Below are 121,896 nucleotides of genomic sequence, written 5' to 3' on the forward strand. Positions count from 1 at the left end.
TGGTATGACCTTCGGTATGTGCAATGCAGCAAGAGGAGTAGTGTTTTACTAAAAAAAAAAACCAAACTAACAAAAATTTTTAAATCGTCTCATCTTTCGTAGTAAATCCATCATTAACCTGATGTATTTCTGCTATTTCAGGTCTGCAGGACGCAGCTATTGAAGTTATATGTGAAAATGTCGGGAGAGACTGGAAAATGCTCATGCGAAAACTTGGTATCTCTGAAGTGCAAATGGAGAGAATAATGGCAGCCAACCCATATAATTTGCATGAACAGTTGTTTCAGTCACTTCGAGTGTGGCGGAAAGGGAAGGGAAAGGATGCAAAGGTGCTTGACTTAATAAAAGCTCTTCGGGCCTGTAATATGAATTTGGTGGCAGACAGAGTTGAACAGAAGCTTTTGCTACTGAACACTGGAACCAGATGAAATTAATATAGAAACACTTCCACATCTCACAGATATGGATGAAAAAAGTAAAAGTGACTTCTGTTTTCCTGATCCAAGATCAGTATCATTGGTTCTGTTACTTATTCTGCAATTAATTTTTGTGCCTTACTAGATTGATCTGTGATCAGATGAAGATTAACATACAACCAAATTCCTTTCAGGTAATGCTTTGTAGTTTGATGCTGCCTTTAGGAGATTTTAACTTTTTGAAGACCTAAACTCCATTTTGTAGAAATCCTTTTACCACTCACCTGAAAACAAGATTTGCTTCATTGCAGGCACTTTTCAGATGTATCTTCTCTGAAAATACATCCATGGAACACTTCTGAGGCAACTGTAATTTAAAGTTTAGGGGAGGTTGGATTTTTTTTTTATGTGGTCTATTCTAACTGTAGTGTGAAGGGGGAAGGCTTGGACCTCTTAGCTGTGTACTGGGTCTTCTGAATAGCATGAGATAATATCTTCCATAATTTGTTGAATACATTTGCTCTCTGTAAAAAGATACTGAGATGACTGTAACCTCTAGGCCCTAAGACTGCAGTGCAAGAAGGCTAGCAACTACTGTGGTGGCTTTGTCTTGGCAGAAGGTGTGCCTTGGTTGAAAATGAACTAGTTGAAATCGAATCTCTCCTATCAAGTGCCTTCATCATACTGAAGGAAGTATTCTCCTGAAACTCAAAGCAATCATGTGTGTCTGACAGATGTTTACAGCAGCCTCTTTTTTACTGCCATGAATGTTGTAAGATTCTTTACTAGGAACCCTTTCATAACCTGTATCACAGAGCCTGGTCATGTCTGCTGGAAGTTGCAGCTCACCTCATAAGTAAGCTGCAGTTACCTGTTCTCTTGGTAACAGAAGTGTGTACTGTAATAAAACCTCAAAAACAATTTGGTTTCTTTTTAGTGGAGGGCTGTGAAACCCAACTGAGAGCAAATACATAGCACTGACTTTCTTCCTCTGATAGAGGATGGCTAGCATCAGCTATCTTATGGCACAGTTTGTTCTCTTCAAACGTTGCTCCAGATCCAATAGCTCTTCCAAATCCTCTGCAATTTTTCAGTTCATTCCTGTTCTGTTACGTTTTTTGAAAGTGGTTGTAAGCAACTCACAGAGGAAAGAGGATTTGTGAATGAGACCAGATTCTGTTTTCAGCTTTAATTTGGAACAAACTTCAAAAAATGGTCTTCACACCTAATCTAAGACTGGAAGAATTGCACAAGCTTCAAGACATGCAGGGCTGTAGAGGCCTCTGGGAACTATCCCTCATGCAAGGGGGGAAAGTTTTCTGAAATCATTATTGCTTGATGAGTAGGATTGTTTGCTACTGCAAACATCCTTCTAACTACATAAATAGATACTTGAAGAGGAGGGGCTTCTTTTTTGCTACTGTACTTGTGTGACTTCTTGCTCCTTTCAAGTTCATTTCACATGGTGCCATTACTGTGGAGGCTGGGTGTCTGCATATAATATACCACTACTCTACGTAAATATTGTGACATGGAAAGTTTTCAAGTTCTTGTTGCAGTTGGTGCCTCTAGTTCAGACAGTGACACTTGAACACTTGATCATAGTTAATCAGAAACTGCTGTAATGTGAACATACCTTTTCATTCAGGTTATTCCTTAAATGATTCTCACAAGTATTTTTCTACTTGGAGTATTTTACATATCAGTACTTGTGTACAAGCAAAGGAGCAATGAGTAATACAGACGTTCCCACTTGTCTGCGATTTGGGCAGGTACAGTTCTCTAAGTACTTGCTCCAATACTTGTCAGTATGGATTGTCCATTTCAGACTTCCAGTAGTAGATCCAGTGCTGTACTTCAGCTAAATGACTAGATCAAAAGTTTTTTTGTTTCATAGATACGTTCTTCATTCTACAGTGTTTAAAGAAAGCGATCGCTTCAGACTTTCGTCCTTCATGCCTCTAAGCAGTCTTTGTGAGCAGAGTGGAGTAGAAGTGAGCAAGATGAGCTATGCTTGTGGTGGAACAGCTTTGCAACAGTTCTGACTTCAGTCTGTCCAGTAACAGATTTTTCCATGTCCACTTCAAGTAAGTCTTCTGGTTCACAGAAGATACTTCTTTTCATATTCCAAATAAATGTATATTGCCTACTGCATAGAACCAGGATATTTTAAGAATCAATAGGAATAACTTGTTAGTTGTGACCAAGTGTTCATGAGCTACAAGAAATATTCTGCCTCAGAAGATAAAAACCTCTTGTTTCTCTAAGGATTTGTACATAGTGGATGTTTTACTGCGTATGAAAGCAATGACCCAGACCGCATCAATCAGAACAGTACCTCAGGGCCAATGAAAAACTGCTTTTATTACAGATCTAATAGTTTATCATGTGAGAACAAAATCAAATGGAACAAAGGGAACCAAAACTTTTTATTGGGAGGAGGGTAAGGGACAAGGGAATAATTTGGAAGGAAAAGTGTTGTGATCCAGTGGGCAAACTTTTATTTTCAAATGAAGTATTTTCAATCAAATACACATATTTTTATAACTTGAATTAAAGTTTTACATTGTCTATTTTTGTGCACATTTCATTAAAAGCTACTTCCTTAAAAACAAAAGAAATTGGACTGTTTTTCTCTCTTATGGGATTGCTGTCTGTGATGAGATCTCCAGTTGGGAGAAGTGTTAAGGACACTTTTAAAGCCAGGAGTGGTGCTAAACAGGTGTTATGCTACAAATGTCATTCTTGGAACATTAAAAAAAAAGGCAAAAAGCTTTGTCACTGAACTTTTCAGAAGTGCTGAAAAGGCTGTAGTTTTCCTAGCAGGACTAGCATGTGAGTGCTGAAACTCAGGGAAGTGTAAGAAACTAAATTCTCTGCCAGCCCTCGGGACCCTAAAATTGAGTCACAGTGCAGCATGTGCATGGGAGATAGGCCACCTGCGAGTAAGTCCCTTACAATTCCTTTCTTTATTTTTCCTCTGCTAGGTATGCTGTGGTGAGGGTGTTGAATTTGTTTTTATTTAATTATAAAACAGAAGTCTGAACAGGTTCAGAATAAGCTGGAGGATGTGTTCAAAAGTTAAATTGATCTAGGCTTTGGTGCTCCATATATATCGTAACTGAAGTGTTAGTGCACACTTAAAGCTTTGAATCTGTAAGACAAGTAACTTATCAATTTTATAAAATTCTTTATGATACTCTGCAAGAGTATCTGCCTGTGAGGAGTTACTAAAACCTTTTCGGTCTCTTGAAAGTCTTGTTTCCTTACAGCCTTGAGAAAACAACACATCAAAACATGTTGAGAGTAACAAGTGTCGTCTCAGGAGACTTCTCATTTTGGAGGATGGTTTTTCCATGTCCCATCACAGGCTCTTTCAGTACTTACTGGCCATTTCCTATGATTTTTTTTTAAGATATCAATTATATATCTCATTAATTTTAATTGCATTCTTTTTATTACTGAGTTAAAAGAAGTTTTCTAGACTTTTAATTAAAATTCCTCTTATACAGATTGGTTATCATGAATATTTCAAATGCAATACTTTGGTTTGCCTTTTCTCCATTCCCCAAACACAGGCAGCTGTATTTCCTCCAGCCCTTGTTTCAGACTTAAAATAATTGGCTACACTCTGAAATCTAATTGCTTCATTTAATTGCCTAATGCAAAAAGCTTAGTAACATAAGGCGTATCTCCGAGCTCTCTTTGGCAGTCAGCATGTTCTTAATTCAGGCTTTTTGGCTGAGTATTTTTCAATTTAAACTTATTTTAGTTACTGTCTTTGTTTCTTTCACAATTATCAAAAGGTGCTTTGTGCTATTCTTCGCATTCCCTGTGTGAAGGATCACCTGTGTCTTTAAAATGTGATCCAGCATGGAAGATATTTTTCTAAGTTGTTTTCCCTCTTCTTGATTTATTACTTCTTTTCTCTGCCAGTGTTTTTATTGCAAAGATGCACTGACAGAATTATAGAACCTACTTTTCTGTTTCAACTGTACACCATAAAAATAGGAGTTGCGAGGGGGTGAGATGAAGGGTAGGGGGAGGAGTTTTGAGTACAGGTTCAAGAACTTTTGAAGAATTTATCTTTGTCATCGTAAAAAATTTCATAGCTGAGGATTACTTAAGAGGGTGTGATTCAGTGGGTTCTGGGAACTGTAGGTTTAGAGAAAAGGAAGCACAGCTTTACTCAGCTGCTGGGAAAGCGCAGATTGATGCTGGCTTCTGCGTGGGAATCTGAGTGGAATAAACTTACAGGCACTCTTAATGCTTAAATAGGCATAAGTCTCATCCACAGAGCTATTTCTGCTACTGTTTCATTCTTGAGAGCATTACACATTGACTTCTTAAAACAGACTAAAAATAAAACAGCTCAGGTTTGTTCCTGTAAAATTTTAAGTAATACACGTTAAGTTGGTAATACTGATCGACTTTAAATTCAGCAATTCCTGTGATTTGATCAGTGATGGGAAGTTGAAAACCTTTCCATCATCTTCTACGTACGTTATTTGTACAGTTCTTCTCGTGTTGATGGTAACGTAGCTTTCCTTTCTTCTGGCTTGGGGTTTAGTTTGTCAAAGAAAGGGGTAATGCTGTGTTCCTGGCAGGACACAGTACTTGAGACAGCTCTCAAAGTAACCAGCTGTTGTAGCAAAGTTAAGGGTTTTGAATGTATTCTTCAAGACTCTGAAGAGATTGGTGTATAAAAATTAACATCTATAAAAGAGGTTTTGAGGATTACATCTCCAATACAATGTAGTAACTCCCTTGGCTAAGGAAAGCAGCTTAATGCCTGCTTTGTACGTCTAATGTTTCAAAAAGTTATCAAAATAACATTTTTATTTACTTCATAGTGTTCAAGCTGTCAGACCAGGCTCTTGTGCTGTGTGAAGTTACACAGAGATGAAATTGGATCTTTGTCATCAGAGATGTAAAAACCATCGAACTGGGTTTTTCTGTGGTAGGCATTTTCTTCACAGGTGAGCCTGATTTTATAGAACTTTTACATAAAGCAATATTCTTGCAGTTAAAAATGTTCACAATTTTTATAATGTTGTTTTCTTTTCCACTTCTTAATTCTGTTATTCCTATTGATCCCAGCAGGACTGTTAACTTCAGAAAATAATCTGCAGAATTTAATAAGCGAGCACTTCTTACTGTGGTCTAACTTGTAAAAGGGCTTTGACAGCTATTCTGCAAGTGTACACGCTACCTGTGGCAAAGATTTGTCCAAAGGGATATATGAAGGCTGCATTTCTGTACAAAAGTTAAGTCATTTTTGTATGCAAATCTGGTACTAGGTTTTATGAACAGTGAGCATATAAACTGTGAGAAAGGTTTGGTATAAAAATTAAGCTACAAAACTTTTCTTGTCATCAATGTCTTGAGGATTTGAGCATTTACAGGCTTTTAACTTTAGAGTTCTACTCAAATTTAGCTCATCTTCTTCCCATTCTGTTTCAGATTTGTTTTACAAAAAAAAATTTTTTTTTAAGGAATAGGTTCCCACATCTGTTCACTAAAAAAAGACTAAATATGTGAACAGTCAAGCTAAATGCTTATCTTTTTTCCCCAACCAGTGGTGTCTCCCTGAGAGGTGCTTCCTGTCGCTTCTAGGCATATTGCCAAATTTTGAAAAAAATAAAGTTGCAGAGAAAATGGGAATGAAAAGGGTGCAGCACCTGGCAGGTCTGGGCCCATGGTTTCTGGGATCCACATCCTACTTTTATTTTTCTTTGTTATGTTCAATGTGAGCAGAACTCAGTCACAGCTTCCCGGCTGTAAAGTCCTTAACGTGGGAAACCCTGGATAGCCTGAATTACTCCCAAAGCCTTTACTCCCATGGCAACCGCCGTGCGCAGCAGTACATGGGGCATGTGGCAGCAGCACGCTACCTTCTGCCTATCCCAGCCAGCTGAATAATGTTTGGAAGCTGTTACTAATTGTGAGATTAGCTGCAGTCTCTGATCGGTGACCATGTCAAAAACCCAAGTCTGAGTGCAGGAATGCAAAATGAAATTTCCTACTGAATTATCTCCTTTCAGTTCCACCGCCCCATTGGGACAGGGCGCATGAGGGAGCGCAGGCCGAGAAATTAAGACATTTACTTTCAACATTTTTCTAACCTCCAGTTTAGCACATGGCATTTCCATTTCTGTATCCAGCTTGAATGGTAAAATTCAAACTTGTGTGTCTAACTGCATGTTTGTACATGAAATAGCTAATATATATGCACATGAATTAAAACTAATTAGAGCTAAAAACAACAAAGTATACATTTCTAGCTAACGGCTACTTGCAGCTCTGTTATATACCACCTAAGTTAGTTATTCACTGTGGACCTACTCATACAATTTTCTGTAAAACGTATTCTACTTTTTTTTTTTTTAAAAAAAGGCACTTTGATGCTAAAGAACTTCATACTTCCATACAGTAGGTGTGAGCCTTTAAATCGAAATGTCAAATTCCACATCTGGTCTGTGAATTTTAAGGGCTATTAAATGTTACGGTATATCTTGGATGACTGTATTTATAAGGCCCTTCAGTAATGCAGTATTTTTTCCTTTCATTTCCTGGAACTTCATAGTTACCAGCACTCCAGCCCTGACTCACTTCAAACCTTTATTCATGAGACTGAATGAGACCGAATGAGCGAGGAATAATTTAAACCCCTTACTTTCATGTTAGACTGACATAATAAAACAGTAACATGAGCGAGTACCTTAATGTGAGCAAGAGGCACGCACAAACCATGGACGCTGATTGCAAGAGTAACTCTGTGGAGGGGACCCTCATTTTCCATCCTGCATTCAGTACATGAATAAAGTCCTGGGGAAGGGAAGTGTTGAAGCCACTTTGGTGCTTGGCCAAGATCCCAAACAGTCCTTGAGCTCCTCAGCATACGTAACTGGTGCCTGTGCTCCCTACAGCCTCTGTGGGTAACTAAAAGCAGCTGGAGCATGGCACCAGGTACTCCAGTCATTATTTTCTCCATAGGAATATCTTCTCCTTTCTACTCATGCTGCTTAGAGTGGGAATGGGCGTGGGAAATCTCATCAGAGTGAGAAATCCTCAGCCCTAGAAATCCCTGATTCTCCAGTAATCATTTCTACCGGATGAGTAGCGTGAAAGGACCAGATCATTTTGCACCCTGAAAGCCAAAGACAGATTTCACCTGTCTTTACATTTGTGAATTAAGGTTTGCAGAAGCATGTAGCTCAACAGCCTTGAAGTACATACCATCGCAAAAACAGCTTGAGTCGTCCACCAATTTTAATATCAATCAACATCTTTGAAAATCCTGAGTTTGCTTTCACACATAATGTAATACTGTTTTTTGTGCCTTTCCTAGGTTAGTATTCTTACTCTTTTGTAGAGTGTTATTATTAGCGGTATTTGCATTTAGGTTGAACTGAAATTTTTTAAGGGTGACTGTTTTAATAATCGGTGACCCCAATAGGGTTGTGCCATGTCTGCAGCCAGAAGAGGCCCCACCAGCAAAGTCTGATGTCGGTTGCTCAGGTCTCAGTGTGGGGAGCTCGATTTGTTTGGCAAGGTCTGAGAAGTTCCCACAGGCTAATTCAGAGGAATCAGAGAAAGAATTATGGAGAAATTAGATCAGAGTTTCTCTTATTTAAACAGTACCTGAAGTGCCCCATAGGCTTGTCCCATTTTCTCCTTCAAAAGGTTACTTTCATCCCTTATCTCCTGCAAACTCATACCCCCCCCCATCATTAAATGTTGAATAATTATAACACACAAGCCCAAGGGAGGACAAACACCGGTTTTCTCGGCGGTTAGAAGAGGACTTTGACATTTCTTGAATTATCCCTAGTTACTCAGACAGCCTGTTCCAGTGGGTTTTAATGTATTCAAATAAGATACCTCAACTAGGGAAGAATGGGCATTGATGGAATTGCCACGGTACCTGTAAGCAGGTCAGGGAATATCCTGTTTCTGAAACATTGTCATGTCAAATGTTACAGCAGCAGTGGCAGCTTCCTCTTTTTTCCATGCAAAGAGGAGTAATGGGGAGCTGCTGGCCGAAGAGCACTGCCAGCTTCTTTTGATCATATATTTTGGTACTACAAAGGTGGCATTATTAAAGGCAGAGAAAAAAAAGCTTCTACTCATGCAACCAAACTGAGGCCTCAGAGCTGAAAAACCCTTCCTTTGTACACTCATAAACCTTGCTAAGAAGTAACTGGTGTCCATATATGTAGGATTTTCGGCAGCATTTTTGGCTGCAAACTGAGAGAGGTAAGTGATGCTATCTCTATGAGCACCTAAAATGGGGAGTCAAGAGCTTCCCCGTTGTGGCTACTGGACATCCTGACCTTTCTGTGGAATGTACGATAAAACAACCCAGTCCAGCAAAACGTCACTGGATGTGGTACCTAAAAGTTTAAATCGTCACTGCAGATTTTGGCTGGCATAAAATCTGATGGCTCTGTTTACAGCAAAAATCTGATACAGCGGAACTTATTTTCATTGTATCACTTATACTGGATATTCCCCTTATTGGGTTAATATCCATGTACTTGAGCAGGTAAATGCTGAATACTTATGCAAGGAGCATTGCTGTTTGTACACCGCTTAAAGGTATATTGGAATCAAACTTGTGTCATGTCACTTTGGGGAAAGGAAACTGTGCGGCTTATTATGAGAGAGAAAGGAAGCGTAGGACATGAAAACGATGTGCCTCCCAAATCCTGATGCACTCATGTATGTGTATATACACATATCTCCGTATACATATGCATACGTACACACACCCTTAAATAAAGTTATTTGATATAATCTGGAAAACAAGCCTTTCCTGATGGGGCTATTTCTCAATACTGCTCTCAAACTTAGGCCTATCATTTGTAAACTGTATACTACCTTTGCAAAGAAATATATCCCTATGACAATCTCCAGGAGCAGCCCTGGTTTTGCTAGAAACAACCATATTGTATTTCTTGGCCAACACTAAGTATTAAGTACAAATTCAGCTGCTGCATCTTCAAGATCAGGCAGAGCAGAAGTGATTTTAAGCTATTGTTTTTGTCTCTCAGATTTAAATGCAAGAGTTGGCTTAATTCCTAGTATAAATCAGAGCAGTCATCAGTTACTAAAATTTTCAGCATTTTCTTTCAATCTCATATTTTGGGTCAATAAAAAATCTGTGATGCTGACATTAACCCTCTGTTCTCTTCCCTGTTACTCCTGCTCTTGCAGGCAGCAGCTGTAGACACCAAAGACGTGATTTAACAGGCACAGTGCAATTTAGAAATTATATACCTGACCAAAGCAAGTGGAAGAATACTTCTCTTTCTGCATACGCTTTCACGGTGCCCCTAAATGATTGCAGCAGAAGGTAGGTGAATCCCTGCCACTTTGGTCTTTGGCTTCACAGGGAAAAACTACAAAGAACAAGTTGGTGCCAAGTTCCTTGATGGCTTTTTTTGGCAAGGGCAACATGTTGTTCACTAGACCAAAGCTGGCAAATTAATCTCACCTTGGCTTTTGTATATGAAAAAACGTTAATGATTCCTGGAAGTTTTAGGCGTCAACATTTAAAATTGTTTAAGGGACAAAGGGAAGTTATAAGTTTGTTTGGACTTGCGAGAGGATCTGTCCTGTATTTGGAGTACTGATTGATTGATTGTTTGCAACACGAAAGGAAAAAGTGATCGATATTCCTCTAGCTCTTTGCGCAAAAGCTTAAGTGTATTGTGGCAGCTTAATTTACAGGCCTAAGCTAGAACCTGTACGTGAGTCAATATTTATGCTGACTCTTAAATGTGAATTACAATGCAAACAGATGGTATGGTCAAAGGGTCTTTAATATAAACTGTGTTCAGGAGAACAAGGAATTCAGCTTTGAAATAAATCGTTTGCCCTGCTTGTTATGGCACAGATGAACAATGTCAGGTCTGCTGGTTTTTCTGTTATGAGTTATTCCCCTTTATATCTTACGCATGGCTTTCAGCCATTTCCTAAATGCGGTGGGGACTTTTTTGTTATTCTCACTTTGTTTAAGGATTAACTAATTGATGTGGCTTAGGGACAACACAGTGACAAGGCTTTTTCAGTTTTCGTCCACCTTCATAGAAATAATGATTTCTTAACCGAGACCAGGGAGAGGACTACCTTTTATACCTTTTTCTCCTGTTTTCTCTTGCAAGCTACGTGCCTTGTAATCTTACTTTCAGCAGCTAGATTGTAAATGGATTTTTATTTAATAACTGCCAGCATTAATTAATTGTAATTTGATAAAAGGTATGTAAATACTTCTGTACAAAGGAACAAGGCATTCAGGCGAACAGAAAAAGGTAAAAAGAAAATTCGAGTGACTAAGAGTATTGTCTGGCACAAGATAGGGACAAATCTTTTGTTGGTAGCTGAGTCAAAAGACTACACATGGAGGCCTTGATGGCAGCTGAGGACACGCTGGGTCAAACCTCGGGTGAAGATAAACACACTCCTGTAAGATGCTTGAACTCAGAGGAGTGACCCACAGGGATCAGTTAAGAAGCACAACCTGCTTTATGTAAAGTTAGACTCCAGTTAGAGAAGCAATATGAACCGTGGGGTTCGTGCTCACAAACGTCCGTATGAGGGTGTGCGTGGCGAGAGTCCACTGTTACCCCTGCTATCGCCGCTGCCATCTCTGTAGGGTGCCGCTCTGCCAGGAGTTTCTGTACACACCACTGTGGCAGCAGCACTGTGAGTGCTGCTGTATGCGCAAAGCCAAGCCTCATGTGCGAGTTGGCACCTGTGTCTTTGGGATAGACAGAAAGCCATGTTATGCCAACATCAAAGAGGAGGTTAATATAATTAATTATGGCAGCATTAGCTTCAGTTTCCATTGTAAGTACTGCTCAGTAGTAGCTATCTGAAGCTACATGTCTTGCTCTGATCTTAACAACAGGTATTTTTTTTTCTAGAAGAGAATGCAGAAATTGGCCACCAGCTAAGCTTCACATGTGTATTTGAGAAATTGCTATCAAAGTCAGGAGAATTAGGTATTCTCCCTGGAAGATGTAAGTATTGTACATGACAATTACTAACGTTGATGGAGGAGGTTTTACTAAAGTAGACAGCCTTTGTTGAGAGGAGAGTTACTGGTGTTTAGACTCTGACTGTGCATACTGATTGCACTGAATCCCCATAACTACTAATTCCAAGGGCTGCAGTGATTGCTGCGTACAATTTCATGCAGGCAATGTGTGTGTAATGAAAGGTATGTTATCACCTGAAATCTAGTCAGTTAAGGATTAAAAATAGGCTTAAGTGCTATATGAGATCTCTTTATTTTTTAAATGCTTTTATCTACTTTACTACAGTATGAAGGGCTAATAATAGAGGATCCTGAGTACATAGAAATCATGGTCCAGTTTGCTTAGTGCCTACTCCAAAGCCACTTGAAACAGTAGGAGCCTTTGCAGAGCAGACAAAGTGAAAAAAACCTATTTTTTTTCCTTCAGACTCTGATTTACAGGAACAGAAGTGTTACTTCACCCACAAATCCTTTTTACTCTAGTCAGACTATTTATAAAGCTCATTGCATATATTATTAAAATAATACAATCTTTTGGGTTTTTTTTCTCTTAACAGGTCTCAAAACATTCTAAAAGCTGAAGCCTCGATTTTGAAATGATCTGCATAGAAACCAACTCCCTTTCTCTCTTGGGGTCTTGCGAAATAAACAGGTGAAAGGCTAAATGTCTATGGAGCTCACTCTGGGATCAGCGCATGCATATACAAGGTGTTTTGGAATAAAAATAACACAGGGTTTTTTTCTTGGTACTTGATTTTTTACATATCCTGCGAGATTGCCATGGCCCTGAAGCTCTAGGCTCCAGTCTTGCAAATGTAAATTAATTCCAGACCACTTAAAATTAAGAAGACCGACAAACCTTGGGCTGCTAAATCCAGAGCCAATAACAGAACTACTTATTTCTATGGACATTCACATTGATTTTACTAACTTTCCTACAAACAAGCTGTGCTATTTTCTGCACGTATCCAGCATCCCAGCCCAGATTCATCTCACGCTAGTTTAGACACCTAACTGTGGGTCCCATAGCAGGAGTCCGGCTGCCCTAGGCTCCCTCTGTAGTCAATGAGAAGAGACAAGCATCTTGAGCAGGTGATTCATGGACCACACCAAAGATCTGAATCACTCCCATGGAGTAGCTCTCTCCGCTCCACTGATTACAGAGGCAACTGAGGGTAAATGGGTTCGTGATGTAGGTGGTCAGCTGGGTGGAATGTATCCAAACCTGTTCTAGTTAGTCAGGAGCTGCATTATCACAGCTGGTTCTGAATTCTTGACTCCAGACACTTTCTTCTTCCAATGTTATTCAGAACTATTTCACATGAATCTGGCTTTTCCTAAAAGTATTCATTTAAAAAATTGTGTAGCTAAATAATGTGCAACCCTATTGCCCTGAATTTATAACAATGCACTTCTAGGTAGATATCTTTCATTATAGTTCCAAAAAAACTATTTGAAGGTGGGCTGAAATCAGTACATTTATTTTGTGTAGACTGTTTGCATTAGATATTGGGGGTATGTTTCACTCCAGATTGAAATAAACGATACTTTTCTTTAGAAATTCTTTCTAGCTCAAGGGGATTTCTGCTGCTGTAAATCCATACAAAAAAGACAACAGCTGCAATAACTCGGAACTGCAAATTGCACAGCTGAAGCTGAAAGGAGGCTGAAAACCTTTTTGAGTTCAGTGAGTTTGTACTTGAGTGCATATATATGGTTTTGGTGGCAGGAATAGCAGCTAAATTTGGAAAATATTTATGGTCTTGACATAGGTATGATTCCCATTAAAAAAATAGTGTAAGTTCATCTGGTCTCTTAAAGAGTTTTCTGCATGTCTTTGCTTTCCTGGGTGTTTTGCGGAGGCTTTTCTTCCTATCAGATGCAGTAAGTCCAACTCAAAACCCTCTGAAATTTCAACCCTCTGGAATTTCAAAGGGTTTCAGCCAATTCTGATTTGATTTACATCTGCCTAAATCTGACATAGATTCATGTAGACCCATATTATATAAATAAAATGTTGATCTAAAGAAGAACTGTGTCAAGGCATGGTTTCTATAAGTCATGGCTTCTGTTGCCGAAGGGCTGACACATTTACTAGTGCATTTATCTTTATACATGGGCATAACCATTAATTACCTCTGTCCTCTTCTCCATAGGCCACCTTCCAGCCTCTTCTCTTCTTGTTCCTTCTCCCTCAGGCAAAGAGTCTCTTCTGTCTGGCAACCTCTAGAGACATTTGTTACGGTAACAGAATAGTTCAGGACACGTCTATCTACTGACAAAAGAATAATCGGTGCTGTTGGCAAAAATGCTGTTCTTTCATCTATTCATTTCAGTATGAAATGCCTGAAATGTGTTCAAAATGCATTTTGCTGATAAGTCATTAAGTCATCTATAAAGGACAAGGAGTAAATAGGTACCGCCGGCTCAACTCGGAAGGAAAAAAAGATGCGTAGGCGATCTTGGACTATTTTCAGCTGAGGTTTTGTGCTAGCGTGGGGTGGCTTTGAGGCTCACAAAGGAAATTTCAGTACAAATGAACCATTAAGCACTCTCTGGGCAGAGAAAGCAGCGGATGCAACCCCACGCTGCTGTGATGCGAACAGAGGAGCGCTTTGCTCCTTCGCCTTCTGGTGAGGAGCAATTCCTCGCAGTGAGCGGGTGGCAGCAGGTGTTTGTCCTCAGAGCCGCGCTGCCGGCAAGGAAGGCAGCTCAGCACTGCCGGACCCTGACACCTCGCCGTGCAAAACTTGCTGGCAGGAAGAGGTTGCTGTTTTGCTGAGCTTGGATAAACATTAGGATCTAATTTATCATGTGACAGGAAAGGAATGCTTTGGTTTTTTCTCCTCCCTGTTTTTAACAGCTTTTGTTTGAATTTCATCATGTGGCTTTGAGGTGCAAAGAGATATTTAACCTGGGTCCCTGAACTGATTACTTTGCCGTCAGCTGATTTAGAGTATGGCTCTTTCTGGACAGTCTGCAAGTGTTACATCTCACTAAGTGATATGGACAGGGAGCCAGACCTCTTGCTGAACTTATAAAGGAGATGTCATACTCACTTAGTTAAAAAGATCTGAGCTGCTAGTGCTCTTGATGTTGTACGGTGTATCTTGGGTTACATGCCCAGGAGGAAAAGAAAAGGAAACCATTTTCCTTGTACTCCAAAGTAAATAGGAATGCTGAGAAATATTTTGATATTTTGCAGTAAATACCTGGGAGTTCTCCTGACTTTATTATTTCATATGTATTGACGTGAAACACAGAGCATTATAAAAAGATCTGATTATTCAGTTGTGTTTGTGGCATTTGAAGCCCTGACGGTACGCTGATCCGCTTTGGGCTATGGTAGACTGCACACAGGGATAGCAATATGGCTTCAAAATCAGGCCTTTCAGATATTTTTGACGTCCCTCAGAAATTCTGCTGTATCCATGGTCTGGTCCTTGAGTGTAGCATTCACAAAGCGAGGTGTTTAACGAAGGTATTCGCAGTATGTCACGTGGAGGCATATTCCTTAACTAGGATATTCTGGATTCAAGTTCCCTACTGGACTAAGCCATCCTTTTGGGCATGAATAAATACCTGGCTCTTTATACATGAGGAGACAGTGCCTCTCTTTTATATAGCAGACATTTATATGCCATGGGAACTCTGTTCCCACCTGAGGCTGAAACCCATTTCTCAAGAAAGTGCCTAACCACTGACTTTTCCACCTCTCCTCTGAGACTTGTGTATGGAGTGATACATGATTTGAAGGTGACAAAGACAAAGGTGGCAACTCCTTGAGGCTGAGGAGGGTCTACAGCTAAAGCCTCTTAGACAGGAAGCCCAACCATAGATGAGAGGAGCTGGGAAAGCTGAATGCGAGAGTGTCTGTGACTTGTTAACAAGCTGGTTGAAGTGAAGACTAATATGTAGAGTTCATTCATATTTATTCTTCTTTTCAGAATTGTGTGGTAGGTTCGTTGCTTTCATAATGAAGCGTGATTATGGTTGGTAGATGGTACAACTACTATTTTTGGTTTTAACCATTTATGGACAAAACAAAACTTAGTTTCAGAAGAAGAAACAACCATATTCCAAGTCATCCCAAACCAAGGGGAAAATGTAATGACATCTTTTAGGATCTGGGTGAATACTGAGGTTCACTTATTAATTTATTCTACATAACTTGGGTCTGAGATCAGTTAATCTGACTGGATGTATCGCAATGTCCAGTTTGGTAGAGATTATAAATTCTATGCCTATTACAGTGTTTAACGTTTTGCCCTTATAATTACAAAGTCTCTATTTGACTCATATGTTAAATCAAAATCAAACCAGGCCACATTCTTTCTGTTGACATTATTACCTTTCATTTTTTATGTGCAATGAGTTGAAGTGAAATTGTGTTTGTTCATGCAGCTGTAAATTCCACTGTATTTTTCAGCCTTGTTTTGAAGATGCTGCCTTGACAGCTCCTTAGACTGAAGTCCTCTTTATCCACAGAAGTAGTGCAGCAAAAGTAATCAAGAGGAAAGGTGAGGATTTTGCTTTTCCTGGCACGCACAGTCCACCTGAATTCCGACCTGGAATTCTGACTTCCTTGACTTGCAACATAGGTTAGACAGAGCCAGGCCAAACAGTTTCAGCCCATTTGAACTCTGACTCCCAAAGGATGAGAACATAATAATAAGCACTGTCCTATCAGTAAAGGTATCTCATGACTCCATCACCCTCGCCACCACAGCTGACGCACCTGAGAAACATACTCGCAGGGAACAAAAACTCACCCTCAGCTTGGGAAGGGGAGAGGCAAAACCTCTAAGGTCTGCAGTGAACACTTAGTGCTCGGCAGTGACCCTGCCACAGGGAAAACCTCCACGTTGGGAACCAATTGCCAACGCTGGCTCTCGAATTCAAATCCCTGCTGCTGGGCTGGAACTGCTCATTGCTTGTCAACTAGTGGCAACAAGATAATTCCCTTAAATTCTTGAAAATATTTTGAGATGTGTAGTTTCTGTAATTTTTCAATTTCTCTTCCAAAAGTAGTTATGGTCCCAATCCAACAAATGGTTCCCCTCTGAATTCTGAATAAAATTCTGAATTCTGAAATAAATTCCTGAATTCATTGAAGCAACTGCAGTGTGGAAACTTTGGCTGGGATGAAATTCCATGCTCCTTGTTGTCAGTGGAAGAATGTAGCTTTTCTGGTAATAAAGAAGCCTAAGAAATATATGATTGTAGTCAGTCGATGGTAGCTTATTTTAGCATACTTTAATCGTTATGCCCACATATTTTATTTACAATTTCATCATGCGATAGTTCAGGCACCATAGGTCAGCTGCAGGGCTCCATTTGGAGATCGATAGAAAAATGAGCATTTCCCAATATAGCTTTACCAGTTTGTCTATAAAATATGTTTTCCCTCCTCTCAGGATTAACACATGATGCTCTGCTTCAAAAATATTTTTTTTGTGCAAGTGTAAGCATGAAATTTAGAAACTGTATGAACTGGACCTGGAGCAGATCAGTGGATGTAATGTCTGAAATGGCTTTTCTGCCACCACAGGCGGAAAGACTATTTTGCCTGCAGGGCATTATTTGAAGAGCTGATGCCAAGACTATTATTCATAAATGATTTCACAATGAAATCAGTAATTTTCAATATTGAGGGCTTTCTGCTAAAAATTAAGCAGGCTGTCACTTTGATACTATACTTGCAGTGTAAGTGACAACAAAATGAAGACGGCGGGGAAAAAACTTTATAATCTTCAAAACAGTTACTATATGTTTAAAAAAATAATAAACAAGAGGAATTATTTTTTAAAAAATGCTTGTCAGTTTTTAAAGTCTCACTTTACTGGACTGATATCAATTTCACTTATTTATATTTTTATATTACCCTCCTGAATATTGCATTATAGAAGAAGGAAAAAATTATCTGAAATCCTAGTCTGAGAGGTAAAGAAATACCATCTCTCCTCTTCTGCCAATACATTTTCATCCTATGGATTTGTGACCATGCTTAGAAAACTGGGTTTGTTTTTCACTTGCATATGAAGAGTTTAAGTATTTATACTACTCGTTTGCTTAACTTTTCAACAGGCAGGTCAAGCTGGCAGGGTATTTTTGTTTTCTTTAAAGAATCAGACAAAATCAGGACCTGTGCTGTATGAGGAAGAGAGTCATTGATGAATTGCAGGCGAGTAACGGGAGACAATTTTCTTGATCTGTAGAAATGTGCTTAGAAATAAAGAGCTGATTACGTCAGAGGTAATCTTCGGGACCTAGTTTTAGGCGTTAACTAACTACCTTCGTTTGACCCCCAGGAATATGTTGCTATGCTTTATAAGTATGGCCCAGATTTTGCTATAGTTCTACATTAATGTGAATTATGCGAAAGAACCCCTCAGTGTGGGTTAAACCCTCAGCAGCAGGTTGAAGGAGGTGGCCAAGTGCCTTACGGGGCTCGGAGCGACCTCATCTAGTTGAAGATGTCCCTGCTCGCTGCAGGGGGGTTGGACTAGATGGCCTCTAAAGGTCCCTTCCAACCTAAACCATTCTGTGATTCCATGATTCCTTCCTACTCTCCCATGATAATTTTAAGTAGTTTATCGAAGCTTCTAAGTTTCTAAATATATCAATATAAATATATCAAAGCTTATAAATAATAGCAATGAGCTATACCGAGACTATTTGACAGCACAGGTTGATTCATAACATTGGGAGGTTTCCTCAGGAAGAGTACGATTGATTTTGGAATTATTTTGCTACTCTTTCTACATTGAAAAGTCAGATATCAGTATACAATTACACTTCAATGGTGTATTACTCAGCATTAAACCTGTGCTAACCAGTATCTGGCAGAACTTGTGATTTGAATGTGCCTCGTAATATTTAGTGTTTTCTTTAAAGTTCCAGCTCCCAGAGTCATGTGATTATATCAGAAACTCTGAGACACAAACAGAAAAGTCTACACCTCATGGCTGTAGAGGAAAAACTTAAAAATGTGACCTGAATTCACCTTAAAGGCTCAAATACCAAAGGGAAAGAGCACAATGTGGTAAAATTGTAAAGGTTTTCATATTTGGGGGAAGGAAGAGTGACTCATTAATGACCTTTTCTATCCAGCGCTAGGTGTCCACATGTTATGTTTACAAATTAACTACCATGTAATCCAGGCACAAAACTGCACAACCTTCAGCGCAGGGATTGCTGCTTTTGGCATGATGTGCTCCTGTCTGCATAACTGGCCCGTGATGCTTTTCAGCGCTTTCCACTATAAAAGCAAGAATAGGGTCCAAAATGCAAATGCTTTATTCGTAGTAGTGACACAAATGGAAGAGAGAAAAGAGATTTTTCTAAGCTTTGCCTACGAACTCCAAGCTTACTCAGGCGCATGGAAAAAGTTTTAGAAACATGGTCATCCAGGAACAGAGTAAAAGCTAGATAAATGCAAGCGGAAAATGTTTATATGCTGTTTTGGAACCAGCTCACACAGGAAAAAAAAGTTATTTTGTCAGTGTAGCCACAGCCTGTTTCCTGTGGGGAATAAGCTATGCCGGCAAAGTCACCCCTCACTGGAGCTGTGCTGAGGACGGGGTGCCACTGCTTCCTCACAGGGTGAGGCAGGAGAAGCCTTCATCCCCCCCCCACACCTCCTGTGAGTTATGGTGGAAGGCAGCTCATTGCACTGCTCTCTGTGGCCCGCAGACCCACGCAGGCGTTAGCTGCTCCAGCTGCTCTACTCACCACAGAGCAGCTAGTTACACCGTTTAATTGGTTAAAACCATCACCTCACAGCTCTGCGAGCTGTAAGGCTTGAACACACGGCTTACCGCCACCCCCCTCCCCCAAATGTTTTTGAATGTATGTTGCAAGGGTGCAGATGCAGGGCACAGGCGGTGGGCTGAGACCAGGGGAGCAGGTCAGGGATGAAAGGGCAGGTGGAGGGGACAGGAGCAGGCCTGAGGCGATGGGAGCGGGCCGAGGGGATGGGAGCGGGCCGAGGGGATGGGAGCGGGTTGAGGCGACAGGAGCGAGCTGAGGTATCAGGGCAGGCCCCAGCGGGCGATGCCCGCAGAAGGGAGCGCGCTGTTGGCAAGAGCAGGCAGACCCGCCTGGCAGGACCATGCCGTGACACGCAGGCCCCGGGAAAGACTGCGATTGCGGGGCGACTCTGGCACTCGCACAGCGGTGATGACTCCGGTCCTGCCCTGTTGCTCAGCCCTCAGCGAACACACCTCTTAGCCCGGGGCTCTGCTCCCGAGACGTGGCAGCCCTCCTTTCGGGCGGACACCCGTGGGCGGCGGGAGTATCGCTTGTAGGGGAAGGGATAGGGCGCTCACGGCGGCTGCAGCCCGGCGGCGGAGGAGCGGGTCTCGAACCCGCGGCTCAGGGCGCCGGGGAAGCAGGGCAGGAGGGCCCGAGCCTCCCCGCGCGGTGCATTGTGGGCCCCGCACTGATTTAGGCAGGAGCCGCAGAGGGCGCCGGGAGAAGCGGGAGGCGGCGGCGCTCGGTGCTGGCGCGGCGGTCGGTGGCGATCGGGGCTCTCCGAGCGCGCGGGGCCTTTGCCGCCCCCGGAGACCGCGGCGGCACCGCCGGGTCCGGGCCGCCGCGGGACGCAGCGACACCTCCCCGGCCTCAGCCGGCCCCTCGCCGGCCACCACGGACGTGGAGGCGGCGGCGGCGGCGGGCGGAGCCGGGCCCGGCCCGGAGGGACGCGAGTCCTCCCGCCGCGGGGGAGTCTGCCCCGCCGCTCGGTAGGGGCCGGAGGGAGGGCTTGCTCGGCCCTCTCGGCGCCGGGGCCTCGGCGGCCGGGCTCGCCCCTCAGGGGCTGCGCTGAGCCCCGGCCGGCGGTGTGTGGGCTGCCGCGGCTGCGGGGCCGCGCTCCCGGCGCCGCTGGGGCCTCCCGGCGGGGAGGGAGGCCCGGCCCGGCGCTCCCCGTGAGGGGCCGGGGACGGGAACGGAGGAGCCCCATCTCCTCGGCCAGCACCTTTGTTTCTCGGGCCCTGCCGCGGGAGAGGAGCGGCGGGACGCGGGCGGCGAGCTCCCGGTGCCCCCGGTCTATTTGGGGCCTTCCTCCCCCGCCTGTGCTTCCCGGGCGCTGCCTCCCTCCTCGGTGGGTTTCTCTCACCCCTCTCGGCTGGATATCGCGGCTCCGGAGCATCGTCGGTGGGACCGGCCGGGCCGAGAGCGGGCGGAGGAAACAGCAGGTCTCCCTTCTCCTCGCCTTCCAAAGCCATACCAGCGTCTTGCTCTTGGGATTATAAATGTTTGAACTCAGACCCAGGAAACTGGAAGGGGAGCCTCCCGTTGGAATTAAGAGAAGAGACGAGAACGGAGGCTTTTCTAAATCCTTTACGGGAAAGCTCTTGCCGTTTTCCCATGCTGTCCATACTCTTTTTAATAATGCGATTGTGACCTGAGTGGAATTTAGGAGCGATGAACTATTGAAGCTTGTTGCACCACTGCATCAGACTTCTGTTTTCCCGCCCCCCCCTCAGCACATGATTCCCCCATTCCAGCTGTTGCAGGACCTATGGGCCAGTAATAGAGGGATGGGAAGCTGAGACAGTTTATTTTAACATTCTTCTGTTCTGGGGACTTGGCTAGTTAGCTGAAGCTGCTGCTGCTGCTTTTTGCTGGATCTGCTCTTTACTCGGCAGGTTTATTTGATTTCATGTGCACGGGGTGTTTAAATTAAATAGACATTGGACTGGAGCTGAATGGATGCCTTGCGATCTGAAAGGTTTTTGGGGGTAACAAAAATCTACTAAAAACAGAGAAGAACTGGTACTGCAGGAAACCTGGGGCCTGTTTTCCGAGCCTTTTTATTTTATTGAGCAAGGTAAATAATGTAGTGGTGTTGAAAACACAGAGCTTACTGTAATCATGCATGAAAATGTTATAAAGCACTTCAGGCTGTTCCAAGCCTTTCAAGGGACTGCAAGGTCCCACTATAAGGCTCAGAATGAGTTTAATTGTTCTTTAAAATGTTCAGATATGAGTGTGAGATTTTAAGGCTGAGAACAAACTTTGTGGTACCTGAGACATTGAGAGAACTATCTTTTTTTCTGATTTGCCTCAGGTTCTTGTAGGTTTGTGATGTCGAGAGAGGCTGTCTGAAGAACTTAGTGGCTCACTGAGAGTGTGCAGTAATTATATTAGTGGTTTTTTTCCATGCTTTTTAAAAAACTTGATACCGTAGCCTCTTGTAAGGATCTGTTAGGGTCTCTTAAAAGTCCTTCCAATTTAACAGTAGTACGGTATTTACATTTGCATTGTTAATTATATCATACTCTGCCTTGAATTATTTTTGCTTACCTTTACTTTTGTTATCCACAGTGACAGCTGCTACACCTTCATAATGAATTTTTTGCTTTTTATCTCCCTTTACATGCGTATCTCCTGAATTGGACTATTTTACCACTAATTTACATGCATCACTTTTACTGTAGACTCTACAGCCAGCATAAGCTCAAAGTGCTGTTTGAGATACTATCTTTGTATGTTTCAAGCGTTGGAAGAAACAGATAACGATTCTCAAAATATGCAGTGTAAACAGTTACTGGTTTAAGTGTATAATTTTTGGTGGTATGCTGCACGCTTATCTTTGTTTTTTTTAAAGATCTCAGCAGTGGTTTACTTTTAACAAAACTATAAATCCTTTAAAATGAGATCACAGTTTGAAACGTAGCTGTAAAAATCTGGTTTTGCAAGAAGTCACAAGATTCTCATTATGAAGCGATGCCTTGATTAAATTGATTGCATACCTTTTCTCCTGCAGTCTTAATGAAATAGTGGCAAACACTAAGGTGTTGGCAACCTTTGCTGATGCTATCATTGGGAGAGCTAAGTTGGTATTATGGGTCATATCCAAAGTTCCTTTGCTTATCCTGTTTAGATTTGTTTGACTTAAATTTATGGTCTTTGTTTTGTCTTATTTTGTTTCAAGATGATGTGTGAGGTGATGCCAACCATCAGTGAGGCAGAGATTCCCTCTGGGGGAAATGGAGGCCATGGTTCAGGTTCCCCGTTACAGTCAGATGCTGATTCCCATTTTGAGCAATTAATGGTATCCATGTTGGAAGAAAGGGATCGCCTTCTGGAAACACTAAGAGAAACTCAGGAGACGCTAGCATTGACCCAGGGCAAGCTACATGAAGTTGGTCATGAGAGAGATTCCTTGCAGAGACAGCTCAATACTGCACTTCCACAGGTATGGACATTTTGAAAGGAAGGTATCTATCCATAATTTTTGTATTGTTTGTGGGTTTTTTGTTGGCTTTTTGTATATTTGATTTACTGAAGCGTCAGGTTATGTTAGGGGAAGATCTATCTAGCCTGGTACTTTCCTGAAGTATCTGTTGGTGCTTGCTTGCTGTCAGAAAGATATAAAAGCAGGGCAAGTGGGGAACATCGGCCCTTCTTTCCCTCTAGGATGCTTTCCCAGTTTCTGGCATTTCTTTGGCTTAGCTTGAGCGTGAAGTCTTATCTACATCCTTTTGTTTAATGGAACTTGATGGACTTTCTTCTGTCACTAGTGGGTTTTTTTTAATGTTGTTTCTGCCTGCCTGATTCATTCACGTGCTTAAGAATTATGCACAGGCCATTCTGGGAAAGAAGGCAGCCATTCTGGTACCATTATGGACTTTGATTTAAAAACGTGAAGAGTTTAGAGGTGCTACCTTGTGAATACACGCTGAGTTGTCATGGCAGGGTAGAAGTCATTGTTGTTTAACTCATGTAGTTCCTTTTGGAGAGTTTGGATTTCTGGTTTTGGTTTTTTTTTTGTTCTTGCTAGAAATTACTGATGCTCGACTTTCAGAGGACGCAGCGTGCCAACATACAGCCTGTAGTGCTATATGTGTTACATAGGGCAGTAGTGTCTAGTTAGGAACGATGGCGGGTGTCTATGGACTTGTTTTTTATCCATTCTATTTAAAAAGAATACAGCTGGACTTTGAACTCTGAGAAGCAGTTGATTGTAGGCAAAGCAGAGGCCGCTTTCAGGTGTCAGTTAACTGTCGATAGCCTTTCTAGTGTGGTTGGTTGTTGTCCCAAGTATATCATGATGGTGTTATATTTGCATGCTTTATTCCAAGAATACTTATTTTTACAAATGTTTACATATGCTTAAATATTGTAGTTATTGTTTATGCACTTTAAAGCAGTGGTTTTAAACCCTTCTGTTTCCACTCCTCTCATTAGAATGTAATTGCTGTATGACTCTTGGTATGGTAATTGGTACTGGCAATCACTCAGGGATAGAAACTGAAAAGTAATGCATGTTAATCTAGTTTGTTACAATGGTATGATGGAAATCAGAAAGGAGAAGTTTCCAAACTTTGCTGTTCCCTGTGCTAAATCATGTGCTGCAGGCAAAAAAATCATTGTTTTCTTTTGTTGTAATAATTGTGGCTTCTATTTAGCCGCTATTTCAGTTCTGCTACATTAATGAATGCCATTAACCAATTGTATGATCTGTAAACTGTTACACTTGAATTTCTGGCTGAGTAGAATCACCTGAGCTCTAAACTGTACTGTTTCTCTTCTTCCCTTTTGCGTTCTTACCTTTCCTTCCTAAATCTGGTAAGCTACTTAGACATAAACATTTCTTCCTAAACATTTCTAAAAGACTAATGCAGTTAAAAAAAATTCCCGTTTTCAAGAATGTCATAATTGTATGGTTTCATGTGAAATCTGTAGGAAAGCATGTCTCATAGTTCAGCTGAGAGAGAAATTTTAATGCAATTTTTTATAAATATACAGCAGTCTTATGGATTTTTGTAGATTGCTGTTGAAAAATACTGTTATTGTGTTGTGAAAACTGCCACTTTTGTCCTCCTTAAGTGGTACTTAAGCTCAAATGATTGAGGAAGGTGATGATTGCTGATGCAATCATCTTTCAAAAGTCAAAAGTATTTTATTGTTCTTGCTACAATCAGAAATAACTTCTGTATTTGACACGTTTTTGTTGTTATGGTGAAGTGTCTGTTACTTTTTAGGTGTAAATTTCTGTTGAGGTGAAAAGATTTTTTTTTTTAAATTCTAATAAATGTTCACTAGTAAAACTTTGTGGCGACTGTAACATTTGAAACTATTCAAACTTTTTTGTTAATTATTTCAAGCTGAGCATTCTTTTGAACTACTGCCTCAAATGACCCGTTGTTTAGCTGTGGACTTCAAGGAGGGGTGGAAGCAGGGTAACTTTAAATTTACTGACAACTGTATTTTTTTTTTTTTCAGGAGAGAAGGGATTTAGTAGTGTACATTTTTGAAGTTTTTTTATCATAGTAATTATTTTCAATTTAGTAGAGATATGAAGATCAATTTAACTAGTTGTACAAATACTAGTGTAATTGTGTGAATTACTAAATCACTATGTAACCAATGTATTATTTCTCCCTCAGACTTGGCATGTAGCTTGTAATGTGTCTTTGCAGTTGATTTTGGAGTATGTTAGCTTAAGGAGTATGGAACTGAATTGTTTGTATGTATACTCTTCCTGTTTTATGTATTTAGTTGAATCAGCCAGTTTTAGACCGTTCTGATGACTGATGGGAACTCCTTGTATAAAAAAAAAGGAATGCCAGACTGATCGTTTCTATACCAAAACTACTTCTCTGTTTTTAGTATGAAGACACTAAATTTCTAATAGCATCTGTGCACTTAATTCCTTACGTTCACTGAGTTCCTGTGTGTAGGGAGGAGGCTCATATGGGCATGTATGGAGTTACAAAATGGCAAATCGATACGTGTGTGTTTGCACATCTTGTAAATTATAAAAGTAAATGCAATTTACTCTGCAGCAGAGGTGCCCATTCTCTGAAGTGTCAGACAGAATCCTCTAGTATCTTGGTAGTGAGGTGGTCAGCTAGTAATTTAAAGGCATCAGTTCTAGCTGAAATAAACCTGAAACAGCTATTTAGAATAAGATTACTTTTGTTGTGGATGTCTAATTCACAGAGAGAAGAGTATTCTAATCTTATAGATGGGCTTTATCTGTTACATTTACACAGAGTAAAACTGACAAGTTTTTCTTGTATGGGCAGCTGGAAATGAAATACATCAACGCAGTCTTGATAAAATAACTGGATTCTTGGCAATGCTTTTTGTTTTCTGGGAGTTACCTTCTATTACAAATTACCCTAGTCAAACTTGTATTCTGACCTTGGAAGATGAAATCAAATTGCTGTGCAAGACCTTAAATTCTAGGAAGAATAACATCAATTTTTTTCCACTAAAAAAATGAACATTAACTTTTCATTTTGAGAACTTAGAACTTTGATTTTTAGTAAACACATTCTGTTACGATTTAATTACGGTCTTAGTGGGTTTAATTATGCCCTTTAAATGCCTTCTTGAGTGTATTCTACAAAATTCAAGGTTTGTGTACTTAAAATTTTAAAGGTAATCTGTGAAATTTGCAGGATGCTCCTGCATTTAGAAGTTAAATTCTGCGCTTAAGGTAGTTGAGGTCCAAGTTGACTACCAGTCCTTGCTATTAAGGTGTTGCAGGCTAGGGTTCAATTTGCTGGTAGAATTTCAGGTAGAAGAGTCTGCAAATGACAACAACGTGCTTGTTTCGGGTGGAGGAGACTAGAGTTTTAATTTACAGAGACTCTGGCACCAACACAAATAAAAGCAAAGTTGATGAATTCGCAGTAACACATCAGGATGACAATTCTAATATGTACTAAGAAGTTTATAAGCTGATCTACAAATTTTATACTTCTGCAATACAGTAGCACTCTTATTACGATCCATCTTAATCTTGCACTTCTAATCTTTTGGTCTTAACTTTATCATACTTTATTTTCATTTCTGTCCAAGATAAGTAAAATAAGTTAGAGGTTTTTTCAGTATTTATGGTGGTCCTGTTCAGAATTTTTGTGTTCAGTGGATGTACAGGGGCAGATGAGAACTTTCTGTCAGAGGCTGTGTGTGTTTGTGTGTAGATAAGAGGACTTTACTGTATGTGGAGTTATATGGGGAAGAAAAAAAAGCTGCCTATAATTTTGGTTAGGCTTTGGCTTTACTAGGTTGCCCATCGTGTCTTAATTGAGTCCCCAGCAGGCCATCTTGAGCTGCATTCTATCTGTAGTGAATATTTTATCAGTGCTGCACACTTCAAATAAAAATAGTGTGTCTGTTTGTATTCAGCTAAATCCAGGTACGTCTCTACAGAATGATCTTCCTTAGACAATCTCAGAAATACTGTTCGATGTCTTGCGTGTAAGAAAGATCTGAACACTTGGTCTGAGGACTGCCCTGGTATTGTTTTATAATGATGAAGTTAAGGATTTAGTTGCCATTTTAATAATGGTGTTGTTTGGATTTCCTCCAGACAAGTTTTAAATAATACAGGATGTCGTAGATGCAGAAATGAGGTTTTGAATTGTACATTATATGAAGAACACAGTTGCAGAAAGTACATTAAGTAAAGGGCTTGCCAAACTTTGCAACAGCTGAAATTTCCGTAGCGTTTTAAGTGCAGCTCCATTGACAGCTTTCAGAACTGTTCAGCCTTGAGCTGTCATAGCTTATACTTCTTACTTTAGCAGGATATGGTACTGACTTCTAAATAAAAGCCATTAGTCTCAGCATTGAGCCCGTGTGTCCAGAAATGATAGAGATCCAAAAGGGTTTCAGGTGTGCAAATGTATGTCAGAGCAGACGTATCCTCCACTTCTCTCATCCTGTTCCGACAGCAAAGATGAACGTGGCGCTTCCCATTGCTTTTTCAGACAACTATAATTTTAGTCTTGTCTATGTTGAGTTTCAGTTGCTAAATCTTACTTGGCTCTTACTGTTAGGAAATTACTGGATAGATTTGCTTTATCTAGGCTAGTTTAAATCAGATGGAGATAGGAGTTAATGTTTAGAATTCTTCACTGACTCATCAATAAACCTCAACTTCCCTAACATGTCTTTCTTTGCAAGGCATAGAAACAGACGACTTTTGTCCAATCCTTCAGAATATGAAGTTACCTGAAAGTATGCTCTACGATCAGGCAAAAATAGGGAGTAGCTACACTTCAACTGTATAGTGGAGTATATTGAGGACCAAGTCTCTAGCATTTGTTCTGACTTCTTTGTTTCTCATTTAAATACGTTTGGGTGCGTTTGTTTATTGAAACATCCCACCCCTACCCAGCAGACATCTGCTTGCCTATTGTTAGCTCCTTGCTGTTTATACTGTGCTTTTAATTTTGGTTATCTTGATTATAAATAGACCTTTTAGCTAGATTAGATTTAGAATTAAAGTTTTCTTGTGTTTCAGGGTGACCTTTAGTGCTGTTATGATGTCCCATCAATCTCTTTAATAAAAAGATCTTATGAAGTCTAAAACTATTGTTTTGATTTTCCTTAGTTTATTTGTAGGAAGAATGTTTTGGTGACTGCTCAGAAATGCTTTTTGTTTGTTTTTAATAGTGACTTGTGGATGTAGCCCTGAAAGATGAACTAGTGATTATTTTTTCCTACTCTTCTGTTACTCTGTACAAATGTCTGATAATGGGTTTATTAATGTTTGGTGTGCTGTAGTCTAACTTGCAGCCTAACCAACAGGCTGTAAATAAGCTTGGGTGAAAAGAGCTATAATCAAAACAAGCTGTTTTAAAAATATGTGGTACATTTGGAACCAGGTGAACTTCACATCTATACTGATCTATGCTAACGTGCCTGCAGCCTCTTGTACAACAGGTAGCGTTTGTTTTGGTATTCTGAGACTTTTTCATCTGCAATCCCTTCTATTTTATCTTTGCTCTTTCTAAGAGTATAACAAAACTACTTCAAGATGTTTGTTAGCAAAACTTAAAGATTCAGTGTGGCTACATAGTTGCAATTTCCATCTAGATGTTTAAAAAAAAGAAAAAACCCCTCTTAGATTTTAAGGTAGGTATGAATTAAAAATACACTGCCCTTACACATTCTGAGTGTTTGAACATCTGCTAGCCTGTGACTTTGGTTTCTCCTTTCTGGTATTTATTTAGGAGAGATGGATGTTGGTTTTACTTGCTATAGAATTTGATCTTAGAGGTAAGAGTACACGTTTGTTTTTTTAATATCTGTAGATCTGTGGTAGATCTGACAACAGTGTTGTCAGAGAACTTGAATCTTTGGAGACCACATTTTAGCTGTCTATCAGTAGTTTTGGATTTTGCACTTCCTACCTTGGCACTGCATCCCAGTACTCAATATACTTCACAATGTAATTTTGCCTTTTTTTTAAACTTTCATGCTTTAGAGAAGTATGATAGAGGTCTTCATGTAAGCTGCTTTTAGCAATTCAGGCAGCTTAAGTCCCTTTCAGTCTGTAAGGCTGACTGCTGTCTCTCTTGCATATATGGATCTCAAGCTACAAATACTGAGAAGGGATAAATACGCATTGTGTGTGTCAGGTAATCTGGGTGTTCGTAACTTTCCAAGTGTATTTTTTTGGAAGCCTGCCTGTGGATTCTCCAAGTGTAAATGGGGAAATGTGTGGTAATTCTTGCCAGGAAAAATGTGTTCACATTCTCCAGGCTGAAAGAATTATTATTATTTTGCTGTTGAGTGGAGTAAGTTTTTTATTCAACTTGACTTTTTCACATGCATGGAAATACTGTTTCTGCATTTTGTAAACTCCACATAATTGTGTAGTGAGCTGAATACATATTTGCAGGTTGCCTGGGGAGAATACTCTCCTAGTTTGTGTATTCAGAATTAGAGGAGTACTGTGATTACAATACTTTTTAAAGATAATTCTTCTCCCAAGTTACTAGCGATAGAATGAGATGAAATGGTTTCAAGCTGCGCCAGGGGAGGTTTAGACTGGATATTAGGAAAAATTTCTTAATTGAAAGAGTGGTCAGGCACTGGAACAGGCTGCCCAGAGAGGTGATAGAGTCGCCATCCCTGGAGGTATTTAAAAGACGTGTAGATGTGGCACTTCAGGGCATGGTTTAGGAGAGATGGAGGTGTTGGGTTGATGGTTGGACTTGATGATCCCTAGAGGTCTTTTCCAACCTTAATGATTCTATTCTATTATGCTCAGTTTGATTCTGATGTGTTGTTTTCCTTTAGGTTGTCTCTAAATTGATGTGAATAGTTGGTTGACCTGTTTTTTGCCTATGACCCGTATCTATTTCAGACTTTACCGTGGGTTTCCTATAAGCTCTACTGAAAATCAGCTCCTTTTCTTCTGATTGGCATGACAAGGCTCTGTGGCCTGTTCCTACAGTGGCTGGAGCTGTAATGTTTTTAAGAGAAGCTTTGATTAATCTACTCTTCTGCCTCTCTGCAGTGGCTAGCCTTGAACTTTGCTCAGGCATTTATGTTCATGTCTACTCAGGATATGGTTTTTGAGGATGGTAGTAAAAATCTTAATGGGAATATAATTTTGGTTGCATTTGAAATATACTATAACTTTTAATGGGTACATATGAATAAGAACAGTCAACATATCTTTTCTGGTAGTTCATCTGTATTACAGTTATGTTTCCAGAAATACGAATGTTTAGAAATAGTATTTTGGTTTAGAACTTCTATGAAGTGCTCTGAGACTTCTTAATGAAAAGGTCCTTATACTACCAATATTAGGTATAATCGGATACCTTCAGGACAGATCTTAAACATGGGCCATCACTTGTTCAAAGGGCCATGTGGAAAAAAAACTTTAAAAATTTGATATGCATGTCCTTCTAGTTTTGTCGAGTAGAAAAAAACTTCCACCTGGAAAATAAGCAAGTGTTCTCCATTTGTTGCAATAGGAAAACGGGCAGCCTTTTATTTGTTTTCCTTCCCCCTGTAGATCACTAGTCTCTGTTTCCGTATGCTCTGAGCCATGCTGTGTTGTGCTTTACTTCTATTACTAGTACATGATAGAGTTCGGTATCTAATTCCATTTCACATCTAATTGTCTAGAAATTATCTGAAGCACAGTGCTTGCTTTTTTTAATCCTACCTCCCATATAAATATTTATTGAATTTGGTTCTGTAGGGAAACATTGTTTTTAAATGCATATTTACCATTTATAAAGAAATGCAGGGTAGAATATCTGGTAAAAATAAGTAAAGAATGTAGACCATGGGCTAATGAACTCTTTACTGTCAAAAGAGGAGGGATATTTTTTTTCCCACCTCAAGTTTACAGAACAGCACACAGTATAAGGGTATAATTATATAAGCTTAGGTAGCCGAATAATTTACATAGTTTAAAAAAAACAAACCAAAACAAAGTCACCTTAAGGTGTGCAGTTTAAACTAGGAATTTTTATGTTGACCTATACAGAGTTTAGACTGGCTCAATATATAGTTGAAAGATCTAACCATGAATTTTCATGTAAAGAAACTACCTTGCAGTTTCTTGAAGTTTATTAATCTTTGTCTTCTCAACATTGACAGTTTCCTGTAATGAGAAATGGTGTTTATTTTGAATTAGTTGAAAAGGAATTTTGGCTGCCCAAATCCTTGGTGTAAAAGATAAAACTCTCTTTAATGTGGAAGGGGCTTGCTCAGTAAAGAGGCTCATAAATTCCTATTGTTTTAATGGTACTGGATCCATGGTTATCTCAGCAAATAGTAACCAATTTTATTATGCTTGTTTAGTACTGTTTCCGAGTTTTCAAGCACGATCACGAAACAAGCCACTGAAAAGGGAGAGAGGCATCTGAAAGTGGAATTGCTTGTTTGTTTTATTTTGTGCTCATGCAGAATGCTTGATATACAAGTCTTCTCACTGTGTAAAGCAAAATTGTGTTTAAAAAAACTGAGGGAGAAGGGAATTCTGCTGCACACATCTGAAAGGACCTCTGTCTTGATCAACCACAGGGTTTAAATTGTGGATTTTTGGGGTTTTGTTGTGGGTTCTCAAATGTCTTATGTGAGCCTGTCCCAAAGATAATTCAGCAATATATACTTCTGCCAGTAGAATGCCATAGTCAAAACTCTCCTTTCCTTTGTACTCCCATCCATAAATGGGAAATCTGCTAGCTGAAATGGTGTTCTGTGACATGGCAGGGTCGTGTGTCTCCATTATCCTTGCTGGATGAATAAGACTGCACCTTGATTCTGTTACTGGCTGTGCTTTTCACTGTAGTTTGTGCTTGGGTAAGACTTGTGGATTTAGTGTTCCCAGTGGGAACCTGAACTCTGGGTATTTTTATATTCTTTAAGGTTCTGTTTTGTATCATATTTAAAGTCCTGACTGACGTCTCCCATTTGAATCTCTTGCCTCTACTAGGATTTAAGACATTGGCTACCTTTTGTGTTTTAATTTGGAAACTCAGAAATAAAAAAAATTTTTGACCCAGCATTTAAATGAGATTCTGTTGTTCAAAGAGTTACCCGTAGTACTAGAAGTTATTCAGATAATCTAATTATGGATGGAAAGGATGACTCTACACCTGAGAGACCAAGGTTGGAACAGCAGTGCATGTATGGAGAGTGGTCTTGGATGTATGGGTGAGTGTGGTTTGGGGTTTTTACATGTTTATGCAAGTCTTAGGTAAACTTCTAACTTCAGAATATCTCTTCAAAGCTATCTTTCGGCCGTTTCACATTTGGGTGAATGACTAAAAGTTTGGCTCAGGTAATTTCAGGGATGCCTCGGGATACCACTGTGAATCTTTTTTTTTATTATTATTAGTTCTGAGTAATATATTTTTCATGCAGTATTATCACCTTTTTGTAATTCATGGGGAAAGGCTTGGAAGGTCATAGCATTCTTTTAGCTTTCTGTTGAAGAACCCAAGGCAGGTGCATCTAGTAATTTATTTCTTTAGAACATGCAGCTTGAGTTTTCAGAATGTCTTTTGAGGGTGTGGTTCAACATTATCTTCCAAAAGCTGAGCCTTTGTTTTAAGAAATCTGGAATTACTTTACTTCACGTAAAGTGGAAATGGAGAAGCGTTTTAAGATTTTAGCTTTCACCCCTTGTCCATGTAGGAAAGAAGTTGTCCTTTCCCCTCCTGTAACCTTGGTTATGCTGACACTTACCCTGGTGTAACTCTGATCCCCTCTTGGAACTGTAGTCTTTAGGGACTATGTAACACTCTTCTGTATTTTGTGCGATGGTTATAAAAGATGAAGTCCTGGGAGATAGTAGAGGAGAAACGGGCCACGCATGCCTTTTCCCTCAACCAAGTAGGAGGCTGCAGGGTTTCCCAGTTGCATCACCATTCCTTTCTGTAACCCAGTGTGCAATAGGAGCTTCTTCCTCTCCTCAGACCAGGTTCCTCACCAATCCATCTTTTGCTTCAGCATTTGTTACTGGATACAGAATATTAACAGACTGTCCTTGTCTCTTCTGTTATTTTTTTTTCCTTCCCTGCCTTTTGGTGTTACTCATATCGCTGGTTTTGTTCTGTGGTGTAACATGCTGTTTGGGTTCAGGTAGTGATGAAATTTGGAACTGTTGATTATGGATATCTTTTGCAGCAGACAAAAAAATTACTTTGAACATTTAAAAAAAACTTTAAAAAAAGCCCCATAAAACAACTTTTTGACACTTAATCTATGTTGCTGAGTTAAGTTTTCCTATGTTTAAATACCCGACTTGTCTGTTGTACGACCTGAGACTGTTCTCTTTTTGCATGGGCTGTAGAGCTGCTTTATTTGTAAAAATCAAGCAAATTTTCCATGGAATGGTCCAGTTGCATTTAGTCCAAATATAGCAGATTTGGATATATTTAGCTTCATTTAACCCAGTAAATTCATGTAGTGTGTAAACTGGGGGGTTAGAGTACAAAGAAAGAGAAAAACAAAATGTAAAGAGCCTGTAAGTTGAATTTCCTGCTGAAGGCATGTATCTGTCCTCGTTGAGTATTACTTGCTTAAACAAGTTTGAAATTATAAGACTGAACTGTTCATCACTTGGGGAAAAAAAATATATAATGTAGAAGAGCACTGAGGGGGAAGTACATGTTGCTGCTTGTTTAATGAGAATGGCTTGGCCAGCCTTGTTCAGATATTCCCAAGCACTCCCTTTTAGCATAGTGTGAAAAACGTACTTTACAACTACTGGCCACAGAACTAAGCCTGACAACTAGAGGCCAAGATGAAGATTAGAATAGGGCAGGGCAGTGCCTGGGCTGCTGCTTACAGTTTTTGCAAGCAGAAGTGTCTTGTCACTGAAATAATCATGCATGAAGGATCTTGTCCTGGGTCTATTTCTAAAAAGTAATGAAGTATTAGTCATGTGAGGATTAATTTTTAAGCACATGAGATTGCAATATTTAGGATTAAATTTTTATTCATAAAAGTCATAGGAGTTTAATGCGAAATGTCAGCTGAGCCAGATTGTGCTATTTTTTGGGAGTGCAGTATGTTTGGAGTTGATATACAGAAATTTATTTTTTTTTTCTTGCCCAAGGAAACTTGGCAGTTCAGTGTTGTTTACAACTTAAAAGATCTTTCTATAGCTTTTGTAGTAGTGCTTACCCTCCGTAGTTGGCAGGTCCCAGGAAAAATACTGAACTTGATAAATTTTCTCAGCGAATCTTGCAGCTGTTTTATGGTCTGGCATTTTTGAGGAGCATTGTATGCTGTGAAATCCTGTATGGGATCCCAGGAAATCTTGACCAACTTTATGTAGAGAGGAAAAACTTCAATAAAATCTCTATAGTGTCATATTAAAGATGGAGACTGGTTTTGTCCCATATCTTGTCAAACTGGTAATGCGAGATTCTTCCTCTTTAATTAAGTACAACTGTATTCTCCTTTTGCCATAGTGGGTATGGGTGTGGGTAGGTTTCTTCACTGACATGGACTCCAAAAATGGAGATGCCTAAAGCTACAACTAAGAAGTTGTGCTACTACTTACTGTATTAGTTACTAATCAAAATAGACTAGGCTAGGGGTGCAGGAATGTGGTAATTCATATTGTGAAACCCTTAGAATTCACTGATTCAGAGTGTAACTGAGGCATTTGTTTTTTTTAACAACCCCCAAGTATTGTAAATGTACTTCTGTGTTAAGGTAAACCATTCTTCTGGAATATTGGTACTTGGACTGGTATGGTACTGGAAAGGATTACTCTGTTATTGACCAGCCTCAACAGTTGCAGTTCTGCCTGAAGTAGCCAGGCACATCCCAAGTTGCAAAGCCTGTTTTTCAATTATGACTGAAGTTTTCCTGATACACGTTTTAGCTCATCTTGTACATTTTTCCAAGTTGAACAAGCTTGGTATGGTTTTGGATACTTTTGTGCCGTATCTGCCCTTTGAGGGAATGTATCCATGTACATCGAAGAGCAGCTAAGGTGGAACTATTTGCATAACCACCACAATGAAAAGATTCTAGCCATGGGATGGAAGGAGGTTTTTTTCCACTGTTGCATATGAATAGATGCTAAATTACATGCAGTTCTGAAGAGCACTTCTATATTTCATATGCTTTCTGCCAGGCAGCTTTTACCTTACAGCTGTTGTAATGGTTCTACTTTTGGTCTTCTCTACTCAGAAGATTCACAATGTTGAGTAGGGACAACATTTAAAAAGTATTTTACAAAGACAAGAGAAGAATATAGTGTTTCTAGTTAGTGCTCAGTTTCTTGTTAATCCTCTGTACATGCTGTTAAGTTGCAGGGTTCACAGAATGGTTTAGGTTGGAAGGCAACTTTAGAGGTCATCTAGTCCAACCCCCCTGCAGTAAGCAAGGGCATCTTCAACTAAATCAGGTTGCTCAGAGCCCCATCCAGCCTGACCTTGAATCCAACCAGGTCCCTCTGGACGGCATCTCATCCCTCAGGTATGTCAACTGCACCACTCAGCTTGGCATTGTCTGTGAACTTACAGAGGGTGCACTCGATCCCACTGTGTCATTGATGAAAAGATTAAACAGTACTGGTCCCAGTATGGACTTCTGAGGGACACCACTCATCACTGATCCCCATCTGGACATTGAACCATTGACCACTACTCTCTGGATGTGACCATCGAACCAATTCCTCATCCACCGAACAGTCCACCCATCAAATCCATATCTCTCCAGTTCAGAGAGGAGGATGCTGCGGGGGACCACATCAAAGGCTTTACAGAAGTCCATATAGATGACATCCATAGCTCTTCCCTTGACCACCGATGTAGTCACTCCATCATAGAAGGCCATTAGGTTGGTCAGGCAGGACCTGTCCTCAGTGAAGCCATGCTGGCTGTTTTGAATCACCTCCCTGTCCTCTGTGTGCCTTAGCATAGCTTCTGGGAGGATCTGTTCCGTGATCTTCCCAGGCACAGAGGTGAGGCTGACAGGTTAGTAGTTCCCAGGGTCCTCCTTTCTACCCTTTCTAAAAATGGGTGCAACGTTTCCCTTTTTCCAGTCACCAGGGACTTTACCTGGCTGCCATGACTTTTCAGATATGGGGAGTGGCTTGGCAACTACATCAGCCAATTCCCTCGGGTCTCTGGGATGCATCTCATCAGGTCCCATAGACTTGTGTATGTTCAGGTTCCTCAGGTGGTCACAAACCTGAGCTTCTCTTACAGTGGGAGGGACTTTGCTCCCTCAATCCCTGCCTTGTGGTCCATCCACTCAAGAGGTGTAGGAAGAGAGGTTGCCAGTGAAGACTGAGGCAAAGTAGTTGTTGGGTGCCTCGCCTCCTTGTCTGTTTTTATCAGTTTGCCAGTCTTGCTCATTGGCGGGGTATGCTTTCTTTGACCTTCCTTTTCTGGCTGACATACCTGTAGAAGCCCTTCTTATTATTTGCATCCCTTGCCTAGTTCAGCTCCAGCTGTGCCTTGTCCTTCCTGACCCCATCCCTACGTAACTGTGCAGCACCCCTATATTCTTCCTGGGATACCTGTCCCTGCTTCCACTGCCTGTGCATTTCCTTCTTGCCCTTCTCTTGACTCTTCTATGCTGGTCTCTTCCTTTCCTGATTTCTTACACCAGGGTTCACCACTCAGTTGAGTATTTGGAGAACGCCTTTGGGGGAAAAATAAGTACTTTGGTTGTTCACTGGTTCAATATGTAATCTTTGATACACATCTGTAGCTTCAAAAGTCTATGTTAAAAAGGCTGTGGTGAAAATGGGTAGTGTCCACTCTTGGTTAACTGAAAATATGCCGTGTGTGGTCTGCCATACTTAGAATGAGCCTCAGATGCTGGCAATGATTTGTTAAGGTTGATGAAAAGATTAACAAACTACCTGGAGAAATTATGGATTCTTAGTTTTTTAATGATCATAAAGCTAGTTGCTCTACAGGAATATGCTTGGCAAGCTGCAAGTTGTTAGACCGAAAAAGGAGTAACTGGATGAAATTTTCTGACTTCTTTAAACAACTTCATGTTTTCTTTCCTTAATTTCACAGACCTACAAAGAAGTTGTAGGATGCAACCATGGCTTAGTTTTGACTTCCAGCACATTACCAGCTAACAGTCTTGTAGATACCATTTGTTATATATGTAACTATTGCATTCATTGTGGTGTATGTAGGTCTAGTTTATGGTGGAGCTTGGAAGATGCTTGGAGATCGGCATGTGTACCTTGCAGTGCAAAGTATGGTATATAATCAGTGCTTGTTGTCTCTCCAGTGATGCACAAAGACACATTTTTGCATGAGGCTTTGGCCTAGTCTAGTATGCATAATGGCACTGTTTTGCTAGGTTTAGAGAAAATTAAATGCAGGAGTCTAGGTGGTAATGATTTTGCTAGTCTGGGTGGTTTGTACAGGCTTTAGTTAATGATTTGAGTGTAGGTGGCTCCTGTTCACCTGTCCTCGACCTGTGCTTTGCTCTGTGTACTAGGGTTTACAGGCTCACTTTCCAAACTGTTCCATAGTGGGTGTAAAGTTTGAGCATTGATTAGTGTGGTGAAAGGAAGACCTGTGATCCTTCAAGGAGTGAGAGGCTGAATGCAGCCATGTCTGTGTTCCTGCACTTTTACCCCCTCTACCCCAAACAGGAAATGTCTATCAGAAATGTGTTAGATGAGGGAACATGGAACTGATATGTTTCTACCTCCTCTTTCCTGTTACTTCTGCATTCCTCTTGCAAAGCCGCCAAATACCACCTTTATTCATTTATGTTTTCTTGCACATCAACATGCAGCGCTTCCCAAAAGCTCCTAGCAATGAAGCCTGGATTTAGTGCTTTGTAGTTCAGGCTCAGTGAACACTGCACATAAATTTAAGCAACTCGCTCAGGATGGCAACTGGAAACCTATTTATTACCATGGAGACTTGGTCTTACTATAAGCTTTTCCATTTCGCTCTTGGGCATACATTTGGTACCTTCTGGCTGTAAGTTAAGAGTTCTTTTGCTCATTGCTTGTCAAATGCTAAGCAGTTGATTCTACTTTCAGCTCCAAAGTGGACTGGAAACAGCTAGTTTCATTCCAGAGCAATAACATTATGCAACTGTAAACGCTTTAAAACTTAATTGCCTGTTTGGGATTGGGCAGTGTTAAAGACAAAGCCTAGATAGGTCAATCCAAGAGTAAGCGTGAAGAACACTGTACTAAAAAAGAGGGCTGGAATGATAAAAAGTTACTCAGGTTTAGTATTAGTCACTGACTGTCAGTTGGCAGGAATATTCGCTTGAGGGGTTTTCATGTGGTGTTACAGTTTTTGCTAGAGAAAAAAAAAGGTATGTTTTCTGAGTCAATAAAAATACAAACTTCTGAGAGTTGACCAAAGGTGGTATTAAATGTTTTAAAGTATCTTGGTGCTGCTAGTTGGAATGTGAGATTATTTTTTTAATCTGCACCTGTGTTTTGGTAGTGGTCTTTTGAGTTACAAAACATCTTACGCATAAGGAGAAATAGGAAACAAGGTTGATATATTAATTATATTATAAGCTGCAGTATATTCTTACTGTGGCGGCTAGTCCGCTCTAGTTGGAAAAACAGCTACTTCGAGCATGAAAAACCCTTCAGTGCTCTGAAATGCAAGAGTTTGACATAACCATATTTTAATATTACTTTAAGTATTTTCTTAATTCCCTTTTAAGTTGTTGGGGTTTTTGAGAACAAAAGGTAAACTTATTTCATTCAACTGGTTCTCTTAATGCTTGAATTAAGTTTTATGTTTCCAGGTCACAAAATCCAGACTGCTTGATACTTACTGGAAATTAATTTCACTAGGTGAAAAGCAAAATATTTTTCTTTACACACTCTAGGCTGATTTTTCTCTCTCCCATTAGCACATGGCAGAGATATGGAAAGGTTGAAAGCAATCTGATTTATTACACAGAGCAGGCAAAGCACAATTTGTGTTGCTTTTTTTTTCTTCTGGATTTGTTTTTGTTAACGTGTGTGTAACTGTTTTCTTGGAAGGCTGGATTTAATGATCAAAATGTGTCAATTCTTTTCAGTTTAAATACCCTTGAACTGTTTCATAATTCTGTTAGCTTAAAAAAAAAACCCAAAACAAAATACCCCAAACAAACTGGTGTGACTTAATAAGTATGAAAAATTGCTTGCTAGAAACTTCACAGGATCCCAGACTGGCAGGGGTTGGAAGGGCCCTCTGGAGCTCACCCCGTCCCACCCCCTGTGTGAGCAGGCACACCCAGAGCAGGGGCACAGGGCCGCGGCCAGGCGGGGGGTGAATGTCTCCAGGGAAGGGACCCCACAGCCTCTCTGGGCAGCCTGTGCCCCTGCTCTGGCGCCCGCACAGGGAAGGGGTTTGTCCTCATGTTCAGGTGGAGCTTCCCGTGTTCCAGCTTGTGCCCGTTGGCCCTTGGCCTGTCGTTGGGCACCACTGAAAAGAGTCCGGCCCCATCTTCCTGACACCCACCCTTCAGATATTTATAGGCATCGATGAGATCCCCCTCAGTCTTCTCTTCTCCAGGCTGAACAAACCCAAGTCTCTCAGCCGTTCCTCATAAGGGAGATGCTCCAGTCCCGTATCATCTTGGTAGCTCTCTGCTGGACTTGCTCAAGCAGTTCCCTGTCCTTCTTAAATGGGGGGCCCCAAACTGGACACAGCACTCCAAATGTGGTCTCACTAGGGCAGAGTAGAGGGGGAGGATAACCTCTTTCGCCCTGCTGGCCACACTCCTTTTAATGCACCCCAGGATACTGTTGGCCTTCTTGGCCACAAAGGCACGGTGCTGCCTCAGGGTGAACCTGTTGTCCACCAGCACTCCCAGGTCCCTCCCAGGAGAACCGCTTTCCAGTAGTTCAGGCATTTGAAATGAAATACTTCCAAATATATTGGCATTATTGGTCACTGTGTGCTACCTAAAACTTAGATTTAAAATTAAGTGGCTATGAAATACCCTGTTAAGCTTATAGGTTTTCTTTGATTGTTTCATTTAAGACTGTATATTTGTCATCTTCATGCATGTATAATTTGGAATAATTGTGGCTTATATCTACTGTAAATCACATGATGGAAACTTCTCTCACATTCCATTGGTTTCTCATCCCCGATGGCATGCACTTTCACAAGTTGTTCTTCTCATGCTCTCTTCAGCTTCTCAGTTTTTGGAGTGGGTTGTTTGATATGCAGGCTACAGAACAGAATGTTAACAGTAAAACAAAATAGTACTTGGAGATTAAACAGATAAATTCCACTCAAATGTTTCTGGTAGAAATTTTCATACAGATGCAACATTTGCATCTTCATCCCTGTATTGCCGGAAGATACTACTTCAATAGTATTTAATAATATTTTCTTTGAATTTAAAATATATTTCCTTTTTTATATCCTTTCAGCCTTTAAATAAGCTTTCTGGTCATGTTGTTGCCTGTGATTCTTTATGCACTCAAGTAGGTGTTACATTTTATTGTGGAATAATTTTTTTTTTTCTTGAGTAAATTCCAGGCAAACTTACAGCTCTTTGTAGAGCATCCCTAATATACAGCTTATGTTAACAGACTCTCAAGGATTATTTCTTTCAGAATTTTTCCCTAAGTTAAATACTGTCTTTCCTGTCATGTAGCGTTATTGGTTTGTGATGTAGTATCTGTGGAACCTATAAATTATGCTTGTAATAAACGTGAAGAGAACCTGTTCCCCGAAAGCTGTGATGTTCCTGGACCAAGATCTCACAAGTAACCAAGTGGCTGTCAGCTCAGACATCAGAAAACCACAGGCTAAACAATAGCTGATCGAACTTTTGGAAGGATGTTTATGTTGTGGCCTCTAAAATACTAAAGGTTGAAGGTCAGTTCTGAAGGCTGATGTAGAAGAAACACTATTGCTTTAAAGAAAAATCGTGGAGTCTGTGGACAAACACTCCCCCCCCCCCCCCCCCCCCCCCAAAAAAAAAAAATCTGTTACTGAACAACCACAAATTTAGTTGCTCAGTCTAGCTTTTTGTTGAGAGTATTTCTGGTAGCAAGCGTGTCATATTTGGAATGGTTCAGTTTGTTCAGAAAGTTACTTTCTTCAGTAAACATTTCAGTTTAGTGTGGAGCATGGGTGTCAGTACTTTCTCATCAATGGGATATTTACCTAGTATGTCTGACACCCTCTGATTGATTCTTATAAGTGCTCTAAAGTGCTGATTCCAAGTCCCATTCTTGTCAGTCCTTAGAGTAGGGTATTTATGATTTTCATGGCAACGAGAAGCAAGAGTTCTTCATTAGTACTAATCACCTGAAGAATATACAGCTGTTTTTCAGAAGGTGAAGATCATACATGTCTTAGATAATAAAATGTATATTAATACTCTACAGTGATTTTTAAGTTGAGAAAGGATGATGAACCAGTGTCTGGTACTTTTTACTGCTTCATTTATCCTGGTCTCAAGACTTGATGTAGAGACCGGAAAGATATAGAATGTTCCATGTTAGTCCGATGTCCTTTGGGGAATTGTGTAATGATGCTTGTAAATTTTGATGTTGACATTTTGAGGTTTTTAAAAATTGCTTTGAAAAGGGCAAAAACACCACAAAGAAAATAAGTTCATAACAAGCTTTTTTGTGAATATGTTGAGTCTACTAGTACTTCTAGTAGTCTCAGTAGTAATTAATTATCAAATTCATAGAGTTAAGTAGGGAAGGCCTGTGAAGAACTGCAGCTTTGGAACCGCGTTCTGGTTTACCTGGGCTTGTATCGGAGCAGGAGGGATGTGTGCTGTCAGTTGCCTGGGAGTCTTGGACACTCCCACAGGTGGGATATTGAAAGTACAGGAAAAGTTTGGACGTGAAGGAGTGTTCTGCATGCAGGGAATGCTCGTAATAGAGTCAGTTTTCTTTTCTTGGTTTCCCTTGCTCTCAGGAATGTTTTGTAGGCTTTTTGTGTGTTTAAAAGTTCTAGCACCTGTATTTACAGAATAGGTTGTTCCAATAAGTGTATTTCCAGGGATTTTTCTAGGGTACAAACGAAATACTACAGTGAAGTATTTATGTGAGCATAATTAAGTCTGTTAAAGAAATAAAATTAAATTTTTTTTAACAATTGAAAAAGTAATTTGCTGATTGACTGGGGGGACTATACTGAATCTTTTTTCCAGTGAGCAGTTTTTTATTTAGGAAGAGCGATTATAGAGATGGATTCCGCATCTGTGATGGTGGTATTACTATCTTTCTCATAGCAACCTTTAAAAGCCTAACACATTAGTAATTCCAAAGGAGTTCACTTGTAGGCACATGTTGTGCAACAGCATTTTTGTCTTTTTTAGTCACATGTATGTTTTAGAATGAAGTTTGCTAAATTCATCTTGGAATTTGCAGACAGTGTTTTTGACTACATTTCCTTATTTTAGCTGCATGTTAGAATTTGCAGATGTGCTAGTATAATTAGTTGGTGTGTCCTTTTGTTTCTAAGCATGTGTTTTCTGTCACTTTGAATTTTAGTGCAAACCAGCTCCATCTCAAGCTTTTACTTCACATGCAGCTACTGTCTGTTAAGCAGTGTGTCTTGCAGAGTTGGGAAAATCTAGAGAAGCAGCATTCGTGCACACAGTGTGTTTCCACAGGATGTTGTTTAGTTGGCCGTTTGTCATCTTCATCTTGTCTTGATCATTGCCAGTTCAGTTGTACCAATCTGTTTATTAGACACAACTCTTACTTATTAGAGAGTTTTCCTTATTTTAGCCAATAGACTAATTTATTTACTAGTGTTTCAACGTTTTCTTACGCAGGTGCTTCTGAAGTGTTCACTGACCATTGGAGTGACAGATGCGTATTAATTTTTGCATCCTAAGTTGCATTGATGACGAGGGTTTTTCTTATCCCCATTTCCTACAAAGCCCTCTTCTAAAGCATGGACTTGTTCACATTCACGCTTCCTGTTAATAATTTCTAATGTGGTTCAGATTACAATTTAAATTTTGCCAGAGTAAGTAGGTAGATAGGGTTAGGCTCAGTATTTGCTTATAAATGTAGTGTATAGTTGTATCTTTTATTCTGTTCAGAGTATGCCCACTGAGCTTATAGAAAGTTTGAATGCCTTTATGTTGAGTATTTCTAGTGAGGCTGTTGATAGAGTGGAAATAGTTTAGGATGTAGTGGCTCTTTCAGATACCCAGTACAATCGTGTCTTCCTGACAGAAACCCAAACACTTAGAAACATTTTATTCTTTAAATTTGATGAATCTCAATGCTAAAAATGGTCAAATAAGCATGCAGTAACTGCTCTGAGTTAGCTTAATTTCTGCTTCCTGATGACTTTTCACTCTGTACTATTTCACTTTGGTTCGGTTTTGTTTGGTGCAAGCTTTATTGAATTTGGAAGAGAAAGTCTTTGAGGCCTTTGCTTCTAGAAAATTATGATTCTGATCCTCCAAGATTTCTAGCAGGACTGTAGGGAAAGGGCTGTTTCAGTTCCGTTCTGTGAGATTTTTAAGTAGGTATAAATGAAATCCCTGTCTGTAGCTTAAGTAGATAAATACCCATAAAGGTCTGAGTCCTGCAGTGGTGAAGCTTCAAGGATGCTCTGTTACTATCAATAAGTAACCTGTGTATTCTGGTAGATGGCAGGGCTATGTGTTGTCTCTCACAATTAAATACTGACTTGAAACTTGACATGTTTTGCTGGGTTCTGTTTTTGCTTAGTGCTTGGATTTTTTCAAACGACTGCTGAGGACAACATGACAAAACAACTTTTTGAAACAATAACAAGGTGCATTACAAATAGGTTTTTCTCTTTGCTTACCAAGGACACCCCAATGTAGATAATTGCCTTGAGAGACAAACAAGTTCTCAAAAGTACTGGTCAAACATCTTTTGTCTTTACACTTGACAGTGTAACAGTTATAAGTATTTGAACTTCAGCCTGCTTAGCATGACTAATACAACTGTATTGGCTTTAGACATCTGAAATGTATACTTCAAGAAGTCATGTCAAGTGTTCATATGAATCTGTTCTCTCTATATCCCAATATTTGATGTGCTTATATTTCTGTCTGGTTTGTTTCAGGAATTTGCAGCGCTTACAAAAGAGCTAAATGTATGCAGGGAGCAGCTGCTTGAAAGGGAAGAAGAAATTGCTGAGCTGAAAGCAGAAAGAAATAATACAAGGGTTAGTTCCTTGTCTTCAAGATTACTGCTGTTAAAACATCCACCTACATGGAAAAAAATATTGAATGTTGAATTTGAAAAGTTAAAAGTATTTTTCCCCTGATATTTGCACATGAATGCCCCTGAAAGTGCGAATGTGTGTTGATCAAGAAGGTTTGGAAGCTTATGCACAGCTCTAAATACTGCTGTGCAGAATCAGGAAAAGCTTGTAAGACTGCACTGCTGTCTGTCGTTCAGCTTGTTGTTTTTAAAGTTTTGTAATAATACAACACCCGAGATCAGAGGAATAGAGCGGGCAAGCTGTAGTGATCTGTTCCAGCAGCTTAAGCTGCTGCCAGCAGAACAGTGGCTCTCCGATTTAGAGCATTTCTTATGTGTAACCTTCTGACAAGCATGCAGTTCCTCAGAGTGGTGGTGGAACTGAAAAGATCTGGTTAAGTAGAAACCTCATTTACAAACTAGACAAAGAGAGAAGTAGGACATGCGTGAGCTCTGTTACAACTTCTGACACGGGTGAAATGTTAAAAACAGGTCCTTATGCTTGATGCAGTAGTCTTTGGATCTCAGATTTGAAGTTTAGAACTCAAAACTTGATGTTTTAGGACATTCTGTAGCTATGCATAACAGGAATAAACGCTGTTCTGTGCTTTTTTTTTTGTTTTAGCTCTTACTGGAACATTTGGAGTGCCTTGTCTCCAGGCATGAGCGATCTCTCAGAATGACTGTTGTAAAGAGACAAGCTCAGTCTCCGGCAGGAGTTTCTAGTGAAGTAGAAGTTCTCAAAGCACTAAAATCTTTATTTGAACACCATAAAGCCCTTGATGAAAAGGTAACGAAACATGGTAGCTAACGCCATCTCATCCTGTCCCCTCTTTCTTCTGTGCGGACTGTGCAGTTGTTTGTGCTAAAATAGAAGTCAGGTTCTCTGAACTTCTCTCTGTATCAAGGTAGTGGCTTTGCCATAACTGCGTCACTAACTGCCCTCCTAAATGAATATGCTGCACCAAAGCAAGGTGCTGTAGTGTATTCTAGTACTTCATTAACTGTGCTGATGTAAACTAAGCATTGTTCAGAGGCAATATATTTGTTGTAGGAATGCATACGTTTTCTTACACGTATAATATCAGGATTTAACCTTCTGATTATGTAATATAAGGAATGGACTAGAGAGAGCAGGAAGAGAGGAATCTGCTTACACTGTAGTATCAAATAAAGCTGAATTAAAAGAACCCCGCCCTTTAGTTCTGTCTGATGTTGGCAGCAGGATATGCAAGTGGTAAACTTTACTGTGAATTTTGCTGCCAACTCATAGTTTGCCTAACTTTTGTGACTCTTGTATATAAAGTCTGGCAAATTATTTTAAGTAGAATTCTGTCTCTTCTTCCATGTTGTAAATAAGCAAAAGCATTCACACTCTGTGCCTCACAGAAGGATAAGCAAATTCTGGATGTTTAATTCTTGCCTAAATGTACAAGTCGCTTTGAGATATGATTTGTTTATGACAAAAAAGGAAAAACTCTATTTTAAGATAATGTTGTTGTTTCTCTAGAAGGTTTTTTGTAACATACGTTGTAATTAGTACTGACTCGAGATTAACTAGGTCTCTAAGTGTAATGGAAATAGTGTCCTTTATCTGAAAGGGCGTGGCAATAATTGAAATTGATTTCTTTTAAATTTGAATATTTCAAATTATTTGAAATTACCCTTCCAGGTAAGGGAGAGGTTACGAGTAGCACTTGAAAGATGTAGCTTATTGGAAGAAGAACTAGGTACTACGCATAAAGAGGTAGGTTTATTTTTTTAACAGAAGTCTTCATGTGGGCATTGTGGGTATTTAGTCAATATTTGTACACAGTAATTTATTCAGTTTTTAAGGTTTGCTTTCACTTCTTGTTTTTTGAGGAGTGTTGTGTTTTCTTTTTGTTTGTTTTTTTATAACCACATGGTCATAATATAGTCACTTTGAAAGAGCAGGAAAGGAGAAACAAAAAAAACCCCTAACCCTCATACACCCTCCGCCCCAACAAAGAGTTCCTGTGGCTTTAAAATAAGAATTTTTGTGTTGCAATGGCATGTTTGAGTGTCTGTGCCATATTTTATTAATACATAGCTTGCAGTCCAATGGGTAATTGTTGTTTTGCTCCTTTGCGTTTTCAGCTGTTCCTTATATTGTTAGTGAGAAAGGAATTGACTTGAAACATATGTATATAACTTTTATTTTCTTACAGTTAATGATTCTGAAAGAGCAAAATAATCAGAAGAAAACACTTCCAGATGGGATGCTGGATATAAATCACGAACAGGAAAATACACCAACTACAAATGGGAAGGTACAGCTATTTACTCTTTTTAGCTGATGCCTGATTTTTTTAATAATCAACTATGACGTTTTCATTTGAAACTAAAGATTTTTTTGAGTGGTCATTTAATTAATAAGTCTCAGTTACCACAGTTACAATTTTTGCAATCTATCCAATTATAAAATTATCTTCAGGGAGGGGTGTTTACAGGTAAGTAACAGTTTGTTTTTCAATTTTCTGTGTAACATGCAAACACATTTTTTTCTTTCCTCCCGTTTAATAGCGATCCTCTGATGGTTCTTTATGCCACGATGAAAACCTTGCTAAAGTGATTGAACTCCAAGACATCATAGATAAGCAAAACAAAGAGCAGACACAAATGAAAGAACGCCTTACTGCTTTGTCTAGCAGAGTAACAGAGCTGGAAGAGGATCTTGACACAGCTAGAAAAGACTTAATAAAATCTGAGGAAATGAATACGAAGTTACAGAGAGATGTACGAGAGGTGAGGAATAAGCTGTCAAAATTTGGGTAGTCCCAAATGCAACTGCTTTATAAAATCTCAGTCATTGGTGACCAGTTACACCTTTATGCTTTTGATTGGCTTTGGTTTGATTGGTGGGAAGAAAATTGTTTAGAGCATGACGGTGCTATTTTTTGTTTAAAAGATCAGTTTCTTAAGAAAACTTGTCTTCAGAATTGATCTAACTAGGTACTTCGCAAATATATTAAATTAGAGACTTATCACTGCGAACTTCATGTTCTCGGAAAGATACTTGATCTTGTCATAAATGCTAAGCTTATTCATGAAGTTCAAATTTTTTATTTTTAAAGATTTACATGGTTGAGGAATCACTTCAATTTCAGTGGTGTGATTGACAGTTCCTGTTACTGATCAATCCCTAATCTCCCAGCTCCTATGTATTGCAGTGTTCTGTATCCTTATTAAATAGAAAGGGAGCTTAGTTAGATCCAAGAACGCTTTCTGACTGTCCCCAGGAAGTAAAGATTTGCTGGTTTTGTGCCATTGAAAGGGTAAGTAGCAAATCTGTGGTGTAACATAATAAAGACCAGTCTTTTCAAGCATTCAGTTTTAGAAAAAGTCATTGAATGTGTAAGCCTAAGTGAGACTATTATTTCTCTCAGTAAAAATATGAACTAGAAAGAACAGAGTATATCTGATTTGTATTTCTTTATTATTTGTGGGTTTTCCCCCCAGCTTTATCACTGAATATTATCCCTTATATTCTAAATTCTGTCTTGTCTTGCATAGACTATGGCCCAAAAGGAAGACATGGAAGAGAGAATTACAACTCTTGAGAAACGCTACCTCGCTGCACAACGTGAAGCTACATCTGTGCATGACCTCAATGATAAACTTGAAAATGAAATTGCCACTAAAGACTCCATGCATCGACAGGTTGTGATTTTGAAATAAGATAAAGTACATTTTGCTCAGCATAAACCTAATGGAAATAATTAATGTTCATACTGTTCTAAAGCACTTTGCTTTTAGGAAGATAAATATCATCTGTAATGTGCTATTCTTAGGACTTGTTTTTCAGTAACTGGAGGAGTGCGCTGTACATACAGAGCATTACCCTGGAAATGAAGATGGGGCAGTTGACTGGAGAGAAGAAATGGTTTTGAGCATTTTAGTGTACTTGATCATGGTGCAGCAGAGTTGTTGACCCTATTAATGGTGCATTTTTAAGTTGTTGTACGTGTATCCAACCATCTTTAGTTTCATATGTAAGAATTACTCATTCTAAGCTAAAACAGTTTTAAAATTTGTTTAGTGATTTTTTTTTTTTAATAGCCTATAATAGAATTAAACATTGCTTTACTGTGGGAAGAAGTTTGACATATGCTTGACGTGAAGTAGTCCAACTTAAACCCAGAAATGGTTATTTAGCCAATCACTTCATAACTAGAGGAAGCCAGGCAACTCTTAGTCAACAGGAGAAGTCCTGTTTAGTATAGTTTTTAAAAAACCTTGTACATACTTAAAAATAATTTTTGCGGTTATATGCATAGCGTGATTTAAAGTTTACGGGAATTTTTCCCTCAGTGCAACTCAGTCTAGCACAGCCTTGACGTTGGAAATTCACGGTTTGTTCTATGCTGCTTTCCATACCATAACTATGTTAATTTGGTGATACAGTTGCTTTCAGATTACACCAAACTGTCTGCAGAAAAAAATTTGTAGTGAAAAAGGTTCTGTCATGTCATGAAAGGGAGGATGCCACATCTTTGGTTATGAAAGCAGTTTTGGACAGTTTATTCTCCATCGGTCTAGTAAAGGCAGTAAGCTGTATCCTTACCTTCCTTTGTGACGAAAATTAATTACCATTTTAACACTAAGTATTTGCTGATCATAATCCTGTGTAGAGTGAAGATAAGAACAGGCAATTGCAAGAACGACTGGAACTAGCTGAGCAAAAGCTGCAGCAGACTTTGAGAAAAGCTGAAACTTTGCCAGAGGTGGAAGCTGAGCTGGCACAGAGAGTTGCAGCACTTTCAAAGGTGAGTCAGTTGGACAGTGTCTTCACGACCTCCTCTGTTGGTGTCCTGCTACAAGAAATCTGTCCTTAGTGTTGGGTTTGTTTCTGTTTTTCCTCCAACTAATTCAGAAAATGTTTCTCCTTGTTTTCTGCATTTTCTGTTCATCTCTATGAACACGCTCTAGTTTACTTTTTTTTTAAAATTTCTGCTCTTTGGAACTTGAGCAGGTTTCCTGTTAACTCTGTTACTTTATGAAAATGTCTCACTGGATGATTACTTTATTGATTTTTTTTGTTAAAATTCATTCAATAATAGACATAAAGTCTTCTAAAATAAGAACTATTTCTGAAGGGCAAACCCAGATTTCTTCCACTGTTAACTAAGTGGGGAATGCAGGGAGAGAGAAGTAGTGGTACTCGTTAATATCAAGGTTTTTAGTAGGCTGCAAATGGAATAATGAAGTCTGAAGAATTATATTTAGTAACTACAAATGAGCCTTTTCGAGAGTGTGTGTGTGTGTGTTCTTCTTGAGTCTGTTTCATTTCTTTCCCTGTTATCTTTCCTGTCCCTAACTGGCTCTGTAGTCTGACCTTTTGTCTCCTGGGAACTCTGCTGCTAAAGATGCTAAAGTATTGGAACTTACCACCAAGCTTAGGAAGGTAGAATTTGTATATTAGTCCTTGTATCTGCTTGCTGCTTTCTGCTTTGTCATGATTACTAACAAAGGGTCATATTGTCTAAGCTAGTGAGGGAAAGCTGAAAATGCATTTCGTTTTTTTAATTCTTTTTTTTTTTTTAATTCTTGGGGATTTGAATGAACTGCTGTTGCAAGCTCATTTGTAAATGGTAGTTGATTCATGGTACTTAGAGAGGCTTCATCATTTTGTTACTTACCATATGAACTCTTACTAGGTCCTTTTAGTGACAGAAAGGCATCTGTTCTGCATTGTGCGTTACCATAAATGGCAGTTGCTCAAAGCATGTTAGATATATTATTGTGCTTCAGTGTTTATACACTCCTGAAACCTTTATTAAAAAAAACAAACTCTAACTTTGTTTTCAAATTGACAGGCTGAGGAGAGACATGGCAATATAGAGGAACGACTGAGACAGATGGAAGCACAGCTAGAAGAAAAGAATCAAGAACTGCAAAGGGTACCGTACATATTTTTGGCAAAGATACAAAGCTGAAAGGATCTAATCCCCTTCATGGCTGCCTACCATTCAGCAAAGCTGTTTTTATTTCTTATCTCTAAAATAGAGCCAGAGTTTAGGCTGGCTGATAGTTGGGAGATTTGAGCCACTGTACTATCGCTAACCTTAAATCTCAAGAAAAAGCTGGAATTCTCCAATCAGTGTCAAGTGTGTTTGGAAATACCTAATTGCTGGCTGTACTTGCTGATGAGGAGACAGATCAAAACCTTGCTGAATTAAATCACTATGGAAAAATTGGTTCCTGGGTTGTAAATAATGGAACTGGTTCTGAAACCTGGTTTTTCTTGAAGTGTACGCTCAGATTTCAAGCTTCTGATCTTGGAACAGTTATTGTAGTCTTCAGTGTCCCTTACGCTCCCTTACAGAGTCATGGGGTTACATGCAGTATTCCTTATTCCTTCTGAAAAATATTTCTATTAAAGAAAATGCATTTGGATTAAAGAAAGCTTTACTGTTTTTACAATGTGGAAATTGTTATAGACATTGTAAATTTTAAGTTATTTCAGTAGCTTTTATGTATCTTAGGCAAGACAGAGAGAGAAGATGAATGAAGAGCATAATAAGCGTTTGTCAGAAACCGTTGATAAGCTTCTGTCTGAATCTAATGAAAGGCTTCAGCTTCATCTCAAGGAAAGGATGGCTGCCTTGGAAGATAAGGTAACAAGTCACATTCCACCATATACATGAATTAGACGTTCAACATTCTGTAGTGATTTGTGTATTTTGCAATGTGTCTGCAACTTCAGTAAATAAACGCTAAATCCTTATTAATATGTAGTTTCTGTTAAGGCTGTTTTCTAGTGTGGATTTTGAAAATAAGTTCTTAAAATTAAATATTTTTGAGATTGGCTCTGGGCATTGAACTGCAGTGTTGAGAAGACCTCTTTTAAGGAGCTTTATCCTTAGTTGATGGGTGTGGACTGCATAAATAGGCTCATCCAGTGTAAAACAGGAAGTCTAAAGAATTAGGACTAGAACTTTGACTTTTGCAGTTCAGTTTATTTCCCACTGCTTTTTTGTCTGTACCAGTTACTCTGAGTCATTGTGGGATTCTTGCAGGTTGAAACAATCTTGCATTTTCTTCCCAGATAGATAATTTTGAGATGGGTTATATGAATATAAATGGGCTGTTCCCTGGATTGTCAGTGCACATCACAGAGCTTATCCCTGCATTCAGTTCATCTTCTAACTTGTGACCTACTTTACTCTGGTTCTTTCCCTTCTGCTTTTGGGTCTAGCTCCTTAGGGATTTTTCTTCCATGCTTGTCCTTAAGGATTCCCTTATTCTGCATCAAACAAAGCAGTGTCTTTTGATTTAGCACTTTGCTTGATGCTGGCTTAGAATTGCTTTGTCTTGGATTCAAAAAATACTTACTTTCTTTTGCTGGAGAGTGAAATGACCCTCTGGGGAAACGTTTCAACAAAAGCTGAGTGGCTTTTGTTTTAAAGACATAGCAATAAAATGCTTCCATTATACACACACACACATACATATATATGTATTCAGACTTTAATAAATGTTTACTTTCTCTTGCATTCATGTCAACACAGTTCTCATCCCTAAATCTTCAGTCAGGTATCTGACATGTCTTTCCAGAGTTCCAGGACTCTGCTCCCCTCATATTATGAAGGTTTAGTTCGTTCTTTCCCTGCTTTTGCGTGCTTGGAGCTGAGGGGAATTGGGTAGTGCAAAACAAATGTAGGTCCTACTGATTCTCATGCTTTGAGTTAATAATAAAGGTGCTTATCATCTGGCAGCTAAGGCTGCAAACTGTCGTGTGCTTTTTAGTTAACATCCCTATTTTCAAGATCACTAACCGCTCCTAATACTTCAGAAATTCTTGTTATTGGCATCGTTGTGATAGCAACAAGGTTGCTCTAACAGTTTTTATAAATTCAATTTCTGAAAAACAGCTGACTGCCTTTTTTTTTTTAATGCTTGAATACTGGGGGGTGTCTTAGGCTTAACCCTAACTCCCCTTTACTCTCCAAACCGTAACTATGCTCATGAATAATGAGGAAAATGTAGTTGTCCTTTACTGTAAGTAACAGCTTCTAGAACAGTATTCTTGCTGTGGCTTCCAGCTCATTCTTTTTTGGTAAGTTGGGAAGATACATGCAGGTAAAATTTTAAGGCTTTCTTCTGATCGCTTGGGCTTTTCTCCTGGAATGATTTGTTTGTTCATGTATAAAACTTTATTACACATTTCAGATGCAAATAATGGTATTGCTTACCTCAAGGAAATGTGCGTAGCAGAACTTCTTGGCAATGGTGGAAAAGGAAAAGAAAGTGACTCCGTTAAGTTTCCTGTTAGAAGGGAGAATCTCTGATTTTTCTCTTGGTATCATGCTACAGTAAAATACAGTAGTTGAAATTCTTTGATTGTTGTAGCTCTCAAATGCTTCTTAATTCTCAGTCTGAATTTAGAAACGCATTTGAGCAAAGAGATTGTAGCAGTCACAAGTATATTTATTTACTGGAGTTGTTTGGAAGTCGTGGTGTAATTCTGAAGATGACAGCTCTGATGTTAATGAAGGCCCGTAAGTCAGTGAGTGTTGCAGTTCTGGAGGTGCAGTACGTTGAAGAAATTACTGTATAGTAATTTTGTAGGTCAGGCAAGTGAAAATAAAATGAAAACCTAATGATAACAGCCAGTAATGCCTTAGTAGGCACTCAGTGAATTACTTCGAATTATTTTAGCTGCCTAATTATTCCTTTTTTTTTTACCAGTTTTGTCAAATGGAGCTTTAAAAGGCTGGTACTGGTATTAAATTTTTATGGAACTTGTACTGTTACTAAATCCACTATTTAGAGGGCTGTACACCTGAAGGGATAAACCTTCAATTGTAATCAAAGTGAAATGATGTAAGCAATAAAGTAGCTGTAATTTAAGATGCATCTGTATAGTGTTGACTGAAATTTTTTGATACTCGGTTATGGTGTAAGAGTTCAAAGCTTTTATAAGTAACAATTTGTGATACATTTCATTTTAGAATTCACTTCTTCGAGAAATTGAAAATGCAAAAAAACAAATAGAGGAACTTCAGCATGAAAAGGTATAATACACATTTCTGAAATATTATATTGGAAAATAATTGCTGCATTGCTGCATTGCTACAGAGCAGGACCAGGTTTGAATTGCCCCATAAAACTTAACATTACCTGCTCTGTTTAAAAGCAGGGAGCTGTTATTGCTTATTTTATGGTATTGTGTGCCTCAGTTTTATGATGACTTTATAGGTAATATGTAGCTTCTTACTCAAAGACTTAACACACTTCTGACTATGTAAAGCGGCTGAGTATACTGGCAATTTGCCAAAGTTTGAAGATTGCATATGACCTTGAACAGTAAAAAGGAAAAAGAAATACTTGTAATATTGGCTGTTTTCCCATACATTTTTCCTTAAAGCATTTGGGTATCATGAAATGCTTGTTTGACTGATTAAAAAAAAAATTTGAAGTTTTAAGAACTGGGGGGCAGGGAGAGAAATATTTATTAGCCTTGGCTGTTCCTTTGCAATAGCAGCTGTCTGGTGTTTTGTTTGTCCTGGAACTGACAAATTCCCTTCTTGAATAATAGTGGTGGGGCCTTTTATTTCCTTGCATCCTAAAGCAGTGGCAGTTGATTTTGTGGTCGTGCTATCTGTTCCGAAATAATACTTGTTATTGCTTATTAAATCACAGGTGTATTGCATCTCCCCAGATCATCCTATAAGTAGCTGGGGCAAACTGTAGAGGCTGTGCTTCTGTAATAAAATGAACACATTCAGAATATTTTGCAGAATGTGCTTTGAATTTTTGTATGTGTAGGCCAGCAGTTTTCACACAAGGCACAGATGTTCATCATCAGCCACTTTTATTAGTTTTTTCATTGTTTTCTCGTCCATTGGATTTCTCTGATGTTAAATTCTGCATTTCCAGAGCATGTAAAAATGTCCAAGTTAAAAGTGAATGCATTTAGAACCTTTTGTGCACAGAGTTTGAAAAAATCTTCTTGTTCAGTATTAAATATTATCACTTAATTGTAGCAAAGTTAGGAATAGGTGAATTTTAATTAGTAGCTGTTTTCAAATGTACATTGTCGTTACCTAGGGTCACAGTGTAGAGAAGCAACAGAATTATTCTTGGATGCCCTTTCGTGATGGTGCTGTATTTTGTGTAGGAAAAATAATTTTTGTTTTACATCATTGAAGGGTATTTTTAAAAATCTGTTATTTCTGACTTTTGTAGAAATGAGCTCAAATAACCGCATGTTAGTTTATAAATCAGTATTTGACACTGATTTTTTTTAAAGCATATTGTTATCTATTTTATCTATTTATTTTTACAGGATCAACTTTTAATAAATGTTGAAGCATTAAGGGCTGAAAATGACCAAGTGAGACTCAGAGCCACATCACTTCATCATAGGTACCAGCACTTAGTTGTAGTTCAGTTTTTTCTAATTTATTTAAAGTCACTTTGCTAAACATATTTTTGTCTGTTATAGCTGATAATACTTTAGTCATAGCTATAAAATATATTCTTTATAGATTATATAATCTAAATATATAATATATATAATTATATACTGCTTTAAAAAAAGGCACTGGTGGGACAATTTGGGTGAGATTTTTGGTTGGTTTCCCCCTTCCCCTTACCTTCATAAGGATAAAATGTTTCTTCATGTTCTAGCCGACCAGACTTCAGGTACCCTGTGACATCTTCGTCTGTGGCTGACAGTCATACAGACTCCTATGGCACCTCGTCAGTGTTAAGGCGTCCCCAGAAAGGACGTTTGGCAGCTCTCAGAGATGAACCTTCAAAGGTAATGAACTCTGACATCAAAATAAAAATAAAACTTTGGCAACAAAGTAAATCGAATGAGGATAATCTATTGCAAGGAGTTTTTAGAATAGGAGTACGCAGCAGTAAGACTGCTGGATTTTATATATCCTGTTTTACTAACTAATGCACAGCTACTAGTCTTTTTAATTGTTAACAAATAATTGCAAAATTGGGGTTTTGAAGTCCAATTTAAGTATAAGCCTGTAAAATATAACTTGAAACAGTCCTACTTTTGTGCCTATACACTGATCTATCATGTTGTTGTTCTGCAAGCAATTTCAATTCCCTTTCAGGACACAACTTCTCACTACATAAAGCTGATTCCAAAATTCTCATTGGATTTGATAGCAAAATTCTGCGGTAATTTACAGTGTATATAGCCAAGATATGCGATGTTTTAATTTATTCAGTGGGGCTGTCCATTTTTAAATTTCACTTAAGTGTAAGATGCAAAGTTTTCGATATTATAGCTTCTTTTTTTACATGTCTCTAAACATTGCTGTCTTGATGGATGCATTCAGCATGTAAGTGGGCTTTTTAAAAATTATTTAACATCTTAAAAACAGTAGAAATGTCACATTTTTCCAATTTGAGTTAGGATTTCTTTTTATTAATTCTCTTAGGTTCAGACTCTGAACGAGCAGGACTGGGAGCGAGCCCAGCAAGCAAGTGTATTGGCAAATGTGGCACAAGCATTTGAAAGCGATGTTGATGTTTCTGACATTGAGGATGATAGGGAGACTATATTCAGTTCAGTTGATCTGCTGTCACCAAGTGGTCAGGCTGATGCTCAGACTTTGGCCATGATGCTTCAAGAACAGTTGGATGCAATCAACAAAGAGATTAGGTATGGTCTATCTGCTGTTAGGGTTTTGATAAAAATGAATTTCAGTGACACTAGAAATCCTTTTCATGTGGTTGCTCGGAAAATGATGGTTGACCATTCAGTTTCCTGGGGGGAATGTTGGCAGAAGCAATTAGTTTGCTTAGGCCTAAGTACTCTTTCCAGGTTCTTTGTTTTCAGTCCCATTTATGGAAGGGACTGTATATAACTAGTTTGACAGAAATCCCTTGCACGATGGCGATCGTAGTAGTGTTTACCAATTTTTTCAGATTGGATTAGATTTTTTCCAGTGTAGCTGTTTTGTCTGCCAAGTGCTGCTTTCTAATGCCTGAGCCAGCCTTTCTGTTTATATGGTACTCATTTGAACGTCATGTTCCTTTGAAACTTTTCTTTCTTTTAGACTTATACAAGAAGAAAAGGAAAACACAGAGCAGCGTGCAGAGGAGATTGAAAGCAGAGTGGGTAGTGGAAGTTTGGATGCCCATGGCCGGTTCCGGTCCATGAGCTCCATTCCTCCTCCCTATGCAAGTGGTTCACTTGCTGGTTCTTCCCCGCCTGGCAGTGGCCGCTCCACCCCAAGGAGAATTCCACATAGTCCAGCTCGGGAAGTGGACAGACTAGGTATCATGACACTGGTAAGTATCCATTAACTTTAATTTTTCAGAAGTGTGTTCCTTTTCTCTAGGAAATGGGTTGTTTGATTTTTTTTTTTCCCCCCTTCCTCTCCTCCTTACTCAGCTGTATTTTTCCTTTCTCTAGGTTTTTCTACTGCTTCCTTTCAACTTCTATAAAAAGTGTAAGATACAGTCATAACGATTAGGAAAAATGTTCAGAACTCAAGTCTATTATTTGGTCAACATCTCATGCCTAAGTATTCCTTCTGTTGTTATGGTCTTTCTTCTGAGTCCTCTTCCTAGAAAAAATAATGTTTTCTTTTCAACCCTTGGTACAGCAACCAGCTTTTCCCTCTGCTTTAAACTTTAATTTTTAGCAGGCCACTATTCCACTAAATACTCAGCCAAAAGAGATTTGCAAATATTCCATTAATCTGGAAGATTGTGAAGGTATCACAGCTGTTTTAAGGAGTGCTAGTGTCTTGTTTGAGCGTATTAAGACTGGTAGGTAAAAGAAGCATCTGTTAGACCTAGTAGCTGATGAAGTAGTAGCTTGGGCTTAGCAGTTCAGCAAATAGAGAAAGATGGATCCATTCTGACAGTCAGATGACTGCTTAGAAAAATTAACCTTTCTAGGACCTGCTTTATGCATGTAAACCTATCTGTAAAAACAAGATACAAGTTTTCCACTTTATTGTTTTTACATAAACATTAAGCAAACCTAACAGCTTCTCCTATTTGGAATACCTTTCACTTGGATACAGGTATTTATTTGCATGCACTCTTCAGGAAAGGCTTCTCTAACTTAGCTCCATATACATTACTTTGTCTCCAGATCTGCATGCGCATTTGGAAACTGTACTTACTAGTTGTACGTGCAACACCATACTTAGTTTACCTTGTTGTCTTGGATTTGCGCTTGTATCATGCCTATACCGTACCAATCAGTAGACAAGGAATGCTATCCATCACTGTAAGAGCAGGTGGACTGTAAATGACAGACTTAGCTCATTTAGGTCTCTTATAGGAGTGTTTAAAAACAAGTATTTCAGCTAGCTGCTGTTACTAGGTTTTTAAAATGAATGGGTATGTATACTAAAAAATATATTTTTTAAAATTAAAAAGGAATGATTTTGCCTTTCTTGTATTAAAAAAAAATAATTTTCTTGCTCTGGCTGTATATCCAGGGTCAAGCACACTTCTTATACAGAAATTAAAAAATTTCGAAATGTGGAGTGCTTGATATTCTAACTGTTCACAGTAATAAGTAGTAAATTACATCTCTTACAGAAAATCATATACAAATTTAAGTAGCTATTTTCATGAAAAGTAGATCAGAAGAATGTCTCATATGTTAAAATTTAATTGAACAAAAGTAAATTGAGTTCACTGTCGATTGTACGAATTGTAACTCAGAGGCACTTGATCCATTGTTTGCAGTTACATTTGTCTCACGTTTTAGTACCTGGCAACCGATTTGTGAAAGCATGAAAACAAGCTATGCTTCTAGAATTACAGAACAAGAGCTTTCTAGAAACTTTTGGAACAGCTATTATGCATTATCAGACCAAATGAGTTCTGGTGGGATTTTTTGCGATGTTTTAATAGAAAGTTTCATTAGTTTATGAGCACAACGGCAACATTAGCGTAATGCTAACTGCAGTAGTGGTGTTGGGCAGTTCACTTAGCTGAGAAGCCCTCAGGATTAAAATTAATTAAAAAGCATCAACATGATAAATTGTGAAGCCTACAGCTCTCTTGAACAGTGGACCGTTTCCATTCCATATGGTAAACGTTCTCATGTTCATGGGTTATCAGATTTAATAGAAGAAAGGTCCAGCAAGGGTAAAATGAGTCTGCTGTGCTTTGTCTGAGAACATGAGGAGGGTCTAGGTGATCTTTAAAGGTCCCTTCCAACCCAAACCTTCCTATGATTCTATGAACTTATGGTGTATTAACATAGTACTCTATGGTCAGACTGAACAAAACTTTACATATTACTGCTGCATAGTTTGTGTGCGTTGTAAATAAAAAATTATTAGAAGTTGTCATTTGTGGGAGGGAAACAACACCCAACTCCCCTGCCAAACGTCAAAGGGGACTGACTTTATTTTTGGTGACAGTCTTTTGGAATAATCTGTCGCCAAATACAATGGTAATTATTAACAAAATTATCTCAGTTAAACTCTTGTCAGCATTGGTCTGAATAACTTGCTAACTTTTTTAATGTAGCTTAGGGTTGCTGCCTTGCTCTGTGCACTGGCAGAGGTGGGAAGTACCTAGGAAGTGAGATACAGGAGCCTCTGAAGCGGATGGAGAATAAAATAAAGTAAAAATGGTGGTAGACTCTTCCTCAAACACCCCAGCACTTTATATGTACTAAAAAGAATAGAATACTCTTACTGGATAGAAATCAGCTATTGTTGGCACTCAGTATTAAAGTATGGCTGCTTTTTATCCTATGTAGGGAACAACTACAGAAATTGCTAAGGTGTGAGAAGGGCCTAGTGCAGGCATCGTATGAAGCCTGCTATGGCTACCATGTGGGTTATGTTGTTGAAGGCAAGTCCTTGACAGATGACTGGAAATACTCTCACTTTTTAAAAGCAACACCTTATGCCCCCATGTACTTTACTGTTTTTCTTCCTGAAGATAACACACGTTTTGTGTGCTAATTTGCCTGTGGTACCAATACATGCAAATCTATGGTACTTGTGTAGATAACTGACTCTAAGTCTTGATTATATTTTTTCCTTCCTTTCCCCCTCTTCAGGGATGCATTTAAGTAATCTGTGGTTTGAAGGGTGCTCCATACTCTATCTTTCTCTGTGCCATTGCTGTAATTGTTATTGATACTGTCCCTAATACGTTTTGTCTGTACTAGTTGTTTCAGTCTGTTCTACAGTTTACAGTAAATATGGCTTTTCTGAATTTCTTTTCTTTGCATGCATCTGTCAGCCTAGTGATTTAAGGAAACACCGTAGAAAGGTAAAATTCTTTAGTTTATTTACTGGTGTGCCCCTTCATCTCTTTCCCTGTCCAAAGTCATTAATAGATAACAGGAATATAAAAGAAGGCATTTGCAGGGTAACCCTATAATAGAGCAAGATTCTATGCTCTTTGATATTAAACGTAAAATGGCTTATCTTAACATAACTGTGGGTTTGTTTTATTTTGTGGGTTTTTTTATTTGGCTTTTTTTGCTGGTGTGGGGGGCTGTTGTATTACTTTCTGTTTGTAACCACTATTTTGCAGTCTTCGTGAAGCAACGTTTAATTTTAAAGATCTGTTAGTGCGCATGCAAATAAGTCTTAATTTCTGTTGCTCAAACTTTGAGATAAGCTGTAGCCACAGGTATGTAGAAACTGACTTCATAGAGTTGGTAATCTTGCTAATGATTGTCTAAACACATAACTGGCAATCAAGATGCCCTATTTTCACAGGACACTCTCCTTTTTTGTTTTTGCACTTGCCTAAACTGAAGTCGGGTGTGTTAGTTTTATGGTGCTGAAGACATTAGTTCTTAGCTCTCTGAATGAATAAAAGATGAGTGCTACTAGCTAAGACTGAAATTCAGTAGTTTGTCACTGAAGTTAACAGAAAATACAGAAAGAAGTCAGACAAAAAATAAACTGTAGAATGGTAAGAGCAAGAGTAGTCCTTTAACACTGAAATAATTGAGTTTTCCTTTCAGTATTTTGTGTAGTGTTGATAATGCATTCATGTTTTGGCATTTCCAACTGACCCCTCAAGTTTTCATTAATTTTCCCTTAGTCTACAGCTTCTAGAGAAGAGGTACGAGATGATAAAACCACAATAAAATGTGAGACATCACCACCTTCTTCACCTCGATCTTTGCGTTTGGACAGAGTCCAAAAGGGAGCTTTGCATACAGTGAGCCATGAAGATATCAGGGACATAAGAAAGTAAGTAGCTGTGAATAAGTCAGAGCTACCAGTAACTTAGTATTTTAGACCATAAGAATAAAATCTTAAAACCACAAAGCTGTTCAGCCGGTAGGATTTTAGTTTAGATATTGAAGTGTTTCTCAAAAGTAAAGAGTGTGAACACATAAATGGGTGACTATGTTACACAAGCAATAAGAAAACAGATTTTGTTAATGATCAGAAATGACTTTGTGAGGAATTCTTCTGGTACTCAAGGTCTGCACTAAGTTTGCTTCAAGTTTAGGAAATGAAAGATGTACAATTCCAGTCCTCTTTCATAGGCTGGAATATAGCTATAAATTTAGAAATAAGTTGCAAAATATACCATCATTTTGATTGACAGATGTTCTGTTCAGAGTGCCTAAGTATCTGAGATGGATTTCACTCCAAGTATTTCAAACTTCCATTGTCTGCCTCAATTTGTCAGGAACTTCTGCTGTCAACCTTGGCCTCTCCAGATTGCACTTTAAACTCTTTTATTTCTTAAAAAAAGTAAGAATTGACTTGTAGTTCCATGCTATGGTATATAAATATTACATCCCTTCTTGCATGATTTAGTTGTTTCCACTGTTTTTGCTGTTTAATGACTTGTATTTTAATAGATATGTTTCTATTCATGACTCCTTAAAAGGTGAAATTGCATGTCATTAGTGAGTTACTGAGCTTTCGTTAACTCGCACAGAAACTGGAACTTGTGCCTCACTATGTTATGCCAGTGAGTTTGTTGTGCATGTGCTCCTTTATGACTCCTTTTTTTTTTTTGTAAAGTTCAACAGGCTCGCAAGACGGGCAAACAAGTAATCCTAGTAGCAGCAACAGTAGCCAAGATTCCCTTCATAAAGCTCCCAAAAAGAAGGGGATCAAATCCTCTATTGGCCGCTTGTTTGGCAAGAAAGAAAAGGGACGACCTGGACATGCAAGCAAGGATACATTAGGACAAGGTTGGTTTGCCCTTTGGGTTTTTTTTCTTCACAATAAGAGAGTGAAAGAGTGAAATTTATGATGTATGTACCAGTATGTGCTATTTATGACTGATTATTTTGATGCTGATCTACAGCATTTTTTGGAACTAGTGACACTGAATCTTCTGGCAGGTCTTTTTGTGAGCGTAGGACGCAAGTTCAGCTAGTCAGGTATTGCTGTCATTTAGTCTCATGTAGCCAGGTTATTGAAACTTATTGAACTGTTATGGCTTGTTTTGCGAAAGAAAAATTTCAACTGTATCTTGGAAGTGAAAGAGGCTTTTGTTAGCATTGACACCGACAGTCATGTCTTCACTTTGCACCCAAAGGAACTCCGTTGAAACAAACCCATCTGGCTTAGTGAAGACTACGGTTACCTTTCTCTTTTATAATTCTCTGCATAAAGCAGGTCCCTTGGTGTTGACGCCAGCCATAAGTGATAGGGAACACTGAGAATTCATCTTAGAGGTGGTTGAAACGTGAGGTTCTTGGTGTGATTCCAGCTGGTTTAGACCGCACCTATTTGAGTGTGTACCAATGTGAATTTCCTCTTTTTATATGCCATTTTGATAGGTATTAATTCAGCTAGAAAATAGTCATTGATGGGCTTTGGAGGCTTGGCTTTTTACATTTCTGATCAGTAATATTACAAAGGGTTCATTACATTTGTTCAGTAAAGCAGTAGTGATTTTTCAGTTAAAAGCGGCCAAAACTGAGATAATAACAAAACTGTTTTGTGCTTTGGTTTCTTGTTGTAGTTGGCATGGCAGAAGCAGATAGTTCCTCTCAGGATGCATTAGGTCTCAGCAAGCTTGGAGGACAGGCAGAAAAAAACAGGAAAATGCAGAAAAAGTAAGTTATTGAGTATTTGTTATCCTCTGTTGTTAAGACATGGTTTTATTTAAAAATGTTTTGTTTTTTTTGTTTTGTTTGTTTTCAGTATTTTTGCCTAGTATGGTGCTAGGGCTAATAAGCCTGTGTATAATTTTTTTGCTAGTTTTTTTTATTTCCCCCAAACATTAATAGTGGCATAGGTTGTGGTAAGTTTGAAATTAATTTCAGGGCTGAAAGCTTATTGTTGAAATGCTGTAATACACAAACTTGGAGATAAAAGTGGACTCTTATCAACCTTCCCCCAAATTTGTTATATTTAATACCTGCTTTGGGTTTAATTCATGTGGAAGATTTCCCAAAGTCGTCTTTGGCTGTTACTTGCTCCGGAGTGTGAAAGAGTTGACAGAGTGAAAGCATGAGATGTTCTGTACAGACATCCTTCTGTACGCATTTGCTGCTTCCTTTCTAGCAGGTGACTCTGAAAGTCTTTCCTTTTGAGTTGCTAACTGCTGCTGTGTTTACATTTTCGTTTTTTTACTTCTGTTTGAGGTTGTCTTGACACTTTCTCTCATATATTTTAACAGCCAAAATCTTTATTCTTTGCACCATATACCCCTGATTTCCTGTTTTTTAATAATTTGTGACTGTTTCCTTTTTTATGGCCCCTTTTATATACGCAGTTACCTTTTCCTAATCATGAGATTATTTTCAGTGTGTGTCCAAGAAAATCTTTAATTCAGTGTTCACCTTTTGAGTATCTGTTAAATGCTTTGTTTTTCCTAGGCTTAGAAGAGATGAAGCACAGACTATAATCATAGGTGAAAAATAGATATTGCTACTAGTAGGAATCTTGCCTTGATGCTTATATGGTAATACAGGAAACACTCAGATTTATGTAGTTGGATCAGGCATTCTTTGCATTTTTCCACCCAAAGCTGAGCTGTATACCTTGAACTTCTGTTGCTTCAATTCTGTTCAGATGTCTTTACTCTATGTCAGAAAAATTGACCAAGATTAGACCTGTCTTGCTTTTTTACTTCTGAAAACAGGATAGTGAATGTTGAAAAGAGTGTGCTAATTTTCTCTTTGCGAGAGAGATTTCTCGCGGTACCTAAGTTCTATTAACAAATGAGAATAATGTCTGGTGACTGCTAATGAAAACCAGCAGTGCGTTGATTTGAAAAGTCAGTGTGGAATGTGGTTTTGTTTGTATAACAGAATGCTCAGCTGTTTTTCTTCAGACTGTTACACTGAAGGCAATCATATGTTATTATGATCTGGTATTTTCCCCTTTTCTGCAGAACTTTAAAGTCATACTACATCTTGGTTGAATAAATAGCTTTAGTCTGGTCATATCTAAATAGTGGTAGGGCTGTCCTTTGAAGGATGTAGATCTTTCTCAATACCAGCAACAAATTTCATTCCAGAGTAAAACACTCTATGCTGTCTTGCTTTAATACATGCAAAAAATGTAGTTGCAGATAAATTATGACCTTTCTTTGTAAACGTTCTGCCTTTCAAAAGTTTACTTGAAGTATACCTCATGGCTGCACATCTTTGGTTGCTTCAAAGGCAAGTGTTTAGATTAGACAAATGAAAACTTTCAGTTTGAAATTGCCTTGCCCAGCTATTAAATACGGGTACATGCTTATTCACAGGAAGGTACCTATAGTTCAGTTATTTAAGTGAAAGTGGGTATGATACAAGACTCTGTTGATGAAGATACGTATCGTGTTGTTTAGTTTTATTACTCTTACTGCTGAGAGCAGCAGCAGGGCCCCTTGAACTTCCATGAGAAGGAAAACTACCATTTGAAAAATCCCAGCAATATACTTTAATCTGGCTATTTCAGAATCCTGACAGGTGTCCTGAACATAGGGAGCAGTATTATTGCAAAGTGTCAAAGATCCCTTGCCGCCTTCTTGAGATGGTCCTTATCAAAAAGGAAAAAGTGGTAAAGCTGCTCTGAATTGCTTTTCACTTTGATATTGGAGGAGGGTGGGGTTAAAACAAATTCTCAAGGCTGACTGTTCACTTATAAAACACTGTATTCAGTGAAAAGAATTCCAGTTACCTGAATGCTTGGAGCAATGACAGCTGGTTCTATTTATAGTTGTCTCTAATCCCTATTTGTCCATTGCTTATCTTTCTGATTTCTGCATGCATGCGCACAAACAGGCTGAGGGCAGTATTCCATGTCTTTACTAACCAAAACCTATTTATAGTTACAGAATTAAATTTCAGTATGTGTTATTTGTCTGTTTTTGTATGCTTTGAGTTCAGTTTAATCCTAGTTTTATATATTTCCTTCACTGTTTTATTTTCCTTTTGTTTACCATTTGATGTGGTAGTGCAAAATCAGGGTAAGTGTATATTTATTTTATTAGGATTGTTGTGAAATTATGATAAAGTCCATTTGGATTTTTTAGCAATATATTAAAAGCTCTAACTTTTCTCAAAAAAGTCTAGTTATGAGAGACTAGATTCAAAAGTATTTATTGCGAAAATGTGTTGCTGAAATAAATCCAGTGTCGTTCAGTTCAGTGTGAGCGCTAGTTCAATGTCTTGTGTTGCATGGTGTGAATTCCCATAATAGAAGTATTAAACCTTACTTAGATGGAGTTAGTTTTGTAATTTGGGGTTTGAAAGTTGTTTAGCAATAGTAGATATTTGTGGCCATTTGTTTCCAAGATAGATGTATTTCTGTAAACCGTTGCTCTTTGTTTACTAAATTTAAGTTGGTTTTAGTGTTTTGTTCATGCTGTTTTCCTTTGTGAGCTGTACTATTGACAGTGTTACCACAACTGTATTTGTGCTTTTCTGTGTACAACACAAGGAACTTAATACTGTATTAATCAAAAAGGAAGGCAACCCTAAATTTAAGATAACTCTCCTTAAGAAAAGTTACGCGCAATAAGTTTATTACCTGCCTGAAATCAATATATAATAAGGATATTAACTTTCCACTGGTGCTCTGCCTGAAGTTAGTTTATTTTCATGTCATGTTTTGCTACCATTGCCTTTCAGTTTTTACATCTTGCAGCTCTGTCATTTCCATTGGCATTACTTTCTTCACCACGTTCCCTACAGTGTTGTCTCTAAACTTCTTCCAAATCAGTTACCTTCAGTTCCATCCAAGAAATCTGGAATACAGCATTTCCCTTTGGCTACAAGTGCTGGATTTATTTATTCCCATGCTGTCTCAGTGCCATGACAAAGTGGTGTTGCATTGGGCTGCTTTATTTTCCTTGTAGGGTTGGAGTATGCTTGCCTGCCAAGAGCCATTCTAAATACAAATACTTCACATGGTCTTAAAGGGCCTTGTGTGCTCACTACTACATCAAACACCTGGAGTTCTGACATCATTTCTCATCCCATATGACCACAGTTTCTTTGTTCTCCACAGCTGGTGTTAGATGCCTTTTGAATGTGTCTAACAACAAGCGTTCCCCTCTTGCAGCAGCACATTTGGTCTCTGTTCTCAGTGATGTTCAGCCAACTTTTTAAGTCTGTAGACATCTATCCCTTGGTGTTGTCACCTAAGAATTATTCCAGTAGCCAGCTACTCGTTTGACATTTTTCTGTCCTTCATGGTGCCAGCTTCATACCATCTGTTAACACTGCCAGCACTACTGGAGTATTATTTTTATATTATTTTCGTCAAAGAGATAGGAAGCTGGATTTTGCACCCACTTCTTAACTGCTATAACTGGGTGGCCTGTGAAGCTAAACTGGCATGTCAGTTGTGATCTTTAAAGAATCTGATCATGTATTGCTGGAATGCATCGAATTTCTTGGGGAAGTTGGAGGGGAGTTGTTGGAAAAGTGAAGTTCTCTGCTATAGGGAAAAAAACACTGATGCTTCATTTGCAGATAAAACAGCAGCTGCCTTCGAATTCTTCCCATAAGATGTTTTCTGCCTGTACTGTCTTGAGCTTTCATTGAATGATTTCCCATGCAAGCAAGTTTCTGTCTCTTTTTGCACGTGAACAAATTGCACAATTAAATTTCTACTTCATGGATGCATGCCTCTTTGGATCCATTGAGTGATTTCTGCATAAAGTTCTCATGAACGTTTTTGTTCTATTTGTTTCTGTTTTTCTCTGTTTGCCTCCATCACATAACACTTCCTTCCAGCCGCACAATTGTTTTCTGCATAAAATGCCACCATGAGTTTAAAGTTTGCATCATAACCTCTGCTTAGGCTTTTGATGCATTCCCTGTTCTGCTCATCTCCAAATGATGTGCTGTTTCATGGCTAACCTGAAGAACGCAGGGAGGCTTATAAAACTAGCAGAAAATACACTGCAGTTCTCTGAATTCCACACAATGCCCCAAGTGGTTTATAAGTTGGAGGGAAGGCAGTGATCACATGCTCTCGTGGGGTCATCCTAGTCAAATGTGAGGCTGCTTTGGGCATGTCTGTGCGCTCTCATCACTAGTGGGCTTCCCTCGCTGCACGGTCCTGTTGCCACAGCCACCAGAAAGGAAGACAAAGGCACCAATTTTGAAATTAAACTACTTGGAAAAAACATCGTATTCCTTTCCGGCAAATACAGTATTAAGCATTTTATTCTGTTCTTACCAAGCAGTATTTTATAATACCTTATTAATTTATTTTTCTCATTCTTTAATCTTTAAAAAACAAAGCAAAGCAAAATTGAATGCATTCAGGGTTAGCGATCTGTGGGTTTAATGTCATGTGTTCCGCGGTAGAAGGAAAATAGCCTACCCTTTGTTCCTAATTTAGAAATATACATATTTTCTTGAAGTGTACAAATATGTATTCACTTTTACGGTCTTCTCTTCTTTGTTAGTGTTCAGCAGTTAGCAGCTCAATAGCTAGGTTTCGCTATTTCCACCTTAATTGCTGGGTCTTAAAATGGGTACCTCAGAACAGTTATTTGTACCCAGTTATATGGCAGTTCCCTCCTTCCTCCCCTTTTTTCATTCCTAGGCAGCACATTTAATTAGGATAGAGTATTGGGAGGTTCTTGTAGAGTAATAGGTATGTATTGACATGTGGGTGGAGAAGTACTATCTACTGATAAAACAGTTACTAGCCTACTTATTACTTCCATGATTATGTTTTCTATTTAGTTACCTACCAATATAACATGAGGATCCTGGGTGTGCTGGCATGTCTAAAAGAGCTGAACAGCCTGTCTGTTTTGCACTGCTAGCAAAGAAAGCTGCTAGTCTTTCAGTAACCCCTTTCTGAGATGTCTTGTGTCGTAGTATTTTAATATCCGTAGCTTTTAAATATTTTATCATAGATGTATTTAACGATATGGTTCTGAAGGCGAGGAGATTTTGTTTGTTTTAAATTGTAAGAAAATTATAAATACATAACGTAGGATCCTGAATCTGTAGTAGTGCTGCTTATCTTAATTCTAGACTTGCAGGCATGAATAAAAAGCATAAAACAGTAAATACTGTCCAATACAGTGAAGTTGGTTTTTTTCTAAACCTCTGAGGAGAGAGAGTGGAGACTTAACCATATACAATTAGCTTTCAAAGGCAGCTTAAATATGCTTTTTTTCAGTCTTCACCCATTTTTTTTCAGACAGATATTCATGCAACGTTGCATGCTGATACTCACAGCACTAGTTTTTGTCTCTTGGTTTATCAAACATTTTTGGTAGCTATTTGTAGGGATCTTGTCAGCTTCCATTGTCTCTGTAAGCTGAAATGTCAATATTAGACTTTAGCCTCTTCTGTTTCAGAATAACAAAGGAAATGGCGTCATCATAGCAGATGAAAGCTGAGTTTCAGTACACAGCTTTTCAGAATATAATTGCCAAAGCGTGGCACTCTGAATGTAATGGTTGTCTGAAGCTGTGCCTGAAATTCTGGCAGGCTCGCTGCTGCAGACTGAAGTTCACCAGTTAAATGGTTACTGTCCCAGTTTCCAGCCTCGACAGCCCGATGGACAGTACCGTTTCGGTGGCACAGGCATCTGATGTACTCTCACATTTCTACAGGTTTCAGATCTGCAAGTTGAGGAAGAATGACGTATTTTGGTTCAGTCTAATTTGCTGAACAAAAAATTGCAGCAACTGAGAATCTGACAGATAAGTTTGACGTCTCCACTTTGTCTTGGCAATGTTGGTTAGAGCGTCGGCAGCAGTTTCAGACACAAATTGCGAAAGGCAAGATCCAGCATCTCTGCCACCCTGAAATTTTCTCTCCAGTTCAGCTTATGTCACTGTGAAGTCCCTGTATGTGTGCTGTGGCGGCCGTAGGGGTGTATCATGTAAGGCTGAGAAAGGGAGAGGGCTCAGTATTGGAAAGAAGACAGCAAATTGAATGCAGTGTTTAAATTGTGACATCTAGTTATAACTGGTTTCTCTTTGTTATTAATAACTATTTCTGTAATCGCAGGCATGAGTTGCTTGAGGAAGCCAGAAGACAAGGTTTACCTTTTGCACAGTGGGATGGGCCCACTGTGGTTGTGTGGTTGGAGGTAAGTGGTCCCTCCAAAAATAAATAAATAAAAAATAAACCCCTCAATGTACAGAATTCTAAAGAATTTAAGGTTTTGGAGCCAGGAATGTTTTCCAGATCTTCCTTACTTCCCTTTTTTGTGTTTCAGCTCTGGGTTGGGATGCCAGCCTGGTACGTGGCTGCTTGCCGAGCAAATGTGAAAAGCGGTGCTATCATGTCAGCCTTGTCTGATACAGAAATACAGCGTGAAATTGGAATTAGTAATCCTCTGCACAGACTGAAGCTGAGGCTGGCCATTCAGGAAATCATGTCACTAACAAGTCCATCTGCCCCTCCCACCTCAAGGACGGTAAGGAAAGTGATCCAGCATTAAATATCTTCTAGAACCATTAGAATTTCCAAAAATTCTACTGTAAACGTGTAACTGAAAGGATTTGAGCTTCAAATAAGAAATTCTTGAAACATTGAATTGTAGAGGAAACACTTAATTTAAATATAGGATGTTTCTTCCTTTCATGGAAATTAATGGAAGGAATAACTACATTTTTTTTCTTAAGAGAAATAGAAGTTTGTATCACTGTAAGTATATAATCCAAAATATTTAGTGTGTTATTTGCCTGACCTTTTGGCCTCACCAGAATTTATAATACAGATGAAGTATACGTGTGCGTACAGAAATTTGTAAAATAGTTGGAGGCTCTTTTAATACACGTGTAAGGTCATTAACTCCAAATAATCACAGAATCATAGAATGTCCTGAGCTGGAAGGGACCCGCAAGGATCATCAAGTCCAACTGCTGTCCCTGCACAGGACAGCCCCAAATTCATACCATGGCTCTGAGGGTGTTGTCCAAATGCTCTTTAGTAATGATTCAGCCTGCATAAACTAGGAGTCCACCTGTCTCTCCATACTGTAGTAAATTTAGACATGTAGCATGAATTCCCTCTCATGAGGCTGGCTGCCCTGCAGTCTGGAGTTGTTTCTGAGGTTCCTGGGATTACGTACTAGACTACAAATGCATTTTTCGGATTAGAGCAGAGTCAAGTGTTTGTCCATTAATTACATCAGTGTAAGCTATTTATCACATTTGATTTTGCTAATATCCTTGAAGAAAAGTGATCCATGTTAACAGGCTTTTATTCCATGCCATTACTTTCAATACATGTACCTATACTTAAGAGTTTAGAAACCATTGCTTTTGCCCATGCCTGCTCCTTACATGTACCGATTGCTTATATGTTCTGCAACCTCTCCTCTTTGTTACTGCTTTCCTTTCACTGGATGGGATTGGTTCCCTGTGGGGTCATATTAGACCACGGGAAATGTCTGGGTAACACATGAAGAAATGGAAAATCTTACAGCCACACAACAAACGGTTAGTTTACAGTGTTGCCACTTCTGTTCCTTAGTGAATCAAGTGCCTTTGGTCTTTTTTTATTCCTTCCCCAAATTAATGCATTAGAATTCTGGATCATTGCTTCTTCTAACTATTAACCTTGTAACCTGCATCTTGATAGGTTTTTTTCCAGAAGGGGGGAGAAAGTCAACATTGATAAGACTGTAAACAAAACTCTTTCTAATCTGTAAAATGGAGCTCTGATTTGATTAACTAATAGACAAATGGAATTACTTGCACAGAAACTTATTCTCTCCAGAAAACTTAATCAGTAGTTGGGTTTTGCAACCTCTCATGCAAAAGAGTGCCTTGTATACCTTTTCACAATGCATGATGCTTGCTTTATCTAGATTTTTTCGATATGCAGTAGACTTAGTCTTGCAGTGCATCTTTAACTTTGATCTCCTTACTAAACTTAAATACTAATACATATGTGTTCTTTGCTTTTCTAACCACGTAACAGGAAGATGAGGAGGGCAGCTGGGCTCAGGTTGGAAACTTTATGTAATATTATAGACTATATGTAAACTGTCACAATAATTAGAGCATGAAAGAATCTGGTTTTCCTTTCTAGCAGTTTCTTTTAATGACTCTTGGTGTGTCTTGGGGATTGGGAGAAGGGGGAAACTACGGGCTTATCTCTCTGTATAATATATAGTTGGAAGACATGCTTTTATATTTAGGTAATTTAAATATTTAATGATTCCTACAACTTCCATGATTTGGTGGTTCATAATTGAAAATTTGTAAAATACTTTGTACATCACAAAAAAAAGCTATGCATAAGGATTTTTAATAACAAGGCTGCCACGAGAAGAATACTCAGAAGTTTTTGTTATCATTAGCTTTCTGAAATATTTTCTAGCTTATGAATCACCAAAATGAAGTTATTCTTTTTTAATAAGCATTGTTGTTTTCTATGTATTGAACATACTAGATCTAATTTTAAACTGATTTCATGACAAAGTGTGGAGTGTGTTGGTGGGGGATGGCTCTCTGGGAAGCCACAAGTCCAACAAGAATATCTGCTGTGCGCAGAAGGTCCCTGTTTAACCTGGCCACTAGCACAGGTGTGCTGCAAGGCATACTGAGCCTAGATAGTTAAGTAGATTTCTGTGCACTAATTCTGTAATCCTCCTTGATGAATTGTTTTCCCTTAAAGTGGTGACAAATCCTAATTGTATTTTCAGGCATTGAGAGAGTCTAGTATTTTATGCAGGGATATAAACAAAACTCAAGATTTGCCTGTGATCCGTATCTTTGGACGGTATAGGCTCTTCTTGCTTGGCTGCTCTCCAGCTTAAACCTGGTTAAGTCCCATTAACTACGTCTCAGATACTCATTTGCAGATTGCCAATGATAACAATCATAGCTTGCTTCCCTGTTACAAAAGTAACATGCACTTTCAGTCTGCTACCTAGCGATGGCTTGAAGAAATGCATTTCTGTTTGACCTTGCTCCTTTCTAGAAGATGCTTCCTCTAGAGGAGAAATAAAGCTTTTGACTTTTAATAGTACAGTAAAACTGAATTATTACCCTTTACTTTTTTTGGGGGAAAAAAAAAAGCTGCTGCTTTTTGTTGCTCAAGGAATGATTAGATGCGTAGTTACAAACTCTCCTTTTTAAAGGCTTTCTCCAGAAAAATGCCTGATGATCTGCAGGTCAAAACTACAATGAAGGAAGGGTTTTTAGGTTTGGTTTTGTTTTTAGGATAAGGACCAGCACTTAGAATTGCTTGTTCTTCAGTAGTGGGTTTTTATCATTTTTTGCTTACTTGATTAGGATCAGTTTCTGAAAACAGTTAAGTGTATTAAAAAAGACCCTGCAGTTGTTGTTTTTTGGGGTGTTGGTTGGTTGTTTTTTTAATATCTTGTATTTCAGTCATAATGGGAAGGGGGGGGCGTAATTCCTGTTTTTCACAAGAGATACAGTATTTTCAGCATTTTAACAAAATTAAATTCCATGGTTCTTCAGTCTTCTTTTTTATTAGGTTTTGCATATTTTCTCATACTTTTCCCTATGGAATAAATTAAGGTAGTTGTACTTGCTGATCTGAGTATCTAAATTTGCTTTTTTTTCATGAGGTTGACTTCTTCAGAAAACATATCTGTAGTATTCAATATTTTTATTTGCTTATCTTTACAGGCTAAGAATAAAGTAAGCATTGTTTTACTTTTTTCTTTAAAATACATTGTCTAAAAAAGCGTTTCTCTTTTATTTCTCATTTTAATAAGCTTATTCCTTAATCTTTTAAACACAGACATTAGCCTATGGTGATATGAACCACGAGTGGATTGGCAATGAATGGCTCCCTAGTCTGGGGCTCCCTCAGTATCGCAGCTATTTCATGGAGTGTCTTGTTGATGCTCGAATGCTGGATCATTTAACTAAAAAAGATCTGCGTGGGCAACTTAAAATGGTGGACAGCTTTCACAGGTAAATAGATCTAAGTTGAAAACCTAACTCTAAGTAGTTCCTGTTATCTCTAAATGTTTGGAGTTTTTTTTCTAAATTTGTTTTTATTTTCTAAACAGAAACAGTTTTCAGTGTGGAATTATGTGCCTACGAAGACTGAATTATGATAGAAAAGAACTTGAAAGAAAACGAGAAGAAAGCCAGAATGAAATTAAGGGTTAGTGCATTGTCTTGACCTCATCTGATTCTAATATGTTTTCACTGATCTGCCTCAAAAATGTATTTTTCTTTAAAAAACCAAAAAGTCATTAAGGGGAGGAATTATTTATAAAATATGAAGTCTTAAATACAGGAGATGTGTCTAGATGCAGACCCCGAACAGTGAATCATGAAACACATCATTAAATTATTCACTTGTGCAGAGATGTGCTACAGATGCAGACATTTTTGAAACTCTTACTGCTCTGACCTTTGAAACAAAACTAAATGTTTAGGAGGAGGAGGGTTTTGAAAAAGTTTTTTTTTTGTTGAGTGTTTTGTGTGGGGGCTTTTTTTTTTTCCTGTTCTGACATAACTTTGCATCTACGTGCTTTTATTGTTGCTCGTGGCTGGTAATTTTTGTTACCCAGCGCTTCAGGAAAAAGTATGCAGGTGACTTAGGGGTTTATATCTTTGAGATTCATGGTGACTGTTGGACAAGACAGGAGAAAAAGAAAAAAAAGCAGGGTTGGGAATTCACAGTAGTTTCCAAGACTTCCCATAGAAATTTTGTCCTCTGCCTAGTATCAGAAGCTTCTTCTGACATCTTAAACTAAAATTTTAGGGTTATCTTGTAGACAATTTGCTTAGGAGGCCCTGTGCCTGCTCTTTCCCCTTTCCTTTTAAAGTGTTGATACCTTTTGGTGGTTATTCTACTAGTTGTACCTAAGAACCTTCCCAGGAATTGCAATTAACTGGCATGAAACAAGCCTCTGTTGTGGCTGGTAAGCCTTTTTTACTCTCCTAAATGGTATGGCTGTATCTGTTGCCTATAGGGAATTGCTCCTTGGAACATACAGCTCTTGAATGCCTTCTGGGCATTATTGTTGTAACTCTGATTGGTATAGACATTCCTGAGTAGCATTAAAAAACCCTACTTGTAGTAACATCACTTTTGTGTTGATGTTTGGGCTGAACGTGTAAATGCTGCTTCATAGTATTTTTCCTTGAAAAAGTTCTAAGATGAGAGTATATTCGTTGTTCAACTGTTGGAGTATGAAATGCCTTCCACCAAACTTCAAATATGTTTACTTTCCACTTTAAATTTAATGACTATGGAAAAGTGTAGTAGTATCATACACAAGCTTGAAGGTAAGTCTGCATTACTAAATTGAACACCTTCAGAACTTAAAGGTAGATAAGATTATAAAACTAATAAATAATAAAGCTTTAAACAATAATAAATAAAGCTTTCTGTTCATATTCAGTAGGAAGTACATGAGAAACTGCTCCAAGATTTTTCTTTTGAGTAGTAAAATTCTTGTTTCCAAAATACTTAATCTATCTTGGGTGAGGTCCGAGCCCCTAAGTGGCTGTGTAAAACAAGATTCTGTGTTCCCCATCTGCGTGAACGCTATGCCCAGCTGAACTTGTCTCATAGCTGTGACTGTAGCCTTCCTCTGTAGGCAGAGAGAGGAGGCTAAGCAAGGGCTATTCCTTTGGGGTGCAAGGAAAACTATTGTATGGAAAGGATACAACACTGACTGTTGGAGTCTAAGCATGAAGTTTTGCTGCCCATTCAGAGCGTTTCATGCACACCAAAAAGGCAGGGGCAGATTGGATTGCAACCTAAACATTAAATAACATAGTTCCTTGAGGGCAACTACTTAACAGCGTTTATGATGGTGTATACGTGAAAATCAATCCTGACACAAGCATACAGATCAGGAAAAGACTGTGGGGCTTTTGCAGAAAAGTTGTATTGTTATAAATTGGGCAACTTTTTTTTTCTCCGTAGATGTTCTTGTCTGGAGCAATGAAAGAATGATCCACTGGGTAGTGTCCATTGGTCTTAAAGAATACGCAAATAACCTTATAGAGAGCGGAGTTCATGGTGCACTTGTGGCCTTAGATGAATCGTTTGATTACAATGCATTAGCCCTCTTATTACAAATACCCACTCAAAACACACAGGTAAGCAAGAAGTACTTTATGGCCGATAGGACTTTTCTCCTCTCTAGGAAGGTTAAAAGAAGAACTGACTGCTTTTTTTATTAGTTAAGTGCATATCTTTCTATTCCCACCTCTAGAAACCCTAGAGATGGAAAGTTGTCCATTATCCTGTAAGAGAAAAACATGGAACTATGCTTTTCTTACTGTTTTCTGATTGTTAATAACAATTCTGGTTGATAAATTTGCTGGAACAAAAAATATTGTTTGACTACTTTCTTCATAGCCCATCTTCATAACATTAGTATATAACTCATCTTTGTTGTTTGCTATTTCTTATTCTGAAATAATTAAGTATGAGCCAGGAATCATGAACTTTGATATCACAATGAAGGGAAGGGGGAACTGTTAAATCCTCCTTAATTTTTTAACAAGTTACTACTTAGTACTTGAACAGTTACAATTTGCGTTTATTAATCTGATAAGAAGGTATTAAATGATTTGGATTATATTAACTTTTAAAAATTACCATAGGGTACTAATTACTAATCTTTTGGAACTGATTTCCATTTCTTTTGTACTATAAACTTCAGGCTCGTGCTGTTCTGGAGAAGGAATTTAATAACCTTCTTGCTGTGGGCACTGACAGGAGACTTGATGAAGTAAGTTACTTGAGCTGTTGACCCATTTTATGGTCCTGGGAACTTTATTGGAACTGTTAAGTGAAAGAATTTAGTTTGAACCTCTTTAAGCTATCAACAGAATAGTGACAGAAACCTTAACTTGAAATTCTTCATCTTCAGGAGTTTCTGAATACGGCAGGTTTTGTGTACTTCGGTAAGATAACTTTGAATATGAAAGTATTGACATGATTTGCAAGTTTGTTTGGTTTTTTGTAGCTTGCATGGTTAATGTCTAATAGCAGCGCTTTGGGCCAAATCTTCCATCTAAAATGTGGGATAATTAGCGACCAGTGTTGCAGATGAACAAGCTATAAGAGAACGGCACTGTATAGCACATTTTAAATCTTTATCCTAACAAGCAGTATTTCAAATAATTTTGAGTGTTTTTCAAGAAAGCTTTGCTGTTAATATCTGTTTATACTGGTATAGATGACTGCCACATCAGATGTGCTTGCACATCAGAGTAATTTCTGTTGGGCAGTCTGTGATCTTACAGTGTATAAACTTCATTCAAATGCAATGAGTGTAAAACTCTAACAAACTAGGTGTGAGACTTTTTTGTAGACCCTGCGAACCCATAGCAGAAAGGAGAGGGTGTTACATCTTTAACTTTTCAAGTTGCTCTATGCTGTAACTTGGTGAACAGTTTCAAGCTGATGTTGAGAGTCCCAACTCCATGCCACCTCTTCTGGTGCTAGTGGGAGTTTATGTGGTAGCACACATAGGCGAAAGTCATTCAGGTTAAGACTAAGGTGACAAAACCCAAGTGTGGTTACCAGGTCAGGGAACCAGTCCATGATAGCTCGGAAACATTTGTGTTAATATGAGGAAGAGGACAGGGGAAGGGTGAGTGTGCTGGCCTGAACTGCTTTTGGGGCAGTGAGGTGACGCATACACCAGTATGTTGCGGAAGGAGGCAGCTGTGACAGACCTTGATTGGTTTTGTGTTCGTCTGTTGCCTAATGGACTTGTTGCAGCCCTTCTGTGACACATCCCGACAGCTCTGTTCTTAGTATGCGCCTCTGCTGAGGTTTTAGTAACATCATCAGAAAGCAGCTTGATAGTTTTCTAAGGTATTTTTCCTTAGTGATTTCAAACTGCAAGAGAAGGAGCTTTGAGGGAATGGATGTTTGCTGCGTTCTGGCAGCACAAGGCAGTTTGTTGATCGTGAAGATCTCTTCAAATAATGCAGGCGTTTGTCTCCTAATTCTAAAAAAGGATGAATTTTAGGTAAAATGGCATTCAAGTGATTGAACTGTTTCTAAAGTGAAGTTGGCAAATGGAGATGCACAGTATATTTGCTTTGACATACAATACCTTCACTGCAAAAGACATTTTTGGAAGTGGGACTTCATTGTATTTAGTAAGTGCAATATTATATTTGTGAAGTGGAATGTTACTGTGAAGATGCAGGTATATTAATGGGGGGAAAAATGGGGGGTAGTTAAAAGTTCACTTGACCCAAGAGCTTAAGTAAAACACTGCACAGCAATATACTATTTACTACACTTTTTTCCCCTCACTATCATTTCCTGTAATCTGTAGCATGAGAAAGCATGACAGCTGTATCATTGTTCCTGTAAGACAGAATTGAAGGTTAAAAGCAATTCTTCAAATTAAGTCTCTATATGTCAGTATTCCCAAAGCAGCTTGTATGATGTGCTCCACTCCTCATATCCCCTTAGAATGAGTGATGTGACACCTGCGGATGACTGTAAATCATGAAGTACAGACATTCAAAGTACAAAATGTTTTTCCTAAATGTGCCGAGCGCATGAATCTCCATAGTTCCTGAACTGAAGAGCCTCCAATCTAGCAAATGAACAGAGATTGTTGCAAATGAAGACCTCTGCTGTTGTTGCACCCGAACCGCTCTGAAAATAAACTCATTCAGTGGCAATACATTTACTTAAGATTGTCAGTAATCATTAATGTCAGAAACAATCCTACATTTTTTTGAATCACTAATGATGTTTTTCAACGTAACAGGATGATGATAAGAGCTTTAGGAGAGCACCTTCATGGAGAAAGAAGTTTAGACCAAAGGACATAAGAGGTTTAGCTGCTGGATCAGCAGAGACTCTCCCTGCAAATTTCAGAGTTACAACCTCAATGTCTTCACCCTCTATGCAGCCAAAGAAGATGCAGATTGATGGTATTGATTTTGTATTATTTTAAGCATGATGCATATTTTTTTTGCTTGAGATTACAGGGGAATTAAGTTCAAATTACAGTTTTGCTGCATAAAAGCATCTGCCTTGTGCATGGTTGTATATATAACACTGTGTTTAACCATAGGGTGCTTTATAATTTCAGGAAGCTGTAATAGATGTGGAGTTGTTTTTTACTTCGTTGGAATAACAAAAATGAGAATTATAGTTAGAAAGAAATTTTAAACTGGGAAAATAAATTTACATTTTAGAAGTCTTTTAGTCACATGATGCGTAATTTCTAGTTAGCAGCAATTAGACCAATGTAAGTTCCACTTCTGAAATGCAGTAAAATGCATTCAGAAATAATGTGAGTAAACTCCCCTGGATAACTTTGAGATTATTGAAACTGGACTAAAAGGTGCATTACCTGCCCTGCAGTGGTCGCTTAAGTATTGATCATACTTGAAATCACTACTTCATTCATGGCTGTGTACGAAATGATCTGTATGAGTATGTGTGCATGTGCAGAGGCGCACAGATACGTATTTAAAAGAAAAAATGGAAAATGTATTTAATTGGAACAGAGAGGATGAGAACTTCACCATAATCTGTCAGAGTTGTCTCAGGTTCTGAAAACCTGTATTTATGAGTAAAGCTCAAAGAAGCAACCTTTGCATCTGATGTTACTCTCTAAAATGTGAGCTGTTTTAAATTTCAAATATTGTCACTAGCAGAAAATATTTTCCAGAATTCACGTGGAAAATTCTGTAAATTAAAATAAGTGAAGTCTTTACCATGTAAAACCCCTTTCTTTTTACAATATTAAAAAAAACACAAACCACCAGAAAATACAGAAACTATGTAAAATAGAGAATAAACTACTTACGAAAGTACCTTTGCCAATTTCCATGTGCTCGTTGGTACCAGGCTTTTTTAGAACTCTTTGTTAGCCACTGAAGCTATAGAAGCAGTTAATATATAAACTGTAAAATAAATTCTGCTTTTCTAACTTGTAACCTTAGATTTGGGTGAGTACAGTAGCTCTCATCAAATTGCTGTGAGATTTTTTTTTTAAAACTAACATGCATGCTGTGTTCTGCATGTCTTCCCATGCTTCTTGAAATAGGCAGTGTATCAGGAACACAAAGATTGGATTCTGCTACAGTAAGGACCTACTCCTGTTAAAGCCTTCTCCTGGTGAGTAAAGTCGATAGGTATAATAGTAAAGCAGCTATTTATGAAATGAAACATCAGGTATTTTAATACAGTGAGTTTACACACTTAAAAAACTGTTTCAGGTTTTCAGAGTAGATATTGAAAATCCAGAGCTTATTTCCTACAGTAAAGACTATGAGTATTTAAATATTTACTTCTGTAAATATTGTATTCTTTCAAGTTTTTTTTTTTTTAAACAGCCTCAAAAAGGACCTGTGCTAAATAGCTGTGTAGAAGGTGTTGAAATCAAAGGCTGGATGAAACAGCTAGTGAACGTGGGGAGAGGGAAGGGAACTAAATTAGGCATATAAAGGAAAGGAAATAATTTTGCGGCTGATACAGCAGTTCAGATTATTGATCCTTCGGAGTCTTTGCTTGGTGAAAGTTATGCCACTACAATATACCTCAATATTGAATTGCTATAGGGGTAGTTGCATGGTTTTCCAGTTCTTGGATACTTTGTGCCACTGTGATTGCTTAGGCTGTCTGGTTTGGTTCGATTTAGCTACCTGCAGCCTAAACTTGGGTAGCTGTGAGCGGTGCTGATAATACAAGGGCGTTTAACACAAAACACACGTATTCTGGTTTGTGAACGATGTGTGGTCCTGTCTTACTCTGGATTTGGAATGATTTTTCTTCAGCAGCCTCTGCTGTATTTTCTCATAGAACAGTATCTCTCTGATTTTGCAAACAAGTCTGGAAACTAAATTTTTGTACTCGGTTGGGTTTTTAAAAAAAGAAAAATGCAGTGAACCTTTCTCTCACTAGCTGGTATCCTACACAGGCTATAAACTGCCTGTCTCTTCTGCTTACAGCTTCTTTCCTTTCTTCTCACCGGTAACTTCCCTTCCAACTCATGTATTGCCTGCCTTTTCTTCAAGTTCTGAACCTTTTTGCATATACAGGTTTAGCTCTGAAGAGTTCTTATGTATGAAAAGTTGAGAAACTCTTGCACGTAGCAACTCAGATCACATGGATCTGTCAGTTTGTAATCTCATCGGCTATCTTCAGTGTCTTGAAACTAAAATATAAGTTTTACGTCTTCCGTAAATTCTCCCCACAGTTTCATGATTTTCTGTAGTCAGATGATCTAGGATAAAAATCTAGGAAGCAGAAATATTTGACCTCATGTGCTTTACTTTGCGTTGCAACTGAAGGTTACAGAAGGCAATGAAATTGTACACATTGTGGCATGGCAGTAATTTGATGCATGACTCCTGCACTACTGTGAGCTGTTCGGGGGAAACCTGGAATGAAATGGTTTTTAAAACTGCTAATGGAATTTTTTGTGTTTTTTCTGTGTTTTTTTTTTTGTTGTTGTTGTTTTTACAGTTTACCCACACTATTTCTACCGGTGATATGCAGCATTTTGAACATTTGGAACCCTTAACCTGTTAATACTTGTTAAATGGACACTTTGAGATATTTTATTACAGAGTTTTTAATTAGCAAAGAAATTCATGAGTACTATAGAGAAAATATTTTAGAATCTAAATGTTTCTTATATTTATGTGACTTCTCATTTATATAGTTACTTACTTTTTCTGTTTTTATTCAGTCTACAAATCAAATCATTGCTGATTTTTTTATTCTAATTTTAGTCTTTCCAACTGAATGTACTGTAATGCTTGTATGTATATGTCCCTATAAGTAATATAGGGTTTTTGTAAATTATGCAGTTACTGTAATTATCATTGTTTTTTAATAATGAAACTGAAGGTGAAAAGGATTTTAATACCTTTGTAAAAGTATCATGACACCAAGCAGTATATATTTTGTCTTTTGGAAACGTTAGCTTAGATCTGAAAACAAGTCCAGCTTTTTTCAGGTAAGCCTATGTTGTTGCAGAAGGTATGGTACATGATCATTGTTCTTTGCAGAACTGTACCTTTCCACAAAGAGGATTTGTCAAGTAGTGGAAATTTTGTCTTTATTTAAAATATAACTCGTTTTAAAAGCTGAGAGGAACTGTAACACTATGGAATGCTCTTAGAAGTGATTGACTCGGTCATAACACTCTCCGCTGTGTTTGTATAGTGTATGTTCACAGTGACTGAAAACAAGCCATAAACCAAGAACTGGTTTTATTTTTTTTTCCTTACCTGAGGAAGATAGACTTCATAATAATTCCTGGTCGTAATCCACGGGCCACAGTTTTTTTTGTCCTAGATCTTTTTGATTGAAAACACTTGTGGAAAGATGCTGGTGAAAGTAGTTTTAACGGACCAACTATGAAGCACTGCAGGCTCATGTCAAATGAGTAGTGAAAGATGAAGGTGCAAGGGGCTGAACACTAAAGCAGTGCAACTTCTAATAAAGGCCTTACTTTTCTTATGTAAGTCATCTTTTGTGTTTTGTAAACTTGTTCTAAAGAGTGTCTGGACTTTAATTTTGATGGTTGTAGCCATTTTGGACTGTATGAGTAGAAAATGTATCCAACACTTGTAAATGGCATATTAAAAAGCCAGCAAGAATCTGTTCAGATGGTGCATTATTTATTATGCAACAATATATATAGCATGTCTTTTTTTCTTACTGTTTTCCACTTCTAACTGCTTGTAAAACTGAAATTCATTGTTCTGTTTTTCTATTAATCTTTTGTGTATTTTCAGATTATGTAACAATATGTACAGTCTACTTTTGAACTATTTTTATCACAGTATTATTTATTGCTTTCTTTCAATAAAGTACTGATGCATTTTCCACTGCCAATAAAACACTATTGGAAAGCTAAGATCTAATTGTATGCAGGCAGATACTTTTGCAGTGCGTGGATATTGTCAATAAAACATCTTCATGATTGTAGATCTTGTTTCAGATGATGACTTTTCTCCAGTAGAAAAATGTTCTGCTAAATGTGACATTTTCTTTGGAATTGTTCAAGTTCACATGCGTTAATCGGTTTTGGAAAACCAGTTTTCAGAAGAAAACTGCTTTACTGCCTACTTCTACTAGTAGTTAGAGCTATGATTTACTTTTTTTTTAAAAAAGTAACGAAAACTATGTCACAACTTCAGTGTGTTCTGGTCCACATGATGAAGATTGAAGTGCTGTTCGATACCGAAGCAACAGTTGCTTTGTTAAGAAATGAGATTATGACCATGGTGATATTTGGGGGAGGAACATAGGAATCGAGGGAACCAATACAAAATTGGGTCACAACAGGGCTGTTTATGTCAATTTTAATACATTTGTAAACCATTTCTTGTGTAGAAGAGAAGACAGAAGGATAAACTTAAGAAATAATTGAAGCAGTAGCGAAACACATTTCATCATGTCCTCTAGATCAACAGCAGGATGTGGAATGCATGGAATGGAGAAATATTGTGATTGATGCTTTAAACATTGTTCAGTAATGCGTCTCTGTTTGTCTAGCTTGTCTGTATGAGTTGCTGTCTGATCATTTGCAGTCTCTTTTATATTTTCAGAGAATCTATCTTTCTAGAAAAAGCTAAAATGAAACTGCAGAAGGAGATCCTGACTCACTGTTCAACTAAACGTCACTGTTTAGAAGAAAATTGCATAGACATTTCTGGTCACTGATGTGATAGTAGGTGTTCAAAGTCATGTATTGTTGCTTCTCAAAAGTGAAAACAACGCGGAATAGACTTGTAAAATGTGAAAAGAAAATACGTTTATTATTTTAAGGCTGTAAAACCTTAACTGTTATGGAACAATGGAATTGACATGAGAGCTAGAATAAATGAGTGAAATAGAAAAAGCTTTCACGAACTGGCAAACCTGTGTGGTGACTTCCTTCTGAATTACGCGGCAAAGCTATCTCGGGGACACTGAGAAAAAACACTTCTCGCTCAATCTTAACACCCCCCCCGCCCCTGAAAGAAAAACATGCATGTGCATGTGTGAAAGGCAGATGGATATGTTACAGTAATCGTTCAATAAGGCTTGGTTAAATATAACTTTTTGTAAATTGCTAAATGTCTTTAAAGGCTTTAATCAGAGTGCTATAAAAACTGTGTTTTAAAACACATGAGAACCCTTTTAAACTGTGATAGGGAGATGGTAGAATTATCTGAGAGAACTTTAAACTTCTAATTTTTGCATGTTTAGAGGACAGGGAGATTCAAAACAGATGTTACATCTTCATCTTCTTTCAAACTGATGTAGAATTCAAAGACAAGAAGTTGCTTTTGTGGTGTCTTATGGACAGTGGTGATTTATCACGCCAAACCTTGGAGCAGAGCACGTGTGGAGGAGCTGAAAGCAGAATTTATGCTTGGAATTAGGTAGTCTAAAGATTGGGGTTGGGGGTCAGCAAAATTAATTCTCGGGTAAATGAAAATTGACACAATGTTATGTTTGAAGAGTTATTTGAGGGGTGATTTTTCTGTTGAAACTGAAGAGTTACTTTGCCTTTAAAAGGAAAGTGTGTTTTCACTTCTTGATGATTCCGTTTTCAGGGTCATAGTTTTGGTGTACTGCCTAAACTCAAGTCGCTAATTTTTATTAATTTCACTTTTTTATAGTAATTTTTGAAAAAAAAAAAGTGATTGCATTCTAATATAGGCAGCAGCACCTTGTGGTTTTACATGGCATGTAGGAATGGATGGATGAAAATGAATATATAAATGGGGTTGGTATTCCTACCTGTAAGCGGAGGGACAGGCGAAGACTCTCCAGAAGGGCACAGCAATAGCGCCAGAAGCGATGCCAAAAGGATCGAGGTTCTCTGAGCCTTTCCCCTCTAGCAGACATCTTTTTAAGAGTAAGTTTACCCCAATTTTTAAAATATGCTTTATCCAGATTATAGGTTAAATACTGTATGTTTAATACAGAAAAAATTAATTGAGCCTGTTTATACTGTGAACTGAATATGTTTGGCTTTAGGTGCCTTGGAGGTAGCAGTCCCACTAAGACGGGGACTTACTAAGTGGTGTGAAACTGCTCACCAGGACTTTTTTCCTCTCGCCCTTTACTACAGTTTGAATGTATATATTTATTTGTAATGTGTTTTCACTAAAAATGCCACTCCTGAGAGCCTGTTTCCTCCTCCAAAAGATATAAAAAAACAGTGGGCAAACAACACTTTTAAAGCGCTCAGGTTGTGTTTTCAAACCCGCTTGCTTCCCTTTTGGCATCTGTTTAGATACCCTCTGCACAGTCAAATGTGAACCTTTTGCCCATCGATAAAGAGGCGGAACCCCTTTGAGAAGACGTAGTTGCCATTTCCAAAACATGATGGTGCAAAAGTACTAAGTGGTGTTTAAAAAAAAAAAAAAACAAAACCCAAAACCACCGATGGCAAATCCTCTGTAGCCCCTTTTTTAAAATGCTGACGGTGCGTTTTTGAAGCCCTGGGGCTTGGTCATCTACTTCTACCCAGCGATTTTAAGAGAGAGAGAAGGGAGCAGCTACAGGAGAGATTTAAGCACCTTTGTTCCCGCCCCCGGCAGCGGGCGGTGCCGCTCGGCGGGCCGGGGCGGGCCCCTCTCCCACCTGGAGCCGCCCCGCCGGGCGGGAAGAGGAAGTGGGAGCTCGGGAAAAGCGGAAATTGCAGCAGGAGCAGGAGCAGCCGCCGCCAGCCCGGGAAGCGCCGGCCGGGAGCCAGGGCAGCGGCGGCCGGAGGAGGCGGCAGCGTAAGGGCGTGCGGGGACGGGGCGCGGGGGCTCCCCCGGCCCGCCGTGCCCGCCGGTGGAGCGGGGCGGCCCCGGCCGCGCCCCCGCGCTGTCCGGCTTTGTTGGGCCGGGGGCGGGGTGGGGGCTGCGGCGGCCCGGCCGCGGTGAGGAGGGGGGGCGGCCTCCAGCAGCAGGCCCGGCGGGGCGGTGAGGGGCTTCTCCGCGGAGCGCCCTGAGGGGGCCGGGGGGCGCTGCCCCCGGGGCAGCCGGTCGCTCTGCTGGAGAGGCTGAGCCGGGCTTACGTGACTCGGTCTCTTTCTTTTTTTAATTTAACAAGAACTCTGTAGAGCTGCCCGTAGCTCAGAGGCCCCAGGGCTGGTGACTTGAAGGAAGAACAAGCGTCTGCTGCAGGAGCCTCGGGGGGCTTGGCGAAGGCAGCGGCGATGAGGGGAGAACGGGGCGAGCCGCGCCATGGCCTGCCAAGGTCGGGCCGGAGGTTGTCATCCTGCCCTCCGAAGAGAGGAGTTTCCCTGCCACGTCCTTCTCCTCCGGAGCCCTGACGGCGCTGCCGGGGGGAACGGCAACTGCCGGGGCGGGCAGCGGGTGCCCAGCAGGCCAGGAGGAGTCCGCCGTGCCCCCGTGGAGCCTTGGCGTAGGCCCAGAGCTGCCGCTTGGTTCCCTTCGCCCGCAGTGCCGTGCCTGGGCTTAAGGCGTTGGCATCCACCTTTGTTCCTTCCAGGAGTTTGTCCGCAGGCCCTGGGGAAGAGGGGAGTTCCCGAGGGTGCCGCTAAAGGTGCTGGGTAGGATGCTGACTACTGATTAGTCATGGCAGCAGTGAAGAGTAGAGCTGGCCAGATAAATTGAAAGCATATATTTAGTCTCAGTTTGTGTTTGAACTGTAGTGTTTTCTTTTCCCTTCAGAAATTTGACCATGTGAGTCAGTGACTCATAAATAGATCATATTTCTCCATACTCAGCTTTGGAAGAGATGCTAGAACAGCAAGCTGCTCTGGAAACCGGGCTGACTCCGGTTAGGTCCCCACCGGCAATCGGAGGTCTTGCCTGAGATCCCTTGTTACCAGGCTACTTTGCTCCATTTTGTAACTCACAGCATGCAGGGTTGAGGTGTGGAAAAATGTTGGCGTTTATGTGCTTAATTTAGGAAGAAACGTGGTGGGTTCTGGATTTTGTAAGGGTATGGGTGTGAAATCCTTCTTCCCTTCATTATTGTTTGTGAGAGTTGGAGGAGGAAGCAAAAAAATCTAGGCTTAAGGACGTAGCTTTTGTTCTTTTAAATGCCCAAGCACAGCTGAGTGCACAAAACAAATAAATCAAATGCTTGAACTACGTCCTTGGGGGACAAAGTTGTGTTTTGCCCAACTTAATGCATAGAGTGACCACATGTACTGTACCTGTACTTCAGCTCGTGTTGTTTAGAAATGGAATTATGGTGACTTGCACAGTGTGGGGAGCACGGAGGGAGGGATACAAGCCATCCCTCTTAGGAGGGACCATAGGTTTGTGTTTGATTGCAAAGTTAGAACCTGGACCCCCCGTGTTGAGTTTCATTATTGAGCTGGTTCAGTTCTGCTTGCCAACACTTATTTTTTTGGCAAGATACTTGATTTGAAGGCCACGTGGCAAACTAAAGGGTAGGAGAACCTGAGACATGATTGCATGAGAGAAGGCTTTAGTCAGGATGTCCTAAGGAGAATGACAAAATACTAGTGTTCTGAAGGTTTTTATTATAAACATGTAGTCTCATAAGTTTTCTGGATATTAAGTAATTTAACAAATGCTAGTTCCTTAATTGCCACAGGAATTTGGTGATGGGAGACTGAAGAAGCAGAAGGGGAAATGTACTACTTTGTCAGGATGTCATCAGCTCTGCTCTGACACCCTCCTTCCAGGCCACTCTGACATTTGCTGCCTTGGTGTTTGACTATCAGTTTTTCAGTTGCTCTTGTTCCTGTAACCAGTCCTGCAATTTCTGAAATGCTCCATAAAACTGACTCATCGGTTTATTCTGTCAGGCTGTAGAACAAGAGGTGGTTTTTTCCTGTGTGCACTTTACCTATGGATTATTAGTTATGCATGTAAAAGTGAGTTTTCATTCCCCTTTCTGAATTATGCTTATGCAAATCAAATATTCCATGATAATCATCCTTATAATCTATTCTTTATTAGGAAGGTAGAGGTAAGTGAACAGAGTGATGGTATGTTAAAGAACTGAGCTCTAGTGGAATAGCGATGAAGAAAAATCCCTCCTCTGACTCATGTACCCGAAAAAGCTGGGAGAACAAAGCTTTTGTTGTTGTTTTCATTTTCCTTTTTAGAGTTTTATCTGTTTTGATTTACTTAGAATAAAGTGTATAAAATACAGCCAATAGCACCAGGCAGGCCAGGTATTCCGCGCTAGTCCCATTCCAAAGTGTTAATTAAAGTGTCCAACTTGATACTCCACAGGAGATAAGGTTTCCAGAAAGTGAGATGCCCAAAATCATCAGCCACTTAAGTGTTGAATGTTTTTTCTAGATTTTATTGCTTGCTTTTTTATGAGTTTTGCTTCCTGCTGTCGGTACTCCAGCACTCACCCTCTCTTCCTCCTGAAAGTCAGACAAGACACTTGAGTTTGTGTACGTGTTTTACAAAGGATTATCTGAGAAATGCAGTAATTCTACTCTGTTTTTGCAGGGAGGTGGACTAATGTCTAGATTGCATGCAAATTCTTACACTTGTTTGGGTTTCTTTCATAATGTTGAAACTCGTTACACAACAGAGGAAACACATAGGTTATACTGCCTAATAAACAATATCATGCTTGTCCTAAGTTATGGCTGGGGGAAAAACCTATTCCTATGCTTTAAATACATGCATCGGATCTAGAATTAGTGACAGTCTTCGGATGTGGATGTTGGTTTGGAGCCCTGTTTGAGGAGAAGTCTTTCAGTGCAGTGAATGAAGAAAAAATGCATTAATTTGGACACGGAAAGACTTCCTAATTCTTTTTGAAATCATGTCAGCAGTTGCTCCTAACCTTTTTGTAGTGCCAATAGGAAAACTAAAAGGGATTTTCAAACCAACTTGAGAAGGCAGCCTGAGAGCTCGTGGTCAAATCTACTTTTCACTGCAAATACCGCTTCTGTGTATGTGGTTAAATAACATACTTTATTGGGAATTTTGGGTTGCATCTCTATCAGCTTACACGTAATGTACAGCAAGTTGACGTGTGACTGGGGTGTGACAGTGCTTCTTCTGGTGGTGTTGCAGATGTGGAAGGCTACTGCAGGCCACACCATTTCTGTCAGTCAGGATGATGGAGCCGATGACTGGGAGACGGATCCTGATTTTGTGGTATGACTTTGGAATTTTATCGCCTCAGCAGCAGTGAGTTACGTCACACGTTAAAGAGTAACTCTTCAGGGTGGGGACTACATCTGGGCAAAAGAAACTGATAGGGGCGTGTTCCTGGAAGGAGGGAGGAGTAGGGGTTTGTGCCTGTGAGTGATTAATAAAACTACCTTGTTTTGGCTGGCTACTGCAGGGAGGTCTGTACGGAATAGATTTGCGCCAAGAAGCAGCAGCTTCTTGGGGCTGAATGTGTGCTCTGTGCACTTCAGCAGCGGACAAAGCACAGGGCTTACAGCAGAAGGGAAGCGAAGGGGGCCTTAACTGCTTCTCTAACTCTTCTGATCTTGCTGAGGGCTGAAGGCTTCTGCTGTCAACTCTAAAGTGCAGATAACCAGGAACGCCTTTGGATTTTTAACTCTATGTGTCCTTCGCAGAATGATGTGAGTGAGAAAGAACAGCGCTGGGGAGCTAAAACTGTGAAAGGATCCGGCCATCAAGAGCACATCAAGTAAAGCAGCTCTCTTTTTGAAATTTATTAATAGTCACAATCCCAGGCGACTTTTAATCAACTCATGTTCTCAGTTACTTGTACCTTCATAATTAAAACAAGATCCTCCACAGAAGATTGATTATTTGCCAGATTGCTGGTCTTTCAAATATTGTCAGTATCTTCAGATCTGAAATTAAGATCAGAAATATGGTGTAGGGACCCTTAAATCTTTCTTTGTAACTGGAAATGTTATTTTTCCTGCCTCTTTGTGTCTGAAAAGTTGCTTTGTTTGGTGTTGGTGCAAGAGCCAATACTGCCGGGGAGAAGTTTGTGTTGGGTGATCTGAACAGCTCCAGCTTGGTACTTTAAGGATACATTTGGTCCCTTAATTCTTAGGCATTGTTTAGAAAACTGCTACCAAACTCATAAAAATTCTGGCGAAGTAACAAATTGAGCCCTCTGGTAGAAAAGCAAATGAGTGCATCATGGAGGGATATGTGAGGCAGAAAAGATCCATCTGAATCTCGTACTACTTATGAAAAGTGTCTAAGACTTCAAAGCAGTTTTAGGAATCTGTGGTTGTGATGCTCATTTTTGTTTTGCTTATGTATTTCTGGGGCATCAGTCCTCGTGGTATAAATCTAAGAGTAAATGTCATCAGTGTTGCAAATGGAGAGGAGCTGAACTATGTGGCTTATTTCAGGGATCAATTTTATTCTGCCCTGTTTGGAGTGCAGTGGGGACGCCTACTGGCTGAATTATGCCTGAGGAAGCTTTAAACTCAGGTGGGAAGTGTTCTAAGGTACAGATTACGGTCTTGGTTTGCCCTTCTTGTATGTAGCCTGCACTACTGTAAGTTCAGTTCCTGCGTATTGCAAGGGAACACCTGGGGAAGAGGAGGTGCATGTCTCCTTGCATCCTTACTCTAGTGCATTATAGTTGTGTCCAGAATGCTCAGTTAGAATTAGAGTCCTGTTACCATAGGGACTGTATGATAAGAGATGATCCCTATTCTGAAAAGTTGCCGTCTAAATAAAAAGTGTTGGAAAGAGCTTAAATTAGGACATAAGAACAAAATATGTTTCAGGCACATAAAAGTTCTAGGTAATTGATGGTTCAAACAGCAAAATACCCTTCCGTGTCAGTCGTAAAACCAATGCTTGCTTTCTTTTTTTGGGACAACATTTTGCAGTAGAATAAATTCTGTTCCTCAGAATATGCTGAAGTGCTTTGTGCACTGAAAAAACGGGAAGGGCATGAAAAATACAAGTTGTCCAACTTTTAATTAAGATGGTATTTTCATCTTTTTGTTTTGCATCTTTTTGAAGTTATTTTCTGAAACTTTCTTAATAAAACTTGCTGCTTAATTATCTGTCTTTAAAGTATTCATCAGCTGAGAGAGAACGTATTCCAAGAACACCAGAACCTCAAAGAGAAGGAGCTTGAAACAGGACCAAAAGCTTCCCATGGCTATGGAGGGAAATTTGGCGTCGAACAAGATCGCATGGATAAAGTAAGTATGAATGCTTCCCTGGGGTGGTACTTAAGCCTTGCCTTGCCGGTGGCCAGCACAACTATATATGTGAGTTAAGCTTGTTGAACGTGCAAAGTTGGAACAACTAGCTTGGAGATGTAGAAGCTCAGATCATGGCATAAGCTATATACAGCAGTGGCTCATTTTGAGGGGAGAAGCATCACTCTTCCAGTGCTCTAACAAGAACGCTTGTTAGTGTTCTATTACCCAAATCTGTTAGGCCATCATGCTCTGTTCCCTAATTAAATCAAGATGCTCCTACAGCAAGAATTGAGCTGAAGCACTTGAAGCATCAGGAACAAGTATTTCAGGTGGCAAATTAGGAATGTGTGAACAACGAGGAGAAGTTCTGGGATGTGCATAGGCCCCACATGTTTTTGTTTGATGCTTGCTTTGTCTTTACAGCAGGTCTACTTGCTTATGTCCTGGGTGGATTCCCCTGGAGTCAAGATTCAAGTTTCTAGAAGTATATTTCTAAATTAAGGAAGTACTTCATGCATGAATAAATCCAGTTTTTTTTTTTTATTTCGATTCTATGCATATAGATGTTGCCAAAGAATGAAGAAATGGGTGTGCTGCTGCTTTTAAATTAGAGGGCAGCTCTCTTAAACAGTGCTAAACTGTGAACAGTGATAAGTAGTCCAAGTATTTAAAAAAATCAGTGTACTTCTGTCAGATGGCGATGTTTTACGTAAGGACTCGATGGCTGTTTAAGTTACACTCTATTAACAAAAGCAATGATAATTCTTAAGGTAATTCCATTAGCCCTGTGATAATTAGACAGGCATATCAGCTTCTGGCTAGTTTCTTTCATGTACTCTGTTAAAATAAGAGCAGAACTGTTTCCTGAAGAAGAATGATTTTATTTTCTTACTTTATTTACTTTCTGGGTTTCTCGTAATTTGACAGCCTTAAATTTTTGCTGAATTCCTGTATTCCAGAGCGAATTGCTGTATAATTCTCAATGGGCCTTTTTGAAATAGGCTAACCTAACCTCTGAATCTGGGAAAGGAATTGCTGAGCAGGTTCAACCATTAGTCCTGTTCTGCAGCTGTGTAGCTCTCTAGTGTCGGCAGTTTATCCCTCACCTGTGTCCATGGGGAAAAAAGAAAGACACAGAAGTGCGTGCTCTTTCCTGTAGGCCAGGAAAAACATGATTATCCTGCCCATGTGAGTGATACTGGTGGCAGGAGACGTTCATGATTTATTTTTTTTAATAAAGCTTTCTTCCGTATAGCTGTAGTTCTAAAACATTACAACTGAGATCTCTCCTTCACAGATATCTGTGGCTCTGTGCGGGTGTGCTAGTACTGAGCCTTGACGCACCTGAAGTAAATGAGCGTTACTGCAGTGTTGTCGATGGCACAGGATTTTGTTGCATCTATGACAAAACCTTGATGCTGACTTAAAAGGAACGGTTACATTGTTCTATATGCCGGACCTCTGTAACTGATCTAAAATGTAGCAGAGTATTGTGCTGAGGAATTACGACTGTGATTTACTCTGAAATACAGATTCCCAAGAAAAATCTTCTTCTAAGTCTTTTCTAAAAAGGGGTATGTTGTAATGCTTGGTATTTGAAGAAACACATGTGGTAGCACATAAAGAAGACAACATGCTTAAACCGTACCTACCTCAGTTGGCGTAACCAAAGAGGGATCACATAAAAGCTAGGATTTTCAGAGCTTCCTGTCTTCCATAAATGTAATGGGTAACAGGAAGAAGAAAGGGAGGTTGGAGCCTTTTCTGTCACATTTAACAGTTACTCTGCTACAGAACACCTGCAAAATGAACAAGAGTATGACTGTTTCAGTCAGGAAAAGAAAGAGGCTTTTATATTGCTTGTAAGTTAAGGTAATGTCCTATTATTGATGTCCTTGTTCTGTTACCTGGCAAATACTTCAGCCATTATGTGCGGTAATGTTTTGCTTTCCTGTGTGCTGGAATGTTCCCCCCCAGCACCTGTAAAAGCCAAGTTACTTATGGTTTCTGGTCACCATATGTCCTCAGAGTAATTCACCTTGGTCCGGCTGTCTGCTGCTAGTATGAGATAGAGCAGTTTCTCCTTCCTCAAAGGTCGGAGCCTGGGGCAGCTGCTTGGAGGGTGCTCCGCTGCAGCCGCAGATGCCGACTGCCCCACACCTGGGGACAGGTGCTGGAACCTGTGGTGCTGCAGGTGGTGAGTCAGGAGAGGGGCTTGTCACAGGGTGCAGCCTCTCAATCTGGACACGGCTGTGTGCGTCAGGTTATAGGGTCTTCTCTTTCTGCCTCTGACAGGAATTGTGTGCGTTTGAGCAACAGACTCAAATGTTAAAGTGGCAAATTGCAAGTTGCTCTGGCCAGCGCTGGGTTTTGGCAGTGGACAAGAAAAAAAAAAATTTTTTTGGCTGTGTTATGTAGCACCCCTCAAGGTGCTAGGACTTAGCATTGAATCCAGGATCTAGAAGGGTATCCTAGCACTAGATTAGTATAACTCTAGCAAACTCTTTCTGCATGCACTTTCAGGTATGTAATTACAGATCCTTGTGTCTTAGCTGAAGCCAGTGACAGTGTGATGTAACTGTGCCTCAGCTTGCTGTGCTCAGCTCGAGTTCCAGGGATGGGCTCAAATTGGAGACTCCGAGGCTGGCATGCCTTTGGCATGCGGAGCTGTGAGTTGGTGTGGATGCAGTTTCATGTTGCAATGCTATTCTGCAAGTGAGGAGAAAATAGGGAGAGAAGATGCTGAATTTTGAGCTATGCAGAAGATCAGGGTGCCTCCCTAAAAGAACGTCAGGTGAAATCCTAGCTGTAGTTGCATTTGGCTGCAATCTAATATCAGCTAAAACAGATCTGTAGCTATGTGCCTAAATAAAAGGCTGAGTATTTTATCTGGAATTATTCCTTATTTTATATCCTGCATGAACAACCATCAAGATCCCATCTGTATCTTGCTTGTTTTCATTCCTGTAGTTTTGAAGTAAAAATACAGAGCGTTAAGCAGTCTTCATAAAATACAGTCATTGATGTCAGACTCCTTCTTGGCACTTCCCTTGCCTTGGCTGTATTGTTAGCACGGCGACCGTCTTCTAAAGACTTCTCAAGTGAGTAGCAGCTTCCAGGGAGGTTAGTTTCAACAGGAAGAGTGGCAGTGGTGTGTGTTTGTAATGAAGCTTATCCTCAAGTTACTTGGTTGCAGTGTTTTCTCTTACGTACAGAACTGTATAGAACTGCTGCCTGTTTCTGAACTTTCCAATTTCTTTTAGTCAGCTGTTGGACATGAATATCAATCCAAGCTTTCAAAGCATTGCTCCCAAGTGGATTCGGTGAAAGGGTTTGGTGGCAAGTTTGGAGTACAAACCGACAGAGTTGACCAGGTAAGCAATTCCATCTCGTACTGCAGCTGCTCAGTGTAGCTGAGTTTATAATTTTGTACATACAGCTGAAACGTTCCAATATCTTAAAATGCTGCTGTGGTCAGCTCTTCCTGCTGTATTTGAAGTTTAGCGGTAAACTAACATTGACAGTTATGGAGATAAATTTCCGTTTAAAGCAAAACGGAAAAAAGCCCTTATGAGAAATTGAGATCAGTTGAAAAGAAAACTGAAAAGAGATGTTAAAATATGCCTTTTAGCCAGGCTGTCTTCTTTGGTGAGGATAAAGTCAGTGTGAATGCTACAGAAGGAGGGATTTGGGGGATAGTTTGTCCTGTATGCCATGTCCTGCCATGAGCTACTGGGCAGCATAATTGGTGTCCTGTTCCAAGACGGTGTAACAACCCCTGCATGGAAATGCTGAATTCCTGTTGTAGTGAATTGCTGAACCTGGCAAGACAAGAGGGTGTTGCTTTGGCAGGGGATGACAAAAACCCTTGCCATGAATACACATACTAAATTATCATGTAAATGAATATGGGCTATAAGTTAAGTAGGTATTTATGCTCCTGATCAAGAAGGTCAGAGCAGTATGGAAAGACACAGGAGCTTTCTGTGCTGTTTGTCCACTGAAGTGCATGCACTTTTTCTGCTAATACCTAACTCTTTGTCACTTGTGCAATTTTATTTCTCTTCCAGTCAGCTGTTGGGTTTGAATATCAGGGGAAAACTGAGAAGCATGCCTCCCAAAAAGGTAAAGTGGTGAGGTGGTCGCCTCTGTAGACACAGGTTTTTTTATAAATCATAGAATAGATCTCTGTTCTTCTACTGTTTGTAAAAGACCTCATTTAGTGTGGCCTCTACATGCTGTTCTCAGTGACTCAAATGTTGAGGGGTCTGGGTGGAAGAGAAGATGAAAAAGTGAATTTCAAAGCAATTTCATGAGTTGATGAGTTTTTAAGGAAAGGAAATAGCCTGTCATTGTGAGTCTTTCTTTTCTTTTAGAAGTGAGGTTCAAGGACATTTTAAAAATACTGAGGGTTGTTCTTTGCTCTATTGCAGCCTATTGGAATTAGGCAGCAGATTTAAGATGAACCATCAAAAACTATATCACTGTTGCGCATCCTGTTTTCTGTGTTTAAAATTAAACTTAATTTTGTGTGCTAAAGTGTGATATTTTAGTTCTGAAATAACATTTTTTTCCTCCTCAATTTCTAGGATATGATGTTTCTATTAAAAGCTTCTTCATTTCATTTTTTGTGTGCTTTACTCTTAATGCAGACTACTCAAGTGGTTTTGGTGGAAAATACGGGGTCCAGGCTGACAGAGTGGACAAGAGCGCAGTGGGATTTGATTACCAGGGTAAAACTGAGAAACATGAGTCACAGAAGGGTGAGTAGACACACATGTTGGTGGGTTCATACTCTGATGTAGTAGGCATTCATGACAGGCAGTGTTGTAAAATACTGATTTTTACATCTATCGCACTCCTAACCTGAAAGTTAGCACTGAATACAAGTTACGTTGCTGAAAACTTTGACTTCTGGAAAGGAAACCGAAACCATAGGTTCTGACTGGTTTTAAGTGATGATCCAACTGCCATTACTTTGAAAGCAGTGTACATAGGTTTGTCTGGAGGTTTTTTGCAACTTCTTTTGAAAAGATGTAGATTCAAGTACTGAGACTGTAAGCAGTTTAACCAAAACAGAGAAGCATTTCTAAAAGAATCAGCTGTTTGCAGATTAAAACATTTATCAGAGTTAGTAGTGGTTAGAGTTAATATTGTGTTGCTAGTCAGGTTTCCAGGCATATCTGATCAAAAATCGACCATTTTATTGAAAAACTTTGGCATTTTTGCCGTCTGTTTTCTGTTTATCTCAAAGAAAAGTTTGCACTCTAGCAATGCTAAAGGGAGGAAGGGGGTGTTTGTTTAAAAGCATCCGGGCTGTTGCTGATGTGGTTTTTGAAGTTCACTTTGCTATAAGTGTCTTAAGAATTTTATCAAGGAGTCAAGCAGCAGAATTGCTGATATTGCCCAGCAGTTGAACTGCATATGATGCTATTTCATTTTCCATACTGAGAGAATGTATTCTGAAGAATTTATGGCTTCAGTGTCTGGAATCAAGGTGAACCGGGGATGTCAGTGCTTCTTTTAATAAGTAATGTAATGTTAGCAGGTCTATCACAGTTTTTCAAGGTAATATTTTGTTGTTGAACACTTACAGACAAAATTCTTCACTCTTATCCCTAGATTATTCCAAGGGCTTTGGTGGTAAATATGGTGTTGACAAGGACAAAGTGGACAAAAGTGCTGTTGGCTTTGAATATCAAGGCAAAACGGAAAAACATGAATCACAGAAAGGTTTTTATTATCTTATTTAAAAATACTAGTTCAAATCAATCAGCTTTTTAAACCTGGGGAAAAAATATTTTGTTTGGGGTGGGTTTTTTTGGGGTAAATGTGTGTTTGCCCTTTAGTGCATGTAGGTTTCTGTTTCCCATAAATGAAAAGGAAGGCATTGTAAACTGTGCCTGAGTGTCACAATCTGATTTCCAAGGGACCTTATGTCTGCAGGGAAATGACTGAAATTGCACATTTATTTCACAAATCTCTGGTATTCAGAAGCAGTATCAAGTCCTTCATTATTTATATGTCTGCGTTGTGCATATATGTGTGTTTTATATGGCTTTAGGTGCAAAGTGCATCAAATTCTTCAAGTCTCAGAATATTATTGAGTCTGTATGGTGTAATCTTCACTGGATTTGTGGTGCTTCCTTGCATTGTGATCCTAGAGTTACTGAATGGGTATGCTTCTCCTCTGCTGAGGTAGTGTAGCAGGGGGAAAAAAAGTGAAAAATGTCATTATTAATTATAGGGCATCTTATCCTGTAACATGTCACTGCTTGGTGGTTGTTTTTGTTTTTATTAAATACTATTTATGGTCATAAACTGCAATAATGTTTTCTGAAACTTCACATATACAGATTATGTAAAGGGGTTCGGAGGCAAGTTTGGAGTGCAGACAGACAGACAAGACAAATGTGCACTTGGCTGGGATCACCAGGAGAAAGTGCAGCTGCATGAATCCCAGAAAGGTATATCAGTTCACAATTCTTTGCTATTCTTTCTGACTTCTCTCATTTTGACTTTTCTCTTCCCTGTGTGAACCCTCCTCCCCCGGTATTGTTGCCCAAGGCCTTAGAGCAGCTGACATGAATCTCCTTTTTCTGTGTTTGAACGGTTGCTGTGTATGGGTTGTACTGATGTTTGCAAAGCAGGTTTAACACATCTGATACTGAATCCCTGGAAGTTCAGACTTAGTGATAAGTTCTCAGCGGAGAAGCTTTATGAGTCTGCAGGCAGCCTGCATTATTCTTTTTTTCCTTTTTCATTTGAGCTGTGCAAACACAAATTAGCAATTTCTTTGTACTTTCCACAAATAATCTTCTTTTTCTGATTTCCGTTATTTATACCCCAGTTTTCATGCAGGAGGAGTCTAATATCTAATGCTGGCCTTCCTCATTGCCTGTGAGGTGCCTATTGCCATTAAATACCGGTGCTCGGAAGAAAAGTTGCAAAATCACGATTGCTCCCGAGCCCTCTGTCTGTCACTACTCTTAACTTAAAGAAACTAGAAGTGATCCTCAGAATATTGTTTTGTTTTATGCTCCAGCAGATTTGTGCTGAGAGGATTACCTGAAGCCCCTTTTTTTGTGCCCTCATTTTATACCTTATATTAAAATAGCTGTTCTAAGGCGGCAGTAGGGAACGCTCATAGCTCTTAGCTGAGAGCTTTTTTCCCTCAAGCTGTGTGGCAGCAGGAATATTCCTTCTTCCTTTAAACAATGCTGTGTTGGAATATCTTAAAAACTCTTTAAAAGTCAGATCTGTACTGTAAAATGTTAGCCACGCTGATGAAGCAAGCTCGTTTTATTCTCTTGTATCCTTTCGTGTGTTTTGTTTTGATGAATATACTATGTGCGTGTTTGTGTCCATAACGTTGATCAAATGCAAGTGCATTATGCAGTATGTGTGAAAAATGTTGAGAAGTGCTTTTTTCTGTGACTTCAGAATGGTGTTCTTATGTCTGATAAATCATGTTGACCTCTTCTTAATCTCAAGTGGAAACTTCTTTTGAATTTACTCTTGCAAAAATGTATTGAGATTTTTTTTTTCCACCATCCGAAAATTGTTGGTAATTGAGAAATACTGCAAAAATTATTTTCAGTGTCTCTGACTAAACTTCTTTATTTTCCTCCCTTCATTTTAATTTATTACATGTGGCTTTTTCAGACTATAAGAGTGGTTTCGGTGGGAAATTTGGTGTACAGACAGAAAGGCAGGACCCATCTGCTGTGGGGTTTGATTACAAGGAGAAACTAGCCAAGCATGAATCTCAACAAGGCACCGTTTTCACTTGTTACTTTCTTAACAGTGCAGCCACTTCTCACACAGTCTTAAATAGTTGTCTGAGTAGACTGATGCTAGTAATGTGCAGACACTTTCTTGCGCTTCTATTCCTACATGATCTAGCAATGTTCTTCCATTTTATTCTTAAAATGTTACATAAAGCAAGCCTGTATTCAGGAAACAGATATCCAATGTTTAGTTAACAGCTCTACATTATGCATTTAGTTAATACCTATACAATACAGTGTGATAACAACATTAGTATGTCTAGTACTATTAGTATAATGTTAATGACATCGTGCTTACCAGTTTTAGAGTCTAAATGTGAAGCTTTGCCTGGACAAATTGGTGGAAAAATATTCAGATAAGGACCATGCATGTAACCATTAACAAGCAATGGGTTATGGCAAGATAATTTTAAAATTATTGTAGTCTTTAAAACAAGAAGTAGGGAATGTTTGTGGTTCTTGGGTGAGCAAATACTGTTATAATGCTCTCTTTATTCATTGTGAAATAGTTGGGGTACAAACCATGAATTCCTGGTTTTCCGTTATCTTAAAGTGAGAAGTCTGGATCAGGAAAATGTAAGTGTAGTATATTTATTCTGGCTGAAAATACATACAAAGCTGAAGAAAATGAGGTTGTTCATTCTGATAGTCAATATTTTTCTGTGCTACAGTGACACAAATTCAAACTTCTAGAGCGTCAGTTGTGCCTTAGCAGAGCCCAAGTACAAACACTAAAATAGCTGGCTAGGGGACCCAGGTGGTTTTGGGGCTGAGAGGAGAAGGAGTAATTGTAATTGTATTCCAGGGACCTATAGGAAAGCCTGTCCATCTACAGAGTCTAAGAGCACGTTCCTACAGCTCACTGCCACCAGAAAGAGGTGTTTTTCCAGGCACACATTCTTGCTCCTTCTGTTGTGCTGGCTCTGGTGCTCGTCAGACATTTCTCTGAGTATAACTCACTAGAAAGAGCAGAAAGCTACTCTTGTTAGGGTTTGTTTGTTGTTTTTCTTGTTAATGCCACTAGTGAGTAAAACTGATTTTGGAGTATTAACGAGTGCTGGAGTCAGCATCAGGTGAGAGTAAGAGTGTGCAGCTCAGGGGTGGTACGGAATAGCATGGCCACCCCATTTCTGGGGTGGTAACTTGTTGCAGACTCGTGCTATCTCGTGGAATTGCCCCTTTCCATATGTAGAGCAGCAGTTATTACCAATGACTTTAATGTTCATCTGTTGAGTATCACGACCAAATCCACTGGAATGAAAAATTTGTTATATTTTCCTGCCATTCATAGAATTTACCAAGTTAAAGAGGAAAAAAACACCTCTGTGGTCACCGAAGACTGGATATCGCTCCTTTGAGCAAAGCAAAATGGCTTAGGTTATATGATTACTACAGAGGGCTAAGAATTGGTGCTGTGAAAGGCTGTGTTACAGAAGTGATGCATTAGAAGGGCTCCTCCCTTATTCCTTGCTTGATACCTTATCAGTCCTCAGCTTAATGTTTACTCAAAGAATGCATGTGGCCCACAATCTGTCATCTGCTGGTGTACCTGAAGGCTCTTGCAGTTATGTATCCTTTCTGCATCAAAAAACAAGTTGCATTTTCTTTGGCGGCTGTCACTGTATCTCTGCATGCAGCTGAAATGGCTATTTGCATTTGAAATGGCTATTTGCATTTGGCAGAAAGATGGCAGGGACAACAAACTCCCTACTCTAACCTTTTTATCCTGCCTTTAGATTATTCGAAAGGATTTGGTGGGAAGTATGGTGTACAGAAAGATCGGATGGATAAGGTAAGGGGCTTCAAAGAGCCATGACTCAAGTAGTCTGTAGGGATACAAAGTAGTTTGGCTACATATCTGCAATGTTCAGCACTTTATTTCTGGGAGCTTCTCCAGTCTAACAGTAGAGTTCTGTGCTTTTCTAAATCTTTAAAAAACAAGTTTATACACACAGAGCTGATGCTGGTTTATGAACACATGTATGTCTGTACATATGTGTAGTGTGTATATTTAAGTAGGGAAAACTGAAGCATGGAAATGAGAGAATAGCAAAATTTATACGAAAGACTGAAATTGTGGAATTAATGGATTTTCTCATTCATGTCTTGTAATAACTAGCTAACGCTTTCTATCTTGAGGACATCCTTTTAGTGGACTACGTAAAATAGATGTCTGATACCTACCAACTTTGCCCACTTTGATTATCAGGGACCTTCTCCTTAGGAGAATTGGTTTTAGTATTCTGTAATAGTGAAAGACAATGCAGCTGGTAGCCCCTTTCTACCTCTGCTAGCTTTTTAAATTTAAAAACAGAGATGAAAAAATCCTCACTGAGATTTATCTACTGAATAAATTTACTCTCAGATTTATGTAGGACATTTAAAAGTGAGAAAGTAGAGGAGTTTGAAAGTCTGCAGGATTTTTCGATTTTTTTTACTTGTGGCTTCAGGACTCAAGACCATTCATTCTAAAAAAACCTTTGGATTTTCAATACTGTTCTCAAAATAATCCCTCTGTTTTACCAATATCTGCTTCTTTAAGGGAACTGGATGCTTTTACTGTGGTAGAAGTCCTGCACAATATGGATTAGAACACCAACAGCTACACAACAAATGTTTAGGACATTGGCTCATTTTAGTTCTGATAAGTCATCTGCTCATAAAATACGTTTTTTTAATTAATAGGATTTTTCTGTGTTTAAACCTGTCCCTGAAGATTAATTCTTACATAGTTTGACTTAGTGTCAAGTTTTGATTCTTCCTGATTTTTGTTTTGCTGTTCTGAAAAAAGCCATAGGGGCAATATCGCAATAAAACGTCACAGATTGAAGCTGTCTGAATGTCTTCATGAATGTGTGGGTTTTTTTCAATGAACTCTTTTTCTCCTCACTGGTAGAATGCAGCAACTTTTGAAGATATTGAGAAACCAGCATCAACTTATCAGAAGACCAAGCCAATAGAAGCTGGTAAGGCATTGGCCCCGGATCCTTTCTTTGGACATGATAATGTTCAAAAGCCCAGGATATTACTGTCGATGTAGTAGTGCTGAGTAAGAATCAAATCTAGAGGGAGCTGCTTTATTTGCAGGTCTCTAGCAACCTCAACTACTCTCCCTTCTCCTTTCAGATGTTGTTTTGATTTGTTGGCTTTTGGAGTTTGGGGTTTTTTTTTTGTCATTGAGGGTCGTCAGAGTTGAGGAAGGGAGAATGAAAAGCATTGGAGCAGAGAATACACTGAGTAGGGAAACAGAGTGGTGGAGACTGTACCATGAAGGAGGGGAGGGAGAAGTGTTGCAGAGGCTTTTATATGAGAGAAATATGGTGCATAAGAGGTTTGGACTTGAAAGGGGAGAGGGAGAAAGAGGGATAGAAGGGCTTTCCTGAATCAGCTGTGAGCTCAGAGAGCAGAAAAGCAGAAACATGTTCAATCCTAGCAGAGAGTTGTACCAAAAACTCATTCCAGGCTACCTTTATGCAGACCTTAAACAACAACATTTTACTTTAATTTTCTTAAAATGTTACAGTTGCTAATAAAACCAGCAGCATCCGGGCTAACTTTGAAAACCTAGCCAAGGAAAAAGAGCAGGAAGACCGAAGGAAGGCAGAAGCTGAGAGAGCACAAAGAATGGCTAGGGAGAAACAAGAACAGGAGGAAGCTCGAAGGAAACTGGAGGTCAGTAAGATTCAAATCCATTTGAGCAGCACGTCTCCTGTGTTCGAATGCAATACTGGGAGAAAATAAATTCTTCTAAGAAAAGATACTTTCCTTCTTTCCAGCTAGGCTTTAAAGTACTTGGCGCTTGCCTGTGTTTGTACCTGTGCTTTACCTGTTTGTGATTCCAGCCATCTGTCAACATGCACCATGTGTATATCAGACATCAGATAGGGTGATAGGGTAACACTCTATAGGTTTTTTATTTAGCCTGTCCCAAAATACCTGTGCTACTCTTGAGCACTAACCTCTGCAGTCTGACATTTTCGTACTGTACTTCTGCCTTTTGGTAATAACAGATTCCCTTGGGTGCAGAGGACCTCATAGGGGAGAGATGTGGTCCCCAAAAGGCCCTGTATGAATGCTTGTCTAAGAAGTTTAATACCGTGGTGATAGTTGGTGATGCTGGCTTTTTGGAATCAGTATTGTGGAAGATGGAGGTGGTATCACCCGATAGGTATAGCACATGCCCATGAGATGAGGGGAAATAATCTTCCCAATGTTAACTGAATCTTAGTTTGGGAATTAAGAACAATAGTTCAGCGTTGGCATGGTGAAAAGCTTCGTGATTTCTGTGTTATTCATAAGCAAAATAATTCCAGGAAATGTTTAGTCAGAAACTTAATCTTACCTGCTTTATAGAATTTGCGTATTTGGTGAAACTCTGCTGCTGAGCAGGACTAGTGTGTTAACAGTAACTTGTCCTTCGTGTCTTGTTCATTTGCTTCATTACACAATGCGTGAGATGCCTTTTCATCAGTAATCCTGAGGGCCTGCTGTCTGCAGCAGTGTGACGTTTCAAACAAGCCTCTGTAGCAGTGTTTGTCCAGAGCCTCTGTGGCAGTTTCCCTTGTGGTCCCATGTTGTTGTTCTGATCTTGTGGCCTCACGCTTGTAAACTCCGATATTACAGCAGGGAGTGGCAATGCTGGTGTAAGAATAGTCCCGCTTTTCCCCTTGTCCTTCACTTCTTGTTTCACAGGTATTAGTTTATACTAGAGAAGACTAAACGTAGGACACAAAAAGATAGCAGTCTTTTGAATTCTGAATAAATGCTACTTAGCCACACGTGTGTACTGAGACTTAGCAGCCACCCAGTATGCAACACTGCTGCCAAAATAGCGTGCTCTGACTAGTGCTAATGGTGTCCCAAGCAGGAATAACCAGTAGGGAGGTTGAGCAGGTCCTGATGAAAAGTATGTAGTACTCAAGGAGATGCACAGGAAAAATGGTCATCCTCATCATAGAATCATTTCCACTTGCCACACTGAAGAGACCCTCCCAGAGGAGAATGCTTGTTTGGGATCCTCGTCACTGCTCTTCCTGGCTGGCTATGGGGAGTTTTCCTATTTCCTTCTTTCTTCTCTCTCTCTTTCTCCTCTCTTGTTTTTATTTTCTGCCAAAAGTATCTTTCATTGTTAGAGCCAATGTATGCTACCAGCTGCAGACTCCACTAATAAATCTTCTTGCATATGAACTTATCTCAACATCCTCTGAGAGGCATCTGGAATTCAGGTCTGTCAGGTGATTGCTCAGATCTGGTCTGTCCTTTGCCTAACAACAAATGGGGCAGACCCCATGACTGGTTTCTCAGGTGGGGTATGTACTTCCCCTTAGAGGGATGCTGCTACAGGATGTCAGGGTGTGGTGTCCATCCCATTCCATCAGTATGGTCTCATTCATGACAAATTTAGACTTGGTGTAAATAATTTGTTTTAGAAGTATGAGAAACTAAATGCACAGCGGGCTTACAGTTAACCTGGCTCTGATCTTCCTAAACTGAGGAAAAATACGCTGCATGAAACTGCACGTTACTTCACATTAACTAAACTAGCCTAAACCAGCAGGGCCGCTAACAGCAGCACTCTTAAGCCACCTTGTTCCTTACGCCAGCAAAACATCTGTATAGTCACTCAAAAGTGGAAGATTAACCCTAACAAATAAAACATATAGTTAACCCAAATCGGTTCCCCTGCCCGGTTTGTTGTTTGGCTTCTCAACTCTGCTGTTCACAAACGTGCAGGCCAGCGCTGCTTCTGAAATAGCTCTGTGGTTTTGTTGTGCTGAAACCGCATGGCTCGTGGGTCTTGTGTGTAGTGGGATTTCTGAAGACCGCTAACTTCCTTTTGAGTTCTCTTTGGAATGTGGGAAGTTCTAGCTTTATAGGATAAATCGAATCTTTCCATCTGAAGTGATTGCTGCCTTTTTTTTTTTTTCTTTTTTCTTTCAGCTTATTACCTTTTTTGCCTTATGGCTTCAAGATGTATAGTGTGAGTGTATGTTCACTGCATACATGTATCACAAGAGGAATGGGAGTTCATCTTTGTGTATCAGTGATTTCTTCTAATGCTGCCTTTCATCCCTGTGTACTTTGTGGACTTCTAGTACCTTCCCCCAACCACTATTTGGGTTTCTTTACTGCCTTGGAAAAAAAAAAAGTTACACCTTTTACACAGCATCTGGCACTCTCTTAAAGCTGGGAGAGGAAGAGATGAAGAGCTGAAGTTGAGAATTCAGTCTTTTCCATTTGGTAAGGTCAGCAGGCCTGCTCCAGGGTGCCACTCTGTTAGTCAGCTTGGACTGCTCGGCGTCATTCTCGGCACAGGCACTGCCCTCCAGCACTGAGCCACACAGAGAAAAGTTGAATATTTGCCTTGAGGAGAGTCATTTGTTTTCCCTCTCCTCAGAGCAGTAAAACTGAAATGCATCCAGTCCGTACAGTTGCTCTGGGAGCTCTTCAGATGAGAAAAGCAGAATGCTTCTGCACATGCTCACTCAGAAAATGCTATCGGCATGTGTCACCAGCTGCTTCTGGTGTAGCTGTTCAGCTGGTAGCCCCATAGCTCCTCTAGCTATTGCCAGGCTGGCCTCTGCTCCTGCACTACTGTCCACTGCTCCCACCATGTTTCAGTATGTTTAAGCTTTTGCATTGCCAGCATCTAGGTCGAACACCTGGTTGTTTCCCTAACAAAGTGATTTTTCACTCCTCATCCTGTCTTTGTCCTTGCCACCAACGCAGCAATTGTAGTCAAAGTCCCTCAGCTCTGAGGTCTATTCCATGGGGTGACAAAGAATGGGCACAAATACTCTTTTTGGACATAACCTGGGGACAGTCTTGAGATACACATTGCTCTTGAAAGCGCAGTTTCCCTCCTCCTTCAAGAGATCTCCTTTTTCTTGGCACTTGCTTTCCTCTGTCAGCACATTGGATCTGGATCATGTTAGGACTTGTGACTTATAGCAAGCAGCATTGCTGTCTTTGCAGGATTTAATTTAGTAGAAACTTTTATAGTTCTCCAAATAAGGAAGAACCATGATATACATTGATGGGTATCACAAGTGTTGCATTGTTAATAAGGCCATTCTGCATCCATGAGATCATTTTGGACAGCCCTTGCTTCCAGTTACTGCTGAGAATTGCTAAAAAGTATCAGTCCTAAAGGAAATTGGACTTTCTCAGCATTAATCCTGCTCTCTCATTTCTTTCTCTGAGGTGCGTATTTTCACCCGGTAGTAACTCCATTCCATCATGACTACTTCTTCATTCCCAGACAAGGTGTCTGGTGGTTTAAGATTTTCTCAGCCTGTCTGAAGCTTCTTAGGTCGTCCTCAAGATGCTGATGGTACTTGCTAGACAGCGCGTCTCGGCTGAGGATTTTTACTTCCTTACTTTTGGAATTGGTTGTTTCTAGGGAATTCCACAGAAGTCCAGTCCCTGTAAATATTGCAGTCCATCCTTGAACGCCTGGGTCTTAAAGTGAATGTCCTTGACTCATTATCACAAAGAAATTACCAACTCTGACAGTAAGGGTTCTCTTGTTGCAGGATCCCAAAATACTTTGTCCTTAACTCAGTGCTTCACCTCTTAGGCAACTACCTCATAAAAGTGTCTCTCACCTAGGGCATGTGGCAACTCTGATACCTCTGATCTTTTCTCTACTTCATGTACGTTACTTGCTCTGCACCTTTTGCTACAAGCAGGTTGCAAGGAGATACTTTATGTGGTGGCAGCCGTGTCTCCAAGGGCTTACCCTTTATACTCCCTCTGTCTTGACAAGTAGGGCTATCCGTATATTCTACAATAGCATGTGGTTTCATTGCACCACAGTTGCATTTTCACAAGGAGCAGCAGCTGTGTGCCAGTGCTCTGGCGATCTGGTCCATTTGGAGGCCAGAGCTTTCCTGCTTTGCTTATGAGTGATGGCAGTCTAATATGGTTAGGAGAGATCCTCTGTTCCCTCGAGGCAGCAGTTGCCCTAAGTAATAGTTGTGGCGAGAACAGGACTCTCTGAAGTCCGCACGTGTCAGTCCTTCAGCTCTGATAGATGAGCTGTGTTGCAGTCCTCAGCAAGAAGTGGGAAATCTGCTCTGGCGGCCGTGTGAATGTTATGAAAGGTTGCACAGCTGCCACAGAAAGTATTGATGCTTCTTTCTGCGAGAAGGTTTGTGTCCAGGCTTGGTCTTGGGTACAACCCTGAGACTGGCCAGGTGGCCTGGTGCGTTCATTTCTCCAGGTACCAGTGCTGCCAAGCGCTGTGGTTAGGGTGAGGCAGGACAACATCCCGTTGGCTCTCATTGTCCCTGCACATTTCGGTATTGGGCCTTCTTAGCCTTTCAGTGACTTCAGTTCTCTCTGTCTGACCTGTGTAAGTGTTTGTCTGTCTCACTCATCTCCATCTTGAAACAATCCACTTCATGCTATGGATGCCGAATGGCTCTCCATTAGACTAATCCTATTCCAACTGAGTTGGAGCCATTTGTTTTTTACCCAAGAAGGAGGAGATGACTGGTCATATGTATCTTGCCAAAGCAGTCAGGATTTCTGTTTAGTATTCCCTTCCATTGCATGGGTTTGTAGTCTGGGCTGAGTGGGGGAAGAAGTTCAGCTTCTCCGTTAGCTCGCTTGCCATTAATTTTGGGTGATCATATGCTCATAAGTAACATCTGTGGATGGAGGGTGGTGAATTTAGGCTTTTGTTACCCGTTTCAGCTTTTCACTGAGGTTTCCTCCTGCTGAGGAACCAGTTCTCCAAAGAGTTTAAATGTAGTAACTCAGGTTCTCATGCATCATTGAACTGTTATGCCTTTTTTTTTTCCCCTTTCTCTTTCAAAAATGACTGACTTTCTTTACTGTTATTTTTGTTGTAAGTGTGGGTTAAATTCAAGCCGTTATGCTTGATTTTTCTTGTGCTTCATCAAAGATTCTGTCGCCTGGACACATTTGAAGTTTTTTTTCCAAAGCTGGTATTTAAATTTCACCATAACCAGATGATTAATGTTCTTCCAGACTGAATATAGTTAATTGTGTGATTCTGCAGACATCGAGAGAGAGAGGACGAGGTTAAGGGGAAGCTCAAACAGCATCGACTGCACGCCCCCTTGCTCACAAGCTGACCATGGAAAGGGGAGGGACGCAAGCCACACCATCCACAGATACTATAAAGGATGGGGACGGGCGGGCTTTGACTTAAGCGAACTTTGTATCTTTAAGTGAACTTCCTTGCACAGACAGAAAGTTCTCTTGCTTTAAGAAAGAACGTGGGCCTACGTACTCCCACAATGGGAATGTGCATATGGGCTGCATTCCTTCAAGAACCCTGTTTACTGGTAATCCTTCTTCTCTTTTGCTTTTCCGTATACTGCATAGTCAAGCGGTGTTCAGGTAGCTCCGCTTTAACTGCTGGTTTGAATTGACAGGTGCCTCATGGTTTAGCTAGCCTCTGCTGCCTTAGAGAACAAGGCAGGCTGGGTTTCTTCCACGTGGAGCGTTTCAGTGTGGAAGAAACCCAGCCTGGGGGGGGACCGTGCAATTTAAATGTTTTATGCTGCGGCTATCCTACCCTGTAATCTGGATTGCAGAGAGCCATTTCCTAGGACAAAGTATTCAAACTGTTGCCATGTTTGACATTGTTAATGGTTTGATACTACTTAATTTGTCCCCAAACTTGGATTTGACTTCTAATAAACACTTTGCTGGTGCTTTTTTTCTCTCTAGCTCAGGAGTTAAAAGTGGGGGAGGACTGTTCGCATCAGGACAGATTTTTTCCAGCACTAAGCTTTGAATCGTCTTCAAAGCTGTCTCTGTCCTCAAGACACACTTTGCTTTCTTTGTTGGATGAATATTTTTTTTTTAAGCTGTGACAAACAAAGGAAAGGAAGAATTTTTTTGTAGCAGAGTCCTATCACTTCATCTCGGACTATAATTTCTCCTGAGGACCCTTGGGAGAGTTAACAGCTTGAATGACCTAAACAACTGGAGGGCACAGTCTCTCATACCATGTATTCTCTCTTCTTTTTTACAATAAAGAAGAAAGTTTGGCCCTAGATCCACAGTTTGCTTTTTCCCTATGGTAAAGAGAGGCAAAGCAAAATAGCTAGCTTACAGTCCTTGGTTTTACTTTTTCAAGTCGCGCAAGCAACGTAGCATTTCTTGTGCTACCATATCCTGGCTTTCTAATGATGATGTGGAGTTGCCCTCGGATTCACAGGTGGGATGGTACAGCGTGAAGTGCTTGAGCCCAGAACACTTGATTCAGATTCACGTTCTTTGTGCCGCGGAACACAATAGCAACACTGCTTTTATATCTACCACATGTAACTATTCGATATGTTTGAATCCCCTCACTGTCAGTATAAAGGACTTAATTTTGTCAGTCTTTTGCCTTGGCAGGTGTTTTGCAGACCTGCAAGAGGTTGCAGGATCATTTCTTATCAAAGATAATGTATCAGTTGTAGAGTTAGAACGTGCAGGCTTCAGATTCTCTAAACTTATGCTAAAATGGGACATGAAGCCCAGCCAGCTAATGAACAGAATGGATATATTGAACACACAAACCCTGCAGCTCCTGTGGAAATGTGCCAAAGAACATTGGGTACTCTGTTTTTAAACACATGTATGCATACATACTGTGTGGTTTTTGCTTCTTCACTTTCTTCTCTTCTGCTTTGCTGTATTTCAGAGGCTTTACTGTACAGCCAATCTGAACCTTCATGCAGGTTCTAATGATCCAGCCTGTCCAGTCCTCTTCTGCTCTCTGCTCACATCAGTTTATTGTAGAATATGCTGCTTGTCTTTCTTACTGGAGGGTTGTTTCTTGGTCAGTGTCATGACATTAGTGATTAAACTGCACTGAAGTTTTTCTTTCCCTTCCATTTAGGAACAAGCTAAAGCCAAAAAACAAACTCCACCGCCATCTCCTACCACGCAGCCAGCTGAACAGAAGGCACCCTCAAGCCCAGTCTATGAGGTTTGTCACAATCACTTTCAGTACCTGGTTTTTGATCCTAAGCGTAGGAACCTTTTTATAAAACCCTGACGAACCTCCCTGTATTTCTGCAGGATGCTGTTTCCTATGAAGCAGAGTCTGCCTACAAGAATTCCAGCGCAACGTATTCAGCTGCGCATGAGCCAGAGTCCGGCTACAAAGCTGCAGAGTCGGACTACCAAGAAGCAGTGAGTCAGCGAGAGGCAGGATATGAACCAGAGACTGTTTATGAAGTGGCAGGGGCAGGAGACCTTTACCAAGCAGGTAGAGTGTTTGTTTCTGATATGAAACCCTTTAAGATAAAGATTATTCCTTGGGCAACAACTTACTGAATAGTTGTGCCGATAGTACACTCTCCTAGTGTTGTAAAGTCTTAGTCTGATGAGACTTTTTAGATTCTCCACCAACAAACCTTAATTAGGAGGCTAAGATAGAGCAAGGTTGAAATGACTTAACTTTTGTGAGATGATGTTGGAATAATTACAGCACTCTCTAGAGTTTCAGTTCAAAAAGAAGTGTAGGGGTAACCATTTCCGCCCTGCGTAATGCAGCTCAACATGAGAAGAAAGCACAGATATGGCGATGAAACGTGTGCTGAGCCAGTGCTGGCCTACCAAGCAAAAAATTCTGTCAACAGTTCTTGGACTTCGAAACAGATGTGATGTGTTCTGTGCCTATGAGGGAGTGGAGTAAGGATGTCTGAACCTAATGAAACTGAAAGAATACAGTTCTTTTGAATTCCCGTTCTTCTCATCTATTCTGGTTACTAAATGAGGGGTGAAGAATGAACCTGCTCGCTCTGGTACAAAAACCTGGGAATTTTAAACAGGCCCCATCCTCCCCCCAGCCCTTAACAAGGTATTAAATAGTCTCTTCACACTGATCCTTGGGCTCAGTTGTTCCGTCACATTTCACAGAAGTGTTATAAGGCTGATAGTTTTTATTTCCTCCTGTATTGAATACCTACTTGTGAACCCTTCCTTTCAGGCTTTAATCGTGTGTGATTTAGGGAAAAATTCCCTTTCAGAAGGTGTGTCGGCACTGCTGAAAACTTGCATAGTTTGTTCCCTGCTTCCTGTGTGGGCTAGCAGTAGAATTAGAGGAGCACGACAGAAAAGAACTCAGGGTGATAAGTAGTGTGCTTCATGTTTCTTCTCTCTCTCTTTTTAGAAGAAAATGCCTATGACGAATATGAAAACGAACTTGGAATTACAGCCATAGCCCTTTATGATTATCAAGCTGGTAAGCAAAGCTCTTGTTTTTAACCCAGTCTTTGAAAATTCTGTTCTGCACAGATAAGTCTGGATTTTTCCTTTGCCTTTCATCTTGTAGTCTTTTGTAGTAATATATGAAATTAAGATACAAAGAATTAGGAATTTAGTCATTTAGCATTGAGACACCTTAGAAAACTACTAGCCGCGGTTTCCAGAAGTGGTGGGAGTTTTCAAAATCTTTTTTAACAAACGTTAACACTCTTGTTAAAACCTTGGCATATGTATTTGTTTAAAATCTTGACCAGTTAATTCTGAGGAGAGCTCAAGAAAGTAAAGCGGGTCTCAGCGTGTCAGGTAGCAATTGTTGCTCTAAGTTAGTCAGATAGGCTCGCAAATTGCAGTAGGTAAGAACCAGCTACCTCATCACCCCGGAGGATGAGATAGCTCCTGTCTTTATGGATCGTCATTGCCCGGTGCCCTGTTTCAAGCGCCCTGATGGGGGAGAGGACGGTGATGGGTGTCTGCGTTACTCGTAGCGATGGTGGGTTGATAGGTGAGATTGCAGTGTGGCCTGCTCCTGGGCAAATACTGAGCCTCTTCAACTCTCTCCCCAGCGGGTGATGACGAGATTTCCTTTGACCCAGATGACATCATCACAAACATAGAAATGATTGATGACGGCTGGTGGAGGGGTGTCTGCAAAGGCCGATACGGGTTGTTCCCTGCGAATTACGTGGAGCTGAGACAATAAAGACTATTGTCTACTGGTTATGCCTTAATTCCCCAGTCAATAAATCTGACTTAATACACTACAAATCATGATGCTTTTCTGAGGATGGAGGGGTATATACATATTGCTTTTATATTTAATACTTTGCTGATGCTTTTTAAAATGTTTATGCCACAGAAATAGCTAATATATTGTAACTACTATGTTCTTCACTAAGGCTGTTAAAATGATTTTCATGCATTTGGAAACATTTCTTCTCTGCCAAATTAGCAATTGTCATAAAAAGCCTTTTCGAGGACAATTAGCTGTCTGTCGTAATATTGCATGTTTTACTCATAAGTGAGCAGATTTACTTAGTGTTTAAGTCTAGTTAGTCTTCCACTAAATGTTTTCAGCAGAGAAAAATCATGGCTATGCAGGTTATTTGCCTTTCCACTAAGCAGGAGTGGGGAGCACTGGGGAGGTGTATAATTTTTTCTTTTCTTTTCCAGCTAGTGAGTGAAAAAGCAAAGAGCATACTTCAAAGTTGCAGCTAATGGCAGTTAATCAAATACTGTCCAATATTTATGGAATACTAATGTTACAAAGGAAACAGTCTGGTTACTTTTTCCTTCTCTTTGAAAGTGAAGTTCCTAGGTTCTTGCATTGATTTATTCCAACCCCACCCCTGCTGATCCTGCTCCTCCCACCCATGTTATCCCAGAGGAGGCCTGCAAACGCTCTAGCGCTGATTGTCCCAAATTTCTTTACTTATCGGTTTTGTTTCACCCTCCTCTTTCCTAGGAAAACTTGAAAAAGTTACTACACAAGTGTTGGGTCAGTCAGCGAGCTTCCTACTTGTGCAAAGGGAAACTGGCATCCAAGTTTGTGCGACTACCTGCAGGAGTAGTCTCATTGCTTTAAATGGGAGAAGAAAGGCAGGATGGAATTGCAGTTGTGTTCTGTGTGCAATACATCCTTTGTTCACGCAAGGAATGGCCTGCTGTGCAGTAATGACATTTTGTGTAACCATAGTTGAGTCAAGGAATGTCAATGTAAGTGACTAGATTTAAAACCTGTAGGGTTTAAAAACAGAGATCATTAATACAAGAGACAACTATACTTTTTGTATGTTCAACAGAAACTGCCAGTAACGTTCTGCTAAGTAACAAAATTAAACCTGTTCTTTGCCAAAACTAAAATTCTTGGTGTTCTAGGAAGCTGACTTCAAATTTAGGGTCCCTACCAAAGATAGCAAGTTGTATCTAATAGCGCACGTGTTCAATGTATGTACTGTCTGTTTCCACCTTCTGATCAAAATGGGAATGGCAGAACTGGCGTAGTAGCTAAGAAAGAATGCAAAGCATTTTTCTGAACTGTAAATTTGGACCAATGGAGTATAGGAGACCTGTATAATATGGTAAAATGTATAATGTCTCTATGAAGAAGGCATCATGTTGAACCAATTCTTGGATGGTTGGGACAATCCTTAATGAATGTCATATGTGTGTCATGACATTTTTTTTTTCCTTTCCATGGTCTCATTTCTGTATTGTATTTGCATTACTAGGGTTGGGTTTTATATGCAGTTTATTTTATCCAATTTTGCATAGGACACCTCATAGGGATATAATTTTTGTAAATTAAATATTCAATAAACTTTTTGAACCATTTGCATGGAATATTTTTGTATTTTTAAATCGCTTTGTCAGTCTGTTACAGATAGTTCATCTCATCTCAAGCGTCTCTGGGACCAGCTTGCATTCAATAAATCATACTTCCTACGGAGAGCTGCTGCATGATGCTTGGTGCTGGCGTGAAGGGCACCTACGTTCTTCTAGGTTGCTGCTGCCTTCCATGTACTTCCCTTCCTCAGAAACCCACTTGCTTTGTCTTTTACTCCTACTCCCTTGTAGATCAAAACTAGACTTTGGGTGAACTTGAGAGAGATGCTCTTTTAGAATGTTTTTTTAAATCTTAGCGTCAGGATCTGTTTTGTCTTTTGTTTTATGTGCCTGTTACTTCTGCTAAAAGTACCGGTGAGCTGTGGTTTTGGTGAGAAGGGGTTTTCCTGGCTTTTGGGAATACTGATTGCTGCAGGGCACCGAGTGCTCTTGAAAAACGTGGCCAGCAGTTATGGTCAAATAAACTTTTACATCACTTTAAGGCTGTTCTGCTCTTGTTCGTGACAGGGATCCTTAGCTCAGATGCTTCCCGAAGCTTTGCTCCTGTAAGCCTCAGCTGCAGAAAGGGGGCCTGCCTTGCTGGCTAAACAAGCCCGTATTTACAGTTTCTAACCCTGAACTTTTCTGAGAATCTGGTACTTGACGATGCGCTGCTGGAAATGCTAAGAAAGAAAATCCTAACACCCTCTTTCTAATTATTCTTTAATGCTACTATATTAACAGGAAAGCCAAAGCATCAGAGCTCACTGCCGCGAGGCCTAAAATCCAGTGAGTGAGAGCCGTTGCTTTAGCAGATAACTAACTTAAAAACACATGACTTGAGAAGAAAATGTGCACATACAGGTAGGCTTTCTGCACTAGAGGGGTGGGGTTATTAAAGCTTTACGCTGCTAAAGGCAGACTTGAGGGGGTTGGTGTGGGCAATGAGCTGCCCTGGGCTTGGCCTGGCAGTAGGACGGTGGTGGCAGGGCTGGAGGGGGAGCGTGAGCAGGCGTGATGGGGCTGTGCAGAGGGAGGCTGCTGCACTACGGCCTTTTGAAGTTTTTTGGGGTGAAGGTGTATGGGCTGCAAGGTCTGGGGTCAGGGACTGCTGCTGCCAAAAGGAAAACAGGCCCTGAGGAGGTTGCTACAACTCCCTCCCTGGCAAGAAATGAGTTTCTAGGAGGGGAAGGCTCAAAGGGAAAGAAGTGGCACCGTGCATGAACTTGCTGCGGGGGATCTTTATGAACAGCCTCGTGCAGAAAATAGTGCAGGCCGGTGTCCATCTCCTGTGTCACAGAGTGCGATGTGGAGGAATTGAGCTACTAGAAGAACAAATTAGGTGAGACTATCAGCAATATTATGGGTGTTAAGTCTTGGGAGCTTATTCATGAGTTGCCTCACCTAATAGAGAAAGTTTCATCTCTAAACTACTAAGCTCACCGTCACAGTGTGGCAAGATTTTCTATACCAGATTGATTTAAATATCTCATCACGTATATGTAGGTAGCAGTAGTCTGATACAGTATTATGACTGCACCATTGCTACTATGAGCTTAGAGGTAGTCAAGTCTTGAAGTTTTAAGATCACTCTTGTTCGTCAGCAGTAATTGCTCGAGTTATCCAAAACACTGCTGGAAGAAAAACCACCCCAAACTATCTGCATTTACCATCAGAAGGGCTGGCTCAGCCCTCCTCATGGTAACTAATGCGAGCCGCAAGCAAGCCCGTCAATCTCTGTTACTGGCTGTCTTACTGATGCACTGGCTGACTTTGGGTGAGCCATTTACCTTCCTGACACCTTGAATTCACCATGTTGCTTCGTAATGCAATGCCGTTGTTGTGCCGAAGCGTGCTGGCGCTTCAGCTGACAGACGGCAGCAGCAGCACTCATTTTATTCACTAATAGGTTGATGATTTTACACTTTTGAGTTCCATTTTTCTAAATTAATTATAACTAAGCATGTAGTCAGAACGCTCAATAATGTATTTATATATAAATATAGGGTTTTTTCATATTTCATTTGTCTGTATCGGTAATAATTGCTAGCAACAATAGTGCAAGGACAGTTTGAAAAGCAGTTACATGGGAGGTGGAGAAATTCTCACAGACACAAGATACTGTTGACTGTCCCATGTTGCCACCTTGGCATGGCAGAACCTACAGCTGCATTAAACCCCCCTGGCTTAAATCCCCTGCTGCAGGGCACAAGTGGCTGGTGGTGGAGTGGATGGAAAGGTTCATGTATGGCATACAAACTGACAGTACTTCCCTACACACGTACATTAGTCCCGCTTTGTGCCTGAGGACCTTCTCACGGTAATTGTAGGTACCTAATTGCCTTCTTTTTACTCACTGAATAAATTGTCTGAATTAGATCTGCCTTTCCTGCCAGTTTGGCAGCAACTTTGCTCTCATGGAGAAAGAGCTCTTGGCTAATGCGACATCGCCATCCAGCATCTCTCTTATGATGATGGAGTTGCCCTACCCACCGAGCAGGTCGTGTAGAGGCTGGCTGAATAGTAAGAGTGATGAAGACCCCCTCCGCAGCATGCAGCGTTAGCGTCTCAAAGTTGTTTTAAGAGCCTGGCAGAGCTTTACCAATGCATTTCTCAGATGCATTTTATCGAACCTCTCCTTAAGCTGCTGCTTTATTTTTAGTTTGCACAGATGGCAAGCTTAAGAGGATGGTGAAGAATGTGCCTGCATCAATTTATTTTATATTAAGCCTTGAAGCTGTGGAGTATTTTGCTAGGTTTTTATGTGCAATGGGCCATTACCAACTTGTTACTTTTGCCTAGATTTTCAATAGCAAGAATCAACCTAACTGGTTTTTGACTTCTAACCAAGGAAGGGGAGTGGGAGGCAGGGGAAATTACAAAAAGAAGCACAGGGAAGTTCCTCTGAAGGAGTGGTTTGGCTTAGATAAAACGCATAGCAGTAAAATTTTATATTGCGTGTGGTCTGTCTCCTCTGCAGTTCTTGCTGAACCTGGAAGGTTGACCGTCACAGTCATCTCCGCATATTCTAGCTTTCAAATCCCTTTTCAATCACACAGCGCAAATGCTAGTTACCAAGGGTATTTATCTGAAGCACCTACTTTTAGATGAGTGGTTTTGCAAATGCAGACTTAAAGCCACCTATGATTTTGAGAGCCTTCAGGCTATAATAGGAGCTTTCCAAGTGCAACTCGCAGATGGTTAATACCCACCCAGCAAGTCAATTCCTTGCGGTATGAAGTTCAAGAACTTGCTGCCGTCTCGTGTAGTTAATATTCACCTTGCTGCAGGCTTTCTACATGATACAAGGATGTGAAGCCTTCACGATTCAGGCTGCAATAATGTAGGCATATTATTGCATGCTTGTCCATATCGAATTATTGACAGGATGCTAAAGACATGGTGCTTAATTTTTACTAAATTTGAAGAAGCTGCCGCACATTCTCCTCACGTTGAGCGCACCGCTTCTGCCGTGATTTACAGACGCTGCTGTAAAGTTTGTTGGCGAAAGGGAAATTGATATATTAGTCCATGGAAAGAACAAAAATTGATCTCAGCCGTGCAGTGCTAAGTGTACAGAGTACTGCCTTGGATGGCTTCCAGAAAAGGAATTTGAACTGATCAGAATAGCTTTACTTGACATATTTGTCCCAGAATCTGGGAAGCGCAGACGTAAGAGGGACGATGCATCTTCGACTGCCTGGAAAGTGCCTTGCACGCAGCAAGGGAGCTGTAAGAAGAGGCACATGGTGGTCTAGTACAGCTTGCCACAAAATCAGAGTTTAGTAGCCATTTTCTAAAGGCTGCATGGAGTCAGGCAAAATTAATTGAACAATTACTGTTAGTTAAGTAGCCAAAAAAACCCCTAGCTGTTTCAGCACTTTCCATTACCTAAGCCTGCTTAAAACAAGAAGCAGGGCACAGGCGCTGACGGTTACCTCTTGCATCCCAGCTGGTTGTTCACACAGCAGCCATCTATCTATTCGCTCACTTAAAAAGGAAGAGACACTGGCACTTCAGTGTTAAGAACACCGGCTTGTTGCCATCAGATGAGGCACGGTGCCAATCTGCTCCAGTCAAGGCTCCAAAAACCAGAAAAATCACACAGCTGTGCAGTTAGATACCTTCACCTCCTCTCTTCCTGCAGGCAAAGGAGGATGGCCAAATTGCAGTTGAAGAGCCAAAGGGTGGCTTTCAGTGTCCCTGTCCTCCTCCAAGCTCTGCCAGCTGCTGCTCAACCCAAAGCTCGGGGGATGGCTACACCCATTTTGGCTGACCATAAACTTCTAGCAGAATTCCTACCGTAAAAATGAGGATGATCCTCAGAGTTAGGCTCACACAACTTCCCAGGTGAGCATTTTTGGTGTTGAATTCCAGATTTTGGGTTCTGGATGGTTACGGCAGTGCAGTGTACTGCAAAAATGCAAGATGTCCGAGGTACTGAAAATTAAAAGCTAACAGTTAAAGATTTATCTGGACAGCAAGCTCTGCTGCAAGTGGAGGACTCCTAAGTGAAGAACAAATGTCAAGCTAACGCCAAGTCAGGGGCTGGGGCATCGCTAAGAATCTGATTTAATTGATTTACTTCTAAGAGGTTTGTAAGGCCTCCGCCTACAAAAGCTTTAGAGAAAAGATGCCATTTGCTTTCTTGCCCATTTTGGCAATGAGGCTGAAGAGGCTAAATAATACTACCTTTGCTCAGACTAGTTGTGAAAACATCAGGTAGAAAGCTTTATAGTTAACAGCAATTTCCCTGTGTTTTGAGCCTAGTAAAGCTGTCGTTGAAGAATTATTAGAACTTTTTAATTGTATAAAGAAGTAGTTTCCTTCAGTAGCATCTATGATTAGAAAACAGGCCAGGAGTTTGCTCTGGAGGCACTGAGGCAGGAGCAAGCATCCACTCGACGCAGCATCCACTCGACGCCTGCATCCTTCCTCTGTGCAGAAAAATTTTAAAAGCGACATTCTTTGGTGGATTAATGCTCCAAATCTTAAGCTCACAGGATGACACTCGCCTGAAAGGACTTCATGGTAATTTTATAGCCCCACAGAGTAATTGATTAGTGTTCAAGTTCAGCATGAATAAATTACCCACAGCTGCTGGCTTATTCAGTAGCATCGGTGCTGCTGTGCTATGACGAGAGCACTTACGAGAGCACTGTTTGCTACAGTCGCAGAATGGTTTCTCATGTTAGCAGCCTTCAGCTGGTCCAACCTGGAAAACAATATAGCTCTTGGACTGTGCACAAAACTTCGCTGGGGTGCAACAGCATAAGATAGGGCCTAAATTGCATCAAAAGCAATTTTGTTTGCCTTAGAGCAAGCTTGTCACACTGAGCCTTATCTTTTCATTACAGGCACCGCCTGGTCCTGTGTGCCTGAAGTCCTTTGAAGTGAGGTTTTTGCCAGTGAGGTTGTCCGTGACACCACCCGGCTACTTGGTGCCGCCCTTTCCCCAGCGTGAGGTCACCTCTGGCTGCTGCGGGTGCTACGCGTGCCTCTGTGAGCGCATGCCGTTCCCGCAAGCCACGTCTGGAGGTTAGCTCTGGCTCTCCTTTGCTATCAGGGAGCTGCCGTCTCAGCTCCTGGCATTCCTGGTGTGGCTAGGCATGTAACCCAAAGGACAGCGTTTACTAACTTGTTTAACCTCTTTCCTTCTTCAAATGATTGGGCTCCTCCCACTGCTCAGCTATATCTGCTCACATGGGGCATTTTTGCATGGAAAAGGCTCCTGGCAAATGCAGATGTGTTACAGCTGTTTGGGTGACTGCTTTAAACTGCATTTCTTTTGCCAGTTGTCCTCCCAGTTTTCACACTGCGATCTGAAGAAAGCTCCCGTTGATTAACAGAGTCCTCTGCGCATCCCTCCGCTTGCCAGCGTCCTCTTGCAGTAGAGATACTTTCTGATTTCACGTCTACTTTTGGCACAATAAAGGAGAACGATGGCAAGAGTGGTGTAACACTTGAGCTTTGTTTGCCCTGCATGTGCTGCGCTGCAGCTTTGCCGTCCTTTCTGTGAACTCCCGGCTGTGGCTGTGCTGTAGTGTCCTTCCTTGGCAAGCTCAGATCACGATGCGAGTATGATTTAGATGCTGGCAGCCAGCAGGGGCTAATACAAAATCCCTGGGTAGCACTGTAACAGCTACAGATGTCCCTGTTTTAGGATGGGTAGATAATTGCTGGATAATATCACTGTGAAAGAAAAGTCAGGTAAGCCAATGCTACCTGTGACTGTTCAAATAGTTTTGCTTTTTCATAAGCACTTTTGGCCATCCTTGTAGTTGATACCTCTGTTAGAGAATATTTTGGACCATATTTAGATCTACAGCGATCTATGAGAAGTAGCTGCTGTAAGTGAAAGTAGTGTCATGTTGAGTTTTGTAAGGAAGGTCTACAGTCTGGCATTTAATGTAAAAGCTCTTAAATTAAAGGTCTGGGTTTTCTGGAATAAAGCCTACGGTGCACATGCCTAGCACCAGTAATTAATGGGCTTTCTCTGAAAGCCAAACATACGGCAGACTAAATTTCAGGTAGGTCCGCAGAACTACAGAGACATTCTTAAAACAGTGTCAGGTGTTTTGTTGACTCTTGGACAGGAATCACCGTCTGCTGAAACTTGGGAAGAGAGGGAGCTGCTAAGTGCTGGGCCAGGGCCAAGGAGCAGCTCTTTGTTTCATGGGTAGGTTCATCCTCTCAACAACCATTACCAGCGCTCTCATATTTCATGGTAGGAACCAAGAACCACCAAGTTACCCTCTCTTACTAAACCAGAGGTAAGCACCTTTATATGCAAGATCAGCTAACGTTCCCTTGCAGGGGAGAGTGATTCTGCCCAGGTGACATTTGTCAGGGCTGTTGGCCATCTTCTCCTTAAGCGTGCTGTTCCCTGCCGTCGCTCGCCTGCTTGCCAATATCCTTCTGCAAGGTATGTTCATTTAACCCACATGGTACTAGATAATTACATGCTCATTTACATTTGTACTGCTTCTAACATTATTATTAATGTTGCTATTAGGCAACCATATGCCTTCATCTGTGTCAGACAGCCCCGGATGCTGGCCTACACACATCCCAGCCTAATAAGCATTAGTAGCTTCATGCTCGAGTTCAGGATCAATTTTTCTTCCCGGCACCCAGAGCGCTATTACCACGTCTGGTTATAGCCTCCTGCATGTATCATCTTACCCTGAATTCATCTATTTATGCCAGCTAGAGGAAGTCCTAATTAACTAAGCCTCTTGGGGCTCTGGCTCCCTTGTGTTTGCACAACAGTGCAAGAAACCTTCATGTGGTCAACAAAGCACTGATAAAAATAAAGGCAATCAAAATCTTTCTTAATGTGGCAATGTAAGAACTCAAATGCAGTCTGGTGGTTTTCCAACTTTATAACAACATTCCTGTACTAAATATTGGGTGTTATTTCCATTGCAATGTGGAAACAAATTCTCCAGTGAGCTATTTCTACCCGAGTCTACTGCTTTTAAAATTGCATTGCTGCTAATTTGCACTCAAATATCCTTCTCTTTCTGTAACCCTTAGATGTTAGCTTTGGCCTTTGCCTTTTCTAGCTGAAAACTACAAACAGATCCAAATTCAAATGTTCTTACATTGAAGTTGTATCCATTGTAAAGAAAATGCTGTTTATATTGAAGGACTCTAAACATATTAGAAACGGTCGATTAAATCCTGCCCTTCGTTAGCCCTATTGCATAGGCATTATTGTTCTAACGTTTGTCTCTGAATTTAATCGTTAGGTGTATATGACAGTACAAATACCCACCCCTCGCCAAATTAAGATCACCAAAATATAGGTTGGAGCAGTACCTGCTAGCCTAAGTAGTAATTAAAACAGACAAATCATAATTGAAGCCGAGAGTTCAGCAACGCGGATGCACTCATGAAAAAAAGCAGCAGCCGGAGTTTACACCTAGCAGAGCTTGGCTGCAGCTCCGACGCGCCTGCCTCGACGACTCCTGCAGCCGTCGCTCTGCGCCGCGCTCGCCGTGTCTGGCGCCCATCGCGCCACGCTTGCCGTATTTTCCTCCTGCTCCTCAGAGCAGTTCTCTGGTTCCGCTGTAAGCGTTGAGCAGAGGAGCAGGAAGGGGGACTGTGCGCTCAGGCTCTAGCTCTGTAGCGGCGGCATGGCTCGCCCAGCGGGTCTGCAGCCCGGTTAGCTCGGCTCAGGAGAGTTCTCTAGTCACTTATATGCATTATTGAAATTAGCTAAATACATGGCGCTGAATGGATTTCATTTGTTTGGGGCTTTGTTTTATTTTAAAGATAGGATCATCTGCGAGTAATACCATTCCACCTAGAACGCATGTACATTTCCTGAGTATAAAATGGGTTTGTTCTGTGCCCAGAAGAATTCACCTAGGCAGATCCTTTTTTTTCCCCAATTTTTATTGGGAAGCAATCGTGGAAAAATAGTTAATGTGAACTAGAAGGCCCTAGAAGAAAACTAAGGAGTATCATATATCCAGGAAGAGCAAGAGATTAGTCAGAAACTGTCCTGAGTAAAAGGTAAAAAAGACAGTGCTGGCTGTCCGGCTAGTGACAGGGTGGCTTTCTTTGAGTGTTTCCACTTTTCTCTTCATTAATGCAAGCAACTGCCAGCCACCTGCCTACATCTCTGCTTGCCTGAATCCCCCTGTAAATGCTGTCCTAGATGACAAACGCATTCAAGTGCTTCTGAAAACGTTACTCAGCTCTCCGGCTCGTCTTGATCCACCATCTCTCCTAACACAGCATAGAAAAATGTCACCGAACAAGCCAGCACTTGCCTCATCTCGGTCATGTAACGTCCTGCCAGTCTTCCCAACCCCAATTAACCAGCAGAGCTCCTCTGAGAAGCACTGAGGCTGCTAACGGGGCTGGCTTTCCTCTTTGCTCCGCGTAAGGCAGTGTTACAACCCCAAATGCTCAGCAGTTCTTAAACCAAACAAACCAGAATGAATTGGTTTTCTTTTGTGGGAGGTTTTCTTTGAGCCTCCATTTACAGGTCAGGGATAAGACTTACTCCCACCATAAGCCCAAGAGTCTCAGGCAGTGCTGAAAGCACAAGTTTTATTTAAGTGAGCAAATGCAACGAACTAGCACCACTATCCACCTGGACGGCAACACTGATATCCCGGTTAATAGGTTACTCGGTTGCCCTTTAAGGGACAGGGAACCATCCACGATTATGCCTTGGTTTTTGTTTGTCTCCGAATATTTGTTTTGCCTTTCAAGTCTCTGAAAATTAGTCTTCATGGCATTTGTTATTGTGGCAAAACTAGACAGGATTTGTCCCATATGATGTAGCATCCTCTAGTTAGAAAGTTTCATCTGTTATTTAACAGGGGAGTGGGGGAATCAATATGTTTTGCTAAAAATTAAGCTTTCAGGCTTTATGGAAATGGCTCTCCTTCCATACAAGCTGAACTAACAATCCAACCCCAGTATTTGCCCTGATAACTTCTGTTCTAGGGTGAAGGGGGATGAGATGACCTAGCACCAGACAGCTTGGAGGGAGAGAAGAAAGCAAACAAACAAATTCAAGCAAAACACGCTGAAATTAAACATCCTTACCCTTAAACTGTGAGGAAAGGGTGAGACTTCCAGCTCCAGAGCTCTGACCCAGCTCTGCCTGAGGGAAAGGTGGGAACCATCCCACCTCCTGGTCCTTCTCTTTTATAAGCCCCAGGGCTAAACCAGAAGAGCAGGCAATGAACAGTCAATCAAGAGGGGGGAGGGTGAAAATCCTCCCAATGTGCCCAGGTGCCTTTGTTTGGCACAATTTATGTTCTCATTAGCAGGGTGCTGGTGAAGGAATTTATGGTGGCTCAGGCCTCACCAGCTGCGAGGCCATCACTTTGATTTTCAGTAGCTTCCACCTAATGTGAAATACATCTTGCAGAGAGACTGGCTTGCGCAGGCGCGCGAACGTAATAAAGACGCCCGGTGCATCACGGTGCCGCCGCACCCCGCTGCTCGGGCGCAGCCTCCCGGGAGACCCCTTCCCGCCCCCGGGTGAGGGGGTTCGTGCACCCTCAGCCTGGCCTGACGGCGGGAGGGCACCCTGCTGCAGCGGGACATGTGAGGATGGCAGCGTGTCCGCAGCGGCACCTACACCATCTGTCAAGAATAACTTAAATTTGTTTCTAAGTCAGGTAATACAAAACCTGGTTTCCTGGCTTTTCTGTTTCACGGAGGTCTAGAATATGAGGTCAGCTGTGAGGTGGTACATGTAAAAACTCCCAGCTACAGTGGGCAGGGTGTGCGT

General features: G+C 40.0%; 3 protein-coding genes across 8 annotated transcripts in view; all 3 read left to right on the forward strand.

The window, feature by feature from the left end:
• The window catches only part of FADD (Fas associated via death domain), a 3,915-nt gene extending 868 nt beyond the window's left edge, over window positions 1-3,047 (forward strand). Inside the window, exon 2 of the mRNA XM_009500275.2 lies at window positions 142-3,047. Within this exon, the coding sequence (XP_009498570.2) occupies window positions 142-428 (287 nt within the window). The 3' untranslated portion in view covers window positions 429-3,047. The remainder of the gene's footprint in view (window positions 1-141) is intronic.
• Window positions 3,048-13,610: 10,563 nt separating this feature from the next.
• Window positions 13,611-82,087, forward strand: PPFIA1 (PTPRF interacting protein alpha 1). 5 transcript variants are annotated; one of them, XM_064452896.1, is made up of 30 exons: window positions 13,611-13,795; window positions 15,890-15,980; window positions 22,400-22,663; window positions 43,740-43,841; window positions 44,505-44,669; window positions 45,552-45,626; window positions 46,069-46,170; window positions 46,424-46,645; window positions 47,414-47,560; window positions 48,532-48,666; window positions 49,717-49,800; window positions 50,386-50,517; window positions 52,855-52,917; window positions 54,192-54,271; window positions 54,536-54,668; window positions 55,312-55,535; window positions 55,933-56,167; window positions 59,921-60,072; window positions 60,862-61,034; window positions 61,814-61,907; window positions 68,274-68,355; window positions 68,485-68,685; window positions 69,650-69,712; window positions 71,994-72,169; window positions 72,268-72,365; window positions 74,145-74,320; window positions 74,890-74,958; window positions 76,969-77,134; window positions 78,259-78,329; window positions 79,680-82,087. In XM_064452896.1, the coding sequence occupies exons 3-29, from the start codon at window positions 22,400-22,402 to the stop codon at window positions 78,315-78,317; spliced, it is 3,672 nt and encodes a 1,223-aa protein (XP_064308966.1). In that variant the 5' UTR covers window positions 13,611-13,795; window positions 15,890-15,980; the 3' UTR covers window positions 78,318-78,329; window positions 79,680-82,087. The 5 variants fall into 5 exon arrangements, with proteins under 5 accessions (XP_064308966.1, XP_064308964.1, XP_064308967.1 ...); XM_064452894.1 differs by lacking the exons at window positions 13,611-13,795; window positions 15,890-15,980 and adding an exon at window positions 19,975-21,292; XM_064452897.1 differs by lacking the exons at window positions 13,611-13,795; window positions 15,890-15,980 and adding an exon at window positions 19,975-21,292 and having other exon boundaries at window positions 81,776-82,087.
• A 1,703-nt stretch (window positions 82,088-83,790) lies between these two features.
• On the forward strand, window positions 83,791-111,641 carry CTTN (cortactin). 2 transcript variants are annotated; one of them, XM_064452900.1, is made up of 17 exons: window positions 83,791-83,944; window positions 87,194-87,277; window positions 87,709-87,782; window positions 89,148-89,277; window positions 92,544-92,654; window positions 93,351-93,405; window positions 93,933-94,043; window positions 94,903-95,013; window positions 95,637-95,747; window positions 96,946-97,056; window positions 98,807-98,862; window positions 99,967-100,036; window positions 100,594-100,742; window positions 107,938-108,027; window positions 108,120-108,309; window positions 109,216-109,287; window positions 109,874-111,641. In XM_064452900.1, exons 2-17 carry the CDS (start codon window positions 87,194-87,196, stop codon window positions 110,008-110,010), a joined length of 1,662 nt encoding a protein of 553 aa, XP_064308970.1. In that variant the 5' UTR covers window positions 83,791-83,944; the 3' UTR covers window positions 110,011-111,641. The 2 variants fall into 2 exon arrangements, with proteins under 2 accessions (XP_064308970.1, XP_064308971.1); XM_064452901.1 differs by lacking the exon at window positions 96,946-97,056.
• Window positions 111,642-121,896: the final 10,255 nt, after the last annotated feature.

The sequence above is a fragment of the Phalacrocorax carbo genome, chromosome 5, assembly GCF_963921805.1.
Source record: "Phalacrocorax carbo chromosome 5, bPhaCar2.1, whole genome shotgun sequence".
In the NCBI taxonomy this organism is placed as follows: domain Eukaryota; kingdom Metazoa; phylum Chordata; class Aves; order Suliformes; family Phalacrocoracidae; genus Phalacrocorax; species Phalacrocorax carbo.

Coding starts and splice junctions, on each gene's coding strand:
- PPFIA1 (XM_064452896.1), top strand. CDS start 22,400: ATGATGTGTGAGGTGATGCCAACCATCAGTGAGGCAGAGATTCCCTCT. Junction 47,561..48,531: donor AAGACTCCATGCATCGACAG/GTTGTGATTTTG, acceptor AATCCTGTGTAG/AGTGAAGATAAGAACAGGCA. Junction 54,669..55,311: donor TCAGAGATGAACCTTCAAAG/GTAATGAACTCT, acceptor TAATTCTCTTAG/GTTCAGACTCTGAACGAGCA.
- CTTN (XM_064452900.1), top strand. CDS start 87,194: ATGTGGAAGGCTACTGCAGGCCACACCATTTCTGTCAGTCAGGATGAT. Junction 94,044..94,902: donor GAAACATGAGTCACAGAAGG/GTGAGTAGACAC, acceptor TCTTATCCCTAG/ATTATTCCAAGGGCTTTGGT. Junction 97,057..98,806: donor CAAGCATGAATCTCAACAAG/GCACCGTTTTCA, acceptor TCCTGCCTTTAG/ATTATTCGAAAGGATTTGGT.